Below are 144,179 nucleotides of genomic sequence, written 5' to 3'. Positions count from 1 at the left end.
TGTAGGTGTCCTTCCTGTTTGATAGTTTTCCTTCTAACAGTGAAGACCCTCAGCTGTAGGTCTGTTGGAGATTGTTTGAGGTCCACTCCAGACCCTGTTTGCCTGGGTATCAGCAGCAGAGGCTGCAGAAGATAGAATATTGCTGAACAGTGAGTGTACCTGTCTGATTCTTACTTTGGAAGCTTCCTCTCAGGGGTGTACTCCACCCTGTGAGGTGTGGGGTGTCAGACTGCCCCTAGTGGGGGATGTCTTCCAGTTAGGCTACTCAGGGGTCAGGGACCCACTTGAGCAGGCAGTCTGTCCCTTCTCAGATCTCAACCTCCCTGTTGGGAGATCCACTGTTCTCTTCAAAGCTGTCAGATAGAGTCGTTGGCGTCTGCAGAGGTTTCTGCTGCTTTTTGTTGTTGTTGTTGTCGAGCTGTGCCCTGTCCCCAGAGGTGGAGTCTACAGAGACAGGCAGGACTCCTTGAGCTGCTGTGAGCTCCACCTAGTTCGAGTGGCTTTGTTTACCTACTTAAGGCTCAGCAATGACGGGCGCCCCCCCCCCCCCCCCAGCCTTGCTGCTGCCTTGGGGTTAGATCGCAAACTGCTGTGCTAGCAATGAAGGAGGCTCCGTGGGCGTGGGACCCTCCCGGCCAGGTGTGGGATATAATCTCCTGGTGTGCCTGTTTGCTTAAAGCGCAGTATTGGGGTGGGAGTTACCCGATTTTCCAGGTGTTGTGTGTCTCAGTTCCCCTGGCTAGGAAAAGGGATTCCCTTCCCCCTTGCGCTTCCCAGGTGAGGCCATGCCTCTCCCTGCCTCAGCTCTCGCTGGTCGGGCTGCAGCAGCTGACCTGCACTGATTGTCCGCACTCCCTAGTGAGATGAACCCAGTACCTCAGTTGAAAATGCAGAAATCACTGGTCTTCTGTGTCGCTATCGCTGGGAGTTGGAGACTGGAGCTGTTCCTATTCGGCCATCTTGCTCCAACTCTTTTCAGTACAACATATATATATATTCCCTATTAAAATTATTAAATTCTCACTTTGAGAAATCTATTAAATTTCCATGCAGAAACAGTAAGTTATCAGTAAAGAGAAATAATTATACTGGCATTGGACTTCTCACCAGCATCACTGGAAGATAAAAGAAAACATCTTTGAATTATAGAACGAACCAAGGAATCATTCACCTTTCAGAGTGGAAGATTGATATTTGAGATGTGCGCAGAGGCTCCTAGTTGTTCCCCTGTATGTATTCTTCTTTACTTCTAAAGTAACAAACTCTATCTGGAAACCTGATTTGTCCACTAAGGATTACATTTCCCATTTTCCTTTTAGCCAGTTATGGTCATATAATCTGGTTCTGAACAAAGATATTTTAACAAAATAAGCATGCAAATTTGGGAGTACAACCTTGAAAGAAAGGGACCATGCTCCCTTCTTCTCTTTTTTTCTTTTTCTGTCTATAGAACTATGATGCGATAGCAGGAGCTAGAGCAGCCATATGAGGTCATAAAGTAAGAAACCACAAGACAAAGAGCCTAGATCTTGGTACTCTGGAGCCATCATATCTTTCCCCATTCTCCTTACACTTAGATTGTAATGTGACAGAGAAATAAAATTCTGTCTTTTTAAGCTATTATTATTTGTTCTTTGTTATATCAATACAATCTGTACCTAGTTAATACAACTGAAGAATTCAGAGGGTACAATATTCTGGTATTCCTTCAAAGGAAATTACTTTAAAACAATTATAATTTCACAACAAGTAAACCAGAAAAGGCCATCAAAATGGGGAAATAGAAGAGTTAAGGAAATGGAGTTTAAAAATGAACTTTGTATCTCTCTTTTTCTCTTTATATGTGTTTATTTTATATCTGTATAAATATATACACACACATATGCAAGTGTATGTTTATATATTTAAATATTTAAGTGGCATGTATATTGTAATATTGTAATATATTGGGGGTCTTCTACCACCTTTTCTTGTAGACAACTCCAATTCACTAACCTCCAAGAAGGAGACAGGGGCTGAAGGATGAGCCAGTCACTAATGGCCGTTAGTTTAATCAAGTATGTTCATATATCGAAGGTTCTGTAAAAACCCTGAAGGACTGAATTCTGAGAGCTTCCAGAGAGCAGGAAATAAAAGTGTTCCTGCAGGGTTAGTATGTCCAGGGGGGTCATGGAAGCTCTGTATTTCTTCCTTCATGCCTCACCCTACACATTGTTTACATCTGGCTGTTCATCTGTATCCTTTGTAATATCCTTTATAATAAACCAATAAACACAAGGAAAATGTTTTCCTGAGTTCTGTGATCTACTGTAGTAAATAAATTGAACCTGAGGAGAAGGTCATGGGAACTTTGATTTATAACCCTGTTTGATCAGAAGCACAGGCCACAACCTGGGCTTGTGACTGGCATTTGAAGTAGGGAATCAGCCCTCAACCTGTGGAATCTGATGCAATCTCTAGGTAGACAGTGTCAGAATAGAATTGAACTAGATACACCCCACTGAAAACTCTGCTGGAGAATTGCTTGGTATGTGGGGAAGACTTAACACATACTTGAAGTCAGAAGCATTGAATGAGAGTAGGAAAAACTTTCTATATCTAGATAGAGAGGGAGAGAGATAGACAGACAGATAGATAAATAGATGGTTTTATGTGTCCTCACAGATAGTTCAAAAATTTGCAATGTAAGTACTAAAGAAAGGCTTTCAAAAAAGAAGAGACACTCGACATGTACCCTTAAATTAAAATTCTAAACTTCTAAACAAACAGTAAAAGAGAGGCCTTTGTAGAAGGTACAGAAAGAAAAAATATTCTAAAGATCTCATTCTTTTCGGGTGGGACAAAGCAGGAGAGAAACCATGTGAATTGGTGAAGGAAATAGGTACAGAAATAAACAAGAAATATGTATCTGATTATTATAGCAAGAGAGGGGTAATGTAACCATTAATGGAGCTGAAAACTGGAGAGGTTCTTTATATAACAGTGATAAAATAGCAACTTGATCTCATCAGCAAAATGAACAAAAATAAAGTTAATTAAAAGTAACAGTTGATTGTCTTACAGGTATATCCATATACATGTGGATATAAGCACACATGTTGAGTGAATTATATGGGTATGGAAAAAAAAAAAACCATTTATTTTAAGTTATTAAGACCTGGGTTAGAAGATACAAGATAAGGATAAAAGAGAGGAGTGCATGCAGGGAAGAAAAGAGACTGCACTGAAAAATATTAATAATAATGTGGTTTCATTAAGCCCAAGCTTAATAAACTATGCATATATAAGGAAAAGTTATATATTTTTATTTCATAAGAAAGATTCAATATTTAAAATAAGAAATTTATATAGCATACAAGAGAAAAATGAAACAGCCAAAGGGCACTCTTCATTGCTTTGGGTCAAAAGGTACTTCACTACATGCAAGAGAAAATATGAAATAAAATATTTCAGCTGAAATGTAATTAGTACTTTTTCATAAAAATATAATTAATAGGGGTCTACCACTTCCAATTAACAGGAATAGGATCTACCCTCCTGTCTAAGCAATAACAACAAAAATAACATATCTACAACAGTTTTCAAGACACTAGACTTCAGTGATGGATCATGTTCATGAGAAATAGAATACAAGAATGATGAACCCTATCATTGCCTCAGTTTATCTCCTTAGGAAAATTTCCAAGTAGTGGCACATGGAGAGAACAGCCAGGCTGAACCTGGAAAAACTCCCCTTGTTGAAAGGATCAAGTTGAGATTTGGGAGAGAAAAAGATTACTAGAGTTCACAAAACAGAGTATCAGAGAGAGTAATCAAAGAGAAAATTCCAGAGATCAGCAGACAGTGCCTACTAAGTAACCAGGAGAAGGTCGGGCATGGTGCCTCAGGCCTGCAGCACTTTGGGAGACTGAGGTGGGTGGATCACCTAAGGTCAGGAGTTCGGGACCAGCCTGACCAATATGGTGAAACCATGTCTCTACTAAAAGTATGAAAATTAGTCAGGCATGGTGGCATGTGCCTGTTGTCCCAGCTACTCCGGAGATTGAGACAGGAGAATTGCTTGAACCCAGGAGGCGGAGGTTGCAGTGAGCCGACATTGCGTCACTGCACTCCAGCCTGGGCAACAGGGTGAGACTCCTTCTCAAAAATAATATCATCATCATCAGCAGCAGCAGCAGCAGCAAATTGAAACTAAACAACAATGGACACATGTTAGAATTAACAGACAAAGCCATTCAAATAGTATAACTGATCTTGTATGTTAAAAATTTAAGCAGAGGCGAGTAATAGATTTATCTTAAAAGACTAAAATATAACTTTTAGAGATGAAAACTGCAATGGTGGCACTGAAAAATACACTGGCTTGGGATACTAGTAGATTAAGACAGTGTGGGAACAGCAGGCAAAAACAAAGACAGAGTCCTTCCTCTCTAAGGTTACACAGATGTACTTCCCTCTTAAGCTGTGAACTGCAGCGAAGTGTGAGATTCTCCCACCCCGAGAAGCTCACTAGAGCCTTGGGATCTAGAGTCCTTGAAAGGAAGTGGGTAATGCAGTGAAGTGACCAGCCATGGTGTAGATCCCAAACCAGGCATGAGGTACAGATCGTGAATCTTCATATTTACATTGAACAATGTGAACAAACTGCTCCATGTAGACCCAATGCCCTGGGTCACAAAAGAGAAATCCAATCAGAGAAAGTGTTCATATAGGTCCCACCTGCTTTTTCAAAGTAGAGTCCATGGAATTCTATCCTTAGATGTCAGTGGTCTTATTCTTAGAGATTCTCAAGTTCTTCATACAAATATTTGAATTTTGAATTTTAAGTAAATGATAAAAATTTTAATATAAACATATGCAGAATCATATGAATAACCATCTTATAGTAGAGTGCTGCCATATAATTTAATGCCTATATTTTCATTTGTATTCATGATCATGATGATTCTTTCAACCAATTAGTTTATCATCACTTGCTAATAAGAAAATTAAAGCATCAGATTCAATAATATTAAACGGTTCATTAAGTGAATTTCATATGAAATAGGTTTTGTAATAAATTGAATGTAAAATATCACTTTAAAAAGTGAGTTCTCAAATGGTACAATATGGAAGAGACAAATCAAACCCAAATGACTGTGTACAAATTCTTATTCAATACAATATTCATATTTTGGTTGGTGATATAGATATGGTGAAGCACTATATATAGCATTAAATTATTGTTGCTTTATATTTTTATTGTTTTTGCAGCTCTGTTTTCAGTTTGTAAACTTGTTTTGGATTAAAAATTGCATAAGAATATTAAACATAAGTTTATTATTTGTACATATTTAACTAAGTTATGCAAACAGAAATCTACATTTTTCCCTTCAAAAAGGGTACCTACATTACTCAAATTTGAGAAATATTGCTTTATATATGTACCTCTTTAATGTAATTTTATGTCTCATTCAAAATATTTTGTATTCTATTTTATATTTATAAAATATTTTACTAAAGGTATTTCCTAAACGATTTTTAAAATATATTTTCTAGGCCAGGCGTGGTGGCTCATGCCTATAATCCCAGCACTTTGGGAGGCCAAGGAGGCGGGTGGGTCACCTGAGGTCAGGAGTTCAAGACCAGCCTGACCAACACGATGAAACCCCCATCTCTACTTAAAAAAAAAAAAAAAAATTAGCCGGGCATAGTGGTGGGTGCCTGTAGTCCCAGCTACTCAACAGGCTGAGGTGGAGCATCGCTTGAACCCAGGAGACAGAGGTTGCTGTGAGCCAAGATTGCACCACTGCATTGCAGCCTGGGTGACAGAGAGAGATTCTGCCTCCAAAAAATAATACACACACACACACACACACACACACACACACACTCTAAATTCTTTACTAAGGCTTAAAGAAATAATATTACTATGTCTTTGTTTTCATTTTATTTGTATTTCTATTCTTGCCCCTTTGTCCTAAAAAAAAGAAGTAAGTCTCACTTTAAGTGACAGGAACAATTGAAGAAGGCTTTCCTAGAATTTTAGTAAAGAATCAAATGTGGCCTCTAAGCAGGCCTATCCTAGTGGCAACAATTCTACAAATATGTCCTTTTCAAGCTAATTACTTTTACTGAGACCAGCTGAGGAGAAAAAAGACATAATTTTGACCAATTCTGATAGCATAATTGCTGGGTTATTTCCTAATATCTTAGTTATCAAACACTGGCCTACTGAATGTTAGACTGACAGAAAGCAATAGCCTCTCTTTTCAAAAAATACTTTTGAGTGGTTGCCATAATAGACTTGAAAATGGGATTCCTAAAAACAACAGCAAGGAAATCATCTCAAGGAGTTCATCTGAGATGTCTGTCCAGCTCTCAAAAGCTCTATTCTCTGTTGATGACATTAACTTAGGCTATCTGTAACTTGTTTCTATCTTTTCCCAGTCTCGTCTGGCCAGTTAATATGTCTTAGGTCTGACCCTTCAAGAGTCTTCCGTGTATATAAAAAATTGATACATCTTGATTCAGCCAATGGAGCATAAGATTGCTCTTATAGATAGATATATTGCAAGTTTTCAAAAAATTCATGGAACTTCAACAGAATGAAAGACGCTATAAATTTTATATAATGAATGAACATGTTTTCTCAATTCTTTTTATTCTGTATAAAATTAGGTATAACCTACTTCAGATGGTGCCCACACTACAATCATCTATTTTCCACTCTGTTTTCATTTAGCTAGTGGGGAAGGAATAGAGTAAAGCAGAAATATCACTCCTGTGTTCATCTGTTAGGAAGAAAATCTGAGACACTTACAAAAGGCAGTTTAATCTTTTTTCTCATTCTTTTTCTTTCTTCATTTCTTTTCTTTCTTTTCTTTAATTTTGACTTGTGACTTCTAACAATTCAAAGGGATTTGTTCTTCAGTACTTTCTGATTGCCACCCACTTGGAATAAATAACTGGACACTTTCAGGAAATATATTTCCTTTCAATGCTGTAGGATTCATACTATGTTATGAGAGGAAGAATACTATGAGAAATATAAACTGCAGTAGCAAAGAGAAATTGTTAAACCTAAGAAAAAAACAAAATACTTCTTTAAAAAATATAAAAGCAGACAATATGTTGCTCTCATGTGTTTTCTATTTCATTTATATGCAGCTTTCACATTTTTTGAATTATTTCACGAAGTAATTATATGAGAGTATTTCTTCTTATCATGAGTGAGCTAGTTCTAAATTCTTTTCCTGCAGGAACTTTTATTCAACCCTGCTTGACTTGCCACCTTTTCCTGCGGATCATGCTGACTGAGATGAGATCATTGGCTCTTTTTGCGTCACTGCTGAGTTGCTTTCTTTCCCATGCTTTTGGCCTAATTGTCACCACTAGATTGGCAGCTCTTTGAGGATCAACATGCTATTTTCTGATTCTCACTGATCTGCTTAGCCCTTTTTTATGTGCCAAGGAACTCTGGAAACTCTAGGGCATGAACAAGTGGGTGATCTTCATAGGCATTCTTTACTTGTCCTGCAAATTCATCACTGCCTAAAAGCAGCTTTCAATCAACTTGGTGCTCATTGCTTTTCACCCCAATTTCTGCCAATGATGGTGAAACATGTCCCTTTGGTTACAGGTAATACTACAAAGCTGATTGGCAGTTTTTTAAACCAAGGTCTCCGTATTATGAATGGAGAAATTGGGACGTTTAGAAATGTCAGGAGCATCTCAGGATGATGATACCTGGTCCAGAGAAGCAGCACAATCCACTTCACTACCCCTTATCAAGTAACACTAAAAAGCAGTGGATGGCAAGAATGGAAACAACATGTACAATACTGGGTCCTTGAAGAACTTAAAAAATCAGTCTGAAGAGTAATTTCCATTAGATGTATTCTAGACTTTGAGACTAGCTTTTTTTTCATGCATTTAGACAATGCATTCTGGCCTGGAATGCTGACTGAATTGGCAGAGAATATGCCCAGTGCCTTTCTGACCCTCCTGCCTTGGACTAATGAAGCTGGGGTGGTTTTCCCTTTTGTTTTAGACCACAGTTAATTCCTGGAGCAGGGCAACTGGTCCCCAAGAGATAGAGATAGAATGATCTGGTCTCCCATTTTAGCACAGTGTCCATCCTCCACAAATGTACTTCACTTATTCTGTTGGGCAGTTTCTGAACATTTTTTCTCCTTTCAGAACTTACACTAAGGTGCAAATGTTCTATGAGTTCTAAGTGTTTTCTTTCTGTGGTATCTACAATCTATTTAATAGCAGACAGAATTAAAGAAAGCAGAGAGTGAGTTATTGTTAAAATTATTGTTGAATTTCAAACATTAGAAATGGATAGCTGAGATATAATGGGCTTTTCAAGATTTCTCAATCAACTCATATTGATATCCTTTCTTTCATAAGACAAGCCTTTCTTTCCCTTTTCCATTCCAGGCATTTCTAGCTCTATATTCCACAGAAAATACAAGTGTATCATAACTCATCTGAAACCATGGAGCCTGATGTTTTATAGAACTCGACTTTTTAAAAAAGGTAATGCAATACATAAACCATATATATTATAACATAACTAGCAGAGTCTGGAGTGATACCCAGTAATCAAAATAATATTGTTGCAGTGAAAACTGTGCTCACTCATGCTAAGTGGGATAAACAGTGCTTAAAAATAGCCGCGAGTCAATTCAGTTCAGATTTTGCCTCTAAATGAATTTGCAACAAACTTGCAGAAAATAATAATAATTAGATTTCTGAGGCCTTTGGATTTCAAAATTATGGCTAAGAGACAAATTCTCCACCCATTCTACCCCATTTATACTGGCTTCAGAGACTCAGCCAATTCCTCATAGCAGCTGCACAGGCTTTCTTGTTTGGCGATGGGGCTCAGAACTGCCATCTTGGCAGTCATCTCAAGTCCTGTCTCCTTTATGCCAGTCCTCTCCATGACCCTCATCCTCTGGGGCGTGCAGAGCTGCAGATGGTGCCCAGTAACAGTAAATGTAACAGAAAAGAGTAATTCTTCTCCTACCCAGACCCTGTATATTATAGACTATCATAAAGATGCCAGTAGATTTCAGAGGTAGCATTTTGCTTCTGTATCCTTCTCTCCCTGCTCTTAGAAAAGGGCAGCTTTCCCTGCAGACCTCAGACTAATAAATATCTCTTTGCCTTTTTGGTAATCCTAGATTTATCAAGAGATAAAAGTCAGAGTTGAGTTTTGGCTGATCACCAAAATAACACAGAAAATAAGAAACCAACTTCCCTTATGTTTATATTCTCACTTCACAGCTCTAACCTATTCCTCAGGAAAGAATGCTTACAGATGCACCCTATTTTATGAGTAAGTGCATTCCTTTAAGAGTATTTTTTTAAAATACACCTAAGGAGTATGCTACTCTTACAAACCCCTAGAAATTTTGTTAAAATAACTAATCTCAATTTAATATTTATATTTACTGTAGAGAAAGAACTATTAGATATAGTTCAGAGGTATGTCTGACTCCTGTTTCCATTTCTGCCGGTCGATATCCTTTTGTCCTGAGACATGTGTCTCTGATTTCTTACACATCAAATAAGAACATTGAAACAAAGACTATCTCTAACATTCGTGTTCATAACCTTCTTCAGATGAACTTCATTAGGTCTCTAAGACCACTCAGTTGTTAGGCAAAAGTGTGTGAATATGTGTGTGTCTGTGTGTGCACATGCATGCATATAAACATTGGGGTAAAATTGTCATAGCTTTCATAAAATTCTAAAAAGGATGAATTCGTTTTGGTTTAAAACTTATTTGATGTTTGAATTTTCAAACATAAGGTTTGCTTAAGATGTGTTATACATGCAAATTCATGACAGCTTTAGGTGGATGTTCAATTATTGAGTCAGTAGGGTCCCAGCAAGAAGTTGATGGCCTACAAATGTGTAGGTCGAGTAAAGGGAAACAAAAGGAATAAGGCAGCATCCTAGGACTAGTAATGGTGAAAGAGGGGTTATTATGAGTCTTAGACATGCTGGCAGAAGGAGAGGGTGCCATTACTACAATCCCAAGGAGAGAGTCATGATCTTGAATGGAGCAGTGGCTTTTGGGCCAGGGTTACAACCATTCTTTATTTTATTTTATTTTATTTTATTTTATTTTATTTTTAATTATACTTTGTTCTGGGATACATGTGCAGAACATGCAGGTTTGTTACATAGGTATACACGTGCCATGGTGGTTTGCTATACCTATCAACCTGTCATCTACATTAGGTATTTCTCCTAATGATATCACTCCCCTAGCCCACCCCCACCCCCGATAGGCCTTGGTGTGTGATGTTCCCCTCCCTGTGCCCATGTGTTCTTACTGATCAACTCCCACTTGTGAATGAGAACATGCGGTGTTTAGTTTTCTGTTCCTGTATTAGTTTGCTGAGAATGATAGTTTCCAGTTTCATCCGTGTCCCTGCAAAGGACATGAACTCATCCTTTTTTTTATGGCTGCATAGTATTCCATGGTGTATATGTGCCACATTTTCTTTATCCAGTCTATCATTGATGGGCATTTGGGTCAGTTCCAGGCCTTGCTATTGTGAACAGTGCTGCAATAAACATATGTGTACATGTGTCTTTATAGTAGAATGATTTATTATCCTTTGGGTATCTACCCAGTAATGGGATGGCTGGATCAAATGGTATTTCTGATTCTAGATCCTTGAAGAATCACCCCACTGTCTTCCACAATGGTTGAACTAATTTACACTGTCACCAACAGTGTAAAAGTGTTCCTATTTCTCCACATCCTCTCCAGCATCTGTTGTTTCCTGACTTTTTAATGATCACCATTCTAATTGGCATGAGATGGTATCTCATTGTGATTTTGATTTGCATTTCTCTGATGGCCAGTGATGATGAGCATTTTTTTTCATATGTCTGTTGGCTGTATAAATGTCTTCTTTTGAGAAGTGTCTGTTCATATCCTTTGCCCACTTTTTGATGGGGTTGTTTATTTTTTAATTGTAAATTTGTTTAAGTTCTTTGTAGATTCTGGATATTAGCCCTTTGTCAGATGGATAGATGACAAAAATTTTCTCCCATTCTGTAGGTTGTCTGTTCACTCTGATGATAGTTTCTTTTGCTGTGCAGAAGCTCTTTGGTTTAATTTGATCCCATTTGTCTATTTTGGCTTTTGTTGCCATTGCATTTGGTGTTTTAGTCATGAAGTTCCTGCCCATGCCTATGTCCTGAATGGTATTGCCTAGGTTTTCTTCTATGATTTTTTTGGTTTTAGGTCTTAAGTTTAAGTCTTTAATCCATGTTGAGTTAATTTTTGTATAAGGTGTAAGGAAGGGGTCCAGTTTCTGTTTTCTGCATATTGCTAGCCAGTTTTCCCAGCACCATTTATTAAATATAGAATCCTTTCCACATTGCTAGCTTTTGTCAGGTTTGTCAAAGCTCAGATGGTTGTAGATGTGTGTTATTTCTGAGGCCTTTGTTCTGTTCTATTGGTCTGTGTATCTGTTTTAGTACCAGTACCATGCTGTTTTGGTTACTGTAGGCTTGTAGTATAGTTTGAAGTCAGGTAGCATGATGCCTCCAGCTTTGTTCTTTCTGCTTAAGATTCTCCTGGCTATACATGCTCTTTTTTGGTTCCATATGAAATTTAAAGTAGTTTTTTCCTAATTCTGTGAAGAAAGTCAGTGGTAGCTTGATGGGGACAGCATTGAATCTATAAATTACTTTGGGCAGTATGGCCATTTTCATGATATTGATTCTTCCTATCCATGAACATGGAATGTTTTTCCATTTGTTTGTATCCTCTGTTATTTCCTTGAGCAGTGGTTGGCAGTTCTCCTTGAAGAGGTCCTTCACATCCCTTGAAAGTTGTATTCCTAGGTATTGTATTATCTTTGTAGCAATTGTGAATGGGAGTTCACTCATGATTTGGCTCTCTGTTTGTCTGTTATTGGTGTATAGGAATGCTTATGATTTTTGCACATTGATTTTGTATCCTGAGATGTTACTGAAGTTGCTTATCAGCTTAAGGAGATTTTGGTCTGAGACAATGGGGTTTTCTAAATATACAATCATGTCATCTGCAAACAGAGACCATTTGATTTCCTCTTTTCCTATTTGAATACCCTTTATTTCTTTCTCTTGCCTGACTGCCTTGGCCAGAACTTTCAGTACTATGTTGAATAGGAGTGGTGAGAGAGGGCATCCTTGTCTTGTTCCGATTTTCAAAGGGAATGCTTCCAGTTTTTGCCCATTCAGTATGATATTGGCTGTGGGTTTGTCATAAATAGCTTTTATTATTTTGATATACATTCCATCAATACCTAGTTTATTAAGAGTTTTTAGCATAAGGCGCTGTTGAATTTTGTCAAAGGCCTTTTCTGCATCTTTTGAGATAATCATGTGGTTTTTGTCTTTGGTTCTGTTTATGTGATGGATTACATTTATTGATTTACATATGTTGTACTAGCCTTGCATCTGAGAGATGAAGATGACTTGATCGTGGTGGACAAGCTTTTTGATGTGCTGCTGGATTCGGATTGCGAGTATTTTATTGAGGATTTTCACATCGATGTTCATCAGGGATAATTGGCCTAAAATTCTCTTTCTTTTCTTTTTTTTTTTTCTTTTTTGTGCTTCTGCCAGGTTTTGGTATCAGGATAATGCTGGCCTCATAAAATGAGTTAAGGAGGAATCCCTCTTTTTCTACTGCTTGGAATAGTTTCAGAAGGAATGGTACCAGCTCCTCTTTGTACCTCTGGTAGAATTTGGCCATGAATCTGTCTGGTTCTGGGCTTTTTTTGGTTGGTAGGCTATTAATTACTGCCTCAATTTCAGAACTTGTTACTGGTCTATTCAAGAATTCGACTTCTTCCTGATTTAGTCTTGGGAGAGTGTATGTGTCCAGGAATTTATCCATTTCTTCTAGATTTTCTAGTTTATTTGTGTAGAGGTGTTTACAGTATTCTTTGATGGTAGTTTGTATTTCTGTGGGATCAGCCGTGATATACCCTTTATCATTTTTTATTGTATCGATTTGATTCTTCTGTATTTTCTTCTTTATTAGTTTGACTAGAGTTCTATTTTGTTAATCTTTTCACAAACCAGCTCCTGGATTCATTGATTTTTCGAGGTTTTTTTTTTTTTTTTCATGTGTCTGTCTCCTTCATTTCTGCTCTGATGTTAGTTATTTCTTGTCTTCTGCTGGCTTTTCAATTTGTTTTCTCTTGTTTCTCTAGTTCTTTTAATTGTGATGTTAGAGTGTCGATTTTAGATCTTTCCCACTTTTTTCTGTGGGCATTTAGTGCTACAAATTTCCCTCTTATCACTGCTTTAGCTGTGTCTGATACATTGTGTCTTTCTTCTCACTGGTTTCAAATAACTTATTACTTTCTGCCTTCATTTCGTTATTTACCCAGTAGTAATTCAGGAGCAGGTTCAGTTTCCGTTTCCATGTAGTTTTGCAGCTTTGTGTGAGTGAGGTTTTTTTTTTTTTTTTTTTTTTTGAGATGGAGTCTCACTCTGCCTCCCATGCTGGAGTGCGGTCACATGATCTCAGCTCACTGCAAGCTCCACTTCCTGGATTCAAGCCATTCTCCTGCCTCAGCCTCCCGAGTAGCTGGGACTACAGTCGCCTGCCACCATGTCTGGCTAATTTTTTGTATTTTTAACAGAGACCAGGTTTCACTGTGTTAGCCAGGATGGTCTCAATCTCCTGACCTCGTGATCCACCTGCCTCGGTCTCCCAAAGGGATTATAGGCATGAGCCACCACGCCCGGCCTTGAGTGAATTTCTTAATCCTGAGTTCTAATTTCATTCTTATATGACCCCTCAGAAAGAGAGCTAGAGAAATAAATACTCCATCCTAACATCTTCCCTTTCTTTTTTTTTTTTTTTTTTTTTTTTGGTCTCTTGTTCTCTGCAATAGCCAAACTCAAACAGAAGACAAGGACAAAAGAGTCTATTGGTCTATTGGCACAGGTCAGGCTACCTAGGCAGAGGAGCACGGCTCTGGCTGAGCAAATTGAAGCTCTCCAGCACAGCGATGTAGAGATTAGATAGAAGCAGCAGGAGCCTGGAGAGAAAATCAGCCTTCTCCCTGCTGTGTGACCCAGACCTTCTGTGAGGCTGTCTACCTTGATCTATCATCTAAGGGTGATGACATGAACCTGCCTTAGAGAGTTGTTTCCAGAAATGATGAATAAAAATGAAAATAAAACATTGCACAGGCATAAAGTGCCATATGGATGCTTAACATTTGTGGTTATAGGTTTTAAATTCTGTAGGAGGAATGCCAAAAGGAGGGTGGAATGCACACCAGTCTGAGTGACCCTGAGATGCCAGCTGTGGAGAAAAAGAGACTGGTAGCCTTATTATTATTTTTTTTCTTTAGGGAGAGAAGATTGGTCCTTTCTATTATTTGGACAATACATATTATGGCTATAGGATACCAGAACAACCGATTGATTCAATGGCAATACCAATAAAACATAATCACATCAATTATTTACATTTCCTGATTCTAATATTTCTTTTTTTAACCAATTATATTATTGTGATAGTAATGGTTGCCCAGTTAAAATAAAGATTTCTGACCTATAGACATGGAAATTCTGACTCTGCTTGTGAGGCATAGATCTGGGTAATTTTATAACAAGCTCCCCCGAGTGAATTTTATGACTGGGTTGGTTTGGGGTACACAGTTCAGTAAGACCTGGAGGCTTTACTGTGTCCATTCATTCCTCTGCCATAAAAGGGAATGATCTGGAGAGAAGAAGAAACCAGCAAGAAACGGCTTTACTCGTGAATGCAATGATTTACTCGTGAATGCAGTGATTCAGCCTCCTAATGCAAACTACTGGCAGAATCAGTGATCTTACACTACATGTTATTTGAAGGTACTAAAAGATTTCCACTTGAACATGCCCACCTCGCTTCCGCTACAGATTGGACCTGAAAATTCCCACATGGCTTACTATTTTGCATTAGGCCACTAACACCTCTTGTTCAAAGGTAATCATTATGTAGAAGCCAACGTGACAGATTGGAAAGTATACTGGACTGGTGGTCAGAAAACCTGATTCTGGGATTTATTGTATTTCTCACACTTTTATTATCTTAAAAAGGAAGCAGAGGACTTGGAAAGAATCTTGCTCTACTTTTTTCTCATGCCCTTCAAGGCCTCTGTTGTGATGTTTCTCCAGAATCTAGGATTTTTCTGCCCACTTTTAGAAAATCATTGCAAAAAGAAAATTCTAAATTCTACTCATGTTAAAAAGTCCTTTGATTCTCTGTGTGTGTGTGTATATATATATACATATATACATATACTTATATACAAGTTAAAATATATACAAGTATATATATACACACACATATATACACATATATATATAATATATATATTACACATATATAAAAAACTAGAAACAATTATGTTTTGAGCCATCAACTCAAAGTAATTTCTCAGGAAATTTAATCATCTAAAAATACCCAGAGAAACTAGGTCATTTAATGAAGATATTTTCATGCAATATAAGAGTTAGGAAAGGAGGCAGAGGCTTTGAAGAGAAAGACCTGAGCAAGGAGCTGGATTGAAGAGACTGAGACATCCTGAAAATGGCAGAATATGAAGGCGTGAGGCTCTTTGTCAAGGGGTGGAGTTCTAACGTGAAACGGGAATAAATAATACATGGATAATGATACTACCAATTATATAATATTATGGACTTCTAAAACCTTGACATCCTTTTTCCCTTTTATCTTCATAACACTTCCTCAGTACAAGCAAGGCAAGTTGAATGTCTTTAACCTCTACATCAGGTTTCTCCATGTCAGTGCCACTGACATTTGAGGCCAGATAATTCTTCCTTGGAAGAGCTGTGCATTGCAGGATGTTTAGCAGCATCCCTGGTTTATACCCACTAGATGCCAGTAGCAACCTCTTCCCCTAATTGTGACAACCAAAAATGACTCCAGATGTCACCAAATGTCCCTAGTGGTGAAAAACGTCTCAAATGAGAATCCTTGGTCTACCTGAAATAACTGACATTCAGGAAGCAATAAGACTTGACCGAAATCACACTGCTATTATACAATTTATTCCAAAACCTGGGGTCTTTGTCTGCACAATGTGGTTTTAATAGAATAATTTTCTCTTCTTCATATTGTTTAATGGTACATATGATCGTGGCAACAATTGTATCACCAAACCTTCCATACTGCCATACGCCTTTCAGAAAATAAACTTCTGAGACTATTTTTTTTTCTCTTCTCCAGCTTGAAGGAATATTTGCTGTAGAATTGAGCCCGGGGCTTTTGGGGGATGCTGGTCTTGACAGTTGATAAATTTATAAAAGACATTTTTGGTCCATTATTAATTCATCTTCAAGAATTACTAATTAATTAAGGCAAGATGTGATGCCTCCTATGTTTTCTCTTTAATATTTTCTGTTGAATCTTTAATAGATATTTAGACAAATTAGCTATTAGTTTATAAAGCCTCCTCATGGTAATAAATTTCTAGACTCAGAAACTGATACCATGGTCTATAATTTTGAAACTGATTGGATTGGTATTGGAAAAGGAATTTATTGCTTTGAAGAGTTAAAGGATCAATACACTTGGAATAATGTGTCGGGTAACCATGCCAACACAACTTACATACAAAGCTAGAGGGCAAAGTGGTTTTAACATAATTGGCAGAAAGATAATTAAGTCAAGTTGTGACAAGATATAAGTCAAGATGATTCATTTGAAGCCTTCCGGTATTTCTTTGGCTGAAAAAAAATTAGGCTAGCAGAGTAAGCATAACATCTAATAGGTAATTCTCTAAACAGTGTTTCCCAGAGTATTTCCGTAAGAGGAAATTTTTTCATGTTTCCCCTTTTGCATTTGGGCTTATCCTATCCAATTTCTTCTCAAGGACTGTAAGAAACTCATTTATTTCATATTCAAGAGTTCAAAATGAGTAAATATGCAGGAAAGTCATGGCAATCAGATTCAAACATGATAAAACTGTGATAATTGTTTAAGTTTCCTTTGGTGGGCCTTCCTTCTCCTCAGAACCTCTCTCCTTTCTGACTCTTCTTGCTTTTAACATGGCCTTTCATTAATATCAATCACTCCTAGCAAAAATCTCCAGAATGCTTTCCTCAATTGTACCCTATATCAGCAGTTCAAACTGAGGGACTCCTATCCCTGGGAGTATATGGAGACTCTTTTTAGCGGTACCCTGACATATACACTTTAAGTGAATTAATTTCCAGTACTTCAGTTTTCATATGTGCTGTTTCCTAAAGTTGATTTGCCTAAGAGGTCTGCAATTGAGATGTTAAACAATTGTTATTTTCCACATTCCTTTTCCTTTTCCATCTCACCCATCCAGAATTAACTATAGTCTATTGACTCGAGATGCTTTTTTAAAAGACACTAAATAAAGGGACAATTTAAAATATTGGTTTCTGGGAACTCTCCTTTAATTTCTAGCATATTTTAATAATTAACACTTTAAAATAATTTGATCACTCCTTTAACTATATTTAACAGGATGTAACTATAGTAATTTAATACTTATCATCATGCATTTTACATCAGTGTATGAACAATTTTACCTTTTATTTGTATGCCACAAAAATATATTTTTGTTTCACTTCTTCCACAATATTTTATTCTAACATATTTATTTATGTTCGAAAGTTGTATTGAGCACCTCTCACATCATATGTCCTTCCAATGACTATGTTATCTACCCTCTGTCCCTAAAGCTCTGATGTTATAAAAAATTCATCTGGATAGAGTTTTATTATAATTATTGTTAATATATGATTATGGAAAACAGTGAAATGCATTATATATTATACTTTTTAATGCAAAAATAGAACAAATGATAATATGTCTACAAAAAGACTCATAGTCTCTAAAATATTTGAAGACATTTATTCTGAGCCAAATATGAATGACCATGTCCTATGACACAGCCCTCAGGATATCCTGAGAACATGTGCCCAAGGTGTTCGGGTTGCCGCTTGGTTTCATACATTTTAGGGAGGCAAGAGACATCAATCAGATACATTTAAGAAATATATTGGTATGGTCCAGAAAGGTGGGACAATTCAAAGCTTGGGGACAGCTTCTCGGCTATAGGTAAATTTAAACATTTTCTGGTTGACAGTTGAGTTTGTCTAAAGATCTGGGATCAATAGAAAGGAACGTCTGGGTTGTGATAACAGGTTGTAAAGACCAACGTTTTACTACACAGATGAAGCTTTTTTAAAATTAGTTTTTTATTATACTTTAAGTTCTAGGGTATATGTGCACAACATGCTGGTTACATAGGTATACAGGTGCCATGTTGGTTTGCTGCACCCATCAACTTGTCATTTATATTAGATATTTCTCCTAATGCTATCCTTCCCACAGCTCCCCAACCCCTGACAGGCCCCCGTGTGTGATGGAACCTGCCCTGTGTCCATGTGTTCTCGTTATTCAGCTCCCACCTATGAGTGGGAACAGCAGTGTTTGATGTTCTGTTCTTGTGATAGTTTGCTGAGAATGATGGTTTTCAGCTTCATTCATGTCCCTGCAAAGGACACGAACTCATCCTTTTTATGACTGTATAGTATTCCATGGCGTATATGTGCCACATTTTCTTAATCCAGTCTATCATTGATGAACATTTCGGTTGGTTCCAAGTCTTTGCTATTGTGAATAGTGCCACAATAAACATACATGTGAGTGTGTCTTTATAGTAACATAATTTATAATCTTTTTGGTTATACCCAGTAATCGGATTACTGGATCAAATGGTATTTCTAATTCTAGATCCTTGAGGAATCGCCACACTGTCTTCCACAATGGTTGAACTAATTTACACTCCCATCAACAGTGTAAAAGCATTCCTATTTCTCCACATCCTCTCCAGCATTTTTTGTTTGCTGACTTTTTAAGGATTGCCATTCTAACTGGTGTGAGATGGTATCTCATTGTGGTTTTGATTTGCATTTCTCTGGTGACTGGTGATGAGCATTTTTTAATGCATCTGTTGGCTGCATAAATGCCTTCTTTTGAGAAATGTCTGTTCATATCCCTTGTCCACTTTTTGATGGTTTTTTTTTTTCTTGTAAATTTGTTTAAGTTCTTTGTAGATTCTGGATATTAGCCCTTTGTCACATGGATAGATTGCAAAGATTTTCTCCCGTTCTGTAGATTGCCTGTTCACTCTGATGATAGTTTGTTTTTGGCTGTGTAGAAGCTCTTTAGTTTAATTAGATCCCATTTGTCAATTTTGGCTTTTGTTGCAATTGCTTTTGATGTTTTAGCCACGAAGTCTTTGCCCATGCCTATGTCCTGAATGGTATTGCCTAGGTTTTCTTCGAGGGTTTTTATGGTTTTAGGTCTTATGTTTAAGTCTTTAATTGAACTTGAGTTAATTTTTGTATAAGGTGTAAGGAAGGGATCCAGTTTCAGCTTTCTACATATGGCTAGCCAGTTTTTCCAGCACCATTTAATAGATAGGGAATCCTTCCCCATTTCTTGTTTTTGTCAGGTTTGTCAAAGATCAGATGGTTGTAGATGTATGGTGTTATTTTTGAGGCCTCTGTTCTGTTCCATTGGTCTCTATATCTGTTTTGTTATCAGTACCATGCTGTTTTGGTTACTGTAGCCTTGTAGTATAGTTTGAGGTCAGGTAGCATGATGCCTCCAGCTTTGTTCTTTTTGCTTAGGATTGTCTTGGCTATGCGGGCTCTTTTTTGGTTCCATATGAACTTTAAAGTAGTTTTTTCCAGTTCTGTGAAGAAAGTCATTGGTAGCTTAATGGGGATGGTATTGAATCTATAAATAACCTTGGGCAGTATGGCCATTTTCATGATGTTGATTCTTCCTATCTATGAGCATGGAATGTTTTTCCATTTGTTTGTATCCTCTGTTATTTCCTTGAGCAGTGGTTGGTAGTTCTCCTTGAAGATGTTCTTCACGTCCCTTGAAAGTAGTATTCCTAGGTATTTTATTCTCTTTGTAGCAATTGTGAATGGGAGTTCACTCATGACTTGGCTCTCCATTTGTCTATTATTAGTGTATAGGAGTGCTTGTGATTTTTGCACATTGATTTTGTATCCTGAGACTTTGCTGAAGTTGCTTATCAGTAAGGAGATTTTGGGCTGAGACGATAGGGTTTTCTAAAGATACAATCATGTCATCTGCAAACAGAGACAATTTGACTTCCTCTTTTCCTCATTGATTACCCTTCATTTATTTTTCTTGCCTGATTGCCTTAGCCAGAACTCCCAACACTATGTTGAATAGGAGTAGTGAGGGAGGGCATCCTTGTCTTGTGCTGGTTTCCAAAGGGAATGCTTTCAGTTTTTGCCCATTCAGTATGATATTGGCTGTGGGTTTGTCAAAAAATAACTTATATTATTTTGAGATACGTTCCATCAATACCTAATTTATCGAAAGTTTTTAGCATGAAGGGCTGTTGAATTTTGTCGAGGCTTTTTCTGCATCTATTGAGATAATCATATGGTTTTTGTCATTGGTTCTTTTTATGTGATGGGTTATGTTTATTGATTTGCGTATGTTGAACCAGCCTTGCGTCCCAGGGATGAAGCCCACTTGATCATGGTGGATAAGCTTTTTGATGTACTCCTGGATTCGGTTTGCCAGTATTTCATTGAGGATTTTTGCATTGATGTTCATCAGGGATATTGGCCTAAAATCCTAAAATTCTCTTTTTTTGTTGTGTCCCTACCAGCCTTTGGTATCAGGATGATGTTGGCCTCATAAAATGAGTTAGGGACAATTCCTTCTTTTTCAATTGATTGAAATGTTTTCAGAAGGAATGGTACCAGCTCCTCTTTGTACCTCTGGTAGAAATGGGCTGTGAATCCATTTGGTCCTGGACTTTTTTTGGTTGGTAGGCTATTAATTATTGCCTCAATTTCAGAACCTGTTATTGGTCTATTCAGAGATTCAGCTTCTTGCTGGCTTAGTCTTGGGAGGGTGTAAGTGTCCAGGAAATTATCCATTTCTCTTAGATTTTCTAGTTTATTTGTGTAGAGGTGTTTATATTATTCTCTGATGGTAGTTTGTATTTCTGTGGGATCAGTGATGATATCCCCTTTATCATTTTTTATTACATCTATTTGATTCTTCTCTCTTTTCTTCTTTATTAGTCTTGCTAGCAGTCTATGTATTTCATTGATTTTTTTAAAGAAACCAGCTCCTGGATTCATTGATTTTTTGAAGGATTTTTTTGCGTCTCTGTCTCCTATAATTCTGCTCTGATGTTAGTTATTTCTTGCCCTTTGCTAGCTTTTGAATTTATTTGTTCTTGCTTCTGTAGTTCTTTTAATTGTGATATTAGTTTGTTGATTTTAGATCTTTCCTGCTTTCTCTTGTGGGCATTTAGTGCTATAAATTTCCATCTACACATTGCTTTAAATGTGTCCGAGAGATTCTGGTATGTTGTGTCTTTGGTTTCAAAGAACATCTTTATTTTTGCCTTAATTTCGTTACTTATTCAGTAGTCATTCAGGAGCAGGTTGTTCAGTTTCCATGTGGTTGTGTGGTTTTGAGTGAGTTTATTAGTCCTGAGTTCTAATTTGATTGCACTACACAGACGAAGCTTTTAGGTAGCAGGCTTCAGAGATAATAGGCTGTAGAATGTTTCTTATCAGACTTATGATAATGGATGTTGGCAAAATGCTTCAATTTTATTACTCAAAACCATTCACAACTTCTTTCAAAACCTACCTATTTTGTGTCCTCGTCAGATGAATACAATTCATAATTAATCTCAACTCAAATATTATTCATCGGTGAAATGTAACATTTTTTTTGTTACAACAGTACTTGAACCCAAATCCTTTGAAATCTAGACACTTTTATGGAAGTGACTAGGGTGTGGCATTTTGTTAGGCACAATTTTCTATAATTCATTCTGTTTCTTATCCTTGAATTTTCTGTGAAGGATCAAATAATTTCAGAAAATGTGTCTACCCTAATTCGTATTTTTAGGTATGAATTTTTTAGTTTTAAAATATTAAATTTGCTTTCATTTTTAAGATATCATATTTCTATAGACTATGTTCATTGAGTGAAGTAAGGTACAAAGACATTATCCGATTCTGTGTTTATCTGTTTCTTCCATTTTCAAGGGAAGTCTACAAGGGCTTCTACTGGCAAAGAGAGATGGTGAGAGATTATGAATTAAAATTCTTGGGGGACACATATTTTGCATTTCAGTTGTCATAAATGTGTCCAGGAATCAGGGAAGAAATTGATCCAACCCAAATGTAACTGGTGGTTCCAAGTCACTTCTTAAATATAGCCAGAGCTTCATTGTAGAAATTTCACACAGAAGTAAATGATATAACAAAGATTGCAGTGATCCTGTTGTTTTTTCTATTTTGTCAAGATTTTTTCCCTCTGTGTAGAAAAAAAAAAATAGATGTCTTCAAGAATTAATTATCCTTCTCCTCTTAAATTGATGGCCCTGAACAAGTAAAGCTGTTGTTAGATTGTCTTTAAATTTTGTATTTCTGTGACTTCTCTAAACATTTACTCTTAGATATGCAGTCATGTGTCACAATGATGAGGATATATTCTGAGAAATGCATCATTGGGCAATTTTGTCATTGTTTTGTGAATATCATAGAGTGTACTTTCACAAATCTAGATGGTATAGCCTACTACATACCTAGGCCATGTGGTATCACCTATTGCTCCTGGGGTACAAACCTATACAGCGTATTACTCTGCTGAACACTGTGGGCAATTGTAACACAATGGCACGTATTTGTATATCTAAACATATTTAAACATAGAAACTGTGTAGTGAACATACTGTATAAAAGATTTTAAAAAATGGTACACTTGTATAATGCTCTTATTATGAATGTAATTTGCAGGACTGGGAGTTGCTGTGGGTGAGTCACCGATTGAACGGAGAGTGAATGTGAAGGGTTAGGACACAACTGTACAATACTGCAGACTCTATAAATACTATACACTTATGCTACACTAAATTTATTTTTAAAATATTTTATTCTTTGATAATAACTTTGGATCATTGCAACTTTTTTACTTTATAAACTTTTTAATTTTTCAATTTTTGACTCTTCTGTAATAAAACTTAGTTAAAAACACAAACACATTATGCAGTTGTACAAAAAAGATTTTCTTTTCTTATATCTTGATTTTATAATTTTTTTCTATTTTTAAATTTAAAAAATTTATCCTTAAACTTTTTTATCAGAAACAAAGACAAAAACATACACATTAGCTTCGGCCTACACAGTGTTAGATATGAATTCAAAATTTCTCTTCAAAGAATCAATATATTAGTATGTTCAATTCTTTGCCTTCCAGTTTTTTTTTTTTTTTTTTTTCTATTTAAAAGAAAAACTTTTATTTTAACTTTAGGGGTACATGTGAAGGTTTGTTACATAGGTAAACTTGTGTCACAGGGGCTTGTTATACAGGTTATTTCATCACCCAGGTACTAAGCCCAGTACCCAATAGTTATCTTTCCTGCTCCTCTCCTTCCTCCCACCCCCCACCCTCAAGTAGACCCAGTGTCTATTGTTTCCTTCTTTGTGTTCATAAATTCTCATCATTTAGCCCCCACTAATATGTGAGAACATGTGGCATTTAGTTTTCTATTCCTGTGTTAGTTGGCTGAGGATAATAGCCAGCAGTTGCATCCATGTTCCCACAAAAGAAATGATCTTGTTCTTTTTATGGCTGCATCGTATTCCATGGTGTATGTGTATCACATTTTCTTTTTTTTTTTCTTTTTTATTATACTTTAAGTTCTATGTTACATGTACACAACGTGCAGGTTTGTTACATATGTATAATGTGCCATATTGGTGTGCTGCACCCGTTAGCCCGTCATTTACATTAGGTATATCTCCTAATGTTATCCCTCCCCCTACCCCCACCCCACAACAGGCCCTGGTGCGTGATGTTCCCCTTCCTGTGTCCAAGTGTTCTCATTGTTCAGTTCCCACCTATGAATGAGAACATGTGGTATTTGGTTTTCTGTTCTTGCGACAGGTTGCTGAGAATGATGGTTTCCAGCTGCATCCATGTCCCTATAAAGGACAGGAACTCATCCTTTTTTGTGGCTGTAGAGTATTCCATGGTGTATATGTGCCACATTTTCTTAATCCAGTCTGTCATTGATGGACATTTGGGTTGGTTCCAAGTCTTTGCTATTGTGAACAGTGCCTCAATAAACATACGTATGCACGTGTCTTTATAGCAGCATGATTTATACTTCTTTGGGTATATACCCAGTAATGGGATGACTAAGTCAAATGGTATTTCTAGTTCCAGATCCTTGAGAAATCACCACACTGTCTTCCACAATGGTTGAATTAGTTTCCAGTCCCACCAGCAGTGTCAAAGTGTTCCTATTTCTCCACATCCTCTCCAGCACCAGTTGTTTCCTGATTTTTTAATGATCACCATTCTAACAGGTGTGAGATGGTATCTCATTGTAGTTTTGATTTGCATTTCTCTGATGGCCAGTGGTGATGAGCATTTTTTCATGTGTCTGTTGGCTGTATGAATGTCTTCTTTTGAGAAGTGTCTGTTCATATCCTTTGCCCACTTTTTGATGGGGTTGTTTGTTTTTTTTCTTGTAAATTTGTTTGAGCTCCTTGTAGGTTCTGGATATTAGCCCTTTGTCAGATGAGTAGATTGCAAAAATTTTCTCCCATTCTGTAGGCTGCCTGTTCACTCTGATGGTAGTTTCTTTTGCTTTGCAGAAGCTCTTTAGTTTAATTAGATCCCATTTGTCAATTTTGGCTTTTGTTGCAATTGCTTTTTGTGTTTTAGACATGAAGTCCTTGCCCATGCCTATGTCCTGAATGGTATTGCCTAGGTTTTCTTCAAGGGTTTTTATGGTTTTAGGTCTAACATTTAAGTCTGTAATCCGTCTTGAATTAATTTTTGTATAAGGTGTAAGGAAGGGATCCAGTTTCAGCTTTCTACATATGACTAGCCAGTTTTCCCAGCACCATTTATTAAATAGGGAATTCTTTCCCCATTTCTTGTTTTTCTCAGGTTTTTCAAAGATCAGATGGTTGTAGATGTGTGGTATTATTTCTGAGGACTCTGTTCTGTTCCATCGGTCTGTATCTCTCATTTGGTACCAGTACCATGCTGTTTTGGTTACTGTAGCCTTGTAGTGTAGTTTGAAGTCAGGTAGCGTGATGCCTCCAGCTTTGTTCTTTTGGCTTAGGACTGTCTTGGCAATGTGGGCTCTTTTTTGGTTCCACATGAGCTTTAAAGTAGTTTTTTCCAATTCTGTGAAGAAAGTCATTGGTAGCTTAATGGGGATGGCATTGAATTTATAAATTACCTTGGGCAGTATGGCCATTTTCACGATATTAATTCTTCGTATCCATGAGCGTGGAATATTCTTAGATTTGTTTGTGTCCTCTTTTATTCCATTGAGCAGTGGTTTGTAGTTCTCCTTGAAAAGGTCCTTCACATCCCTTGTAAGTTGGATTCCTAGGTATTTTATTCTCTTTGAAACAGTTGTGAATGGGAGTTCACTCATCATTTGGCTGTTTGTCTGTTATTGGTGTATAAGAATGCTTGTGATTTTTGCACATTGATTTTGTATCCTGAGACTTTGCTGAAGCTGCTTATCAGCTTAAGGAGATTTTGGGCTGAGACAATGGGGTTTTCTAAATATACAATCATGTCATCTGCAAACAGGGACAATTTGAGTTCTTCTTTTCCTAACTGAATACCCTTTATTTCTTTCCCTTGCCTAATTATCCTGGCCAGAATTTCCAACACTATGTTGAATAGGAGTGGTGAGAGAGGGCATCCCTGTCTTTTGCCAGTTTTCAAGGGGAATGCTTCCAGTTTTTGCCCATTCAGTATGATATTGGCTGTGGGTTTGTCATAAATAGCTCTTACTATTTTGAGATATGTTCCATCAATACCGAATTTATTGAGAGTTTTTAGTATGAAGGGCTGTTGAATTTTGTTGAAGGCCTTTTCTGCATCTATTGAGATAATCATGTGGTTTTTGTCTTTGGTTCTGTTTATGTGATGGATTACATTTATTGATTTACATATGTTGTACTAGCCTTGCATCTGAGAGATGAAGATGACTTGATCGTGGTGGACAAGCTTTTTGATGTGCTGCTGGATTCGGTTTGCTAGTATTTTATTGAGGATTTTTGCATTGATGTTCATCAGGGATATTGGTCTAAAATTCTCTTTTTTTGGTAACCTTCTATTTTTAAATTTAACTTCCTCATAAAGCAACCTTTTCTGATTACCTGCTCCATCTTGACTCATTCCAGTTATGTGCTGCACTCTGACTCATTCCGATTACCTGCTCATTCTCCACCCTGACTCATTCTGATTTCCTGCTCTGCCATAACTGTTTTTCCTTCCAAACCACTCGCCCCATCACTCTCTTTAAATTAGCCAATCAGAATTAGTTTAGCCTGTGCGGTCTAACACTAGCCACTAGGGGAATGACATGGCAGCAGGGGGTCACGTGCGTCAGGAATAAGGCCCTTATTCCTCCGTTGTCCAGGTGTGTGCTCACCATTGCTCCGTCTGTGAGGGCGCACCCTTCTATAGAAGTAAACTGCCATGCTGAGATGAAAAAAAGAAAATTTTATATTCAAGTGCTATTTCTTTTGTGGCACCAAAGCTTTATTTATAACAACAGGATCAGAATCATCAATATCACTGTCTTCCACCTCCACATCTTATCTCACTGGAAGATCTTCATGGCTAGTAGCACCCATGGAACTGTCATCTTCTACTACAACAATCCCTTTCTCTGGAATCTCTCCTGAAGAACCTGCATGAGGCTGTTTTACAGTTATTTTTTAATAAGTAGAAGGCGTGCACTCTACCAAAAAAAAAGCGTAGTAGAATAAATACATAAACCAGTGACAATTGCTTATTATTATCTGGTATTATGTACTGTACACAGTTTTATATACTATACTTTCACATTACTGGCAGTACAGTAGATTTGTTTACACCAGCATCACCACACACGTGAGTAATGCGTTGTGCTGCAATGTTAGGACTGTTACAACCTCAGTCAGGCAATAGGAATTTTTCAGTTCCATTATAATCTTATGGGATTACTGTCATAGATGTGGTTTTTCATTGACCAAAACATAGTTATGCAATGTATGACTGTGTATGAAATATGGAATGGAGGACTTTTAAAAATAACCTGATAGACTCTGAGCTACTTGAAGAAAGGCAGCATCTAGTAAATCTTTTTATTCCTAGTACTTCACATAGTATCAGTGTCATAGTAGGCAATAAATAAAATTGTGCTCAGTTTTCTAAATCAACACATCTTCATTCCAAGGACCAGTTTTAATATATCAAATAGATGTCTACCAATAAACGAATTATCCAAATAATTGATGAAAACCATCAGAATGATTCATAAAATTGCTCCAGGGTCTATTTAAAGTTTTACAATATAGACCCACCCCTAAGTTCAAGATTACTGCAAAGACAACTTACAGCTTCTTTTTAAAAAGCACTTGATGATGTATAGACTTAAGCTGCTTAAATATATTACATTTATCCAACCTTGCAAATAATTCACAGACAGAGGCAATAAAATATCACAGTTTTAATCCTTACCACTCTCCATGTTACCATTTAAAATGAGGCTGTGTTTCCCAGAAAGACTGAAGCAATTATGTATGTGTAGATTGAAGCCCTTCTTGTTTTAGTCTCTGCTTCTTTGTAGTAAAGAAAAACATTATCTACTCTCATCAAATCTAAACTTCAAGATGGTTACAAGAGGGGAGGAAACATTGCAGAATGTTTGCATTCTACTAAAGAAAGAGATCCTGTCTGGAATGTTAGCCTCCCCCTCCCCCCTTTTTGAGACCTCTGTCAAAACATATTTTCTTGAGTTCTGTCATAAATTATATCATATAATGGTTTTGGTCCCAAGTTCAATCTGTAAACAATATGCTCACAGCTGGTGAATCTTATGTCTTGCTTCTGGCTTGCAGTGCTTCATTTTATTTAAGAATAACATCAGCTCAGAGTTGTAACTGGGACACAGACTTGATAAACTTGGTACACTGAAGTCAGTAAACCTACAACCTGGACTTGATACATAGCTGCGCTGAGGTCTGAGTTCTGCTACACCTCCCTTTCCCTAGTGTGCACTTTTTTCTTTCTCTCACATGGCCATATGGTGAGAGATGGCTCCTACAACTTAATGTTAGTCAATAACACTGTACAATCTAAGCATGATTTATTTTCTCCTGATTTAAAAAACAACACTGCCTCTCTACCTGCTTATCTTGCAAACAATAAATGCAACCACAACAAAAACTCTTGCATAAAGTTATCTTTTATTGTTAGGGATCCTGGATGAGAGGTCTGAAGAACAAGAATCTCAGTTTTCAAGAGCTGAGATCCAGAAAGAACTCAGAAACCATTTTCAGGATCCAAAACCAGTGTCTTCAAAAGAATGGCATTGTGAGTTAGTTCTAAAACGATACCTACAGTGAGGCCCAGAAGTTGATAAGAAGCTCTCTTTAGAAGTATCATAAGAAAAGTGTGATGGTGTTATTAGGAAAGATTTTGCAGAAAAGTCTCAGACTTTTAAGTTTTCAGAGACATCTACATCTTCCAGCCTCATACGTCCTAAGCTGCCAAAAGATGAGCTTGGTCTAATGCTAGGACATTGATAGGGCCTGGCTGAGCACCAAATTTCCAAGCTTTTCCAGATTCTATTCAAACTGGAAAAAATAATCAAATAAATATAATTTAACAAATGCCTACACGTGCATGGAATTTCATCTTGCTTTAGAGACTGTAAAGAACTCCAAAGTGTCCTGACCTCCCAGAGTTTATTGTCCAGATGCAGAGAATAGACATACGCACATGAAACAGTAGCAGACATAAACACACACATAAAAAAGATTTTAAAAAGACAGTAGAGTATGTTATTAAATTCTAGAAGACATGGAACAAATTCCGAGAAAGCCGGTATTTCAGAGAAAGAGAAGTAATGAAGGCACCAGGGTCATGGGTCTTGAGCAAATCTCAAAACAGAGAGAGTTTGTAAGTAAGCAAAATAAAGAAAGGAGAACTTTCTGATCAAGAAAAAGGCAGCATGAAGCTGGCATGTTTGAGGTTCAGTAATGAAACAAGACTAGCCTTAGCAGAGCATACTTGAAAAGGTTTTTATTGTTCTGTTAAATTTCGTAAATTTCCCTGAGGGGGGATACAGCAGGTGTGTGAAGGAATTTTATACTCCTCCATTCTCATTACATATGCATATTCTAAATAGGGATTTGTAATCCTTGTGTAACAAAAGTGAATGTTATAAAGGGTCAGGATAGCCCAGTGGTTAAAATGCAAAGAGCTATAAAACCACACTGCCTAAAATTAAATCCTGCCCCATTTCTTCCATTTAACTACCTGTATAACTTTGAAGAAATTACTGTTTTTCTGTACTTCAGTTTGTTTTGTTAAATGATGTAATATAACCCAGCTGATAGGGGTGTTAGTAATATCTGCAAAGCATTTAGATAGCATTATCAGTAATAATTACCATCACTATCACCAACAAAATATAACAATAAATTCTAGCAACCATTATGAAGCTGTTATAAAACTTTTATTAAAAAAGAATTGACTTCTCTGAAAAAAGAATAAACCTTTTGATATGAAAGTTGAGATCCTGAGATCTAGCTGTGTATAGGGCCAAACCCTAACACTGTTTAGGCTCCTGTACATTGACCATCTCTACTAAAAATACAAAAATTAGGCTGGTGGGCGCCTGTAATCCAAGCTACTCAGGAGGCTGAGGCAGGAGAATAGTTTAAACCCAGGAGGCGGAAGTTGCGGTGAGCTGAGATCGCACCGCTCCTCTCCAGCCTGGGCAACAGAACAAGACTCTGTCTCAAAAAAAAAAAAAAAAAAGAAAAGAAAAAAAGAAAAATGCTGACGGTGTTGTGTTCCTATCAGGGAAGGAGGCAGAATATGTGATGCTAGTGACTTAGTGAGTTAAAGGTGAAGTAGGATTTTTCTGCCCTTCTTTGCTGGGCTCGTAGCAGAGCCTCTACCCAGCGGCGTCTGGTCTGAGCTCTGGGCTATGGCTTCCGCCACTGCAGGTTCAACCCTTGGTGGGAAGGAGCGAGTGAGCAAGCATGGGGTCGGCCTGGCTGCTTCCAGCACTGAGCAGGAGTAGGATCCGTGCATAGCCTACCCCAGACAAGGCATGTTGCCCCGAGGGGAACGTGGCAGCACCCAGGCAGGGGTGCCCGTGACCCCAAAGCCCCATAGACGGTGTTACAGTGTGCTAATTAGCTCGTTCAGTAACCCCATCTGCAGCCCCACGGACAGTGGTGCGTTAACAGCTCAGTCAGCACCTTGCCCCACTCTGCCGCTGTTTCCCTTGTGTGAGACGGCTGCTCTCCATGATCGAAGGCATAGGGCCAATATTCCAGCCTTTCTGGGTACTGCATTTGGTGGGTCTCAAGCTTTTCTCCTGCATCCAGAAAGAATGAAGTCACGCTGACAAATTGAAGGGTGATGAGAATAGAGAATTTTACTGAGCGATGAAACAGTTCTCAGCAGAGAAGGGAGGTGAAGATCAGGTCGGGTCATCGCTCTCAGTGTGGCTGAGTCTGGGTTTTTTGTTGTTGTTTGTTTGTTTGTTTTTATAATAGCACAGGATGGGGGAAGGGCAGGCTGTAAGTAGTATTGGAAAAGGTAACATTCGATTGGTTAAAAAGATGAAAGAACCTATCAAAAAAGGGTGGGCAAAGAGGAACAGTAGTTTTCATTCTGGGTGGCATGTGTCATCCAGAACCAGCAGTCCAGGCTGATTTTGACTTGAAGTTGGGGTTTCACCAGGGACCTGCCCCTATATCAACCTATGCTTTTGTCTGCCTCCCACCGCTATCAAAGGGTTCTAAGAAATTTCTCACTGTCATGCAAGAAGAAGTCAAACAAAGCAACACAGATGATCAGACCAATCCTAAGTATTATTTGCATCTTCAGGACAGTTTCTCTGATTTCTTCAACACATTAACGGCGATTTTTTTAAAGGACAAGCTAGATTAAAAGAGATTTGAGAGTAATAGAACCAGTAGTATAATAACAAAAGACTAAATTATAGTCTCTCCACAAAATCTTAATTAAACCATAGCTACGACTACATGGTAGTTAGTAAAGAATGCTGAAAAATTCAGGTGTAAGAAGGGAAGTAAGTGTCCTAAACCAGCAAAGTCATCTCTACAGCCCTTATAGTAAAAAAAAAACAAAAAACAAAAAACAAAAACAAACACAAAAATCAGCAATTGCGTTGAAGAGAGTGCTGTGAGGTTTTACTGGTAAAAGAACACAGATAGCATCAATCAGAGTTTACTCATAGGACGAAAGGACCCTCCCCTGAGTCAGAAAATGTTGAGAAAAATTCTGAGACCTGTTATTGTACTGGTTCCTGGTGAGTCCATAGAAAGGGGGTCAAATTGTTGAACAGATGGAACAGTTCTTAAGAACAATACTTATGGGGAAAATGGAGGCATCTTGGAAAAAGGAGGTACCTCTTGAATAAAGATGGTGGTAATGGAAAAGAAGAAATGGAAGGTAGAATTCAGAATAAAATAAGAGAGTAAGAATCAGAAGGCAGATGGAAATAAATTAATGAAAGAGATGCCCTTTGTTAAAGAAATTGTGCCTTAGCACAGCAACAAAAGAGGGCGCTATTCAACTAGGAAACTAAGTTACTCCAACCTCTCTGTTTAGAATGGCTACGAATCCAATAAAAACTATGTTTTTTTTTTTTAATTAATTAATTATTTTATTTTATTTTATTTTATTTTGTTTTGTGACACGGAGTCTGGCTCTGTCGCCCAGGTTGGAGTCCAGTGGCGCAATCTCGGCTCACTGCAAGCTCCACCTTCCGATTCACGCCATTCTCCTGCCTCAGCCTCCCGAGTAGCTGCGACTACAGGCCCCCGCCACCACACTCGGTTAATTTTTTAGAAGAGACGGGGTTTCGGGGTTTCACCATATTAGCTAGGATGGTCCCGATCTCCTGACTTTGTGATCTGCCTGCTTCTGCCTCCCAAAGTGCTGGGATTACAGGCGTGAGCCACCGCACCCGGCCAAAACTAACTATGAATTTAAATAAAGATAATTCAATATCTGTATGAAATTTATATAAGAAGAAAATAAGGTGAAACTCAAAATTTTCAGCAGGCATAAATGCCACTTCCAGTACAATGCAAATAAATAAATAGGAAGAAGAAAAACAAGCAATGGTTTATATATTCGAAAGTTAAACGGACTGAGAAAGACGGAAACAAACCAAATAACTGAAAATAAACTAAAGCAACAGAACTGTATGTAAATTTTATAACAATCACACAGAGAAAAAAAAATTTCAAGTTACCTTCAGCTCTGATTGTACTTTCTTAGCACTATATATTCTAAGGGGGGGAAAAAGAGCTGCAAAGAAATCTTAAACAGCCAGTAATTTCATTGTTATTATATTAGTTTAGTGATTTAAAAACTGTTTTTTGAATATCATAGGATAGGAAACTAAACATGACAATGTTATTAGAAAACAAAATATTGGGAACAAAATGTTTGGAAGAAAATAGATTCAAAATTTTCAAGTGAATTTGTGCACATTGGAATGGCCCAAGATATAATGACTCCCCAGCAGCAATGAGGATACCTAGTTTCCCCACCAAGAAATCTGGTTCTCCAAGAAACCAGGGCTTATAGGAGAAATTGGTGATTGTCAGACAGGAGCAGGTGAGCCTAGCATATTTCATTCCAGGAAACATTTGAAAATGTAAAAGAAATGTGAGGTTTAATTGAAGAATTTTTAATATAGAATGGGTATTAAATGAAATTGAAAAAAATATTAGTTTTCTTAGATGATAATGAAATCACAGATTAGTTAAAAAAATTTTTTTAAGGAGATGCATGCTTACATACTTAGGAATAAACTATCACCATATCTAAAATTTATGTTTCAAATGATTCATTAAAAAATATGTGATATATGATATATACATGATAACATGGCAAAATATAAACAAAAGTTGAGTGTAAGTGATAGGCACACTGGTGATCACTGTATTTTTCTTTTAACTTTTCCAAATGTCTGAACTTCACAATAAAAAGAATGACTTAAGAGACATAACAATCAGTTGAGATAGGTGGTAGTAAAATGTATTTTGGATAAAACATTTGCCTAGGAGAGGGCAGAGCAAGATGGCCAAATAGGAACAGCTCCAGTCTCCAGTTCCCAGCGCCAGTGACACAGAAGACAGGTGATTTCTGCATTTTCAACTGAGGTGCTGGGTTCATCTCACTAGGGAGTGCCAGACAATCGGTGCTGGTCAGCTGCTGCAGCCCGACCAGCAAGAGCTGAAGCAGGGAGAGGCATCGCCTCACCTGGGAAGCGCAAGGGGGAAGGGAATCCCTTTTCCTAGCCAGGGGAACTGAGACACACAACACCTGGAAAATCGGGTAACTCCCACCCCAATACTGCGCTTTACCAAGGGTCTTAGCAAATGGGCACACCAGGAGATTATATCACACACCTGGCCGGGAGGGTCCCACACCCACGGAGCCTCCCTCATTGCTAGCACAGCAGTCTGTGATCTAACGGCAAGGCAGTAGCAAGGCTGGGGGAGGGGTGCCCGCCATTGCTGAGGCCTAAGTAGGTAAACAAAGCTCTGGGAAGATCGAACTGGGTGGAGCTCACAGCAGTTCACGGAGGCCTGCCTATCTCTAGACTCCACCTCTGGGGACAGGGCACAGCTAAGCAACAACAACAACAACAAAAAGCAGCAGAAACCTCTGCAGACGCACAACTCTGTCTGACAACTTTGAAGAATGCAATGGATTTCCCAACACGGAGGTTGAGATCTGAGAACAGACAGACTGCCTGCTCAAGTGGGTCCCTGACCCCTGAGTAGCCTAACTGGAAGACATCCCCTACTAGGGGCAGACTGACACACCATACCTCACATGGTGGAGTACACCCCTGAGAGGAAGCTTCCAAAGCAAGAATCAGACAGGTACACTCGCTGTTCAGAAATATTCTATCTTCTGCAGCCTCTGCTGCTGATACCCAGGCAAACAGGGTCTGGAGTGGACCTCAAGCAATCTCCAGCAGACCTACAGTGGAGGGTCCTGACTGTTAGAAGGAAAACTAACAAACAGGAAGGACACCCACACCAAAACCCCATCAGTACATCACCATCATCAAAGACCAGAGGCAGATAAAACCACAAAGATGGGGAAAAAGCAGGGCAGAAAAGCTGGAAATTCAAAAAATAAGAGCGCATCTCCCCCTCCAAAGGAACACAGCTCATCACCAGCAACGGATCAAAGCTGGATGGAGAATGACTTTGACGAGATGAGAGAAGAAGGCTTTAGTCCATCAAACTTCTCAGAGCTAAAGGAGGAATTACGTACCCAGTGCAAAGAAACTAAAAATCTTGAAAAAAGAGTGGAAGAATTGATAACTAGAATAATTAATGCAGAGAAGGCCATAAACGAACTGACAGAGATGAAAACCATGACATGAGAAATACGTGACAAATGCACAAGCTTCAGTAACCAACTCGATCAACTGGAAGAAAGAGTATCAGTGATTGAGGATCAAATGAATAAAATGAAGCGAGAAGAGAAATCTAAAGAAAAAAGAAGAAAAAGAAATGAACAAAACCTGCAAGAAGTATGGGATTATGTAAAAAGACCAAATCTACATCTGATTGGGGTGCCTGAAAGTGAGGGGGAAAATGGAACCAAGTTGGAAAACACTCTTCAGGATATCATCCAGGAGAACTTCCCCAACCTAGTAGGGCAGGCCAACATTCAAATTCAGGAAATACAGAGAACCCCACAAAGATACTCCTGGAGAAGAGGAACTCCAAGATACAAAATTGCCAGATTTACCAAAGTTGAAATGAAGGAAAAAATCTTAAGGGCAGCCAGAGAGGAAGGTCGGGTTACCCACAAAGGGAAGCCCATCAGACTAACAGCAGATCTCTCGGCAGAAACTCTACAAGCCAGAAGAGAGTGGGGACCAATATTCAACATTCTTAAAGAAAAGAATTTTAAATCCAGAATTTCATATCCAGCCAAACTAAGTTTCATAAGTGAAGGAGAAATAAAGTCCTTTACAGATAAGCAAATGCTTAGAGATTTTGTCAACACCAGGCCTGCCTTACAAGAGACCCTGAAGGAAGCACTAAACATGGAAAGGAACAACCGATACCAGCCGTTGCAAAAACATGCCAAAATGTAAAGACCATCGAGGCTGGAAGAAACTGCATCAACTAACGAGCAAAATAACCAGTTAATATCATAATGGCAGGATCAAGTTCACACATAACAATATTAACCTTAAATGGAAATGGACTAAATGGTCCAATTAAAAGACACAGACTGGCAAACTGGATAAAGAGTCAAAGATCTAGAACTAGAAGTACCATATGACCCAGCCATCCCATTACTGGGTATATACCCAAAGGATTATAAATCATGCTGCTATAAAGACACATGCACATGTATGTTTATTGTGGCACTATTCACAATAGCAAAGACTTGGAATCAACCCAAATGTCCATCAGTGACAGACTGGATTAAGAAAATGTGGCACATATACACCATGGAATACTATGCAGCCATAAAAAAGGATGAGTTTGTGTCCTTTGTAGGGACATGGATGCAGCTGGAAACCATCATTCTCAGCAAACTATCGCAAGAACAGAAAACCAAACACCGTATGTTCTCACTCATAGGTGGAAACTGAACAATGAGATCACTTGGACTCTGGAAGGGGAACATCACACACCGGGGCCTTTCATGGGGACAGGGTAGGGAGGAGGGATTGCATTGGGAGTTATACCTGATGTAAATGACGAGTTGATAGGTGCAGCACACCAACATGGCACAAGTATACATATGTAACAAACCTGCAGGTTATGCACATGTACCCTACAACTTAAAGTATAATAATAATAATAATAATAATAAATAAAATAAATAAATAAATAAATGGTATGCAAGCTTTCAAGTCTAACTGCCTCTTTGGGTTTTCTTTTTTTTTTTTTTTCTTTTTTCTGTTAAGCTTGTGTGTATACAAAATTAAAAATACTGACATCAGTTAAAAAAAAAAGAAAGAAAGAAACATTTGCCTATTGATTTGTCAATTGGGGACACTTGTGAAATGAGAAAAGTTAGTTTAAAATTTTACTTTATTAAGAATAAAGTTTATGCTCTCTTGTAGTCCCAGAGGATTACAATAATTCAAGACCCACAGTTTGGTAGAGTTAGTTTTAGCCATCCCGATGTGATACCTGGTTAAAGAGAACATGTCCATAGTAGTCTCTTCACATCAGGTGGCTGACTTTAATCAGTCTTAGCTGTGGTGTTTCATCCAAGGTGGCTGGGTGAAGAATGTCAGATTTGGACATCCTGTGAACTCTGAAGGAGAATAGTAAGGAAAAAAAATCCTTTAGGTATTACTAAAGGCACTATAGTGGGTGAGTGTGCACTTTTGTGATACCCTAGGATGAGAACCAGATCATCAGTTGATATTTCAGGAAATATTTATCTAGCATGGGGTGAAGTCCATTCTCATTTACTAAGGAGCCAATGTCAATTGGGGAGCAAAGGTTAATATGCACAAAGCACTTGAAAAAATTATAAAATCACATGTATTGTATGCATGTGTTATAGAAAATAAGTGGATGCTATAAAATGCATGCTGTCTTGCATTGTCCTTTTTCCTCCTGTGTTCGTGATACTAAAGTCAACCTTATTGTACTATTTCCATATTATTTTCATCACTACCATTAGCTTTGAAGTCTAATAAAATTTTATAAAGATTTTATTTATTTTTAAATCCACAGTAGATAAGAAATATTTGTTGATCCAGGCACAGTGGCCATGTGTGCCTGTAGTCTCATCCTTTTGGAAGTCTGAGGCAAGACCACTTGAGGCCAGGCGTTCAAGGCTGCAGTGCACTATGATTGCTCCTGTGAGTAGTCACTGCATTTCAGCCTGAGCAATATAGCAAAGTCCTGATGCTTAAAGAAAATAAAAAAGAAAGAAATACTCGTGGAGAGATGGCACAGGGTGGTAAAAAATCAAGCATTACTATATGAAAGATATTGAAAGTTATTTGGTATAATGTAGACCTCCTCCAAGTCCAAATAATCTAATTTTCATAAATTTTATACATTAAGGAGAAAATTGTAAATCATATAGACTCACAAGTTTAAAATATTCTTTAATATACAGAGTAGAAGGCAGTGAAATAATTTTTATTTCTATTTTGCATGTGAATAACTGAGGCACAGAGATGAAGTGATTAGTCCAAATGCCCTCACTAGTAAAGGGGAAAGCTAAATGGCCTACAAGTTCACCCTCTTTCTTCTTTACCATGATGCTTTTTTGAGCGACTGAATGTCATCAAACTAGTTTGTACTTGTAGATCTAGGCTAGGGCTCGACTTGACTGGTGATGAAGTGGAGAACTAACACTTCACAATCATGAATTCTTTTTGCCTAATGTGCTTTTCATGATGAGACCTGGTCAAGTGTGTTTTTCTGGTTATAAATGGCTGTTAGATCATGATAACCAATTTCTGGCTTCTTTTACTTTAATGATGGTTGGTGATTCACATTCTTTTCAATTCACATGAGAAGAGTGGTGCTTTACTGTTGACTTCACATGAACATAAGACATCTTAATGAGTTTTGGCACTTGGAGGGCATTTCTGCCTTGGTTGCTTCTGAACTTTCATGGAATCCTATACCAGAATCAAGCTTTCCAGCATCATTGCTCTTTTTAAGGAACTGTTAAAGGAGCCTGAGGGCTCTTGAACTTCTGATACTGATGGGTAGTGAGACACTCTTTTAACTTAATAGGTTCTTTCCACATTTGCTAGGCTGTATTTATTTTTTAATACCAGCAGCCTGGGACATCTGGAGGAGAGCCTTGTGTATAATTCAGTAGGCAGACTCTTTTCCTGCCTGTTGTTTTAGTCCTTTAGCTTTGTTTTTCATTTCAATTTACAGCTATCTGTGCATAAAGCACTTGATCTGTGTAGCTAATGTCTTAGACTGGAAGCTAAATGAATGTTTTCAATCTTTTCTTTCTGTAATAGTGATTTTCCAAACAAAGAATTTTACAGTGAGGAACGCAGAAGTTTATCTTTGTATCTGCTTTATTTAAAGCGGTTGAGCACATTTACCTCATTCAAATACCTACCTGTGACTCACCCCTAATGTGTGTGTATCCATGTATTGGCTCATGTGAATTCATAAGCTATGATATTTGATTCATTTATGGTTTTCAGCTTTCAAACCAGAGCTACTCAATCAAATAGAATTTATTTTTAAAAATTGAACAAAGTAAGTTTAAAGATCATTCACTCTATCAGTATACATAAAGTTAATTTTCACTTGTTTTTAGCAAAAGATATAATTTTTTTCTTCCTTGTTCTACCAAACAGTAGAAAGAATAGAGTATGCCCTGTATTCTCATAAGGGAAGTAGTTGACAAGGACTGCATGTTTCTGTGTGAAGGGAGAACCAATTTTTTAATAACAGTTCTTTTTTTGTTTTTGTTTTTGTTTTTTTAAATCACAGAGTATAGCCAGGTGCGGTGGCTCATGCCTGTAATCCCAACACTTTGGGAGGCTGAGGTGGGTGGATCACCTGATGTCAGGAGTTCAATACCAGTCTGGCCAACATGGCGAAACCCCATCTCTACTAAAAATTTTAAAATTAGCCGGGCGTGGTGGCGCACACCTGTAATCTCAGCTACTCGGGAGGCTGAGGCAGGAGAATTGCTTGAACCCAGAAGGCGGAGGTTACAGAAAGCCAGATCCCGCCATTGCACTTCAACCTGGGTGACAGGAGTGAAACTCTGTCTCAAAAAATAAAAAAATAAAAATAAAAATAAACCACAGAGTATATACCGACAGAGTGAAATGGGAAGGACAACAAGGATGAAACAGGAAGAACAACAAGGATGAAACAGGAAGAATGGGATGGAGGGACCATTTTAAAATGTAGTGTATTCATAGACGATTGGAGGTATACTAAGGCCGACAGAGCAGGAAATGACTGCCATCAAAGATAATTTGTTGTTCACAGTTTCCAAGAGGCGGGACATGTGCATGCCACGCCACCTGGGAAGCCCTGGAGTTGGTTAGGAGAAAGAAAGAGAAAAAGAAGAAGAGCCTTTGTGGTGGTTCCTGTGGGAAGGAATGGGTGAAGCAGGGTGAGCAAGCTGTGGGTTGGCTAGTTTGAATCATTTCAATGACCTCTAGGGCATAGGGGTTGTTCCTGGTCATCTGCTCCCTGTTCCTGGGGTGATTTGGGCAGGTGGATGCTGGCCCAGAGATGAGAGCCTGATAAAACCATGTTGGGGTGTGGGTTCTGGATTGATGGGTCTGCATTTGAAAAGAAAGCTTATGGGTGAATTGTTTAGTATCTCTAGGAATTGACTCTCCTTGGGATCAGCAGTCCTTCTAAGGACAGCAAGGCCTCAGATGTGCAAGCACTATAGTAAAGAAAATAAAAGACATGGATAATACAGGGAGAAAGGAAAAGAGAGCTAGAGGTAGGTTAAGAAAGACAACATACAAAATGCCCTTCAACCTCTAATGATGTTTTAGAGATGTTATTAATACAACTAAGACACCAAGGTTTTCCTTGACATATCCAAGAAGTTTTAAGCACTCTCTTTTCTTGGCCCCCATAAGCATTTTTAAAGTTCGACTATAATGTAACAACACTTAATATGGTGCCTCAGATTTTACTTATTTCATGGATATCTGTTTTCTCCACTGGACAAGCGGCCCTGAAAGTTTGTACTTTATCATCTCCTTTGTGTAGCAGTGTCTAGCACATTCCACATTCTTATAAATGATTGAAGAAGGAGCAGAAGAGAAGACAAGAAAAACATAGAGTAAAAAAGGAATGTGCAAAGTTTCCAAAGACTGCTAGTGTAGCAATGGGATTTGAGAGTAAATCTCTAGGAAAATATCAAATGACACAATTATCTTATAGAGAGGACGCTAGGAACATGAATATTGCCCAGCAAAGCATATACTTTATATCTCTAAGGCCATCCATCTTGAATGATACCTGGATCACTAACCTCTTGTTATGATTAATCCATAGATTAATACCTGCCTGGAATTGTTGGGAAATGTTAGAATGGAAAATGAAATTAAAAAAAAAGTTATCATAAGTGAAAGAGCTCATAATCATGTATAATATATAGGAATGTTGATGTTTGGACATGAAAAATGAGGATGAAGCATTATTAAAAGTTCAGTTACTATACTATAAAATCAAAAAGGAGTGAAACAAATGTGAGTACCATATGAATTAAGATGGGTATCTGTTTTTCCCAGTTAAGGAGATAAGCTGGTGTGCAGTGATTCACTGAGCTAAAGAGAGAGTTTATCAGCAGAGTGATCATGAAGGCTTAGTGTGGTCATATCTGCTACCCTCAGAGTCTGACTGCGGGTTTTTGTGTGTGTGTGTGTGATGGAGTCTTGCTCTGTCTCTAGGCTGAAGGGCTGTGATGCGATCTTGGCTCACTGCAACCTCCACCTCCCGGGCTCAAGCAATACTCCTGCCTCAGCCTCCTGAGTAGCTGGGACTACAGATGTGCACCACCATGCCCAGCTAATTTTTGTATTTTTAGTAGAGATGGGGTTTCACCATGTTGGCCAGGATGGTCTCCATCTCTTGACACCATGATCCACCTGCCTCAGCCTCCCAAAGTGCTGGGATTACAGGCATGAGCCACTGCACCCGGCCCTGGCTGCAGTTTGAAAGGAAGATACATATAGAGGGAAACGCTTAATTTGAAATTGAGTGCCTTTGGAAGAGGTGGTCTCACACTGTGAGAATCTAAATATAGGAGTTGACAGAGTAGGAGTTGTCCAATTTAGCCACTCACATCCACTGAGTTCTTGTTATTTCACATTTCCTAGGATACCCTAAGATCTTTGCAGGAGCCTTCATGGGGTCAGGAATAATTGTTGGAACAACTAAATGGACCCTATATCAAGGATTATGTGAAGCCAATAAAAAATTGTTTGTGAAAACAGAAAATAGAACTTATATTCTTTCCCAGTCAGGTTTTGATTTACTGGTTATTTTAGCTTCTGGTCTCTGTGGTATAGAATCAATAACTGATCATTTAAAACAGTGGTGGCAAATAGGTTTAAACTTTCTTGTTATCTCCAAAGGATTGGTAAAACTGCCTGGAGTCTTGCACTAAGTAATATTCTAAGGCTACATCTCAGCTGAGCTGTAAAGTGCTCTGAGCTCAGTTAGCAGTGTCCACCTTGGACATCGTAGTTAGGCACAGAGCCATTTGTGACAAGTATTCATTATCCCAATTCCAAATACCCTCCTCTATTTCTCAGGTAGTTTAATAATAATATTTTCAGGCAAAAGAACATATTAAATAATTTCTCATGTAATTCTATGAGAGTTACACCTCCATTTGATAATAGTAAAATAAAATATATTAAATTTGCCTAGAAATATTCATATATTTTTAAATGATAGATTAAAATGATCCATGAGTAGCATAAAAAGTACTGTGAAATCAGTCTATCCCCACTGGAGACCTGAAAGCCCACGTGGACAACTATACAACCTATGTGATCACAATTGTATTACCGACTCCCTTCAACCTTCTCCTCGCTGGCATAAAAGTATTCAAATCCGTTTTATGCTAGTCTAAATTAGCCACTAAAAAAGGCAAAATCATTTGTCAGCAAGATCTATGCATCCTTTCCTGTCTAGAATGAGATTTCAAAATACATTTGGTCTTTTTCTGAATCTCTCCAGTTTCTGTTCATTCCCATTTCCTTAGCTTTTATCCTTGGAGGAATTGAGTAAAGTATGAGTCCCTGGAGTAGAGTAGAACAAAACAAATAAGCAAATAAATATCTAGCTTAAACCAATCTAATTCTACTTAATATCAGGTTCCCCAAAGTTTCAGATGGCTGATTGGCAGTGGACCACTGACCCCAAATTAGACTTGACTTGATTTAGTTTTTATGGTTATCTTTGTGTAGTCACTAGATACTATTTTACATTAAGCCTACCTGCCCAAAGTAGAATATTTTGAGTACAGAATATATTTATAACTCTATGTATTTTTATTGTTTTATTATTGCTTAGGTATATGCTTGTTTTGATTTTCTATCAGGTTGCCTGTCTGTCCCCTGGTCTTCATTTACTTATGTTTTACAGAAAGAAGTAATTAAAACTTCAAGCAGAAACCTGTTTTTGGTGTTCTTTGAAAATATTCAAAAATTAGTGACATTTAATATAAATGTAAAGATTGAGAATTATTGCCTCCTCTTTGTATCATGCTTTCTCGGGAATTACTGTAGAATTTGTGGATGTGTGTTTCAATAGAAAACTATGCTCTGTCTGTAGCATATTCTTCCAGAGTATGTGATTCTAACTCTGATTATTATCTTTGAACTACTTTCCAATTATTTATTAGTTGTAGATAACTAATGGATACGTAGATGGTGTCCTGTTTGGTAATGATTTTAGTTGATTTTCTCCCTTCTAGGAAATGCACTTTTGTCCTTATTTGCAAGCCAAAATAGTATTCCTTTATTTCATTTAAATTTGTGCATTTTTAAAGCAATATTAACATTGGCTTGGTTCGCTCGTATCAAATGAGTACAATAAAATCTTTAAAGCATGTTAATTTCTATGTTTGTATGAGAGACATGATTTTAATGTTTCCTGAAAACTATCTTTCAATACCGCATTTAGAGGAATTTGTGATTTCTAATATTATATTACTTTAGATCAAATATAAATGAGATCAATAATTATTCCAGGGTTAAGACATGTCATTTTTGAAGCAGTTTGAGTGTTGAAATTTATTTCAAATAGACTATTACCTCTTTTTCCTTTTCTTTCCTCCTCTTTTCTTTAGTAACAAAATCGGTTAAGTCGGACAGATGTTTTCTTAATGTAGTGACAATGTTAAATTAAAAAGACTACCATTACAAATATTCAGAAAATGTCTTTTTAAATTTACTACAGCAAACAAATAATTCTTACACTGTAAAGTTAACTATAATCTCAGTGATAGAGTAAAGTACTAAATTATCTTGACCGGTGAATAGACCGCCAGCTTTGCAACTTGGGTACTTCCAGTCTTCCAGCATTTGCTCAACTCTTTTGAGATAAACTAAACACATTTCTTAAGAGGAAAGGAAAAAAAATCTGAGTTTAATTTTAAAATATTACTAGGGAAAAGACAAAATGGAATGCTTGTGCAGCAGCTGAGAATATACAGAAAGGCATTATTTAATTTAAAGGTTTCATGCTCCCTCCCCAACAAAAAAAAGGATCATGCCGTCTTTTCCCTTTTATATTTCCTCCCAGGAAAAGTTAAGCATTATTCTTTCAATTTGAATTTCGCATTTTTTTTTTTTTAAACTAGCTTTACTGGTCACCTAACTCCCCACCCCATACCTTTATGTGTTAAGGATTCAAGTTATTCTGACTTTTCTCAAAGTTTTGTTTTTTAAGTTAATGTTTCTTTGTGTAGTTACTTTTCATTAAACTTGCTATATTTGCCCCTTGCCTACCATGGGTCATAAGAAGATAAATATCAGACTTGAACATTTTGATTTAATTGACCATTTCTTCTTTTTAAAAGTTGTATGGAGTCAGAAATATAATCTTACACATAATATTCATAATTTAATTGACCAAGTGTTTATTTAGTTCATGTTATAAACTGTTTAGGGCATGAGAACACACAAGTGAAAGTTGTAGGGCCCTTGACAAAGCACAATGCCTAACCACAATTTTAAGCAAACAGACCCATACCACAAGAGAAGAAACAAATTGAAAATAAGAAAGATTTAAGAAACAGCAACAAAAAAATAAAATAATAAAAGTATTTGAGGAAAACAGTAAGCAAAAAAAATTCAAAATAGGTACCATAGTAGTGCTTCCAGCTTCCCTTTTCCTCAAATAAAAAGGCAAGAAACACAACAGTTACCAAATGATATACTTTTAAAACAAACAAAACCCATCAACTGTCCTAAAATTAATATATATATATTTAAAATTAGAGTTTGAAGGAATACATTTATATTTGAGAAAACTGACTCAGAAAAACCAATATCAAGATATTTTAAAGTAACATTATCAAACATTAAAGAAAAAGCACAAATAATTATTAAACATTCAGGAAAATCACCCAGTTACTTAGAAGAAATTCATATTTTTATCAGCTTTTAAATAGCAACAATTTATATCAAGAGAATTGGAGCACTGCACTTTTTTCCATTCTTTTATATATTTTTAAAACTATTTGTACAAATTTAGGGGGTACATGTGAAATTTTGTTACACATATATAATGCATTATAATCAAGTTAAGATACTCATAGACAGAAAATGTGGGCCAAAAACGAAGTCAAGCCAAATTGACTTCCCATTGTAAAGTCCACTTTTATCTGTATCCAAGAATTTAGAAAATATTATTCCTGTAAATCCTTGCTGTGCCATTTACCAGAACATGAACTTCAGAGACAATGACCAAAGACACATTGGCATAAATACTGAGGATGACGTTAATAAAATATTTGCTCATATAACTAATACAAAATGAGGACTATATGAAAAGAATATAGTATGTCATGTTGATATGCTTTGACAATGTAAATATGCAAAAATTGAGGGAGAAGTGGGAAAACATAAGCACAAATCTTTGTTTAACTACTTTGAATAATCATTTTGATTGGTGATGTTGGTATTGTAATTCTGAGATTGTTGTGAAAGTAACACGTGGGATGGCACAAGTACCTAATTATGTGGCATTTTATTTATCTTCTCTAGTGATCTTGAAAATCACATTCTCAGAGTAGAGAAATGAGATACAGATATAAAATAAATGAGCTTATGTCAGTACCCTGTCATTTTGAAATTGAATGGAAAGTCATATTATTTTCAGGTTGTGAAGAATTTTCTCTTTGAAAGTATGTTTGTCTGTGTGTGTATTTTCTAGATCTGCTCATTGAAAATATCAAAATAATGGCTAGCCTAATAGTAATGACCATTCCTGAAGTCCAAATGCAGCTTTGTGAAAACAGTTTTCCTGTTAAGACAAACATACAAACAAATAAAGACATCTTGGAGTAATACGTGATTCCAGAGATCTGGGTCAATGTTTTCAAGATAATCCAGAAATCTCTTGTCACCGTAGATATCGCTGAAGCTATGAGAGCCTAAAAGGGTCATGGTTAATGGACTTAGGAGCCAATTTGAAGAGGCCCAGTGTCTAAAGAGGGGACAATTTGTCAAAAGGATAATAACTGTAATGTTTTGGTAAACTTCAAATATGTCTAAATGTGTGAGTTAAAATGGACTTGGTAAATAAATTAATTAATTGGTCACCTTTACAAGTTGGCATAAAACCAAATAAATATTCCAAAGCCAATAAATAAGGAAATAAGTTATTCTAAATTAAGAATTGTTCTACTGTGTAATTACATAGGAGATGCAGAAAAAAGTCTCTTCATATGTGTATTCTAGCTAATAATTGAAGAAGCAATGATCGAATCAGAATATTACCTTTTTTTGCAATGCCTAATAGGTTTTGAGCATCAATTGCTGATAAACCTACAGAATGAAAGACAACTCTGTGGACCTCTTGACTGAAGAAAACACCACCAACTATGAGGTAATTTTAAAAAATTCAAATCAGAATATGATCAATCTTTTATATGTAACTTGCAAGTTACAGGAAATATAGAAAACAGTGAAACATGTGAAACTCCACTACAGAGTTTTAGAAAAAGACATCCTGTGGAAACTACAAGTTAAATAACCCAGTTCTTTAACATATAGATCGTAGAGGAAGAGAGGGAGTGGACAAAAAGAAGAGAGTGATTGGGGGTAGAGAGAGAGAGAGACAGAGACAGAGAGAGAGAGAGAGAGAAAGTTTTTAAAACAAGTAACTGTGCTATTTAAAGATTTATACTCTGGTAATAAAGCTATAATGAAAAACAAGTAAATAATTACTTTAAAAGTCAGATTAGGCTTTTAATTAGAAGGAGGGTTGGTGATTGACTCTAGGGTAGATGGTAAGTTCTATTTCTTCCCCTGGATAGTGGTTACAAAGGGTATCCATTACAAAGGTAACCATTTAAGTTACCTTTTTCTGAACCTGTATTACGTTTTACCATAGAAAGGGTTGAATAGATATTGAGTAGCTCACTGAATTTTTTAGATAAGTGAAACTTCACTAGACTTCAGATTAAATTTCTAAACTTCATGTTAAAATCATAACACAGAACTATCTGATAGGGAAACTGCTGTTGCTGTGGCTTGTTACCCAACCATAGACTAGATACAATTGTAGAAACTATAAATCCTACTGGCACCAATGCCACTTCTGCATCAGGAGCCTGGCCTCGCCTTATAAACTACTTCCTACTTCCAAATACACATGCACACACTCATACCCAACCCCCACATTCCCCCTACACACAAGAAAAATGAATTTTGTACAGATTCTCCTTTCCCATATTGAAGTCTCATGTGGTGAGGATAATAGCAGAGCCTGTTTGCGGGGAGGAGCATTTTCCTTAGGAAATGATTAGCGTGCTATATGACTGAATACATTTCCTTTTTTATTTTCAGAAAGGAAAAAGCCTATGCTGTTTATTTCTCTATGTTTTCATTATTTTTATTTTAAAGTTTACAAAATCAAGAAATGCACAGGGAACACATTAACAGTCTCATGTTCTCCACCCAGTTCATGTTCATATTTTATTACTTTATCTTATTTTATGTATAAATGATGTAAGATATAACAGTTGATGTCTTCCTTGTTTTCTTCTCAAACTCAAAAGCTCTCTGTTTCCCAGAGGCATCATTTAAACAGATTTTGCAAATATTTCTCCGGCCCATGTGTACAGCACACGAGCAAGGATTTTGCTAGAAGACAACAATTAGAGTATTTGGGGGTCATTGGGAAGCATAGTGTCTACTTTTATAGATACAGCTAAATTTCTCATTGATGTGGATATACAAGAATTTGAGAGTTCTTTTTTTCCTATATGCCTGCCTGCTTGATATTTTTAGACTTTTCAGCTTTTGCCAACTTCATAATTGTTAAATAGACTTTCACTTTGTATTTCCTAATATTCCTGTTAGCACGGCGTATATCAGTGAAACACTGGATTTTTAATTTCTTTTCTAAGAGCAAACCATACATTAGTCTAATTGATAATTGGATTGTTGGTAACTTAAGGGATAAATGCTTAAGGAGATGGGTAACCTGTTCTTCATGATGTGCTTATTTCACATTGCATGTCTGTATCAAAACATCTTATGGACCCCATAAATATACACACCTACTATATACCCACAAAAACTAAAAATTAAAAATAATAATGAAAGTGAAAATAAAAATAAATTGATAGATGCTGAACAATCCATAGCACAGAGGGTATATTCATTTTGTTCACTTGCCAAAGAGTAAAACACCTAACCTGATCATTATGGTGAATGTATACCAAATCAGGTGGAGAGTCTTGACATGAACTGATTCTCTGGATTTTTCTCTCAGAAATTAAGAATTTGAGCATGAAAAGTATGGGTCCTATATTTGAGAACACTGAACTTGCAAGTTGATGTTAGAACTGAAGTTGCATTTTTGGGTGGCACTTTTGGGAGTTACGAGCATTGAGGGAATCAGGAAGATGGGACAGTGTCAGGATAGGGTCCCACAAGCTTCCTTCTAGTTCCAGGTCAAAGCAAAACCCAGCCACAGCATGTAACTGTAGCTCTGGAAAGTCTCCCCTGAATGCTTATAATAAATCGCCTTTTATTTATGGTATGTTAAATGGACAGTTACTTGGACTCAGCAAATTCCCTGTTATTTTATCTGTTTGGATATAGCAATCACTCTTCTCAGCAGAGACATTTGCCCTTTATGGCAAATAAATGATCAAAAATAAAGAACAGGCACTTTTGTACCTTCTGGGAAATGTTAACCACAGACTAAATCAGTCTGTGTTACTCTAGGCAGAGTGGAAAATAAAGCAGGTTGGTAATTAAAAGATCTGAGATAGGTTCTCAGTTCTACCACTTCTTAGCTGTTTCAAATCAGACAACTAACTCCTCTGGATATAAATTACCTTATCTATGAGATAATGACAACAATATATACTTTTCAGGATTTTGGTAAAGCTTAATGAGATTAACTGAAATAATAGATGCAAATGGGCTTCATAAAACATGTGGTCATAATATAGAAATAATATAATCTGAAAAAAAAAACACAGTAAGAAAGCCAGTGCTATAGCCTAATTTTTGTATGTATTTGTCTTCTTTCTATTTTCTCTGGGTTAGAAACACAAAGCTTAGTTTCCCAGAGTGCTTTAAATTTTGTAAGAAAACATGAACTTTTTAAATGAGGCTTCTTTGGGTAAACGACAAAGGAGCCAGAAAGGAAAGAAGGAACTCTTACACACAAGCCATGCTTTTTGGAATTCATCAAGCCTCCCCTTTTCTGCTCTCATTTGTTGGGGGCTCCTTTTTTTTTTTTTTTTTTTTTTTTTTTTTTTTTTTAAACCAGTAACCCATCTACCTTGCACAAAGCAGTAAGATATTCCTAAAGGAAGAAATTCTTGGCTGATTTAGATGAAAAGTAGTGTTGCCCCTGATTGCTGAGCAAACTGAGTATATCACTTCAGTACTGCATTTGGTAGCATTTTGGGAATAGGAGTTTAGAGATGATTTTCAAGATTAATGAAAGTTGAGATGGATGACAAGCTGGGATTTGATGGGCTCACTTGACCATTTTCACACATGGAGAAGAGGGATGTGTTCAGAAACTATATTAAGCTAGTGGTTATTAAATATTAATACCACATTCTAATTATTTTAGTTATTTTCTTATTTTTAATTATGGTAAATACACAAAACAGAAAACTTACCACCTCCATCATTTTTAAATGCACAATCCAGTGTTAAGTACATTCACATTGTGGTGCACCCAATTTCCAGAACTCTTTGCATCTTGCAAAACTGAAACTTTATACCCATTAAACGATAACCATTCTAATTATTTTAGAAGTGTATTCTCTTAAAGTGCTTGGTAAAGCATATACTAAATCAGAAGCAATACATCCTGTGCCTGTGTTCATGTAAATATGTCATTCTTAGTTGACAAACATATAAGCTGTGGGTGTAGGTGCAGATGTGACCAAGTCTGAGAACCATATGATGTACAGCCAGTCCTGGAAATGACATAGAAATAGATCAAGAAGTGCCAGTCACAAAGATACAGATGTTTTAAGAGAATGGATCCCATGTTTCTCAGGAACAGGTGCTTTGCCAAAAAGCACAACAAGAAGGGCCCGAAACGGATGCCCGCCAACAGCACCAAGGCCCTGAGTACACAGGCTAAGCTCCCTGAAAGCCCAGGAAGGTCAAGTCCAAGATCCCAAAGGGCATCAGCCATGAGCTTAATTGACTTGCCTATATCACCCACCCCAAGTTTGGAAGGCGCTCTTGTGCCTGCGTCTCCAAAGGTCTCAGGTTCTGCTTGCCAGAACTCAAGGCCAAGGCTGAGTCAAACCAAGGCCCAGGCTGTGGCTGTGGCTCTAGCTCCAGCTCCAGTTCCGGTTCCAGCTCAGGGTCCCAAAGGTACCCAGGCCACCAGTAGGCTCCTGAGTCGAGGCTTTTGTCTGCCAGTGTAAAGATAGAATGATTGGTGTGACCACTGTGCTGCCCTCTGCATGGGGTTGATGTCCTCCTGTGCTATTTGAACAATTAAACCCAAGGCAGGATATGCCTAAAACAAACAAACAACCAAAACAACAACAACATAGAGAAGAGTCACTGGTTCTAAAATGTTTATACATACTTTGGCACAATGTGCTTGGTGATTAAAAGGACTCTCATAACAATTATCTACATCAAAATATCAAAACATGACTTCAGATTTGGTCTAAATGACAAATTTGAATTGATTTAGTTCATTTTGCTGGTTAATGAATCTGTTGTTTAAAATGATGATAATAATAATAATCAGGACTTTGATTTCACAGAACATTTTGTTTGGATAGGAGCCAAGTTCCTTTGCTAAGGTTCATGGACAGTAGCCTCAGTTTAAGTGGTAAATGTGGACTATTGGACCCACCTAGAGATGAATATTATTGGTTTTTCTCTGAAGAAACTTTGGCTGACATTTCTCCAAGACATATGCTTATATAGCAGTAAAACTTTTCCAAGATCATTTTCATGCTTACTTCAAGCAATTGTCAAAAAATGTCTTTTCTCTATTGCCTTTGCAACCTTAACACCCACAACAACTTGGAGTTAAGTCAATTTCATAAAACAGCAACCTGTTGGGAAGGAAATTGACTAGAAGTGCAAATGACAAAGGCTTTTTGTTGTCATTTTTTAGACATAGAAAAATGATTGGAATAAGAATTAAATATAATTGATCATATAATCTTTCTTATCCTTAACCAACTCATTAGATTTTGAAGTTTTAATAGAGGTAAGCAAAGTCCTGTATTACCTGCAAGATGAAAATGGAAATGAGTACATGATAATTGATGTATATGTTTCTCTCGTTCTAGAGCTGCAGAAAAGCTAGTGGGATTTTTTAAATATATATATTATTATACTTTAAGTTCTAGGGTACATGTGCATAACGTGCAGGTTTGTTACATATGTATACTTGTGCCATGTTGGTGTGCTGCACCCATCAACTTGTCAGCACCCATCAACTCGTCATTTACATCAGGTATAACACCCAATACAATCCCTCCCCCCTCCCCAATCCCCATGATAGGCCCCGGTGTGTGATGTTCCCCTTCCCGAGTCCAAGTGATCTCATTGTTCAGTTCCCACCTATGAGTGAGAACATGCGGTGTTTGGTTTTCTGTTCTTGCAATAGTTTGCTGAGAATGATGGTTTCCAGCTGCATCCATGTCCCTACAAAGGACACAAACTCATCCTTTTTTATGGCTGTATAGTATTCAGCCCAAAATCTCCTTAAGCTGATAAGCAACTTCAGCAAAATCTCAGTATACAAAATTAATGTGCAAAAATCACAAGCATTCTTATACATCAGTAACAGACAAACAAAGAGCCAAATCATGAATGAACTTCCATTCACAATTGCCTCAAAGAGAATAAAATACCTAGGAATCCAACTTACAAGAGATGTAAAGGACCTCTTCAAGGAGAACTACAAACCACTGCTCAGTGAAATAAAAGAGGACACAAACAAATGGAAGAACATACCATGTTCATGGATAGGAAGAATCAATATCGTGAAAATGGCCATACTGCCCAAGGTAATTTATATATTCAATGCCATCCCCATCTAGCTACCAATGAGTTTCTTCACAGAATTGGAAAAAACTGCTTTAAAGTTCATATGGAACCAAAAAAGAGCCCGCATTGCCAAGACAATCCTAAGTCAAAAGAACACAGCTGGAGGCATCATGCTGTCTGTCTTCAAACTATACTACAAGGCTACAGTAACCAAAACAACATGGTACTGGTACTAAAACAGAGATATAGACCAAGGGAACAGAGCAGAGTCCTCAGAAATAATACCACTCATCTACAGCCATCTGATCTTTGACAAACCTGAGAGAAACAAGAAATGGGGAAATGATTCCCTATTTAATAAATGGTGCTGGGAAAATTGGCTAGCCATAAGTAGAAAGCTGAAACTGGATCCTTTCCTTACTCCTTATACGAAAATTAATTCAAGATGGATTAGAGACTTAAATGTTAGACCTAATACCATAAAAATCCTAGAGGAAAACCTAGGTAGTACCATTCAGGACATAGGCATGGGCAAAGACTTCATGTCTAAAACACCAAAAGCAACGGCAGCAAAAGCCAAAATTGACAAATGGGATCTCATTAAACTAAAGAGCTTCTGCACAGCAAAAGAAACTACCATCAGAGTGAACAGGCAACCTACAGAATGGGAGAAAATTTTTGCAATCTACTCATCTGACAAAGGGCTAATATCCAGAACCTACAAAGAACTCAAACAAATTTTCAAGAAAAAAACAACCAACCCCATCAAAAAGTGGGCAAAGGATATGAACAGACACTTCTCAAAAGAAGACATTTATACAGCCAACAGACACATGAAAAAATGCTCATCATCACTGGCCATCAGAGAAATGCAAATCAAAACCACAATGAGATACCATCTCACACCAGTTAGAATGGCAATCGTTAAAAAGTCAGGAAACAACAGGTGCTGGAGAGGATGTGGAGAAATAGGAACACTTTTACACTGTTGGTGGGATTGTAAACTAGTTCAACCATTATGGAAAACAGTATGGCGATTCCTCAAGGATCTAGAACTAGAAATACCATATGACCCAGCCATCCCATTACTGGGTATATACCCAAAGGATTATAAATCATGCTGCTATAAAGACACATGCACATGTATGTTTATTGTGGCACTATTCACAATAACAAAGACTTGGAATCAACCCAAATGTCCATCAGTGACAGACTGGATTAAGAAAATGTGGCACATATAGACGCTAGTGGAATTTTTAACAGATGCTGCTTTGCTAGCATGATGTGAGTTATTATTCCTATTATTACTTACTCTTCCATTTGAGGAGAATAGGCAAAACTGTCACAGTAGGAGCAAATAAAAAAAAAAGGAAGCAATAAAAATGAAAGTTCTTCCCTAGATGACAAGAATTTATTTTGCAAAGTTTGAAATACTATTTATGTAGAGTAAAGAATAGAGTAACTCTTGAACTATTTATCCAAGGGACTTCCCTGTGATTGTCCTCAATTGGTTAAATTGTTTCTTAGACACCTTTATGGAAAATAATTGAACATAAAATGTTTAGAACTTTGATAGAAATAATTTAAGCAAATGTTTATGTTTAATTAAATCATGTCAATCTGTTGAAAATAAGCAGTATAATGTCAGTTTCTCTGAAAAATGCACTGTTTTGACTAAGAAAAAAACTTCTGCCAAACATTTATTTAAAATAAATAATTAGATGGAGATAAATATTTGAAATAAAGAATCAAAGAAAATAACTACTTGTTCCATTTTTCCATCATATATTAATGCACTTATTTTATATCTTCAAGAGTAATGCATTAAAATAAAGATACATGATACATATACATGCAAAAGAGCAGAAGCAAATGGTTTACCATTAATGGAAGGTTGTAGTAAAATCATTCTGATACCATTCATGCTTTGTGAAATTATTACACATGCAAAGAGATTTAGAAATTAACTAGTATAATTCTGTCAAGCCATGAAAATAAGCAAAGACAAACCAAATGAGAACAAATAAAGGCTATTTATTCACAGCTTGCTATAGCGAGGGAGTCAGCCACCATTCCTTGTGTTTTGGCACAGACTCAAAGGCAGGCAAAGTGGGAAAGCTTTGTAGTGGAAAAAAGGGAAGACTTCAGATATGCCTCAACTGGGGGCTATTGTCATGAGGAAGCTTAGGCAGGCCAACTTGATGAAAAGCATCCAATATGATTAACTAGGGGTGCATATTTTGGTTTCTCTTATTGGTCCTGAGTTGAAAGCAGGGGCAAAAATTAGGGAAGATGTTAGTTATTAATGAAGCCCTGGCCATTTGGGGCTGATTGTTACAGGGACTTTTGGTTGGCTTCCTAAATCATTGCTAGAGATAGCAGTGAGAATTTCTACAAGTCCAACTTTTAACAGGCTGATTTCCTGGGTTGGTTATTGTAGATTATGGATGGCTTCTGGGTCAGGTTGCTGTAGGCTGTGAGTTAGAGTTACATTTATTTATAGGATTTGGTATTGTCCATTTGTAGGAAATGCTATCATCCATTTGTATATTCAGTCTCTCAAAACAAACCAGTGTGAAAAACAAAATGCATAGGACAACTAAAGAGATGATTTTGTTCAGGATACTGCGTTGCAGAGAATGATCATTAGTGAGAAATGTATCAAAGATGAGGGCAAAACCTGAAGTTTTATAGAGGCAAGTAAACAAGTGAGTCATGAGGAAGTGTACAGCTGAGTCTCATTTGTGTGACTGAGGAAGGGTGCATATTGTCATCTTGGAATATGATAGCGTAGGTGGTCATTTGCTATTAGACAGCAGAACATAAGGGACTGGGGGGATGTCTACACTTTGCTGACATTCCAAAGCACAAGGCTATTCAGCATTGTCATCAATAAACAGTGCAGTTTTTGAGATAAATCAAAAGCTTACAAATAATTAGTTGTTTGGTCTAATGCCCCCTGTAGCCATTATCTATCTAGACTGAACAAATTCTGCAATGTATTTGTATAGGAACTCAGAGAAGAGCACAATCACTTCTGATAGTTATTTGGGTATGATTCAAGGATGTATTTACATCTGGACTGGACTCTGAAGGATGGCTCCAATGTTGATGAGCATTGCAGATGGATAAAATGGAAGGCAACATGATCCAAAGCATGGCAGTGGTAAAATCTTAAAGGCTCTTTGATGGATTAGCAGCCTGTCATGGCCTTTTAAGGGCTTTGTGTAGGTAAATTTGGCCATGCCTAGAAAATAAGGTGAAGACAGATCCCAAGGGGCCTGAATAATTTGCAAATCATTTAGTAGACAATGGAAGCTAGTGAAGATTTTAACATACGGGAGTAATGTGGCAAAGTGGTTCTTTAGGAAGGTCAATCTCATGGCAACGTAAAGGTTGTAAAAGTTGTCTCTTAGATAGAGACTAATGAGAAATATAGGAAATGTCAAAAATATACTTCTGGCCATGGAAGATAAAGGACTGACCCAGAGTGGGGGAAGTGGTTTTGAGAGGAAAACGCAAAGGACAGCTGTGGTTTTTTGTTTGTTCAATTTCCATTCTACTTTCTTCTGGTAATAGCCCATCAAAATTCTTTTTTCGTTTGGTGAATATTCCCTCCCACAGTCTCTTGTGAAGTTTAGACTTACTTATTTTGAGACGCCCCTGGGATAACTCTATGGAGATGTCTGCAAGATAGTTTTTTATTGATGTTGGATGCTTAGCTTGTATTTCTGGCTTCCACCTTGCTTTCGGCTTCGCCTGTCAGTGAAAGGTGCGAGCATCCACCAAGCTATCCTACTGAGAAAGCTACTCCTTCCTCTCCTCTATTTCACAAATCCTATCAACAATTACACCTTATTTATTTTACTAAGTAAATAGATTTAAATCTCACCTCGATCACCTCTATGTTCCCTATCTCAACTGTCACTGTCTTAGTCTAGCCTCCTCCTCATCTCTTGAATAGACTTCTGAATAATCCTGTTAATGCTTCACATCCCTCCCTTTCCCCATAAATTCATTGCCTACATTAACATCAAGGAGACATTTACAGCAAATGCAAATCTGGTCATGTAATTCCTTTGACTGTTCCTATTTTCTCTTACCCTTAGATTGAACTCCTTTACATGGACTATAAGACCTCATATGACCCAGCTCTTTTCTATCTCACCATCCTGATTGCACTCTTTCTTTGTCTCTACTCCAGTGAGATAGATCTTCATTTAATTTCTTGGATTTATCTTTTTTGTTGTTGTTGCTGTCTCTAAGCTTTTAAATCTGCTTTTCTATCTTGTGATGTTCTTTTCCTCTGCCAATGTATTTTCATCTGTATCTCTTCACTAATTCCTATTTATCCTTTAGATAGTATGTCTCTCTTTATTTTTTTTTATTTTTTATTTTTTTCCTTTCATGGGGACAAACGAGCCTGAAGTTTGTAGGAGTGGTGAGGGTTAGAGGTAGGCAGGTGATAGAGAAAACTCAAAGTAGGGGAAACTCCTGAAGGAGAGCACATGAAGCAAAGAGAAAATTGCAGAACCTGGGCTCCTTGGAGAGCATCAGTGCTTCATGGAAAGGCAGAATAGCAGGAAAATTTGAGGGTAGCCGGGTAACAGGCACTGAGCGATGAGGTCCAAGACAAAGCTAATGATCAACAAAATCAGGTGCATTATTGAGTCTGCTAGAGTTAAGATTTGAGAAATGGCAAATTCCTAAATTTACCATTTAGGAATTTATTTTTATCTCTACTGCTACTATAATACTGGGGATAAAAGTCAGGTGGCAGTGAGTTAAACAGTAGCAAAAAAGTAGAGATAGCAAGAATAAAATGCTCTTTGAGAGTTAAGGATGGCAAAGACTGGGAAGAAAAGAAATATTAGCATTTTGACTTTAGGAGGATCAAGATGAAAAAAGGATGTGTGTGTGTGTGTGTGTGTGTGTGTGTATTATGAATTAGATGTAATTTTAATAGGACTGGGGAAAGGAGCAAAGATTAGTATTTTGCTACACGCTCATGCTTCCTCTTGGAGGAAGTGTCTTAAGCCACGTAAAAGGTGGCAGTATGAGACTAAAATATGGGTAATCACAGTTAGTGTTTATCATAATCTTTTTTATATTGATTTTGGAAAATAATATTAATAAGTGATTTTTTTATGATATGAAAGTTTTATTTACACTGTAATTGTTTTGAAGAATTTGGGCTTCTGTCAAAACAATCTAAATAGGAAACTTTGCATTTTCTTTCTAAAATGCTCTCAACTTCTCCCCGTAGCCTAGTCTATGCTAGGAAAGCATGGGAGAGGAGAGTTTGTGTGTCAGACCAGCATAGTAATGCAGCTCAAGCACAGCTATTACTTTCATTCTTCCGAGAGCAAAATCTTGGTCCAAAGATAGAATAGGTTGCCTCAGGGAGAAGTGAGTTCCACATCAGTGGGATTGTTCAAGCTTTTGAGAGCTGTTCAGATTGATGATAGGCCTAGATGATTTTTAAAGGCCCTTCCATCCTCAATAGTCTATGAATTTCACATTTCCAAATGATTGTAGAGCTTGAATGCAGGCTACACGCCAAGTTAAGAGTAAATAGATGTGAACTGTTAACAAAGTAAGCAGTGAAGTGGAATATTGTTTTTGCTGGCAAGCTTTGTCGAGGATAATCTGCTGTAAGAGAATTGAGAGTTGATTCTATTAATTTTCATTGCTTCTCTTTTTAGACAGATTTCAATCTTGTGTTGACCTTCTGAGGTATATTTTCAAGAAAAAAGTAAGATTGAACTTCTTAGTGGAACAGTCATTTTCCTAGTCTCTAGCCTTTCTTGCTTAATATATTTACATGCATTTTGACGGGAGTCTTATTTCTGAGTTAGTCTACAGCTTTTACTACAGCCTCATAGTGTAATGTGTGTCCGGACCCTAAGAGCAAATAAAGCTTTGTATTCATGGGCCATTCCGAAGAAACTGGCTGGGTTCATCATCTCCCATTCTGCATGTAGTTGGGTCTACGATGTCCTCCTGTCCCATAATTTCCTCATTCCTTTGATCACATACCCCCTTTCAGATGAAGAAACTAAATTAGAGCAATTGTGAATGGTCCAAGGTCATGGAGTTAATCAACGGAGAGAACATATCATGCACATCAGGAGAAAACATCGATAACAGAATCTTCAAAGGTGAATCATCAAGTTCCTGTCTTGATGCTGACATTGGCCTTGTGCTTAGCGTTTCTGCATGTCTAGCACTCTAGGCATATTTTCCACACTGCACAAACTGTATTACTGCTGAGGCCCACATATTATTACTTGTAGAACAACTAAACAAGTATCATGAATAGCAAAAATCAAATTTGTATGAGAAGGCTCAATTCTCCTGCAAAAAAAAAAAAAAAAAAGGAAATTGCCTTTACTGAGAAATAATTCATTAATATTTTTGTTATTCAAATAAAGAAGCATGATAAAAGAGGCAGAGCCATCAATTTGAAAAAAATTCTCAAAGATTTTCTTAGCTTTTTGCTTCATTAAAGTAAGCAAGGGAAGAAACCACAACAAAAGATGCCACCTTTCAGTGGGATTTATCTATTTGACAGAAAAAATATCACCAAAGCTATTTAATAATGTATTTCATGAATGCAAATGGGGGATATCTCACCTAAGTTGACTTACAGTTGTCTATATAATTTTATTTTTACTTCATTTTCTGACAGAAGGGTAGTTTTACATTTTTACTCTAGGCAACGAAGTTCTTTTTAGAATGAGATACTTGAACATAATCAAATTCTTAATTCGATTTCTCAGGTGAGAAATCATGATAGCAGAGAAAGTGCTTTTTCCCATGCATGAACTGAAGATAATTCAGTGAAGTGTAGTTTGACAAATATTTATTGAGTGCCTACTCTGTTTCCAACACTGTTACAGGCACATTGTACACAGAAATGGAAGATAGTAACTGTTCTCAAGGAACTCTGTCTCATGGGGGGATTCGTGGCCTTGTCTCTGAGTCTCATCAGTTTTAATTTTTAGAGCCATTTCTGTTTTCAAAGTTGCAGTAATTTTTCATCTTAGTTGATAGATTTCACCAGTTCTGCTCTCTCAGGTTTCATACAACAATATAAAGCATGTGATCTGGAAACATCTTGATGAGTAGCCCTGGCGATATTTCTCTTAAAAGCAGTGTTTCTGTTCCACTTCAAAACTTCTTTGTGGAACAGTCATTTTCCTAGTCTCCAGCCGTTCTTAACTTACTTGATATATTTACATGCATTTTGATGGGAGTCTTATTTCTGAATTAGTCTACAGCTTTTATTATAAATAATATTTAATAGAACACAGTAAGATGAGAATGAAGACTTCACGTTTAGAGTTTCCACTTATTTTTTTTTTTACCAGTAATTATGAAAGTTGTTCCTGGATATGGGAACAAAAAAAAAAGAACTGATTAATTTACAGAAAGTCAAGAAAAATTAGAGAGTTTAGAGAAAACCAAGATGGCATGTTTTTCTTACTATTAGAAGAGATATTATCAAATAATTCGGTATTGCCTTTTTTCACAAGACACAGACATCAGTATTTCACTACACTGAAAAATCAATTCAGTGTTTTATACTGCAATAATCGTGAAGCCAAAGATAAGTTATTGAATGAGTTAGTTATTGTTTCTCAAACTTTTTGTTTATAGATCACCTGGGAGACCTTGTTAAAATGCACATTCTGATTTGAGGTTTGAAGTGGGAACTGTTTTATATCTGCTGTACCCAATACAGTAGCCACTAGCCACATACGGCTTTTGAATACTTGAAATGTAGCTAGTGAGATGAAATATTTAATTTAATTTAAACAGCCACACATTGCTAGTGGTCTCCACATTTCACAGTGCATAATTAGTCTATCAGAAAAAGTCAGAAAATTAATGAATCATTGTCAGGCTTTAGGGGCTGTATTATGTGTCTCATGTTTTTTGTTTCTTTTTTTTCTCTTTGTGTTTTTCCTGTTTTCTAGACAGTAGTGTGTTTTGCTATTCAACTGTCTTGAATTTCCTGGTAGAATCTTTGAAAGATATGTGGTAATTTTTTTTTCTTTCAGTTATTCTACTTATTTTTGACTGATGAAAGCAAAATTAATTTATTAATTAAAATAACATTTTGTTGACTTTCTCATCAGAGGTATAGCCAACCAGGCTTAGAATCATTGCACATGAAAACATTCCACGAGAGTTAATATACTACATTTATTCATGGAAAAACCTCTTCAGGTGCCAGACGTCAGAATAAGTAGACTTAATTTTGAATATATTTTCTTTTATGTCTTCATTTAGAACTAAGACTGTGTGTCTTTATCCTCTGTTAAATGAGAGAGTAAGAAAAAAATACTAAAGTTAGCAAATATGATCAGTAGGTAAATCACCTAATCAATAATTACTCTGAATAAATGTAAAGACCCTTCCATTGAGTGATTAATAGTGTGAAATAAGTCTTCTCTAGGGGCATAAACAAAATCTACCAGCTGAGTACATTAAATGGACAGTGATTTTGACTATTCTCTCATAAATTTTTCAAATAATTTATTATTTATATATGTGCATAGTATTTATTATGTGACAGGCACTTTCTAAGTGCTTTTAACTAACACTTTTTTAATCCTTACAACAATTCTATATGGTAGAGTCTCAGACTCACAGACAGATAAGAAAACTGAATTGTAGATAAATAAAGTGTCTAGACTCAGATGGTGACAAATAGGAAGCAGGTTTGAAAGCTGGCAGGGCCCATGCTCTAAACCACTGTGCAGTGTTGTGTGGTGGGTTCAGTGTTGGTCTAATATTAAAGAATAGCCTTTCTCATATTAGGCTCTTTATTTTCAGAATATTTCAAGAATCACTAATTCATTAGCATTCTTTAGAAGGAGAAGGCATTGTAATCATTCTTATTTCTGTTTTTCCTCATAATCAAGCAGGTGGAATTTTATTTGAGCATTAAAAGACTTTAGAACTTGATTCCTATACCTGTTTTACAGTACTTGGGTCATCTGTGGCAAACTTCTTCATCTCTAAACATCAACTCTCTCATCCCTCAGAGTGATTAATAATAGAGCCTACTTCATGATGGTTTTTATTAGAATAAAATGAGAAGGTATATAATTCACATAAAATACCTACCACAAAGATGTTAAAATGTTAATCAAGTTCTCAAGAAATATTAAAACAGATAGAAGTTTAAACAAAACTAATGTCAGTATATGAAAATGTTGACTGACACTAGCTCCATGTAATAGAAGCAAATACAAACTGGCATGTAAATTTGATGAAATTCAAATACCTTAATCACACTGAACATTTCACTAAAACTATTTATTTGACAAATAGAAAACAATTAAATGTATAAATAGATTCATTTCCCTATTCACTATATAAATTTTATATACATGATAGAGTCTTAATTTTTGTGTCTCATTGACATGAATTTTAATGGTGCATTGGATATAAAATGTCATACAGGTTCATCGTATTCATTCCTTTTTTAAAATGTCTAATACTAGTGACATCAAATGCTACCATGAATAATTGTGCCTGCCAAATAAATCATGCAGCTGAAGGATACTTGGGATAAATATTTTAATTGATTAAATATATAGTTAACTTTCATATAAGATTTTATCTTTTCTTTAAAATCTTATTCATCAAGATTGACCTACGGTTATAAGGTAATAGGATTCAGGCGGTTCCAAGATGGCCAATTAGGAACAGCATCAAGCTACAGCTCCCAGCATGAGCGACACAAAAGATGGGTGATTTCTGCATTTCCAACTGAGGTACTGTGTTCATCTCACTGGGGAGTGTCGAACAGTGGGTGCAGGACAGTGGGTTCAGCCCACTGAGTGAGAACTGAAGCAGGTGAGGCATTGTCTCACCCAGGAAGCGCAAGGGGCAAGGGAATTCCCTTTCCTAGCCAAGGGAAATGGTGACACACAGCACCTGGAAAATCGGGTCACTCCCACCCTAATACTACACTTTTCAAAGGGTCTTAGGAAATGGCATACCAGGAGATTATATCCTGTGCCTGGCTTGGAGGGTCCCATGCCCATGGAGCCTCTCTCATTGCTAGCACAGCAGTCTGAGATCTAATTGCAAGGTAGCAGCGAGGCTGGGGAAGGGGTGCCCATCATTGCTGAGGCTTGAGTAGGTAAACAAAGTGGCTGGGAAGCTCGAACTGGGTGGAGCCCACTGCAGCTCAAGGAAGCCTGCCTGCCTCTGTAGACTCCACCTCTGGGGACAGGGCATAGCCAAACAAAAGGCAGCGGAAACCTCTGCAGATTTAAATGTCCCTGTCTGACAGGTTTGAAGAGAGTAGTGGTTCTCCCACCATGGAGTTTGAGATCTGAGAATGGACAGACTGCCTCCTCAAGTGGGTCCCTGACCCCCGAGTAGCTTAACTGGGAGGCACCCCCGAATAGGGGCAGACTGAGACCTCACACGGCCAGGTACCTCTCTGAGACAAAGCTTCTAGAGGAACGATCAGGCAGCAACATTTGCTGTTCAGCAATATTCACTGCTCTGTAGCCTCCGCTACTGATACCCAGGCAAACAGGGTCTGGAGTGAACCTCCAGCAAACTCCAACAGACATGCAGCTGAGGGTCCTGACTGTTAGAAGGAAAACTAACAAAATAGAAAGGACATCCACACCAAAATCCCATCTGTACGTCACCATCATCAAAGACCAAAGTAGATAAAACCACAAAGATGGGGAAAAAACAGAGCAGAAAAGCTGAAAATTCTAAAAATCAGAGCGCCTCTCTCCCTCCAAAGGAACGCAACTCCTCAACAGCAATGGAACAAAGCTGGACAGAGAATGACTTTGACGAGTTGAGAGAAGAAGTCTTCAGACAATCAAACTTCTCGGAGCTAAAAGAGGAAGTTCAAACCCATCGCAAAGAAGCTAAAAACCTTTAAAAAAGATTAGACGAATGGCTAACTAGAATAACCAATGTAGAGAAATCCTTAAATGACCTGATGGAGCTGAAAACCATGGCATGAGAACTACTTGATGAATGTGCAAGCTTCAGTAACCAGTTCGATCAACTGGAAGAAAGGGTATCAGTGATTGAAGATCAAATGAATGAAATGAAGTGAGAAGAGAAGTTTACAGAAAAAAGAGTAAAAAGAAATGAACAAAGCCTCCAAGAAATATGGGGCTGCATGAAAAGACCAAATCTATGTCTGATGGTGTACCTGAAAGTAATGGGGAGAATGGAATCAAGTTGGAAAACACTCTACAGGATATCATCCAGGAGAACTTCCCCAACCTAGCAAGGCAGGCCAGCATTCAAATTCAGGAAATACAGAGAACGCCACAAAGATACTCCTCGAGAGGAGCAACTCCAATACACAGAATTGTCGGATTCACCAATGTTGAAATGAAGGAAAAAATGTTAAGGGCAGCCAGAGAGAAAGGTCGGGTTACCCACAAGGGGAAACCCTTCAGATTAATGGCATATCTCTCAGCAGAAACTCTCCAAGCCAGAAGAGAGTGGGGGCCAATATTCAACATTCTTAAAGAAAAGAATTTTCAACCCAGAATTTCATACCCAGCCAAACTAAGTGTCATAAGTGAAGGAGAAATAAAATCCTTTACAGATAAGCAAATGCTTAGAGATATTGTCACCACCAGAGCTGCCTTACAAGAGACCCTGAAGGAAGCACTAAACCTGGAAAGGAACAACCGGTACCAACCATTGCAAAAATATACCAAAATGTAAAGACCATCGAGGCTAGGAAGAAACTGCATCAACTAACGAGCAAAATAACCAGTTAATATCATAATGGCAGGATCAAGTTCACACATGACAATATTAACCTTAAATGGAAATGGACTAAATGGTCCAATTAAAAGACACAGACTGGCAAACTGGATAAAGAGTCAAGACTCATCAGTTTGCTGTATTCAGGAGAACCATCTCACATGCAGAGACATACATAGGCTCAAAATAAAGGGATGGAGGAAGATCTACCAATCAAATGGAGAACAAAACAAAGCAGGGGTTGCAATACTAGTCTCTGATAAAACAGACTTTAAACCATCAAAAATCAAAGGAGACAAAGAAGGCCATTACATAATGGTAAAGGGATCAATTCAACAGGAAGAGCTAACTATCCTAAATATATATGCACCCAATACAGGAGCACCCAGTTTCATAAAGCAAGTCCTTAGAGACTTACAAAGAGACTTAGACTCCCACACAATAATAATGGAAGACTTCAACACCCCACTGTCAACATTAGACAGATCAACGAGACAGAAAGTGAACAAGGATATCCAGGAATTGAACTCATCTCTGCAGCAAGCAGACCTAATAGACATCTACAGAATTCTCCACCCCAAATCAACAGAATATACATTCTTCTCAGCACCACATCATACTTATTCCAAAATTGACCACATAATTGGAAGTAAAGCACTCCTCAGCAAATGTACAAGAACAGAAATTATAACAAACTGTCTCTCAGACCACAGTGCAATCAAACTAGAACTCAGGACTAAGAAACTCAATCAAAACTGCTCAATTACATGGAAACTGAATAACTTGCTCCTGAATGACTACTGGGTACATAACAAAATGAAGGCAGAAATAAAGATGTTCTTTGAAACCAATGAGAACAAACATACAACATACCAGAATCTCTGGGACACACTTAAAGCAGTCTGTAGAGGGAAATTTATAGCACTAAATGCCCACAAGAGAAAGCTGGAAAGATCTAAAATTGACACTCTAACATCACAATTAAAAGAACTAGAGAAGCAAGAGCAAACACATTCAAAAGCTAGCAGAAGGCAAGAAATAACTAAGATCACAGCAGAACTGAAGGACATAGAGACACAAAAAAACCCTCCAAAAAATCAATGAATCTAGGAATTGGTTTTTTGAAAAGATCAACAAAATTGATAGACCGCTAGCAAGACTAATAAAGAAGAAAAGAGAGAAGAATGAAATAGATGCAATAAAAAATGATAAAGGTGATATCACCACCGACCCCACAGAAATACAAACTACCATCAGAGAATACTATAAACAACTTTATGCAAATAAACTAGAAAATCTAGAAGAAATGGATAATTTCCTGGACACTTACACTCTCCTAAGACTAAACCAGAAAGAAGCTGAATCCCTGAATAGACCAATAGCAGGCTCTGAAATTGAGGCAATAATTAATATCCTACCAACCAAAAAAAGTCCAGGATGGATTCACAGCTGAATTCTACCAAAGGTACAAGGAGGAGCTGGTACCATTCCTTCTGAAACTATTCCAATCAATACAGAAAGAGGGAATCCTCCCTAACTCATTTTATGAGGCCAACATTATCCTGATACCAAAGCCTGGCAGAGACACAACAAAAAAAGAGAATTTGAGACCAATATCCCTGATGAAAATCAATGCAAAAATCCTCAATAAAATACTGGCAAACCGAATCCAGCAACACATCAAAAATCTTATCCACCATGATCAAGTGGGCTTCATCCCTGGGATGCAAGGCTGGTTCAACATATACAAATCAATAAATGTAATCCAGTATATAAACAGAACCAAAGACAAAAAACACATGATTATTTCAATAGACGCAGAAAAGGCGTTTGACAAAATTCAACAGGCCTTCATGTTAAACTCAATAAATTTGGTATTGATGGAACGTATCTCAAAATAATAGCTATTTATGACAAACCCACAACCAGTATCATACTGAATGCACAACAATTGGAAGCATTCCCTTTGAAAACTGGTACAAGACAGAGATGCCCTCTCTCACCACTCCTAGTCAACATAGCGTTTGAAGTTCTGGCCAGGGCAATCAGGCAAGAGAAAGAAATAAAGGGTATTCAGTTAGGAAAAGAAGAAGTCAAATTGTCCCTGTTTGCTGATGACATGATTATATATTTAGAAAACCCCATTGTCTCAGTCCAAAATCTCCGTAAGCTGATAAGCAACTTCAGCAAAGTCTTAGGATACAAAATCCATGTGCAAAAGTCACAAGTATTCTTATAAACCAATAACAGACAAATAGAAAGGCAAATGATAAGTGAACTCTCATTCAAAATTGCTTCAAAGAGAATGAAATACCTAGGAATCCAACTTACAAGGGATGTGAAGGACCTCTTCAAGGAGAACTACAAATCACTGCTCAACAAAATAAAAGAGGACACAAACAAATGGAAGAACATTCCATCCTTATGGATAGGAAGAATCAGTATCATAAAAATGGCCATACTGCCCAAGGTAATTTATAGATTCAATGCCATCCCCATTAAGCTACCAATGAGTTTCTTCACAGAATTGGAAAAAACTACTTTAAAGTTCATTGGTACCAAAAAAGAGCCTGCATTGCCAAGGCAATTGTAAGCCAAAAGGACAAAGCTGAAGGCATCACGCTACCTGATTTCAAACCATACTACAAGGCTACAGTAACCAAAACAGCATGGTACTGGTACCAAAACAGAGATATAGACCAATGAAACAGAACAGAGCCCTCAGAAATAATACCACATGTCTACAACCATCTGATATTTGAAAAACCTGACAAAAACAAGAAATGACAAAGTATTCCCTATCTATTAAATGGTGCTGGGAAAACTGGGTAGCCATATGTAGAAAGCTGAAACTGGATCCCTTCCTTACACCTTATACAAAAATTAATTCAAGATGGATTAGAGACTTAAATGTTAGACCTAAAACTGTAAAAACCCTAGAAGAAAACCCAGGTAATACCATTCAGGACATAGGCATGGGCAAGGACTTCATGTCTAAAACACGAAAAGCAATGGCAACAAAAGCCAAAATTGACAAATATGATCTAATTAAACTACAGAGCTTCTGCATAGCAAAAGAAATTACCATCAGAGTGAACAGGCAACCTAGAGAATGGGAGAAAATTTTTGCAATCTACTCATCTGACAAAGGGCTAATATCCAGAACCTACAAAGAGCTCAAACAAATTTACAAGAAAAAAAAACACCATCAAAAAGTGGGCAAAGGATATGAACAGACATTTCTCAAAAGAGGACATTTATGCAGCCAACAGACATCTGAAAAAATACTCATCATCACTCGCCATCAGAGAAATGCAAATCCAAACCAACCAGTTAGAATGGTGATCATTAAAAAGTCAGGAAACAACAAGTGCTGGAGAGGATGTGGAGAAATGGGAACACTTTGCATTGTTGGTGGGATTGTAAACTAGTTCAACCATTGTGGAAGACAGTGTGGCGATTCCTCAAGGATCTAGAACTAGAAATACCATTTGACCCAGCCATCCCATTACTGGGTATTTACCCAAAGGATTATAAATCATGCTGCTATAAAGACACATGCACATGTATGTTTATTGCGGCATTATTCACGATAGCAAAGACTTGGAACCAACCCAAATGTCCATCAATGACCTACTGGATTAAGAAAATGTGGCACATATACACCAGGGAATACTATGCAGCCATAAAAAAGGATGAGTTTTTGTCCTTTGTAGAGACATGGATGCAGCTGGAAACCATCATTCTCAGCAACCTGTCGCAAGAACAGAAAACCAAACACCACATGTTCTCACTCATAGGTGGGAATTGAACAATGAGATCACTTGGACACAGGAAGGGGAACATCACACACCAGGGCCTGTTGTGGGGTGGGGGTAGGGGGAGGGATAGCATTAGGAGATATACCTAATGTAAATGACGAGTTAATGGGTGCAGCACAACATGGCACATGTATATACATGCAAGAAACATGCACGTTGCACACATGTACCCTAGAACTTGAAGTACAATAATAAAATAAATAAATAAATAAATAAGGCAATAGGATTCATTTTACTTTTAAAAAGATTATTTCATATTTGAATTACTTTTGACTCTCAAGGTGACTCCAGGGAGTTTGTTTTTATTGCAACAATGATGCCACTATCTAAAATATTTTTGAACTCTTTTTTTTCAAACTTCCTTCATAGTCTCTGACATATTCATTAGAATTTAGCAACTGTTCCTTCTTGACCATTTGAAAATGGATTTAAGTTTTAGAGAGCACTCTAAAACTTAGAGTTCTGAATGACTCTCAAAGTCATTCAGAACAAAATCTATACAATAAGATGGATGATTAAAAATCACTTACTGTTTTGAGAAAAAGAAGTAAAGTTGACATACAATTATGATACACAGTTACAAAGAAATGAGATGTCGCCAACCACCCTGAGGCTAATAATACCAATATCAACAAGAACTTGTTAAAGTTCTAATATGCTCCAGCCACTGTATTAGGTGATTAATCCATATCATTTTATATCATCTTCATAGCAACTCAATATTATTTTTTCCACCATTCAGACAAATATATTGAGACTTAGGTAATATTCTCAAGGTCATACGTTAAAAAGCAATACAAGATTTCAAATATAGGATTGAATAAATCTAAAACACATGCTCTCTATAATACTTACATCGTTCTGAAGGAATTCTTCCCAAAGGCTTTAGTCATCATGGGTAAGGGCAGCGTCAGTGGAGCGATACATGATCTACCTGCGTGATAAACACTGCCCTTCATTTCATTACCTAGGTAGATCATATATTGCTCCATTGATGTATTTGTAAAAAGAAATCTCCTTATTTTTAGGACAAACCTCTTATATACTGGTAAATTTAAAAATTCAAGTGCTGATCACAAGTATGGAGTTTTTATTAAATATTATGCTGGGTAGAATGTTTGTCTAAATGAAACTAGACTATGAACTATTGAATTCAATGTAATGTCTTTTAATATCTATAGTTACTGCAATGCTTCAGTTAGTGAAAATCCTTGTAAAAATTTTAATATTGACTATTTATAATTATAATGACTAAAGTAGGAAAGTCTTTTAGATATGCTCTAGTGAGTGTGGATTTATTTCTACCACGCCATTTTCTCTAGAACTTATAACTACCTTTGGTTAATGATACTGAATCCTCCCAACTTTCCTCTTTCTTTTATTAATGTTTGTTTTCCAACTTCTTAGCTAATCTTGTTTTTCTCACTTTGGCTCTTTTAAATGGGTAATCTTTGGGTCTGGAATTGAACCATATTATTTTCTTACTCCTCCTGTCGTTAAATCACCCCTGATGCCCACATGAGTGTTCTGCAGGTAACTTAAAGTAACTCTGCTCACCCTAACTCAAAACTCCTTCCTTCTACAAACCTGCTCCTATACCAGGACTTGCTTTCTTGGATAACGGTATTCCCATACACCAAATCATTTAGACTAAATAAATAAAGGAATAAACAACAATAACAACAACATAAACACACAACAAACAACCCCCCCTCCCCCAACCGAATTATCTTTGATCTCTGGTTTTGGAATCTCTGTGTAGTCCTCAGCAAACCCAGCCTCATGTATGTCATTTACCAAGGCAGCATTTCTTATTGGCATTGCATATGTGGGGAGACTCTAGGAATTACATTAATCTGTCTTAGCTATCCAGTTAAAGAAAGGGGAAAGCCTTTGTCCATAGCTGTGGATGAAATTGAAAAGTTTCTCCCTTTAATGCTCTATGCTCACTAGGAAAATATCCCTGCCAAGTGTTCCCTCCTCATTGCCATCTTAACAGAAACCTGTTAAGCCAATCCTTTCTGTATTAGACTGTTCTCATGCTGCTAATAAAGATGTACCCAAGACTGGGTAATTTATAAATGAAAGAGGTTTAATTGACTCACAGCTCCATATGGCTGGGATGGCCTCATAATCATTTTGGAAGGCAAGGAGGAGCAGAGTCACGTCTTACATGGTGGCAGGCAAGAGACAGCTTATGCAGGGGAACTCCCATTTAGAAAACCATTAGATCTTGTGAGACTTATTCACTACCAGGAGAACAGTATGGGGGAAACCACCCCCATGATTCAGTTATCTCCACCTGGCCGCACAGGTGATACATGGGAATTATTACAATTCAAGGTGAGAGTTGGGTGGGGTCATAGCAAAAGCATATCACTTCCTAAGCTAATAATAATAATAATATTAATAACGTTAAATTACAGCTAGCATGTTTGGAATGGCTACCATGTACTAGTAATTGCTATGTACATTATGTACATAATATTTAACTTCATCAACTTCTCTGTGAAGCCAGTGTTAATATTTCATCCATTGAGATCAGGATACTGAGGCCCAAAGAAGCTCAGTAGCATCACACAAGTAATGAGAGGGAAAGGCAGATTTTAGTCCCATGTCAGGAAAATTTCAAAGCTGGAGCTCTTTTCACAATCTCATGTTGCCATGGCTTAATGCCTTATCTCCTCCAGATTTATTTCCATTTAAACAGAGAACTTATGGGAATAATAGCTTCAAACACATGAGTGTATCTCCAAAGAAAGACTTTCAGGAGCTATGGATTTTATTCACATTGCCTGAATTTGCCGATCATCTAAGCGAAATTTCACCTCTTGCCATCCCCTCTTCTAAGAGTTGTCAGGTTTGTCTCTGCAGATGAGGAATTCAATGATTGGAGTCCTTGAAAACCTCTAGAATGCCACTGCCAGAAACACCATCATACTCCAAGTGTCTAACTTGTGATCACATAAACTTGTTATGAATTTTTTTAGTTGCAATGATCAGAAAAACTGATCTGTAAATAGTTTAAACAAACATAAGTTAGTTTTCAAAAAATGTCCAGGTATAGTCAGTGATATAGATGACTCACAGGTTCACTAGTTTTATTAGGGATGCAGGCTGTTGTTAGTTCTTGACTCTGCATTTCTTACTGAGTTGAATTTTTATGTCGTGGTCAAAATGAACTGCTGCAGTTTCTGACATCAAGCCTTCATTCAGCAAGGAAGGAGGGAAGGAGCGAAGGAGGGAGGGAGGGAAGGAAGAAAGGAAGGAAGGATAGACGGATGTAAGGACTCTACCTACATCTACCTTCTTTTATTGAAAACACAAAAACTTCTCTAGAAGCCCCAGAAGACATTCATGTGCAATTTCATTGGTCAGCACATGTGGTTACTTTTAGCTGTAAGAGATGCTAGGACGGCAGAGTTATTCTCTAGGGCAGTGCACCTGGCTACTGGACTTGTTAGCCAGGTAGAAGAGAATAATGAATATGAGACAAGTAACTAGCAGAATCTGCCACACTTCAGAGATCATATATGAATGCCACTTATCCTTTTTCATGTTGGCAGGGCCTTTGCATTTGTCATCTTTATATTTCTGTAAACGCTCATATCTGGCCCATTGTTAAGTACTTAATAATTTCCTGTTTTTTAATACAAATGTTAAAGTATAAAAGCTTTAACATTTTCTTCCCAAATCAGCCTCAAAAAATGGTTTCAATAGGTTGAGAGTCAGAAGAAAAGAATAAGAGAAGCAGAAGAAACAGAGAGTGAGAGCAAATGGAGAGAGGAGGTGAAGTACTATGTTGCTCACAATTTTGGAAAGAAAGAAAACTTCTGGGCTAAAGAAATCTAATCTAGTTTAAGAAGAGAATGGTTTTCTTGACTATGTGGCCCTAAGGTCCCTGCCATGACCATAGTAAAATCAGTGTATGATTGCCCACATTCTCTTACCCTATGGGGCTCCTGGTAGCACAGGCAGACACACTTAAGTGGTGTTGGGCTGGGCACAGGTGAGGACTGTTCCTCTTACCAAGGTCTTTTTTTAAGCTTGGACCTGGGAACATGCAATAGATGCAAAACTTGAGGTTCAGTTGTAGCTTCTCTACTGAGGAGGTACACCGTAAAATATGATTTTTGTTTTATTCCCCTACAGTGCAAAAATTTAATGTGTGGCACACTAGGAAATAACTATTTAATGTAGTTCCCTTAAGAAAAAAACACATTTCTGAGCAGCACAAGCATACGTATCCAAAGGAAAGTCATTATTTTGGCTTTGTAGCTCACATTCCCCTTTGTTTTCTTTCTTTTTCACATGTGATAATCAAGTTACACTTTCTATAGTCCATCAGATTGTTTGAAAGAATGAGGTGGCCAATGACAGGGTGGCAGAGAACAGTATTTGTGTTTGTCCATTGTCAGAGCTGGGCTGCTCTCAGCACCTCGGGAGAGGATGGTAGCCTGTCCCGGCTTGTCCTTTGGCTGCCCTGACATTGCATTATCTCTAGGTCAGCGACTCTCCTGCCATTATTCTCAGGTGGTCCCCAGGATCTTGCTCCAACAACCACTAAGCCCGTTAAAGTGTAAATAGCAATATGACAAATCTCTGTTCAATTTATAGTGTTTTTACTGCGGGCTGTGGTTGCAAAAATTTTATCTAGTTTGGAATTCTCTAATGACCACAGCCAGCTCAGATGTACAGGCCAATTTAAAGCCAATGTTTACGAACTGTAAAATAGTTGAAAACACACATTAAGAAAGATTGGTTCTGCGGTTTTAAATTTAGTTAGTTCCTAGATACCGAATGTATGGATTTTTAACTAGTCGTATGGCTTCAAGAAAATAAAGCAAGAAAATCTCCTAGGAAATCACATAAAAGAGAAATGTCTTGGTTTGAATTATCTACCTTAGGGGTTCATCACAGTGTAAGTTTCAAGGATTATTGTTTTTAACAGCAGTGTTTTCTTGCAAACTTCTATTTGAAATATTTATGACAATGCTCTGGTGGTTTCTTTAATGGGGTTTCAACATTGGCAAGTGGGAAATGAGAACCACACATGGTGCCTGATTTTTGAGCTATGGTCTGTGAACAAAACCAGATAATTCACATTATACTCATCCTGCCTTAAGAATTCCTACTTTCTCATTACCAGCCATGGCCAAGCATACCTGTGGCCAGACAATGCTTGTTTTGCATTCAGGGGCCACTAGAGCAAGAGCTCCTTTTAGGCTATGGCGAAGTAAAAGAAAAGTGAGCTATTATTGAATCACAGTTCAGTGATCTTGGAATTTCAGGGGTGGAAAAAAGCATGAAGCACACAAAATTAGAAAATTTTCCCTTGAAAGGGAATCATATGGAAAGCTTGGGAATAATTTACATAATGGAAAAAAGTCACTGGACCTGAGATACTTAAATTTTAGGGTAAAATGTAAAATATCTGTTCAACTTGACTAGGCAAAATTCCCCTGGCAAACATTGTCTCTTTCGAAGGTCAGCTGTTACCTGGGCACCACACTTAGCATTTATATTTTTAAAGTTAAAACAAATTAAATTGGTAGAAACATTAAAATGTGACTTTCTAGGAAAGCCCATTGTCTCATTGGGAGTGATAAGAGGCTTTCCCCAGATTTTCATTACTATGAAGAGTCTTTTCCTAGATTTTTCTTATTATGAGCTTCATGAAAACATGCAACGAGGCTTACTTAGGTTTTAGACTTAGAGTTTCATACATTCATTTTTAACAAATCTGGAATGCCTATTAAGTGCTAAGTCTGTTCTAATCACTGGGAACACACAGTTAACAGAAGAAACAATATCCCTGCTAGTAAATAGTGCAATGTATTAGAAGGTAAAATGCCCTACATGAAAGAAAAATTTAAAAAAGGAAAACAAGAATGGTAGAAGGGTAATGTTAATGATGATGGCCATTTTTTGAAAGATGGTTCAGAAAGGCCTCCTTGAGAAGATGATATTGGAGCAAAGACTTGCAGGAAATGAAGAAATGTTATATCTGAGAGAAGACCATTCCTGATATGAGTGTACAACAGGCAAAGTATCACTGAAGGAACATCAAGGACATCAATGTCATTGGAGTTGGTATTGGAAGAGTACAGGAGGAAACGTCAGCAAGGTTAAGAAGGCTCCATCACCAAGAGCCTTGTGGGCCACCGAAAGGTCTTTAATCTGTACTGTCAGTGAAGTGGGAAGCCATTGGAAGCGATGAGCAGAGAAAAGATGTAGTTTCTCTTGTGTTTTAAGAGAGTCACTCTGATTATGTGAGAATAAACTGAAAGTAATTGATACTTTTGGTATCAAGCAAGGAGACCTGTTAGGAGTCTATTGTTACAATGCAGGTATGAGATGATGATAGCTTGGAAAAATGGTGATAAATTGTCAAAGTTTGAATATATGTTTAAAGTGGACTTAAGGAATTATGCTGATGCATTGCATGTTGTGACTAGGAGAAGAAGAAGTGTCAAAGATGAATCCAAGACATGGGGCTTGATGATTGCACAGAGATGTATTTATTCTTATCTCAGTAAATACCAAAACAGAGATGAAAAACAAGGTTGTGGGAAAACAATCAAAACATCTCCTGTATGTGTGCAGTTTAGAATTAAACATCCAACTGAAGATGCTGAATATGAAATTGCATATGTAATTATGGAATTCAAGAGAAAGATTAGGCTGAAGACAGAAATTTGAGCTCAAAGTTTGCATTCCAAAATAAATGACAAATTTATAAAGATTAATTTTTGGCCTCACCTGAGTAGTATAATTCTTCTAGGAGATTTTCCACTTTTGGAAATCAAATCTATTGCAACATTCACATTTATTCATGCTTCATTCACTCAACAAATAATGACTAAACTTTGTCCACATACTTGGGAGTGTACTTATACATGTATTACATTCTCATGGAGTTCATGGGCAAGAAAGCGAATGAGAGAAGAGCCAGATTGTTCCAACACATAGTGGTAAGTGCATGTTATGGACAGTAGAGTGTTGTATGGGGTAGAGAACAGTGGCACCTCACACAGTTAAGTTAGGAAAAACCTCTGGGAAGGAGTCATTTATTAAATGAGGTCTTAAGGATGAGAAGAAGATAGAAATGCAAAGACAGAGGGGAAAACTATCTTAAGCAAATCAGTACAATCTGTGCAAGAGTTTAGTACCAAGGAAAAAAGTATTGTATTTGAGAAAATGAAAAAAGTTTTTTTTTTTTTTTTCTTGGACATACTAAAGTTGTCTCAGAGTTGGAGTTGGAGGTGGATGGGCTCAGAATAACTACGATCATAGAGGGCATATTTAGGGAATTTGAACTTTAAGCTAAAATAAAAATAAAAGCAATAAAAATTACAAAAGAAGTGTTTTATCCATTCAGTGTCCACCAAACAATCTGAGATTTTTCTCACTGAAATTAAGTTAACTATTTTTCATGTTTTGAACAAATTTTCCTGAGATTAATACCAACTCATTATTTTATTATACTTGATATACATACCTATTTTTATCAATGTATCTGTGTTACTTGATTTCTAATTCCTAGTTCAGGTTTGATGCATACACAGAGATAATTCTAAAGATCTGCAAAACCCAAAATCATACTTGTTTAGATTGCTGAGAAATCAGAACTCTGATGTTTTTCAGATAGCTGCAAATCTTGAAAAATCAATTAGCAGCAAACACCAAATGTCAGAGACCTATCTGTTGTACATACTGGGTATGAAAATGAAACAAGGTTTTTAAAACTTTCAGACAGCCCAGTTTCCTACCACCTATTAGTAGCACATATTGGAGCACACAGCCAAAGTTGAGTATCCAGTAACATAACAATAGTTCATGATACCTCAGGAGGCCTTTGCCAGAAATGTGTTGAATGGAATCTCTTGGAAGAACAACAAGTGGAATAATGGAAAAAACACATGACAGGGGATAAAACCCATGAAAGGAAGAAGATGTAGAAGTTAATGCAACAAATCTGTTGAAGAAAAGGGAGGTGAGAAGACCAAAGTTAATGGACAAATTTTAATTCAAGGTCAAGACAGTGAAACTTGGTCTCAGAAGCAATCTGGTACCTGAGAGTAGCTGCTAAAGTGAAACTGAATGGTTCAGACTACCTTTCCAACCGAATGTAGATGGATCCCTTCACACTCAGCCACAAGCATAGGGAAATGTCACACACAGTGACAATCTGCTAACGTCTTCCCAGATAACCCAAAGGTTTCAAGATAATTTGCAGATAGTGAAATTTAGTGAATAAAATTCTGTTGTTCCTGAATTCAATAATATGGTATCATTCATTGTAAGGTCAAAATTGGCTGTGGGTAAAAAATGGCATAATCTCACTCAACCTAACAGTGAGATTTCTTCTCCATATTCAAGATAGTTAATATATCAACATATGACTTTTATGTTATAATATCAAAATAGAAAAATATCCTTACAGAACAATTAAGCAATTCACTTATTCTGTTGAGTTTGTTTTTTCTTCTAACTTTTGGGGCTCCCTTAAAAATATTTTATTTTTAATATTTGTACATAATAGATATATATATTTATGGGGTACACGAGATATTTTGATACAAGCATACAATGTGTAATAATCACATCAGGGTAAATTGTGCCTTCATCACCTCAATTGTTTATTTCTCTGTGTTGCAAACATTACAATTATACTGTATTGTTATTTTAAAATGTATAATAAATTCTTGTTAGATGTAGTTACCCTATTGTGCTATCAAATACTAGATATTATTCATTCTATCTAACTATATTTTTGTACTCATTAACTATCTGCACTTTCCTGACTCTACTACCCTTCCCAGATTCTGATAACCATCATTCTACTCTCTAACTCCAAGAGTTCAATTGTTTTACTTTATAGCTCCCACAAATGAGTGCTATTATGTGAAGTTTGTCTTTCTGTGCCTGGCTTATTTCACATCACTTAATGTCAGCCAGTTCCATCCACGTTGTTGCAAATGACAAGATCTCTTTTTTTTTTTTTTTTATGGCCGAATAGTATTTTGCTGTGTAAATGTACCATGTTTTTCTTTTTCCATTCATCTGTTGATGGACACTTAGGTTGATTCCAAATCTTGGCTATTGTGAATAGTGCTGCAGTAAACATGGGAGTGCAGATACCTAATCAAAATTATGATGAGATATCATCTCACTCCAATTAAAATGGCTTTTATCCAAAAGATAGGCAATAAAGAATGCTGGTGAGAATGTAGAGAAAAGGGAACCCTCATACACTGTTGGGAATGTAAATTTGTATAGCCACTATGAAGAACAGTATGGAGGTTCCTTGAAAAGCTAAAAATAGAACTGCAATGTGATTTGGCAGTCCCACTGCTAGATATATAACCCAAAGGAAATCAGTATATTAATACCACATCTTTATATTAGTTTCTATTACACATTTCAACAAATGGTCTCAAGAGAGTTTTAGGGGAATTTAAAGAAATAACAAGCTGAAGTGATGGGTTCTTTTTGTGGATCAAGATTATCTGAAATTTGCAATTTTCCATGAGTATTGTAAAGTTTCTCATCAAGGCCAAACAGGTCAACAATTCCCATTTATCCAAGAGGGTTTATTTTAAGGAGATAGTGCATAAAATTTGGGCAAGTTTTACATTTTAAACAGAATGTTATATCTATGTGTGTTTTTACACTTTGGATCCCTAAATTAGTGAAGAGTATTGGAGAGCAGTCAAGTTGGCCGTAGGAAGAAATAATGTTAGACCAATCTAATTTTCTTTTGTGACAGAGTCACTAGCTTTGTAGATGGGAAAAGCAATAGGTGTAATATATCTTTCCTCCAGGAAGGCTTTGACTTTGCTCCTCAAGACATGCTCGTAAACAAGCCAGAAAAATGTGGTTGTTTATTTATGTCAGATGTCAGTTGTGTGGCGGTTCAAGAGACTACTTATGAATGATTCAGAGTCAACATACGGGAGCCCATTTAGTGGCTCTCCAAGTTTGGCTACAGTTCAAAATGTAGAACAATGGCACCTCATACACTCTTACAATTCTGAATGATTTGCTGATGACTTAGAAAAATGATTGACCTTAACTTCAGTCGATGGAGTTTGAGCAGAATGAATTCAATTATTTTTGGAATAATAGCTTTATGAAAATAGAGGGCAAGAGTTATTTTAAGGAGAAAAATGGAGAGAAATCTTTAGTTTAATTGTCTCTCTCCAAAAGATATGCTTACCTCTTAACTCTTGGTAACTGTGAATGTGACCTTAATGGATATTCAGATATAATTAAGTTAACATAAAATTATTAGGATAAACGCTAATTCAATATGACTACTGTCCTTATAAGAAGAGGAAAATGTCATGTGATGACAGAGATGGCTCAGGGAAAAACGCCATATAATGGCACAGGGAGAGACTGGAGTGATGCAGCTGCAAGTCAAGGAACACCAAGGTTTGATGAGCATCATCGGAAGCTAAAAAAAAAAAAAAAAAAAAGAAAAGAAAAGATCTGCCCAGAGCCTCAGAGGGAGCAGTGCCTTACTGACACATTAATTTCAGACTTCTGGTCTCCACAACTATGGGAGAATAAATTTTTATTATTTTAAGCTGCCTAATATTTGGTACTTGGTTACAATGATCTTAAGAAACTAATGCAATGACCCAGAGCATGTACCACCAAATGAAGTTGTGGGTATGAGGATGCATTGATGAAACAACAGAGATCTAGGGGTGATTCAGAATCAATTACTTATTATCTATGACAATAGACCAAACATTGCACTCGAATAGGCCTTAGTTTTCTGCACTTTATAAAGGAGATATGCTGGAGTAGAATGTAGTTAGATTACATTTTCATAAACAGTATTCTATTGGGTGTATCTTTCTCCAGAAACAAATGCTTACATTTATAAAATTTTGCATAACCTTTTAGGCACTGCACAGCCCTTTTGCAGCCCAGCACATGATCCCCAGTTTAGATCCTCTGCATGAAACCATGCTGCCTTAGAAGCAAGCCACTCTGTGGTGATATTCTCTATCATCTTATCATGGCAGAAATAACCAGTAAATTAACAGGAAGAAACAGACTCCTTAATGTATTTAATCTTCTGCCCTTTGCCACCTCTCTAACCAGACATATTGTCCAACATCCTGGACAAGTTCTATGTCCACTACAAAGCTTTTCTTTGTACTGTTTTACTGCCCTATCTTTAATCTTTATTATCAGAACTTCATGGTATAACACTTGATTACTTGTATCTCCAGGAATTGTTTAATGTTTTCCTTGCTTATGCAAATAGAATATGAAATATGGCTCCTTGAATGATGAAAGGATGGCAAGGATGAAAAAGCAAAAACCACACACACATACACACACCCACCCACCCCCCCGCCCCCCGACACACACACAGGTTGAGAAACCCTCACACCTATAATCATTAATTATGGGAACCCCTGCTCAGGATTTTAATTCCAGCTTTGGTCTTCCTAAACATCAATGTATGGTAGGTGGTGGTAAATATTTCCTTCCCTATTCAAATGAGAAGTGCAGAGAAAGGGATGGAGGAAAGGAGAGAGGGGAAGAAAGAAAAGAGTGAGCTTGAGTATTGTGATTATTATTTGTAACCTTCAAGACAGACAAAATGAAATATGTGGACACACTTTATTGGGGAAGGAGGAGGGTTATAAAAATCACCCTCATCGTGGTTAGTTTAACATGTTTAAATTAAATTATGGATCATCATTACACATAAGCTTTAACAACAGGCTTGATAACCACCAGTGTGGATGATGAGGACACAGGTACACCCCTGAAGTCCTTTCAAAGCGCCAACCATATAGGAAAAATCATTACACTCTCAAAAGTAACAACGCCAAAACCAAGTCTCAAAGATTGAGCAGATAATTCCATGGAGGCCTATTCAGAGCACCTGCCTCAGTTATAGTCAATTTCCTTCCACATGATGTTTATTTCTTTGTCAGATATTTATAGCCCTAATACCGAAAGTCCATTGAACATCAGCCATTGATACAGTAACATAAAGCAGATTTATATATTCAGCTTGTCCAGTACTCTATTGGGAAAGGAAGGCATTGCTCAACATAATAGCCTCCATTCTTAAGAGATATTCATTTTAAAATGTTGTCTTATAAATACAAGATGAGTTGAGACTTGTGTGCTGTAAATATTTTAAGGGATTTATGTTTACATTAACTGACCTTTTAATCAAACTTCAATGCATTACTACCACTGCAGAGGTTTCAGGAAGAAAAATACTACTTGCAGTTTTCAAAGTTAAAAGTTTTCTAGTAGAAAAGAAGTGTAAAAAGTTCTTAGAAGAGGATATTATGAACATATTGTCAGACTTGTTATTTGTAGTAAATATTCCTACATTAAATTATAGTGTGGATTTAAAAAAACTTTCTTCTTATTGCTTTATCTTGAATACTTTATGAAAGTGCTGTAAATTTGCGTATCTGCATTTGTGTGTTGTTTAAAAATATGTAATATCTTACCTGCTTGCCCTCTATTTGCATATTTTATTTTTATTGGATGTATTTCATCTAAAATATTGGCAATGTCTTCAAGAACTAGAACATCTGGGACTGGGCATGGTGGCTCAAACCTTTAATGCAGGCACTTTGGGACACCAAGGTGGGCAGATGACTTGAGCCGAGGAGTTCAAGACCAGCCTGGGCAAGATTATTTCCACTTTCTTGGCATCCATTTATTCCTTAACCCATTATAATCTGAACCCAGTCTCCAACCACTGCCTGCAATCTCTCTTCCTCCAGTCCATAATAACAAAATATATGAATGGCTTTTTATTTATTTTGTTGGCTTTGTCAGTGCATTGAGTAAGCAAATTTGGGAGAACATAGATATTGCCATATATAGTGTTTTCAAAATTTTTTAAGCAATGAAACTTTCTTAAATGTTATTCAGATGCTCAATATAGACGTGCGGCTGACATAAATGAACTGAGATGGGGCTACATTGTACTAGTTAGAAATATATTTGAATGCCAGTTTAAAAAATTCCTGACTTATAAAGGCTTTAAAAGCAAGGACATCATTTTTGTAATTATATAACAAGATTGAGTTAAGTTGCCACTGATAGTGGTTTAGCTTCTGTTGTTCTTGAACTGGTAATGAAAATGGTGATGCAGCCATAAGCACTGGGTCCACTGTTCTAAGCAAAGAGCTGGTAGAAGATAAGAAATGAGTGGATAGTCATTCTACTTGACCTCGTTAATTACCAGAAAAGCAAAACCTTTCCTAGAAGTCCTTCCTGCAGTCAGCCCCTTAAATGCAGAAGAACTCAGTTGGCCAACCCTAGCTCCTTCAGTTGGCCAACCCTAGCTCCTAGGCAGCCTGAGAGAGAACAGGCTTGTCATAATGGGCCAGGTGAGTTTTTATTCATTGCTTGGGGACAGAAGAACTCCGAACAAATCAAGGTTCTATCAGCGATAAATAAGGGAGGCTCTAAGATATTGAAGAACCATCTAATGTTATTTATACTACCTACTTTCTAATCTGCCTCATCTGCTCACCTTCCTCGTTCTCTTCCTGTGATCTTAGACAGTGCATGGAAGAAATTTTTTTGATGAAGACAATTGTCTATTTTACTTAAAATCATTTTTTTAGCTAGTGGTATGTCTCAAACACTTTCCTAATAGTTCATTGAGATAAAGTCATAACTTTTTTTTTCTTTCTTTGCTACTCTCACCCATTGCCCCATTGGGATTGACTGCAAATTGCCATTTTCTATAGAAAGAATCAGTAATCCTTTCTACACAGTGGCCTTGGTAATTTCAGAGCTTCAAGAACATTTAAAATACTCAAGTTCTTTCTCCAAAAACTGGTGACTTCCTGCTGCTGAGCTCCTGAAAGTTTTTGAGAAGAAAGTCGAAAGGCTGAAAATGGTGCTGTGTTTATTTGAATATCTAAAGGGTAAACTCCAAGCTACTTATCTGAAAACAAATATTTTCTGAAACCTGTAGAGTAAAGAAGTATAACTTGACATTTCTTCTGCAAGAAAAAACACAAGAAGATGGTGACTTTCAAGACCTCAGTCAATGACTAAAGCTCTGTGATCACAGTGAGGTACAGTGTCTGAACTAAACATTTTCTTTAAATATTTTAGTAATTTAGAACTGATATTCTATGTGTATCGTGAAACAGAAAGACCAGATAAGCTATAATATGAAAGCAATATCATTCAAATTAAATGGAAGAACACATAATAAAATACAAAACTTCTCAAAAAAACTCCATTATGCCTGTTTGTAGCAGTATATATTCCTAACTGTATTAATGTATAATAGTTAATACAAATCATAAAGCATATAATAAAAATTAATGTAATTTAGTATTCTCTTTGGTAATAATAAGTATCATTTGTTGAGTAGTTAATGAAATTATAAGTGCAAGTTCAGAAAAATTTTAGGTTCTGTTTTTAAAAAAAAAAAACACAAATACTCATTATTCTTGGTATTATGTGTTCAGCACATTACCACGGTAACCAGGGCAGTAATGTCAAGACAAAGGTCAGGGTTGGCTTTAAGAAAGAAGCCTGGGGCTGGGCGCGGTGGCTCAAGCCTGTAATCCCAGCACTTTGGGAGGCCGAGACGGGCGCATCACGAGGTCAGGAGATCGAGACCATCCTGGCTAACACGGTGAAACCCCGTCTCTACTAAAATACAAAAAAAATTAGCCGGGCGAGGTGGCGGGCGCCTGTACTCCCAGCTACTCGGGAGGCTGAGGCAGGAGAATGGCGTGAACCCGGGAGGCGGGGCTTGCAGTGAGCTGAGATGCGGCCACTGCACTCCAGCCTGGGCGACAGAGCCAGACTCCGTCTCAAAAAAAAAGAAAGAAAGAAAGAAAGAAGCCTGAGAACGGGAACTATGTAGAGGCCAGAAAATCAGTGTCTACATGCTAAAGGCAATTTTCAGGGACAAGTACTAGGAGCAGATCAACAAAACAAATAAGATCAACAAAACAAATAAGGAAGGTGGTTTTAAGAACCCGCAGGGGCAATGGTTAGAAGTTGTGGTGCCACTCCGTTCAACCTTATCTGCTTGGAAGTTTTTCTCCCACACCATTCAAACCCTTCACGGAACTGAACTTTCGTACAGGCTGCAGCTAAGAGGGGCTGTATTATGACTTTCTTGGACCTTTTCATCCACAAAGAAATATTAAAAATTTATTTCATTACTTAATGTTCTAATTGTGTTTTCTCAAATTCTGTATTTGTCTATTTGGCATCGATTCTTCACAAGGCCAATATTGAATTTATAATATTTTATTATTATTTATATTCTTGTTGTTCTGGCATTTGGGAGCCTTGTAGACCACGGAGAAACTCCTTCTCCCAGGGATAGCTAATTCCTAAAGATAATAACAATTTGCCTAGAAATGCAGGCCTTTCATATGTAAACCAACCAATCCATTAATTACTTCCTTATCTAACTCTCACACACCAAGCCAACGTTTGCCCTGACTTAAATTATCCCAGGGCCAAGTATCACTCAAATGGAGGCCATCCTTATAGCTCAAAGCCCAGCCAGAATTAAAGCAAGCCTGTTTTAAACTGTTTGCTCTGCCCTGTTTTTCCTATGGAAAATCCAATAAAGCCTGTGGTCTAATGCTTTCTCCTTGCTCCTTTCTGCCTTCTGACTGACACCCATGCCTTCTCTGTGTCCCTGCATAGCATGAGATGACCCCTCTCTGAGCCCTTTGAGTATGATGAACTTCTTTCTTCCAAACCTCCTTCTCATTTCCCCCTATTAATACACAGTCTTTACCAACCATATCATACGCAACATTTAAATTCTCAGAATATTGAGTTGGAATAAATATATTGACATTATGCATTATGCATTAAAACATTTAAAAATCTGAAGTTCATTTTTTTTTTCTGATTTTAGAAGAAATTAAAATGTTCTTATGGGTCCCTAAAAGTATCATGGGCCTTTGACGGTAGGTCACGTGTGCTTAGTGGATAAGTTGACTGTGGAGTCAGAGATGACTTGTTTTTGCTGACATCCTTGTAAGCTCTTGAGAAACTGAATTAGAAACAGACAATGGTCAGTCTATGTGTAATAAACAGAACTCTGACCCACAGACTCTGCAGCAACCATTGCAGGAAACCAGTTACAATCTCTTAAGATTGGTTCAGAATGGTCACGATTTGGTCAACAACTGCCAGCCTCCCTATTTTCATCTTTTTTTTTCTTTTTTTCTGTTTCAGAACCCACCAGAGAAAGCTAAAATGGTCCCCAAACCAATCACAGAAGATGTCTCACTCTTGGCTAGCCTACCTCCATTGACTCCAATGCCATCATGACAATGACCTCAATTGGAAGATGCCTAACACCTTTCCTTTTCTCCACTCTAAAGCTTTCCCACTGCTTTGTCTGCCTTTTAGCCTCTGCCAAATTGAAGTGGTGGCACTGATGCCCTTGCTGTAGCAAGCTCTGAATACATGGCTTATGTTTGTTTTCATTTGGATGGTCTTTATTTCCACGCGCCCTATCTTCCTTGAGGTTTTCAGTTAGGACACTTTCTTCCTGCTGAAAGCCACCTATCCTATACATCTTCTAAAGAAAATGTTGATAGTGTGTTCCAAGATGAAAAACAGATAATCCAATGAGTTTATCTATAAAAATGTAAAAATACAAAATTTCTAAATGTCTATGCTTCTTTTTCAGACAAAATTCTTAACATTAAAGCCAGAAACACAGGAATCTCATTTTCTAAATATTTTCTTTATCCTAAGAAAACACAAAAAAGTGAATAGAGTTAAGTGTAGACTAGCAGCCCCAGCACAAGTATCACCTGGGACCAAGTTAGAAATGCACAATTTTGGCTCCCACTACAGAGCTGCTCTGGAGATCCTGAGGTACTTTGAGAGCCATGGCTCTGAAGCAGACTATCCTGAACAGGCTCTTGGAATTCTCTGGGGCTTACTTTCTTCATATACATAAAACGTAGTTATGAATTCCTTGTGTCCAAATTTAAAGGTTTCTTGTGAGGATCAAGTTATTAATGTCCTGAAAACATGTTTTCATGATGCTTTCTGTGAAGAAAGAAAAGATGAACTCTGCTATATAACATTGTTAAAGTCTTTAAGAGAGGACTTGTGTTTTATTTTAGACAAGCAATTGAAGGTAGATGGGATTTAAGTTAGTTTTAAAAAGGGAAATGACACTCTAGTTGAGAAGAAAGGAGATTGTCAATCACTGTGCCTCCTTCCTAGCTCTTTAAATATGGCTAGCTCCAGATTGCATATGACGATGATCCTAAAGTTGAGTCCTAGAAGCTATGGTGGATGAGTCACTTATACATAACACTTATTAGGTCAGCCATTAATAGCTGTGTTTCATTGAACGAATTTTTCATCCTGCTTGAAATTTTGTCTTCTTATCTGTCAAATGAGAATAGGAGTGCATATTAGGCTATACAAGAAGCATGGCTGGAGAGGCCTCAAGAAACTTACAATGATGGGAGAAGGCGAAGTGGAGGCATGTCTCACATGACTGGAGCAGGAGAAAGAGAGGGAAGGGGGAGGTGCTACACACTTTTAAACAATCAGACCCCATGAGAACTCACTATCATGAGAATAGCATAGGGGAAATCTGCCACCATGATCCAGTCACCTCACACCTCCCACCTCCTACCAAGTCCCTCCTCTAGAACTGGGGATTACAATTCAACATGAGATTTGGGCGGGGACATAAAACCATATCTGAGTGAAAATATTTACCTCACAGTGTGGCTATAAGCAGTAATTGAGATCACTTATATGACACATTCTTCCCAAGAAATATTAGCAGGAAAAATAAGAATAAGATATTAAATTGATTTTTTCTGTTACACTGATCTATGCTTTGAGAATTGTAATTTGACTTAAGTTCTTCTCAGATGGTATTATGGGACTATTCTTACTGTTGAGTTTGCATCAATAATTAGCTCCTATGTTGACTCTGGTATCTGGTATCTGCAATTACCCTCTTCTTTTTTTAGGATGCTTTGCCTTTGATAATTGCTATGCTAATGAGTAGCAAGGAATATTTGAGACCACCAGTCAGGCTGTTCTTTTTGTTGCTGCTGATGTCCCCATGGGGGTGTTGACATCCAAGACTGATGGCACAGATTTTGTCCAAAGATACTGATGTCTAATGTGGAGGTGCTACAAGGGTGGCCACCAATATAGTCACCATCCTAATGTTGCTGTTTCAGTGACATCTTCATCACCACTACCAATGCTGTAATTGCTGATGCCTCACATTCTGAATGTCCTAAAGAAATTGTAGGAAAAAAAGAGCTCTCATTTTTTTTTTTTCGGTTTTCTTTGACATTCCTTAAACCTGTTATTTGGTCCTGAAGCTATGAGATAGTTTGATTGACATTGCTGTGCTATTTAAAAAAACATGCCATTTCAGCTGGGTGCTCACACTTGTAATCCCAGAACTTTGGGATGCTGAGGCAGGCAGATTGCTTGAGCCCAGGAGTATGAGACCAGCCTGTGCAACATGGCTGGTCACTAAACAAAAATACAAAAATTAGCTGTGCATGTTGGCACATGCTTGTAGTCCCAGCTACTCAGGAGGCTAAGGCGGGAAGATCATTTGGGCCCAGAAAGCAGAGGTTATAGTGAGCTGAGCTCATGCCACTGAGCTCCAGCCTAGGTGACACAGTGAGAGCCTGTCTCAAAAACAAAACAAAACAAAACAAAAATACCATCTCATCAGTGCTGCCTAATTATCTTTGAACCAAGCTCTGTGTCTCTTATTTATCAGAAGGCCCCTTCTTCCTTAATATAAATGGTGCCTTAAGGGTTCTACCTGACTAAATCTCTGAGTTTGCAAAAAGACCTTGAGTTCTAGACAAAACACAGCCTAAGTTTGAGTTGACACCTCTTATACATGTATTCATAGGAAAAAAACATGTGCGTGTGGAGACATTTTAAAGATGTAAAGCCTTAAAAGAACAATGTAGTAACAACCCATCATTATCATCATGACTTTAACCTTGGCATGGTGGACAGACTTTAAGGTAGCGTCTATGATCTTCACTTCCTAGCATTCATGCCCTTGTGTAGTCCCGGCCCCTGTGACTTGCTTTTACACAGTAGAATATGAAAGGTGATGGGCTTCCCCTCCCATGATTGTTATTACATAAGACTCTATCTTGCTTGAAGACCCACTAGTGCAATTTCCTCTCATTGGTTTTGCAGGAACAAGCCATCAGGAAGTAAGTGGCCATGCTAGAGAAGCCCATATAGTAAAGAACTGTAGGAGCCTGTATAGGCTGAGAGTGATCTCCAGCAAGAAACTGTAGCCCTCAGACTTGCAGCCTCAAATAAATGAATTTTACCAAAAACCCAAAGGAGTTTGGAAGTGGCTACTTCTACATTTGAACCTTTGCTGAGACCTGGATTGCAGCCCCATGAGACTCTTAGGCAGAGGAAACAGCCCAGATGCCTGACACACAGAGACTGTCAGATAATAAACTGCGTTTTTAAGTGGCTAACTTGGTAGTAATTTGTTGTACAGCAATAGAAACCTAATACTCCACGTTAAATAAAATATGTAGGGAGCCATTTTATCATGAATGCTTTAATACCCTTCTTACCTAATTTTTAAAAAGATGTCTTAACCTGTTTTTTACACGCATTTATTAATATGGCTGTAGAGTAGTATAGTTTGCTTTATTACTATTTCCATTACAAAAACAATTAACAATTTATGCCTAATGGAATTATAATGGTGTATTTTAAGGCATGTGACCTTCATAGTAAAGAATTAGGGATTTCTAGTTAAACATGGTTAAGTGAACATGTGTTTTTATGTCTGCTTAATCAAGAAACTCACTACAATAGTAATAAAAAATAAAACAGGCATAAGTCTAAAAGGAGCTAAAGAATGGGGAAAGTGGCAGTACTAGATAAAGATTCCAATTACAATTTTGATATTGGAAATGCAAACGGACAAGTGGCAAGGCAACTAATGAGAGGGAAGAAAGTTCACATCTAACTGCACATGGAACCCCAGAAACACTTAGGAATTTAACCTGGCAGAAACTTGAACATGGGAGCACAGAATAGTATTAAAAATAAGAGGTTCTAAGTCTCAGTAAAAACCAATTAAGTTCTCTCATGTCCTCATCTCAAGCAAGACAAATAACCCCTTCCTGTATTAACAGAAGTAGAAGTTTTCCTTATATAGAGAGTGTGTCTTGGGGGTTCTAGATTTGGGGACATAAGCACATGAAGGCCGACATGGAAGCATAATATTGAAATCGAGACAGCAATTCAACAGTGATACAGGGGCTTTTAGAATACCTCACCTCCCCAGTTTTCCCCAGCTCAGCTCCTGAACAGGGCGTAGAGGATGACTCTCTGGAAAAACTAAAAAGCCAAAAAGAAACTATCTCTAGACAGTGAGATTTTGAGGATTTACTAATAAAAGAACTCAGCCAGCCAATATTTCTGGGAAGTTCATTGGTCAAACAAATCCTTGTTTATATTCACGTATGCAGAGTTTACACTGAGGATTGTAATGAATCAATCTTCAATACAGACTCATAGGTGTTCTGTTTCCAGTAATGGTATACTGTGTATTTTGGAATAAGTCTCTCATTGAGAACACCTAAGAAAGATAGGCAGAACTTTTAGAAATTATGTTTGAATGCATCAGAGAGCTGCTAAGATAAATGATTATGAGGTCTAAGTCCAATCTAGGAGCACTTTCAGGACTTTTGGACCCATTTCCTCACCAAGATATATTTTGTAGAGGGCCAGATAGTAAATGTTCCTGATTTTGTAGGCCATTTGGTCACTGGCACAACTGATCAACTCTGCCATTGTAGCATCAAAAGTAGCCATAGACAATATTACATAAATGGCTGTGTTTCAGTTAAATTTTATTGATAATAACAGATTCGACCAATGGGCCATAATTTCCCAACCTCTAGTCTGGAAACATTTGTCAGTTATGAATGAGGTGAGCTTTCAATATACTCATAGCACTAGGGGGACAAAATTTAGTGTTAGAGGCCCACAGAGAAGAAGATGTGGGCGACTTTGGATTGGGACCCTAAAGGGTTGTTATTTAGAAATAAGAGTAGGCCGGGAGCAGTGGCTCATGCGTGTAATCCCAGCACTTTGGGAGGCAGAGGCATGCAGATCATGAGGTCAGAAGTTCGAGACCAGCCTGAACAACATGGTGAAACCCCTTCTCTACTAAAAATACAAAAATTAGCCAGGTGTGGTGGTGTGCGCCTGTAATTCTAGCTATTCAGGAGACTGAGGAAGGAGAATCACTTGAACCTGGGAGGCGAAAATTACAGTGAGCCGAGATCACACGACTGCATGCCAGCCTGGATGACCAAATGAGACTTTTCTGTCTCAAGAAAGAAACAAACCAAGAAACAAAAAATAGTAAACTAGAAATAGACCAGTCTTTGACAAGATTAAGACCTAGCTTCAATTCATCTCCATCCCTGATTGGATTAATTTGACCAGTCTTTGCTAACAGGCTAACCTTCTTAAAGCATACATATATTCTATCAGGATGATAATATGATCTTTCGCAGCCTTAAATTAATACTATAGTTTCTTACATATAAAATATTCTGAACTATGGGAAGAGATAAGAGCAAATGGAGCAAAACTAAGAGAAACATCTGACAATAGAGAGAGACCTGCAGGGGATAACAATGAAATAATAAGAAACCAGTTTTAAAACATGTTCAAGAATATAAACAAGTAGAAGAAAATAAGTTGCAGATTGGGAATTTTAGGCTGATAATTGGAAGTTCTGAAGAACTGATGAAATTCTAGAGCTGAAAAATAAATTGAGAACTCAAAGACTGGATTTAACAAGAGAGGAAACACTCCTGATAAATTAAACTCAGAAAGACAAGTGATGAACAATAGAAAAAGTTACCTAGGAAACATAGGACATGGTAAAATGAACTAAAATGTGGGTAACTAGAGTCCCAGAAGAACATAAGAGGGGAGTAAAATGCAAAGGTGATATTCAAACAGATAATGACTCAAGTTTTCCCAAACCAACAAAATTGCACCTACCCATGGATTTAAGAATCACTACATAATCCAAATAGTTTTAATGAAAAACCAAAACAAGAAACCTAAGAATGGATAGTTGGATTATTAAAACCCCAAGCAAAACAAAACAGAAATCTAAAAATGTTACAGAAAAATTGTAGAAATTCAATGTAGAGGAATTCTAAGTGCAGCTAGAGGGGGAAAAAAAGAAAAAAAAAATGATAGCAATAAGACTAACAGCTACTTCTCAACAGAAACACTGTAACCTTGAAGACAATATAACCATATTTGAAAAAAACACTCCAAAAATATCACTCTTGACCTAAAATGCAATACCAAGTAAATATTGTATTCTAACAAAGGGGTCAGCAAAATATGATTCACAAGCAAAATCCAGGGTGTTATCTGTTTTTGTAAGCAAAGTTTTTTGGGGGCGACAAACCTAATTATGCTCATTCATTTACCTATTATGTATGAATGCTTTCATGCACTAGAGTAGTTGGAATATTATGACCCCAAAAGCCTAAAAGATTTACTATTTGGTTCTTTGCGGAAAAATGCTGACCCTTCTAAAATAAAAATGAAATGCAGCATTATTAGGAAAAACAAAAAGTGAGAGATTTTTTCATTGGCAAACCTGTTCAAAACGAAATTTGAAGCTAATAAACAGAAGTAAGAAAAATGAGCAATAGAAATAACAAATAAGTATCAGTAAATGAACACTGATACTATAAATCATAATATCTTGTGGGCTTAAAATATGTTTAGAATTAAAATATACTGCAGCATAAGCATATAACCTAGGGTATTTGCAGCTAAACGTTGTAACACCTCTACATTATTTGGTAAGTGATAAATGTACTAATTTATGTTAGACTTGATACATCAAATGCATTTAGCAAAATCTAGAGTAAACACTAAAATAATAGCTTAAAAAACATAACTACCAAATTAATGAAGTGGAAAAAATGAAATAAAATGAAGAAACAAAAAATTAATCCAAAAGACAGCAAACAAAAGGAGGAAGCAAAGAATCATAGAACAGTCAAGAAAATAAGAAGTAAATAGTTAGAGGAAAACCTTAACCCTGAATATATCTTTGACAACATCACATTGCATGTGAATAGAAAAAACACCCCAAGTAAAGGTCTGAGTGTTAGATAATATTAAAAAGTTAAAAAGCCCAACTATATTCTGACTCTAAAAGCCACATTTTAAATGCAAGTAAACAGAGAAATTGATAGTAAGTACACACACACAAAAGACTATGCCAAAAAAAGAAAAAATCACACTAGCTCCAGGAAAGGTCTATCTATATTGGTATTAGACAAAAAGACTTGAATGTACAGAGAGATATTTTGTAATGGTAAATAGTTTATTTCACCAGGAAAGTACAAAACACCACTTAAACCCTAAAAACCACATAAATGGAGACATAGTGGGGAATTTTAACCCACCTCAGCACATGATAGAAGAAGTAGGTCAAATAATTCCTAAGAATATGAGTTTGGACAACATTACTAACAAATGGTTCAACTGACATATATAGAATGCTGCACATAATAGCATGCAGAATGTGTGTTCACTTTAAGTACGTAAGAAGCATTTATCAAAAATAAACATATACTGAGCCGCGTTGCCTGTATCTGCCAATTAAAATCATATAGAACATATCCTTTGAACATTAAAAAATGTCATTTATTTCCAGTTTTTAAAAATCTCTATTTATGTTATACATTATCCATGAGTTTGGCTTTTGCTACAAGAAATGTTATGTTTCTTATAATTCAATGCCATATATTTTCTAATTTCTATTGTTATGTCATCCTTCACCCATGAATTATCTAGAAATAAACTTCTAATTTCCAAACTTAGGGAGTTTTAAAATTTATCTTTTTGTTATTTCACCTACATTTTACTATGTTTAAAAATATATTCTATATCATTTTAACCCTTTGAAATTGGTAGAGACAGAATGCTGAGCATAATCTCAAGAAGTTAGGAAAAATAAAACTGATAGAAAATAGAAGACAGAAAATAGAATAAATAAGAGCAGATAATAACATAGAAAATAAAGCTAACATAAACTAAACTGAAAGTTAATTCTTGAGGGAAAAATGACAACACTCATAAACCATTAGTAACAAGAAAAAAGGGAAAAAACCCACTAAAAATAGCACTACTGAAAAAGATGAAAAATTACTAACTTATAGACACCAAAAAATGATAAAATGTTGTAAATAAATATGAAAGTTTAGAATAAATGGAGATAAAAAAGCATATCTTACCAAAACTGAAACTGTAAAAAATCAAAGTTTATATGGTCTTATAGTTATTAAAGAAATTGAATTTGCAATTTAAAAACTAAGCATAAAGTGGCTTCATCATTCACATCAAATTCATGCATACTATTCCAGGGAACGGCAAAAAGGAGATGTAATTCCTAAGTCCTTTTAACCTAGTAGAAGTATGGACATTAGAATTGAAAAAACACTTCACAAAAGAGATCTTAAAATGATCAATAAATATATAAAAAGGGCCTCAAATCATTGATAATTAAGGAAATGTACAACAAAGTCATAATGATGAAAAAACAGGTAATGTCAAATCTGTTCAGGATGTGGAAAGTTTGGAACTCTTATGAACAACTTGTAAAAGTACAACTTTGGAAAACTTAAAGACATTATAAATTGATGTTGAATATTTGCATAACCAGTCATCAATTACTTTTACTTTGCATATATAGCCATATGCACACCAGAAATCGTTATGTATAAATACGTTCTAGTTGCATTACTCATAATCGCCCCTAATTAAAAGCCAAATACACATCAACAGTAGAATTGAATACTATCAGGCAATTAAGTAAAGAATTATAGCCATATGCTACAGTATGGATAAATACAGCACATTAAATGAAAGAAGCTGGGCATAATATATATTGCATGATTCCATTATATACAGTTTATAAAAATACAAAAGTAATTAATAGTATTAGAAAACTAGTGATTACCTCGGGAACTACAGGAAAGTTATAGTGATTGGGAACAAGCACAGAAGGCTTTCTGGGATACTGACAGTGTTCTATTTCATGACCTTTGTCACACATAGGTGTTTACACATAGGTGTTCTACTGTAATAATTTATTGTTATATGCTTATGATTTGTGCACTTTCTGATTATATACTTCAATAAAAATTAAAACACTGAACATATGAGAAGAGAGCAGATTACCAGATATTAGAGCAAAGCTTCTAATATAAGTCTTAGATCAAAATAAATCTATATGATAAGAGAAACTTGGAGCAAATAGATAATGCAGCAAACAGAAGAAAATTTCAACAAAATTTATATATTAGAAAGCAAAATAGCGTACAGCACTTATAAAATCAAAAACTTTAAAAAAATGAACATTCAGAAACTGAGAAGATACTTCAGAGTTTGAAAGATCCCAGCAGAAAACCTTAAAAGAGAAAATGTGGAAGATGAGTTGAAGAAAACATCTTCAAAATCCCAACGAAAAAGCAAAAGAAAATGAGAAAAAGAGAATGAGAATGAAAAGATAAACCATTCCCTGCCTCCCCCCATGATATCTAACATATGAGTTGGATCCTTACTATTCTGAGCCCCTTATTATGAGGTCTATGGTTTTCCATTCTTGTTATGCATGAAAGGTAATATGGAGCACTGTACATATTTTAACCTGCTCAATAATCACTATGAAAATTTGGGAAACCTTTCACCAATCAACACTCTCTCATTGAAGGCTGTGTCTTCACTGCCTACAACAGAGGTTTCCAAACTTTTCCAGATTAGCTATTCATTTTTAAATTCTACTCATATATTTTATGTACCAATATTTATGACTACCCTGAACTGTTATGTTTGCAATGATAAACTGCAAAATCTATGTAAATTTATACACAGTGACTATCAGAAAGAGCTTCTGATAGTTATTATTCCAAAAATACTCACAGTAGTAAAGCTTAATTGTTAGAAACATTAACACCACTTGCAAATTGCTGAATAAAAGACATGTTAGCCTCAGTTTCGTTATATATAATATGAGGACATCCTGACTCATGGCATTACTGCAAATATTAAATGACTCAGCATCATCTTTGTCATTAGCTATTATAAGTATTAATTAATATTATTGTCATTATTTCACATTAAATTGAGCTGACATAATTCTGTGCCAGAGCAGAAAAAAAAATAGTTTATCCGACAGAGACTTCTTACTGGTAACTGCTCAATTTCTATCCTGCTTTTTCAAATAATGAAAGAGGTTCACTAGCCCATGTTACCATTTTTGTGTATTGCTACTAATCTTGATACACCAGCTTGGAAATCACTTGCTAAATTAAGGAAATAAGGAAATCTTAAGATCTACTCTTAAATTGATGATTTATAGAGTTATATCAGAATACTTCTCTTTATTACTGCATTTAAATCAAATATAATACGCTTTTAAAGCTGAAATAAAACATATTCAGTAAAAATCCTTGAATAATAGTGATATCATTTAGGTTGCAATTCAAGTTATAGGTAATTCACATAGCTCTCCAGAATCATTTTTCTGCCTCATAATAGATATATAAAGTTATATGCATAAAATATGAGTAAGTTAATGCATCTGATATGGAAGTGGTGTGCTTGGTGTCCCATCAGAATATTTGTGAATAATTTTAAAAGATATTTCGTTTTCAAAGCCTCCTGTTAACTGGAGGAAAGGAGAGAGGCTTAAACTGCAAATAGAGGGACTTAAATTAGTTATGAAGACGAGTGCCCAGATGAGAGAACGATTTAACACGAAAATGGGATTTTTGAGAAACCATCTTTTCCAGAGCTTTTACATAATGCGATTCCAGAGGCTAGAGATTTCTATATTCATTCCCCACTCTCGGATCCACCCTTTTGAGTCCTCCAAATACTAACTTATTTACCGGCATTGTGGCTGTCATCGCCATATTCTTTCCAATCGTTTCATATCGAGGCATGGTTCAAACCTCTGGTTTATTTCACTGCGAGTGGACCTTGCTTGAGAGCCATTAGAACACATTTTTGGAATGGTTTATTATGGCTAGTGTTCCATTATTGGAATGCTAAACATAAGGGAGTTATTTATATCCTAATGCTCAATGTCATCGCCAAGGTCTGATTGCAAAAATTCAAAAAATTGCAATCTCAGGCATAAATGGGTTAAGGGAAAAGCCCGACAATTACACTGACTAGCCAACATCATAGGACCCCTCCAATCCAGGCCATCGCAGGCCAAGGTTTATTAAAGGAAGCCCTCAAAGAAAGGAAGACCCTTTTATTGTCTGGGTTCCTGTGAATTTGCCATTTTGCCATCTGGTGGTTTCCTGCTGTAATTACAACCATTTACCAGTTGACAGGGAAACAATTTCACAACAGAGTTAATGAGACCACCTCTTGTGATTTTGAGAAAAGGGAGGCAACCATATGTAATTGTTCCTCTTTCTGTATCTAACTGCTTTCCTGTATAAGAGACATAGTAAGAATGACCAAAGAGAATTCTGATGTCTGTGGCATATACTTATGATTGCAATGATCCTAAAGGAAATCTAAAAGACTGAAGCTGATAGATATTACCATATGCTACAGTTTGAATGTGTCCCCCAGATCTCATGTGTTGGAAACTTAATCCCCAAATTCATACACTGATAGTATTTGGAGGTAGGACCTTTGGGAGATAATTAGGATTAGGTAAGGTCATCAAGGTGGGGCTCCCATGATGGGACTGATGGCTTTATAAGAAGAGGAGGAGGGAGCTGAGATGGCATACTCTTGCCTTTTCACTTTGTGATGTCCTCTGCCATGTTATGATGCAACAAGAGGGCCTCCTTTAAATGCCAGAACCATGCTCTGGGACTTCTCAGCCTCCACAACCATGAACTAAATACACTTAATTTTTCAAGAAAATAAATTGTTCTGTGGTGTTACATTACAGCAACAGAAAACAGACTAAAATACCATGTAACCAGATGCCACATAGATATTGCTTTCTGATAGTGTGTATGTGTCTCTGGATGTGCAATGGATATTTTTGCGTCAAGAAAACAGCTTGAGAAAGTGTTCTGACCTGCCCTAGGAGAAATATGAATAATAAACATAATAAATATCTTTTTATGAATAGAAACATGCATATTTATGTCAAAATGCTTTCTACCTTAGTTGTAACTCTGAGATATCTAGTAAGACATCTATTTCTCAGCAGGGGCTCCCCAAAAGTCTAAGTCATAGTTAAAAGGGAAGCTTAGCTAACCTGGACCCATACTTTAAAAATTCATAAGTTAAGTGATCTTTTGTTTCACTTTAATTTTTTATGATTGTTTTTGTTTTACCTCATTTTTCATGATATTGCAGTATAACATAAAGATAGCCTAGACATTTTAACTTTAGTAAATTAGAAATCCCCATTATCTCCTGGTACCTTATGATTTTAAGTTTCTGTTCATGGGAACTAATGATTACAAACAGAGTGAAAAATGCAGCTTTGAAGTCTAGAATTCCTTTGGGCTTTTTAGAAATGATTCCTTCTTTAACCTGTGAAGAATCCCTCATTAACAGGTCCATCCTTCATTATTTGAAAGGGACTTACAATATACCACCTACAGTGCCTTAAATTGCACCATTAGCAATTCAAAACATCTAGTTTGCCTGGAAGGTGGTAATTTGAGTGTGCGCGCCCCTGTGTGTGTGTGTGTGTGTGTGTGTGTGTGTGTGTGGTAAGGACACATTACAGAGGATCTTAATAATTTGTTCTGAAAATGACTGGTCGTGACTATAGAATGCCTGGGTAAACCCGAGATCATGGATGGTGACCTCCCATTTGTAGGCTTATCTACATAGGCTAGTATCAATTTTTGTCTAAAAATTACTTTGTGTTTGAATTACATTTCTTTTCTCTTTTTTCTTTTCTGAGCCAGAGCCTTGCTCTGTGGCCCAGGTTGGAGTGCAGTGGTGCAATCTCGGCTCACTGAAACCTCCACCTTCCTAGTTCAAGTGATTCTCCTGCCTCAGCCTCCCAATAGGTGGGATTACAGGCCTGAACCACCAAGCTAATTTTTGTATTTTTAGTAGACCTAGGGTTTCATCATGTTGTCCAGGCTGGTCTCGATCGCCTGACCTCACGCAATCCTCCCGCCTCAGTCTCTCAAAGTGCTGAGATTACAGGCTTGAGCCACTGCACCCAACCACTGAATTACATTTTTATGTTTTGTTCAAAGAATTATATATGTTCATTTGCTCAAGAGAAGTATTTTAAAAGGAACAGTTGAAGAATGTGTATGCTGGATGATGCTAGAAGTGTTTGTCTTTGACATTGTCCATGGCCTGGAGAATCTTGAGAAGTGCTGATTTAGTCAGTTCTTCTAGCTTGCATCCTGCTGACTCCAGAGATACATGCTTTCTTTTCTAGGCCAATGGTTGTAGCCCACAGAGACAAATGTTAGGAACTGAATGCTTCAGAATCTGCCACACATTTCACTCAGGAATTGATGGTCTTCTCTTTTTCCTTCTTTTCTCCAACTGTTGCTTGTACTCCGAGCTTAATTTTTTTATTTTGTTGTGCTCTCGGGACTTGTATAATATTGTCTGCTCACTACTTCTTCCACCTTCTGAAACCAGCAGAGTATTTTTTGGGAAAATACTCCAGTGTCTTACCTCCTAACTCTAATCCAACCATGGCGAACACAATGCTGGGTGCCATGTTCTTATAGCCTCCATATTAGACTATAGTTGATGGTAAAAGGATAAGCACCTGACACACGAAGGACTAGTTATAGCTGATGCTTGGAATATTTGAGCTTGGGCATCTAGAGATAATATAAATCAATCCCTCTCTGACAATGGGTGGGAAGTCATGTTTGAGAGCTGTCAGCCATTGTATTTTCCAGCACATTAAGGAAGCCAGTTTGCCATAGAAGAGTATGTGGTTGACCTTTCCAGAAAGCAGAAATAATAATTTTGCAGTGTTTTAATCCTAGATTCCATTTGATCCTGAGGTAACTTACTTTCCACCTGTTACAAAATATACCTTTAATTTATTGTATATATCCCTTAAATATATTTTTCATTTTTGGATAACTTTGTACAGTTTGAGTTGATGTCAATGGACATGTAGAATGTTTCTACTCTGGCAATTCTTTTTTACACATGTACGTTGTAGAAAAGCCTTGGCAAGTCCGTAGTTTCTGACATGGACCTGTAATTCCCTTGTTTTCTCCTTAGAAGGCTAAAGAAGACATTTGAAAAATGGAGTAAATAGGCCAGATGTGGTGGCTCATGCCTGCAATCCCATCACTTTGGGACGCTGAATTGGGTGGATCACCTGAAGTCATGAGTTTGAGACCAGCCTGCACAACATGGTGAAACCCCGTCTTCACTACAAATACAAAAATTAGCCAGGCATGATGGCACATGCCTGTAATCCCAGCTACTCAGGAGACTGAGGCAGGAGAATTGCATAGACCCGGAAGGCAGAGGTTGCATTTAGTCAAGATAGAACCATTGCACTTCAGCCTGGGCAAAAAGAGTGAGACTGACTCCATCTCAAAAATTAAATAAATAAATAAATAATAAATGGAGTAAGTAAAAGTATTAAAGGAAGTGGTCATATAAAAGCAGTTTTGAGAAGGACTTTGGACATGGCTAGTTCCTGCTTGACTTCTCAAAGCCCAAGTGTGCTGTGATAATGGGTCCTAATGTCCCCACAAAGTCTCTTCTCCAAATCTAGTTGAAAATGCAGCTTGTTTCTCAGAGTGATTGCATGTAATCATTAGATTTAATTATTAAAAGTTCATTTATATTTGCCAAGTAGTTTTAAGTATAAGCCTCACTAAGATTTGGCTTCTTATCTGATAGAAATCTCACCCAGCTCAGAGGGATTCAGGACAACTCCTTATATTTGATATCTACAGTGAAATCAAAATGTAATTCACAGCAAACTTGTGCAAGTTTTTTATTTGCCTGTATTAAAAGTAAATTGTACCCAAATTATTCACTTTAACATTTGCTACTGAATATGGTGATTTCATTGTTGTTAATGATGACTTAATGCCTTTCTAGGGAAAGGTTACATTAGGTGAACGGAGTAGTTGACCCCATCAGTGTGAAAAATTCAGTTGGTGGCAGTATATTCTCTAATTAGGAAAAATGCTAGAAAGACTTCCTAAGAGTTCTGTGCAATGGGGCAATTGACCATCTCTATGAAATTGTAAGAAAATCTCATTATAGAGACCATTGTAGAAGCAAATGGATCAGTTGAAGCCAATGTATTTAAAACATTTTTCCTCACTCAGTGGAGATTGCTCCAAGCTTATGATTTTCACCAGTTGCTTTACCACTTGCTCCAAAAGTCTCTGCAGAAAGTCCTGGGCTCAGAAAAAGCCAGCAGACCTTAATGTCAACAAAGCTTTTCACAGTAAGAGTCTTTCCCCACTATTCTAATAGTTTGAATCCATTTCTCCACTGAAATCCCTTATTTCTGTAATTCTCATGCCTTTCTCAGTGCCATTAGTGGTAAATCTACTAATTTTTAGTTCACTGCTGCTAGATCGGTTCCCATACAGATTTAAGTATATTTAAATATAGCTGCATTGGAAGGATGTCATGTCATACATTAGTCAACTGAACCACTCTATCGACACCACCACCTTGAAATAAAGAGAAATTTGATTCTAGTGCATACCTGCTACGTCTACATTTATCATTCAAGTAGGGAGAATTTTGAGAGAAGTGAGTACTATTTATTCTACTGAATCAATAGGTGAAAATTAAAATTTTTTTCAGAAAGTCAGGAGTGAAAATTCAGAAAATACATAGGATTTCTTAAATTTAGGAAGTAGTATTCTATTCACACTTCTATTGGATAGGGTGGTGTGTCCACCCACCCAGCTCCCATTTCTTTCTCTGAAAACTACCTTTGTTTTTGGAAAGTCTTGTGTCATGACCCCTGCTATGTAGGAAGGGGTCCAAAGACTCCACCTTTCTGGGCAAAACTAGAATTTGAGTTGAACCAAAGTAGTGGTAGACCCAGACCAAGATTAGTCAACCAAATGGTTTATTTACCAAGCAATTTAAAATTGGGATTCAAAAATACTGGTTAGTCTGTTGGTACTTTAAACTGAAAGATCACATAAGCAAGGCATTGATAATCATGTGAATGTAGACCCAGGGAAATGGCTTTGCAGAAGAAGAAAATCATGAAGAAGACATGTAGAGTGAGACAAAGTGATAAGTCCATCTGTTTCAGAGGAAGTGTAAATAAGGACTGGCTATGCTTCTGCTTTTTTCCAGTTCTGAGTTCCAAGATGTACCTGGGACCACCAAGAACTTAAATATTCTTACATTGAAGTCTCTCTTTTATGTAAGATGGTTTAAGTATGTCTCTTTTGCTTGCAACCCAATAGTTCCTAACAAAGGTATATATTAGTTTAAGAAGCTCTTTTCCTGTATATCCCCTATTCCAACAACGTGGGCTAAGCCTTAGTCTTTGCAATGAATATTATATGAGAAAATTATAATTACTTATTAAAAGTAAATATGCTTTAATTTCCTTGTGGAATCTAAAGACCAATTAAAATATGCCTTATATTTGAATTGACATATAATTAGGCTTGATGGGAGAAATGGTATTAAGAATCTAATTTTCTGCTTGTTCCTCCTTGCTTCAGAGTTTAGCTGGTGTTTGCCTTCAACAACAAGAAATACTTATGAGGTAGGAAGGCTATGGGTATATTCTCCCTAGTTCTTTTGCCTCTTATTATTTTTTATTTTTTCAAACCTAAATGGGTTACTCCAACTTTATCAAATTCCTTTAAGGTTCTGAACTTTTGCTAACTTTCAAGGAACTTCAGATATGGTAGAGTTTGGCTCTGTCACCACCTAAGTCTCACCTAGAATTGTAGCTTCCAGAATTCCCATGTGTTGAGGGGGGGCCCCAACAGGAGATTATTGAATCATGGGGACGGTTTCCCCCTATAGTGTTCTCATGGTAGTAAATAAGTGACATCTGATGATTTTATAAGAGGTTTCCCCTTTTGCTTGACTCTTATTCTCTCTTGTCTGCCACCATGTAAGATATGCTTTTCACCTTCCACCATGATTGTGAGGCCTCTCCAGCTATGTGGAACTGTGAGTCCATTAAGACTCATGTGGGTCAAATGGTAGTTCAATTCTTTTCGTTTATAAATTACCCAGTCTCAGGTATGTCTTTATTAGCAGTGTGAAAACAGACTAATACAAGGTACAAAATTCTAACATGCCAAGTACTGAATATTAAAGTAAAAGAAAAAAATGAGAGTGAAAAAGCCCATTTATCAAATTCCATAGGAGTGAAAACTGTGCACATGAAAGAAAGTATACCTGATAACACAGCATAGATCATCAGTATTAAAGGGACAATCTGGATCCAGAGATGATTTCAGAGGGAATGAATGGGTTTTGTTTCATAGAAGCATTATAACATATTCTCATTTCCATGGAGATTTGTCTTGCTGCAGTCAAAACAGAAAGAAAATCTGCCATGGTAATTTAGCGATGAAAAATTAACAACTGCTTTGTTGTTTAATAATTACTCTTACCTTCTGCTATCTACCTGATAGTTAAATAAATTAGAATTATTTGTAAATAGTAGAAGTGACCTTGCTATATAGAAGGCTAGAGTGCCAATGTCTATTGCTATGCTGATTTTTTTCTTAGTTCACAGTTATCAACTATACTGTACACTTATTAACTGATATTCTCAGACTATCAAAGGGCATTGAATAACTGAATCTGAGATCACAGGTTGATATTTTTATCAAATCATGACAACCCTGTAGTTAAAAGGTTTATATATCATGTTGATGCCTCCAGAAGCATTACCTGGCCTCATCTTTGGTAACAAAAAGAGGCTTGGTTAATCCTCATGAGGTCATATTTTCCCATATTTAGAGGAACATATTAGTATGCTAAACTTGGGAATATGATATTTCATAAACAACTATTTAACATATTGCAGCTACACAATCATATCTAAGATTTTTTTCAATACCTGCTAAATGGTTGCTTTTATAAAGTGCAGGCCTCATGCAGTGTAAAGGTGTTGAAGAACTGGACCAAACTTAAGTTGGATATTTAAATGTAGATATTCAAAAAGGATGTTGTATCTATCAATCAGCGTTCAGCCAGAGGAACAGAATCAATAGAAGATATATATTAAGAGATTTATTACAGGTAATTGACTTATATTATTGTAGGGGCTGACCAGGCAAATTGGAAATCTGTAAGTCAGGACATCAGGAAGAGGGAGCTGGAATTCTCAGGAAGGGACTGAAGCTTCTGTCCCCAGGCAGAATTTTCTTCCCTTCAGGGAAGTCTCACCTCTGTTTTAAAACCTTTGAACTGCCTTTATCAGCCCTACCCTTACTTAAAGTTCAACTGTTTATAGACTTTAATTATACCTACAAACTACCTTCATGGCAACACCTAGATTAATGATTGGTTGAATGATTGAGGACTGTAGTTTAACCTGGTTAGTACATCAAAAAAGAAAATCCCAGATGTCTAGATAGTGCACTAACACACAAAGTGAATCTCAGGTGTAATCTCATGTTTCTTAGTGTTGAAGTAAATTAAAATGGAGACCAGGCCTGAAGAATCCCTGAGCAGACAAAACCAGTTAGGCCTCATAAAAGACCTCAAACTTGCTTAAATTGCAAACATGCATGAAATTTAATTTGGGTCATTTCTGATAATGCTTATGTTAGACAAAAATAAAACTTAATCCCAGCCAATCGTAAGCAGTCGACTAACATATAATTATGTGTTCTGGGGCTTTTCAACAAGGTACCTAAAACTAGACAAAGCAATCAAATAATTCCTTGTTTGGTTTCTATATTTTTTTAAGCCATAATTTTAGAATCAGGGGTACATTTGCAGGTTTTTTACAAAGGTATATTGTGTGATGCTAAGGTTTGGAGTACAAGTAAAACCATTACTCAAGTAATAAAAGTATCTGGTAAGTACTTTTTCAGGCCTTGCCTCCTGCCCTCTCTTCCCCCTCCAGTAGTCTCCAGTATCTATTGTTCCCATGCTTATATCCACAGCTACCTAGTGTTTAGCTCCTACTTATGAGTGAGAACATGCAGTGTTTGGTTTTCTTCTGCCATGTTATTTCACCTAGGATAATGGCCTCCAGCTTCATCCATGTTGCTGAAAAGGGCATGATTTATTTCTTTTTTATGGCTGCATAGTATATGCATGTATATGTACCACATTTTCTTTATATCACTGTTGATGGGCACACCTGGGTTGATTCCACGTCTTTGCTACTGTGAATAGCCCTATGATGAACATACAGTTGCGTGTGTCTTTTGGTAGAACAATTAATTTTCCTTTGGGTATTTACCCAGCAATGGGATTGCTGGGTCAAATGGTAGTTCAACTCTTTGGTTTCTTGAGAAATCCCCAAACGTCTCTCCACAGAGGCTGAACGAATTCACATTAGCACTAACAGTGTATAAATGTTCCTTTTTCTCTGTAGCCTTGCCAACATGTTATTTTTTGACTTCTTAACAAAAGCTATTCTGATTGGTGAGATGGTGTCTCATTGTAGTTTTCATTTGCATTTCTCTGATGATTAGTGGTGTTGAGCATTTTTTCATGTTTCTTGGCAACTTGTATGTCTTCTTTTGAGAAGTGTCTGTTCATGCCCTTTGCTCATTTTTTAATAGTTTTTTTTTGTTTTTTTTTTTTTTTTGCTTGTTAACTTGTTAAGTTCCTTATAGATTCTAAGTACTAAACCTTCATTGGATGCATAGTTTATAAATATTTTCTCCCATTCTGTAGGTTGTCTATGTACTCTGTTGATAGTTTCTTTTGTTGTGCAGAAACTCTTTAGTTTAAATAGGTTTCACTTGTCAATTTTTGTGTTTATTGCAATTTCTTTTGAGGACTTAGTGAAGGCCAATATCAAGAGGGGTATTTCCTAGGTTTTCTTATAGGATTTTTATAGTTTGAGATCTTACATTTAAGTCTTTAATCAATCTTGAGTCAATTCCCAGCATCATTTATTGAGTAGGGAATCTTTTCCTCATTGCTTATTTTATCAACTTTGTTGAAGATCAGATGGTTGTAAGTGTGCAAACTTTTTTTCAGGTCTCTCTATTCTCTTCCATTGGTCTATGTGTCCAACAACAGTACCATGCAGTTTTGTCATAGAAAAAATAAACCTCTTTAAGTTTGGTTCATTGTTCATAATTCTCCAATTAATTAATTGCTCTTTACTCAAATACACACTAACTGTTTATTGTGCCCCAGATTTTTCTTTAACATTAGTGACTGGTTAATTCCTTCATCAATCAAACGCATGCCAATTCCATGAGATCAAGTTGAAAGAGACACCCTTTTTGTTTTGTAAACCATGGAATTTATGAAAAAGATGAAGCATGGATGATGGAGAGAACATTCTCAAAGAAGCATAATCTCCAATTTGAGAATAAACAATTCTGTTTTGCCTTGAGTTGAAAAAAAAACCTCTCTTTTTAATCTTAGCATTAATCTAACAATAGGTGACTATTATCCTGTACAAATGTTTTATTTCATTGACGTTGTCTCTAAATGATGACTCAGTGGCAAACCTGAGCATGAGTTCTGAACTACTACTTCTCTTTCTGTGTTTCACAGACCTTAGAAATTTTACTGGAAGATGTCAACTGGGATTAATGAAAGCATTTTCTATTATATCATATTTAAACATGTAGAGAGATGACAGGAAAGTAAACTAACTCATAATAAATAGCGTGTGTTAATGCTTTAATCTGAACTTAAAATGGTGGTTTTCTAATAAATTTATCATAGGTTAGTATGTTATTGGTCAAAGGGGATATTGTGCTATTTACAAAATAATGGCATTTCTCCCTGGTGCTAATAGAGTCTATCCATTTCAGACATTCATGTAGCCAATGGATATGATTTTGTGTGTGTTATTCGGATCAGCAGATAAAGATGACAACAAGCTATGCTTGTTGTTATCTTCTAAAATCTGACTGACTGACATATTGAAGTTTGTTCGGGTCTGGTAACTCTATAGTAGTTTCTCATCTATTTCTTTTATGTATATTTTTCTAATGGCTTAAAATGTAAAATTTTTATATTCATTTGTGTTGATGGTTTGATAAATCTGTACACTACATGTTACTTATTTCCTAGTTTAGAACAAATGTTTGTATTACATGCTATAAATGTCCAGTGCCTCTGCATGTCTGGAAGTGGCACCAAATTCCTTTTTTCTTTGTTTTTGTTTTTTTCCCTCATTCTTTTCATTCCAAATTACAACAATGAAACTAACAATTTCAAAAGAGTATTAGCTACCATTACTGAGTGCCTATTATTTGCCACTCATCCTGCTAGGAGCTTTACAATTAATCTCTTCTTATCCTTTACAGACGTTCTTGCATAGTTTTATTTTTCATTTTATAGATAAGGAAAGTAAGACTTAACAAAGTTAAATACCTGGCTTAAGATCACACAGCTTCTTCACATTTTAGCTGCCATTTCAGTTTGTATCTCTCTATTTCTAAGCATAAATTCTTCTCTACCATTTCATCTATCAAGTTAATTTATTATTTGACAATATATACAATTGTAGATACCAAGGGAATGGTGATTTTCAAAAGATGAAATCTTAAGGCAACTTTTTCGGGTAGATAACTGCCTCCAGAAACTCTCTCCTTTAGAAATGGACTCCATAAAACTTATAGGGAAATATCAAAAACAGTCAGGGTCACCATGAACCTCTTTCATTCTGACTCTGGTTTGAGATTTGGAATTCTTGGGGGATATGGAGGGTTTAATTTAAATAATAAAAAACTTACTTTTATATTTACATATATTTAAAATTGTGATGTCTAAGCAAATTAATTATACAATTAGGATTGTAGGGCAAATGTTTAGCCCTTATTGTAGTACTGACTGATTTAAAGCACTTTAGAAGTACCATTTACATATAAAAAATTGCTGTGCTCCTTTGAAAGAGATCTACTTATTACCTATTCATTAAAGCTGATCAAATAATTTTGCTTAATAATGATTTGTTAGCCTTCTTCAAGTTTCTGTATTTACTGAAAAGTCATTAACCTGCACTCTTTAAGCATATTATATAATGGCTTTGGTTCCATACTAATCATGATTGTTCTCTCCAAGTGGTCCTCATCAGTAAAGTTTTTCTATGTATAGAATATACTAAGGTCATAAGTGCTGTTTTTTTTTTTTTTTTTTTCTCACAAAATCTTATTCAGATATCTAGACAGAAATAAAGTGTCGGACTGCATTCAGAAATGAACATTGGACAGATATTTTGATCAATTTTGCTCAGTGGTATCAGGATTTGTGGTTGTGACGGCCCCTGGAGCCATGGCACTACATAAAGACATCACAGTCCAATTCATGGTTATTATTTTGGGTTATTGTCGTTACCCTCATGAAACCAAGAACCACGAACCACGTGAGAGGTTTATGGTGTGACAGACAGCTCACGCCCATCCCATCTCAAAAGTTTGCATTAATATTTTTAAAGGACTTAGTTAGTACATAAGAATGCTCTTATTTCAGCTCAGATTTTTGTAAATCTGTTTCCAAATCCTGTCTTCTTGCCACTCCAAAATAGGAGTGTTCATATCACATCACATCACATCACATGGTAGAGAAAAGGGCAGAAGCAGAAACAGAATGTTGTTAGAAAAGAGTAATGAGAAAACATCCCCATAAGTTAAGTAACATTGATTCTCAGAAGACATATTCTCTTCCTTATAATCTCTGAGAATCCAGCTATTGTCAGGGAAGGATATCTCAATTTGAAAGGCATGGCCTAGGGCCCTCTTCATGGCCAGATACACCCAAATTATATAAATTCTATATATTGTGAACAGGGGAAAATCATTTACACACAATAGGGTAGGGGGCGTAACCCAGCTTAACAGGTAGGAAAACACAAAGCTGGATGGCACTGCTTAATACAAGTTGGCAGGGATCTGAAACAGTGCCTCATCTGAAGGACATGGAAAGAAACATTTTTAAGCAGATGATTTTTAACATCAGGAAAGGATAGAGGCTGGAAGAGCCACATGATTTTTTTTCCTGATGAATTAAACTTTCTTTTTCCTGCCAAGCCAGTGAGTGTTTACAGATACTTCCAGAAGTACCTGAGTGTTCATTGTACTCATATGTGTTCTGGGGACGTTGAGTGTATAATAATATTATGCTTTGAGCTACACTATCATGCAATGGAAGAGAAATTGCTTTCTTGCCCTATGGCTTCTGTGCTTTTTGCTAACTGCCACTTTCACTGAGTATCTCAACTTCATTTCCTAAGTAAATAGCATTAAACTTGTCACTGCTAATTTTCTCTCAACATCTATTAAATATCCACATTGTGGATTTGTTTTTGACAGGAAAATTTAGGCTGGTTCCTTTTTATGTTTCAGAAATATGTCAAGGGAAGATTAGCTCAGAGACAATACCTGTCATGAGCCACAAAGAAGACAGATGAGTGTGTACATGGACTAGAAACTTTTTCGCTATACAGTTTCTTAAAAAAATTAAATCTGATTGCCTGTCTATAAGTGAAAAGTATTTTGATTAAATTCTATACAACAGCAAAAAGGAATTTTAGTCAGTATGCCAATGTTTTCTTTCAGAAATCATATCAACTAACTGATTTTCTACCATTCGTAATTCTAATACTAATTCTGCCATTATGCATGTTGAGAGAGGTGACAGTAGCATTTTCTTCTTATTTTTATGGAAGCAGTTGTTCTTTTAGGGACAGGTCCTTCAATCCCTCTATGAAAAAAAATCACAAAGGCACACATAATACCAAAATTTGAATAAAATTTCAGAGCATCACTAACACATTTTTACCTGTCCACAATCCAAATGTAACCATCTAGAGCATGAGTTTTTGACCCTGTCCTAAAATTGTGTAGTTCTTGAGACTTGTGATCTCATATTAATCAATTTTGCATTATTCACAGAGTCTGATTTGATGCCTTGAAATAGGGTGGTTCTTAAATATTTGTAGAATTGATTAACATAGAAATAGAGTAGGATCATTTTTACATTTACATTGTCAAGACCAATTTTTTTAAAAAAGATATTCTAATCTCTGCTCTGAAACAGGATAGAATCCAGAAATCGAAATCAACTCACACATACATGGTAGACTTATTTTTAATAAAGGTACACGGGTGATTTAGGAAGAAGATTATATCTTTTTAACAAATGGTGCTGTAAGAATTGGCTATTCATATGGGAAAAAGTAAACCATGGCCATAACTAACATTATCCATAAAAATTAACCTTAAATGGAGCATGGACCTAAACATAGATGCAAACACTATAGCACTTCTAGAAGAAAACAGTCAAAAATAGTTGTGGCATTGGAGTTGAAAATTTTTTAGGGCACAAAATTCATAAACAATGTGAAAATCATTGATAAATTAAACTTACCAAATTAAAAACTTTCATCCTTAAAACACACAAATAAGAAATGAAAATTCAAACCACAGATTGGAAACAATTATTTCAGTATATCTGAAAAAGTGCTTGTATCCAGAAGTTATAAAGAACTCTTAGAGTTTAATAAAAAAATGACAAACCACCCAGTTAAGTAAATGAGTCAAAGACTGAATAGGAGTCTCACAAAAGAAGATATACAAATGTCACATAAAAGATTCAACCACTAAGGAATGAAAATTAAAACTACAATGCAATACCATTACATTCCCCACAGTATGGCTAAAATGAAAGAGACTAATGATATCAATTATTAGGATGTTGATCAATGGGAACTCTCGTACACTGCTAGTGGGAGTATAAAATGATACAATCATTTTGGGAGACAGTTTGGTTGTTTCTTATAAGGTTAAACATATATTTATCATGTCACCTGCATGATTCTATGTTCCTACTTATTTCCCATGAGAAATGAAAACATATGTCCATTCAAAAATTTGTGTTCAAATTTTTATAGCAGGTTTATTCATAAAAGCCCAGACTGGAACGTGTTTAAATGTTCATCAACAGGTGTGAAAGGATAACAACAAACAAAATTGTTTGTTTATTTTGAGACGGAGTCTCGCTCTGTTGCTCAGGCTAGAGTGCAGTGGCATGATCACAGCTCACTGTAACCTCTGCCTCCCGGGTTGAAGTGATCCTATATATTCAGGATCACTTGAATATATAGGGAGGCCTGAGCCTCCCGAGTAGCTAGGATTACAAGCACGCACCACTACACCCAGCTAATTTTTGTATTTTTAGTAGAGGCGGCGTTTCGCCATGTTGGCCAGCCTGGTCTCAAACTCCTGATCTCAAGTGATCTACTCCCCCTCAGCCTCCCAAAGTGCTGTGATTACAGGTGTGAGCCACTGTTGCCAACCTCAAAAATTTGCATTTTTAGTGACGAATTTTGATAATATATCATAGTATTATTCAGCAATAAAAAAGAAACAGACTACTGATGTACACATCAACAAGGATGCATCTCAAATCATTTTGAATGAAAGAAGTTAGACACAAGCACTGACTGTGTGATTCCACTTATGTGAAATTCTACAATAGACCTAATGACAGAACACAGCCAAGAGTTGTCTGGAGCTGGGTATGTGTGTGTTGGCAGAGGCGGAGAGGGTATATAGACTGGGAAGGGGCACGGGGGGCTCTTTAGGCTCATACAAATATTTTATATCTTGATTGTTATGGTTATATAGTGCATATATTTGTCAGAATTCATTGCACTTACAACTGCTGTATTTTATTTTATGCAATTATATTAGTTTCCTGGGGCTACCATAACAAAGTACCACAATCTGGGTGGCTTAAAACAACAGAAATTATTCTCTCACAGTTCACTAGGCAACGAGTATGAAATCAAGGTGTCAGCAGGGCCATGCTTCCTCTAAAGGCTCTAGGTAAGAAGCCTTCGTTGCCTCTTCCTAGCTTCTGGTGTTCCTGAGGGACTCTTGGCTTGTGGCAGTTTAACTGGTATGCCTCTGTCTTCACATCGCGTTTTCCTCTCTGTGTCTCTTTGTCCAAATTTAAATTTCGTATTCGTGTAGAGACACCAGCCGTTAGATTAGGGACTACCTCATTTTAATATGATTGTAACTGCAAGGATCGTATTTCTAAATAACGTTATAGTCTGAGATTCTGGGTAGACATGAATTTTGGGGAACACTATTTAAACTAGTAGAGCAATTTATCTCATCAAAGCTGATTTAAAATAAGTGAGAATAAAGAGATATACTTTCCTGATACCCATTAATACTTTTGAAAAAGTCAATACATATTTTCAAGAAATATCATCCAGAATTCTAGACACCACCACCTGCGTGTACCAATTTGATGATAAAGGCTTTTTTTTTTTTTTTTAATTAAGGAATAAGTGTCAATTCTCACAGGAAATCATATTTGGAGTATTTTACTTTGTATTCAAGGGGTTCATGTGCATGTTTGTTACATGGGTGTATTGTGAAATGTTGGAGATTGGGCTTCTGGTATACCCATCACCCAAATATTGAACATTGTACCCAATGGGTAACTTTTCAACTCTCACACCCCTCCCGCCCTTGCCCCATTTGGAGTCCCAGGTGTGTATTATTTCCATCTTTTTTTCTATGTGTACTTATTGTTTAGCACCTACATATTTGTACTCTTGAACTGCTAATCATACTGACCAATTAAGAGCAATAACTCAAATTTTGTTACTAACAAAAATCATATTTAGTAATAGCCACAGAATTTCTGAAGGCACAATTGTTTCTTGGGTCCAAATGTGACTTATTACTGCTTGTGAAAGACCGTTCTGTCTAGTACCCAGCAGAGTCCTGCTCACCTCTCAACCCTCAGTGCAAAGGCACTCCAAGTCATTCCGAAGCTTAGCAGCCTTCTCCTCGCCTAAGGGACAGTAGGGAGACACAGTCAAGGAAAGGTCAAGTAGGGGCGTATGGACAAAGTTAATGTGAAATTTAATAGAGTCCTCTGGTTTCTCACCCCGCTTCCTGGCACTGGCTCTCTCTCCACACCTTCTATGTGACCCCATAGAGAAGTTTTGCTCGAGTAATTTGGCGCACATCCACTTAACAGAAGGCGCAGGGCCAGAACACAGTGGTTCAAATCCCACAAGGCAGGTTACTTGTGTGATGGGCTAAGAGGAGGGCAATAAAGCTGGCCCATCAGAATCAGTCAGTTACTACGGAGAGGAGGGTCAAAGCAGCTTTAATTGCTTCCTTTTGCTTAAATAGGAGAGAGAAGACAGATTTTCTGTCACCACACAGAAGAATGGGAAGAAAAATTTAAACACACCAGCAATGTGCATAGCATTTTACAGCTTAGAAATTGCTTTATATTTTTAAATTTATTCTTGCAATAAACCCATGAAGTTAGCACAGCTTATTGGCCGCATTTTATGGAGAGAGGAGGTGTGTTAAGTGAATTGTTCAAGGTAGTGAATGAACCATCTAGGATTCAAATTTAGTGCTTCTGGCGTACCTATTGCTTTTATTACTGTTATTTCTAAGATCACAATAGTATCCCTACTGACTGATATGTTACCTCACAAAGAGATATTACAGTGAACAAATGAATTATCAGCAATGTTCACAATATTTCCATCTTTAACTAAACAGCCTTCTGAGGTAGGAAACCCTGGTGAGATAAACCAAACTTTATTCCTAAATGTCTTATTGATGAGGCTCATGTTAGAAGCTTAGCAAATACTTGATGAATGAATAGACATTACTCAAGTACCTACCTTTTAGAAAAACAAATTTAAAAGATTAAGAGTATATAAACAATACTATCTCATATGTGTTACCATGGCTCTCCCATTAAGCCACATCTAAACACAACCTTGAAAATTTGCCACATTGGTAAATACTAACATGGGTTAGTGTTCCTTTCCTATCCTGTGTGTAAGAAATGTTGTGTTTAACATGGAACTCATCTACAGGTCTCAGCTTGCATATAATACTCTCTGCAAAGCCCTGTTTGACCCTGTAAGTCTGGGCCCAAACTCAGTAAACAGAAGCTTAATGGCAGTGTCTGTCTCAGGTGATCAAGCAAATAGTGAATAATCAATAAATACTTTCTCAATGAATTCTCAAAGAGATACTAACAAGTGAAACTGCTCATGGAGTTGAAGTGATGAGCACAGTTGTCCTAGGTATCCACATGGAATTGGTGCCAGGACCACTGCGAATACCAAAATTATGAATGCTTAAGTCCTCTATGTAAAATGGTGCAGTATTTGCATATAACCTAGGCACATCCTCCCATATGCTTTAAAAGATCTCCAGATTACCTACGATACATAATACAATGTAAATGCTGTGTAAACAGATGTATACTGTATTGTTTTTCTATTTGCATTACTTTTATTGGCACATTATTTTTTTGTTCTGTTTTTGTGTTTTTTAATTCATTTTTCCATAAGTTATTGGGGTACATGTGGTATTTGGTTACATGAGTAAGTTCTTTAGTGGTTATCTGTGAGATTTTGATGCACCCATCACCCGAGCAGTATACACTGCACCATATTCACAGTCTTTTATCGCTTACCTCCTTCCCACTCTACCCCCCAAGTCCCCAAAGTCCATTGTATCATTCTTATGCCTTTTCATACTCATAGTTCAGCTCCCACATATCAGTGAGAACATATGATGTTTGGTTTTCCATTCCTGAGGTACATGCGTTAGAATCAGTCTCCAATCTCATCCAGGTCACTACAAATGCTGTTAGTTCATTTCTTTTTATGACTGTATTGTATTCCATCTGTCAGGGTTCTATATACACTGGCTGCAGGCATATTCCAATCTCATCAGAATAGTAAATCTGGGGAGTCTTTTACTGTACCAGTGTACCTGGTTTGCAGATGAGCTTTCTAATATTATTGAAGACTGATTGTGTGAACCAATAAATTTCCCATCACTTTCCAAGTTTTGTTTTGATTCCTGAAAACTAAAAGAGATCCCCTTACACTTTTGGAGGTCTTGTATTTCAGCTCAAATCTCTGCATATTTTGGAAGGTTGGTCTAGAAAAGCCGAAGCTCACTTCCATTTTATTTCATTTTATTGCTCTTTAAGTCTCACATTTAAGGATCTTTTTAAAAATCATTTTTACCTTCATATTTTAGATTAAAATTTTTTTAGCATAATTCTGGACTAAGGTGAAGTATTTGTCCATGACAGAAAAAACAAAGCTGAAAGAGATTTCAAAAGTATGGAATGAGTCTTCTGCACCATGAACACTTTCATAGTTTCAAAGTTCAAAAGTGGAATGAAGAATCTGGTTTTCAGGGGACCTATGTTTTAGTATTTTAAACTCTGAGGCTAATCTGTGTTCAAAGTAATTATCTGAAATAGTCTCCCTAATTCACTCCCTCATCAGTGTTAACATTAAAATATAAGCCAGAGAGGAAAATAGTATAACTGGGGCATTCTGCATATTCATAGATACATACATTCACGTTCACATTTGTAGCATAGTCTTAGTTACTGTACTTTAACACTTATCTGTATTTAATTACATATTTATATAAAAATATATTTATAAAAAGGATTAATGTAAGATGTTCTCCTCTATGAAAAATCTGGAGATGGTTTCCAGAACACTTCGTTTTTATTCTAGATCTGATTTTATTACAAGACTTGAAGAAAAATGTTAATTGATAATTTGCTGTCCTCAATATGTGAATATTAATATTCCCTCTGTGTCCAATGTGCCTCTGTAAATGCAAGACAGAGTTGAAGAGAAAGGACAGATGGGGTGACCAGTTGTTTCAAAAAGAATAGAACAACAAAGAAGACTAATGGTGCATATTATTATATCTAATCATATTAATAATAAGAGACAATGCTATTGACTGTAATTTTTCTCAGGGCAAAGAACTTCTGAGAAAAATACTCTTAACTTCTGAGAAAAATATTCTTAACATTTTGAAATGCAGTGATAGGTAAAGAAGCTTGCAGAAATCAAATTGGCTCTTTTTGGGTTGTTATTTAAACACATAATTTCAGAGTTTAATACATCCTTTGGAATCAAAAGAGTCATTAAGAAGCCATTTATCTACAAGAAATATCAGCAAGAAAGCACTGAATCCAGATGGTTATGCAGTTTTATTTTAGGAAATATTCAGTGATAAAGTATATCCATTTTTAAATGAGTTGCAAATAGGCAGTTCAGCTATTTCATCTTAATTTAGTAAACATTTCCTTACTGAAACTGAAGCAAGATGTGAATTTCCAGAAATGTGGGAATTTCCTCTAAGATGTGAAATTTCCAAAAAGCTCACTTTATACTTTAACATGAATCTAGTAAGCTTCACACAAAATGTAGGATTGTTAAAAAAAATTTTTTTTTTAAGCAACGAAAAATGAGGCGAAATGAGAAGACTCTGTAGTTTACTTCTCCTGCTCCTGCTTGGATAAGAGTAAGTATCCAAGAATATAATAAAATGTATTTACTTGAAACATAAGGCTGATGGGAATAATACCAATGGTTTTTTGGAATAATCAGCCCGAGTGCATAGGTTTGGAGGGAAGTACCTTAGCAATCAAAATATCTTTGCCATGATCAGGAAACACTTTTAGCCCTATTGTCTGATGGTATATTAAGGTAGCTAACATGCTGTATTCTTCTAAACTTTAAATCTTACCCTAGAGAGCTCTAGTAAACTTCAGTTATTTTGCTACCTGGCATGTACCTTTCCTTCCTTCTGGCAGTGAATCCATAGTGCCTCTTCCTTCTCTATTCTCATCCCATGGGCTCCAAGGCAATTGACACCATCCCTGGGCTTCAGAGGAGGAGTAAGTGAATACAACTAAGAAGAAAGAAAATTGCACTCACTTGTTTACAGTGATAGGGTCAGGGACGGACCCATGATCCATGTCTAGCCAACCAGGGTTGAGGACAGTCAATTCTGGAACTACTATTTGCATTATCCAGGAAGCAGTTTTCTCTCATGGGAGCCCCGAGGTGGAAGGTGATAATGGAGATGTGTCTGAAGTTAGTCTATCCCTACATTGTTCAGGTACCCAAGCCAATATATAGTTTCTTTTAGAAATTTAAATTAGAAGTTTGAGTTAGTTTTCTACTGAGTACAGCAGAGTTCTTATTGCTACATGGGATGAGAATAGAGATCAACTGGAGAACTTGTAAATATTACAGATTCTCAGACCCCACCCCAGACCAACTGAACTAGTGTCTCTGATAGGGGCCTAGGGTTTCATTAAGAGTTCCAGGTGGTTTCTATAATCATGATAGTTTAGAAACACTTTCTCAGGGAATTCCTTAGGACTAGTAGTTGAATGTTACTCCATTTAGTGATAAAAAGTACATATTTTAGAGCTGACAGAAGTGGTTTCAAGGCCCAGCTGTTTGCATATGAATTGGTTGAATTGGGTGATTTATGGCAAGGTACACAACTACCCTAGTTTCTGTTTCTTCGCCAATAAACTTGAAGTAATAGTATTTTACACATAGCAGTATTTTCTGTAATAGGTGAGATACGTGCTGAGTATCCCTTATCTGAAATACTTGGGACCAGAAATGTTTCAGATTTCAGATTTTTTTAGATTTAGAATATTTTTATTATACTTATGAGTGGAACATTCCTAATCCAAAAATCCAAAATTCTAAATGCTCAGACTTGCATTTTCTTTGAGCATTATGTCAGCATTAAGAAATGTTCAGGTTTTGGAGCATTTCAAATTTTGGAGTTTCAGATTAGGGATGTTCAACTTGTAATTGACACAGAATGTTGCACATATTGATAGTCAATTTTATTAGTGTTTATTATCTTATTTATCAGAGTAAGTCAAACTTCTCTGAAACACTAGGGAAACAGTTCAAATTGACACTATAGTCAGAGTTTCTATTGAAAATAAATTAGAACTGAACAGTGGGCTACACCCTACATTGTTAAATATATTGATTATATTATTTTTGTCAAATACTTGATCTTAGACCATATATAGTACATTATTTCTTAAAGATGATGCAACAACAAATTGAATTCAACAAATTCATTCTTTCATTCAGTTTGACCTTCATGTGCAAAGTCATATTGAAAATGCCTTTAGTGTACAAAGTACATTTAGGAAGGCCACAAATTTAGTCTGAAAATAATCACCTTTTGTAACTTTGGGTCTAAGGAGCATTCCAATTTGACCCAAGAGAATCCATAGGAAGAAGAAATACCTTTACTTGCTGTAAAGTCTGGTCTAGAGGTCTTCTCTCTCATTTAGATAGATAAATGTTACGGGAGAATGCCAGGATAAAGTTTTCATTTACTATTACCACGTACAAGCACTATATTATACTAACTGGCCACAGAAAGAAACTTCATTAGCTGCTTGAGTTAGGAGGTGAGAGTCTAATGCTCTGAGTGTTAGTAATAGCATGAACAACAAAACAGATAGTGATGCTTCCCTGAGGGAAAGAATGAGAGAATTTAAATTTTTGAAATATTCTATAAGGAATAGAACATAACAGAGACACCATGAAAGGAAGGGAAAGAGAGGGGAGTCTGAGAGATTTTGTAAGGGCAAGGGTTACATGGTTTCAGGGTCTGTGGAATTTTCCTTCTGAAAAACTGACTCAAGGGCATGTTAAAATAGAAATGTTTTTGGGAGGCCAAGTCAGACAGATCACGAGGTCAAGAGATCGAGACCATCCTGGCCAACATGTGAAACCCCATCCCTACTAAAAACACAAAAATTAGCTGGGCATAGTGGCGCTTACCTGTAGTTTCAGCTACTCGGGGGGCTGGGGCAGGAGAATCGCTTGAACCCAGGAGGCAGAGGTTGCTGTGAGCCAAGATCGTGCCACTGCACTCTAGCCTGGAGACAGAGTGAGACTCTGTCTAAAAAAAAAAAAAAAAAAAAGAAAAAAAAAGAATGTTTGCAATGCTATAATTGATAGAAAACCCTCCTAGGCCCTCTCTTGTCTTCCTGTCTTCAACCTCACCTTCAGTAAAGTCTGCTACTTTCACTTCTGTTTTGTTGTTGTTGTTTTAATGAGGAAATGGTTGCATCAATAAGATACCCAACAGAATCTGGATGCCCAGAAAAAAGACCTGAGATGACATTTCCTACTCTGCCCCTTTGGAAACTCACAGAAGTCTTAGTGTGGACCTTGAACTCTCATCAGATGTAGAATTGCTGTTAGAATCCCCTACAGGTACAGTCTCTTCCTCATGCTCATATTTTTAGATCATAAAGGATATGTGTATGGCTATTTTTTGGGTACAAGTATTTATACTACAGGTTGACTGTCCCTTATCTGAAATACTTGGGACCAAAAGTGTTTTCAATTTTTGATTGTTTTTCGTTTTGGGGTATTTTCATCATACTGATAGTGCATCTCAAATCTGAACATCTGAAATCTGAAATGCTCCAGTGGGCACTCCTTTGAGTATCAAGACAGTGCTCAAAGATACTTTACTTTTACTAGCCTCTTTGAATTTGGCTTTTGTCTCTTCCTTTATTACATTTCAGAATTTGTGGTCTTGTGTGGATTGAGCTTTATACAGTGGGGCAGGGTGAGAAATGTCATCTCAGGATCTTGTTTCTGGGCAGCTAGATTCTGTAGGGTGTCTTATTGAGGTAACCATTTCCTCATTAAAAATGAAAACAAAAAAACAATAAAAATATGAAAGTAGTAGACATTACTGGAGATTGGGTTAAAGATAGAAAAGGAGGGGTCCAGGAGGGTTTTACATTAATTGTAGCAATGCAAACATTTCTATTAAAAAATGTCCTTGAGTCATTATGTCAGAAGGAAAGTTCCACAGACCCTGAAACCCAGCATATTAGTTTCCTGTGGCTACTATAACAAATTACCACAAATGTAGTGCCTTAAAACAACACAAAATTATTCTCCCACAGTTCTGGAAGCCACAGTCTAAAATCTGGGATGAAATCAGGTGTCACCTGGAGCACCCTCCCTCCAGAGGCTCTAGGGTGGGATCCATCCCTTGCCTCTTCTAGCTCCTGGTGGTTGCCAACACTCATTAGCACGTGACTGCATCACTCTTAGCTCTGCCTCCGTGGTCATATTGCCTCCTCCTCTTCTGTGTCTGTGTTGAATATATCTCTACCTCTCTCATAAGGACACTCATGATTATATTTAGGGTTCATTCAGAGAATCCAAGAAAATCTCCCATCTCAAAATCCTTAATCATATTGGCAAAGACTCTTTTTCTATTCCAGGTAAGGTCAAATTGCAAGTTTCAGGTATTAAGACCTGAAATCTTTGGGTGCCAATTATTCAGCCTGTTAACACCTGGCCTCTGCTTCTCTCTCCTCTTAGATGAGGATGCAGAGTAGCCTCCTGCTTTGGGTTGTGAAAAGGTCCATTTCCTGTAAGTGAGGGAAACCTTCACTCTCATGCAACTCCTGGAGTGTGTAATTATTGTGCCTAGCCCAAAGGTTTTTTTCCTTAAGCCATACTGCTAGTTATTCTGAAAATTTATGGCATAAATGAATTTGATTTAAAAATTGCCCTGGTTGTCAGAAGAATCACTGCAACATGAGAGTTCATTTTAAAATCCAGTTACCCTTCCAGTAACCTCCTCATTGTTCTCCTCTTCTTCATAGGAAAACTTCTCCAACAGAAATATGCACAGTATTTACTTTATAACTTCCCAGTGCATCTTTGATCTCCTCTAATCTGGCTTTCATCCCACTCCTTTATAGAAACCATTTCACTACACTTGCTTTGGTCACCAATAACTAGTAGAACCATATAAATTATCATTGAAAGGAGACACTTTTGAAAGTGAAACTAGATACTACCTACTACTAACTAATTACATTAACTATACCAGGGCATGATGCACACCAAGACTATCCCAGGAAAACTGAGGGGTGTAGTTACCTAGAAGTGATCTTCATGCTGACCAATTCAATCCACATTATTTTATTTTGTCTTGCCCAGCATTTTACCAGCTTTTCAAGACAGTTGAACTTTCATTCCTTCTCTAGTACTCTTTCCATTTTTTCTTCTGCCTACTAATGCTTTTTTCTTGTTATAGGAAAATCCTGTTTTTTCCTGTTGTTGGAAAATCCTGTTTTTTCTGTTGTTGGCCATTCTTTCCAAGCCTGTTCATCTGGTCTATATTCTGCATTCTCCTAGGGCTCATTTCCAGGTCTAAATCTCTCTTTATCGTATACATTCCTATGGCTTTAGATGCCTATGCTGGCAATTTCTAAATTCATCTCCAGTACAGACCTTTCTTACATGTTCCCGATTTAAATATTCAACTGCATTTTGACATCTCCTCTTGGATATATTTAAAAATTATACTCTTTTTCTCTCACACATGCCCAAACTGTTTCTTCCCCAGTCTACTGCATCACAGAAAATGTTTCTACCAACTTAAAATCCTGTTCACCAGAAACTCACTCCCGTCCAATCCATCTGCAAGTGTGTTTATTTCTACCTTCAAAACATGTTTCAAATGTACACATTTCATATGTACCCATCCATTTCATGTCCTTCTCTTCACCACCATTGAATCTACCATTTCATACTTCCTGTAGCTTTCTTTTTGCATTTTTTTTTTTTTGCCACTTGGAATTTGTTCTCCTCACAAGATCCAGATTTATTTGTAATACATACATATAAAATTGATATATGTATTTATAAATAGTAAATTCATAAAACTTGCATTTACTTTAAATCTTGGTGCCCTGTGACTTCACAACCATTGACTCAAAGATTTCAGTGACTTAGAGGAAATGAAGATACTGATATAATAGTCACATTGTGAAGATTTACAAAATAAGATGTAGAAGAATTTTTACTAAACCTGAGAATGAGGGAGAAAATGTTTATTGGACAATATGTGGTGCGTCAGAAAGCACAAGTGTGCAAGGAGAAATAAAAATAGTAAGAGGTTAGGTTGAAGGGTCCCGGTACCCTGTAGAGGGTGAAACCCTAGGGCAGAGAGGACAGGGATGATAGGAACTGTAGACAGGTAGGGAGGGAAGCCAAAATCAGAAGTCATTGGTCCATTGTGTTTTATAGAATTCTTGAGCAGGAACATCTCAGAAAGCTAGCTACTGCTACAAAGGAAAGTGGTAGCTTGGTGTGCTTGGCAGGGAGTGTGCTACAGTAGCACCAGCATATGACAACTGAGGAATCTAGTGACTTTGGCACAGTCTTAGTGGGGCATGCAGGAGATATCTGAGCTAAGAGTCTAGGATTTGCCATAGGATTATCATGAGCAGGGGAAGCTAACCCTTAAACAGAGTAGACAACCTAGCTGGGGACTGGGTGGAGGACAAGGCTGAGACACAGATATTTAATGGCCGGGAGGCGGAGCTTGCAGTGAGCTGAGATCCGGCCACTGCACTCCAGCCTGGGCTACAGAGCGAGACTCCGTCTCAAAAAAAAAAAAAAAAAAAAAAAAAAAAGAAAGAACAGAGATGGGGCCACGCAAGTAAGGGAGATCATGAGATGCTCCCACACTGAGAGAAAAGATTCTCAGTGTGTAAGATATGCTCAGAAGCCACTTTAACAAGGATTGCTTAAACTAAGGGCCTTAGCAATAAGAAATTCGGCTGTGGCAGAGAGCTAGAACTTTGAACATCATGACTTCATCCCAAAGAGCCTCAGCTAAGCAGAAAGAGGCTACCTTAGATGAAAAAGAAACCGCTTTCATTGGCAAGATTGAGATTTATCTTAGTCCCGAACAACAGCTGGGAATCGTGGACAGAATAGAAGACATTCCAGACAATAAAGGATGTTACATGATTTTGCACATGTGACGTAGTACAATATGTACAAATTTTTTTTTTACCTTGATACACAGAAATTAGATGTTAACTTTCTTCTTCTTAGTGCCCCCAAATGACTCCCATATGCTTCGGAATATAAACAGTAGCATGCATTGCAGGTACAGTATGATCTGGCCCAATCCTAACTCCTTAACTTCTTTGACTCCATTTCTTCCTCTTGCTCAATGAAAGGCAACTTCACTAACTGCCCGTCTGTTCTTTGCATAAGCCAAGATTTTTCTCAACCAAAGAATTTGCTTATGCTTTTTCCTTTCTCTGGAATGAATGTTGCATCATCCCAATATTCACATGAACGACTCTTTTGTATTCTCTTCAGTTTAGGGGGATAAATGCCACCCTCATGAGGAAGTCTTGCCTGATCTGAAGTGGCTCCATTGATAATGGCTTCTTTGATAATGGTGAATAACCTCAAAGGATACTATATTTCTATACTACAACCTTAGTTTATCGCACTCTTCACAATTATAATTATTGCACTGATTTGTTCATTTGTTCTTTGTCTCCAACAGGAAATTATAAACTCCATGAGAGCAGGGGTCATATTCACATTGATCACTGTTGTTTTTCCAATATTAGCTTAGTTATTGGTACACAATGAATGTTCAAAAAGCACTTATGAATGAGAAAATTAAGCTTTCATACTCAGTGGTTTCTTATTACTAACAGAATTACATTTCTTGGACCATCATTATAAGACCTCCATTGATTATGCAGATGTGCTTCCTACCTTTTTTTTCCCACAAGCCATACACTTCTTCAAATAATGAAACCCGAGATACTTTAGTTTCCATGTAAGTCTATAAATTCTAACCTTTGTACCTTTTTGCTCATATAGTTTCTTTCATCTGAATTGCCCATTTCTATCTCTAATGTTTCAGTCTTATTTATTATTTAAACCTCTTCTCAACACCATGTTCCCTATGGGGCTTCTGTGAATTTAATTTGATGCTCTGTACTCTGATGAAAATTTCTCTTTACCTGACTAAAGGTATCTAACAGTCTCATTTGAACTATGGTCATATATATACACATATATGTAGTGTATAAATATAGAAGATGTATCGTTTCATCCTTCGGTTCATTGGTACTCTTAGCATTGTGCCTTGTATATGGATAAAAGGCACTAAAAATAAATATTTTTTGGATATCCTAAGGAAAGGTAAAACAATTTTATAATAATACTATCCTTTGGAAATCTGCATTCTTCATCTGCATACATGCTGGAAATTATACCTATAAAGTTAGAAACACACGTAAACCACAGAGCTGCTAAATTCCCATATGTACTTTTTAAAATGTATGAAAAGGTTCATAAATGTCAAGCAAAAGATTGAGTACAAAGACAGAAAGAACAGAAATAGAATTCATTAGGCTTTTGCCAAGAACCAGGGATTCTAAGGGCTTTGTATACATTGTCTAATTTAAAGTTAATCCCACACCATCCCTATGAAGTAAATGTTACAGTTAGTTGTCTGAAACATCCTGTTTGGGGAAGAAATGGGAATAATTCATGACCAATGAGTCACATCTACAAAATTGAAATGCTACCATTGTTAGGAGAGTTCCATACCAAAGAACAGTTTTAGCTTGAATAAAAAGAAAAAAAATAGCTCAGGAAATCCACCGCAGGTTCGAAGAATAGCACAAAAATTTAATTCTTAAGAAACATTAAGATGGTGAAAAATTGTTCTACTAACAGATATTTTGTCAAACTTACATGAAGAGTCAGAATAGATATTAGCAAAGACAGGAAAATTAAAGGACTTTTATTAATTTATAAAGAAGAATGTTAATTAAATCTGAAAGGACTCTGGGAAAAATTACTTCTGTTATTTATTTCAAAAAATCTTTTGAACCACTAATGAGAACATTCCGATTATCTCAGGAATAATTGCCTACTTATTGCATCAAATTATGAATTTCAGAAGTTAAGGAGGATGAGAGCGATTAGTTACAAAAAAGGAAAAATGATGTAACAACATGAAAATAAGAAATTGGTAAATAAGAAATAGATTAAGCTTAGAGTTAGAGAAATAAAAGTAAGATATAATTTAGACTTCTGTAAATAGAAAGTAGAATAAAACTTAAGTCTTAAAAAGAAAAAAGTCCAGGATTCAATAATTCTGATGATGCCTGTAAAGTTGCCCCTAACACAGCATATCCCAATTTCTTATTAAAATATCAATGGACTCAGAAAAAAAAAATTGTATTAGAAAAAGAAGTAGGGGCTAGGTGCGGTGGCTCACACCTGTAATCCTAGCACTTTGGGAGGCTGAGGGGGGCGGATCACAAGGTCAGAAGAACGAGACCATCTTGGCTAACATGGTGAAACCCTGTCTCTACTAAAAATACAAAAAATTAGCCTAGGTTGGTGGCAGGTACCTGTAGTCCCAGCTATTTGGGAGGCTGAGGCAAGAGAATGGCATGAACCCAGGAGGCAGAGCTTGCAGTGAGCTCAGATCACGCCTCTGCACTCCATCCAGCCTGGGTGACTGGGCGAGACTCCATCTCAAAAAAAAAAAAAAAAGGAGGAGAAGAAGAAAATATACAGAAATACAGGCCTGAAAGCAAGTCCTCCCGCACAATTCAGAAGTGTTTTGTTTATTTGTGTCACTATCAGGCCAATGAAACTTTGAGAAAAGCATGCTGGATGAACCATCCTTGCCATATTGACAGTGATCTTATGCAAAATGGCTTTTTAGTTCACAAAGTTTATATGAACCCCAAAATCTAGGCAAGGATTCTTGCTGCCTCAAAAACATCAGGCACTCAGTAATTATTTATTTCTTCCTCTCCTCTGTCTCTGCATTTGTTTGGTTATTATAAACTGTCAGAACAGAACTAAGCAGAAGTAGGAAGGGAACTAATCATCTTGGGCACATTTCTCATCTTTACAACTTTGTAGGTCGAAAGAGAAAGGAAGAGATACGGCATTTTTGAATTCTTGAGGTTTGCTTCTTCTAAAATAATTCACTTGCAAATCAGAACACCACGGAGAGCAAAGGAAAGATCTTCTGTAGGTTCAGCAGAGTTATACTAGATGAAAGCCAGTGAGATACTGGAAACTTTCCGGGATCTGTTTGTAAGTGGCTGTCTGGCTATGAATCAGAAGTCACAGAACATAGGGGTGGTATAATGGGCCGAAGGCAATCCAGTTGCACAGGGGCTTGGCACTCATTGATCTGAAGAGACCTTCTTTCATTGGCAAGTAAATGAATAGATTAAAATACTTCAAACTGAAATAAACATAATAGGCTAAGGTAATGAGTCACAGTAGGTTTAGAAAATAATTATTTTATAAAACCAGGAGATTCTTTCATAGAAAACTATTTGACGTTTTTTATACTTATGAAGAAATATTATCTCCATGAAACAAAACTGGAAGTTAATAAATAAGTAATAACATAGGCAAAAAAAGACAACATTATGAAATGAAAAGAATGGGTAAGAAAAGGAAGAATTGCAAATAAAAATACAATAGGAGAATTGAAATCATTATTGGGAGTAGTAAAAGACATATTTAACTTTACAAAAAGTCGAAGCCATAATTTGGATGCTCAAACTGAGAAAATGCAAAAAATGTTTAAAGAAAATATTTACATATTATATATTACTTCATATATATGTATTACATATATGAAAAGAAATGATAGGATGGAGATTAGGGGAAATTTTTAAGAATTGTATTTATTGGAAAAACATACAAGAAATTTAAGAAAAAGAATTATACATATGCCTTTAAAACATGTCAACATAAATGAAACAAATCAGTAATCAATAATGAAAATTTCTGTGAAAGAGAGACAATGTGAATCTTTCTGGGTTCCAGTTTTGGGTAGGCCTCTTTGATTCACCATTTTCTTTTAGACCTACTAGGTTCACCTACATGCATATTCATACCTCTTCCTATCTATATATTCATTATAACATCATAGAGTATTTGAGGTAAGAGAGAATCTTATTCTCTCTAAAATCCTTCCCATAAAATATTTGCAATGAAGAGAGTAGTTAAGTTTCTCTCTTAACCTTCTTCTCACTAGGCCAGACTACGGAAATTTATCCAATATTGTTTTTCAAATAGCCAGTTTCTCATGCAGATAATTATCTGATAGCCTTTTGTGACAGCACAACATTCCTTTCTAGGTTGATTACATAAATTGAATATGATAGTATAATATATATCTGACATAAAGTAGACTGTGGTATATGTGCTGCTTCTATTTCTTGCATATCACTCCCCTTTAATATGTTTGCTGTTACATATTTATAGTTCTGAAACCAGAGGAAATATCAATATTTATAGAAGATGGTGCTGGAATATTCTTATATGGAGATTTTTAAAAATTGTGGTAAAATATACAAAATGTAAAATTTACAATTTTAAACATTTTTAAGTGTACACTTCAGTAGCAATGATGTACATTCGTATTTTTATGCTATGATTACCACCATCCATCTCTAGAACTTTATTCATCTTCCAAAACTGAAATGACATATGCATTGAACAATTACTCTTGCTCCCAACCCCTGGTCCCTGATAACCACTATTCTCTTTTCCATCTCTGTGAATTTGACTTTTCTAGATTCCTCATATAAATCGAATCATGTAGTATTTGTCTTTTTGTGACTGTCTTATTTTGCTAAGCATAATGTCTCCAAGGTTTATCCATGCTGTTGCGTATGACAGTATTTCCTTATAAGGCTAAAGAATATTCCATAGTATGATTATGCCACATTTGGTTTATCAACTAATTTGTCTATGGACAATTTGGTTGCTTCCATCTTTTGGCTATTGTAAATAATGCTCTTATGAACATAGGTGGTTGAATATCTGTTTGAGTCTCTGCTTTCAATTCTTTTGGGCATATGAGCAAAAGTGGAATTATTGGAGTCTGTGGTAATCTATGTTTAATTTTTAAGGAACTGTCATACTGTTTTCCACAGTGACTGCCACAAGTTTACATTCCCACTGAAACTGAACAGGGGTTGGAATTTATCCACATCTTTTAAGATCTTTAAATACATTTTTCCCTTCTATATGGGAGGATAATGAATTGAAGAAAATGGGAAGGGCTAGATGAACTTCAAAGTTTCCACCTGTCTTGTCATCTGTGCTGCATTGCTTTAAAATAATAACTTACTGGGTAGTTTTCTGCTTTCCCAAAAGAGTTAATAAAACTTTTATCAATATGTGACTTTCTCTTAAAGAATAGATTACATGCTGGCTGTGATAGTTAATACTGAGAGTCAACTTGATTGGATGGAAGGGTACAAAGTATTAATCCTGGATGTGTCTGTGTGGGTGTTGCCAAAAGAGATTAACATCTGAGTCAGTGAGCTAAGGAAGGCAGATCTACCCTTAATCTGGTGGGCACAATCTAATCAGCTTCCAGTGAATATAAAGCAGGAAGAAAAACAAACGTGAAAAGAAGAGAACTGGCCTAGCCTCCTAGCCTACATCTTTCTCCGGTGCTGGACACTTCCTGTCCTCGAACACTGGACTCCAGGTTCTTCAGTTTTGAGACTTGGACTGGCTCTCTTTACTCCTCAAGCTTGCAGACAGCCTATTATGAGACCTTGTGATCCTGTAGGTTAATACTTAATAAAGTCTTATATATATGAGCATATATAAATATATATATATTTAGAGAAAATAATATATATTATATATTACTTCATATATATGTATTACATATATGAAAAGAAAGGATGGAGATTAGGGAAAACTTTTAAGAATTATATTTATTGGAAAAACATATAAGAAATTTAAGAAAAAGAATTATACATATGCCTTTAAAACATGTCAACATAAATGAAACAAATCAGTAATCAACAATGAAAATTTCTATGAAAGAGAGACAATGTCAATCTTTCTGGGTTCCAGTTTTGCACTCATATATCTCTATATATATGCATATGTATATATATCCAGTGTTGCATGCATATATATATATATATGCATATATATGTATACAAACATATATACTTTTGGTACATATATATTTCAGTTTGCACTATAGTGTATATGCATATATGCACTATAGTGCAAGCCGATATACATATAAGCATATGCATATATATGCACTATATATATAGTGCAAAATGAAATATATATATATATACCAATAGTATATATGTGTGTATACACATATATATACACACACACACACTATTGGTTCTGTCTCTCTAGAGGACCCTAATACACATGCCAAATTTAATCTTTCAATATTTGTAGCTATATAATGTTCAACACATATGTGACCTCCATATTCTGCTGCTGACACTATGAGAATGAAATATCTGGATGATGAAGAGAGTATTTTATTCATTTGTTGTTTGCATGTTGAAATTGGATCACAGCTAGAAGGATCTTGCCTTGAATGAATTCCCTAGAAACAGACCTTGCCATGAAGATTTGTATGAAAGTGATTTACTGTGAAGTGCTCCCAGGAGACACCATTAGGGGAAGGGGGCAAGACAAAAGAGAAGGGAGGCAATCCAAGCAAGGGTACACTATTACAGTGCACTATCGTGAAGAAATAGGCCCATAGTCACTTTGGCTCAACCCTACAGGGGTACTCTGGAGATAAATTGGGTTACAATTCAAAATTGTTGTCATCAGGGCAAAGGGGTTACTATTTGAAAGGTCTAATCAGACATTTCCAGTTCTCCCATGCATGTAGGCAAAGACAGGTTCTAGCAGTCTAGGGAAACTCTCTAAAGAGACGTGGTATGGACTGGAGTGAAAGCACACTGGGAGTGTATATGAAAATGGCATAAGGGTCTAATTGCTTTAAAATAATAAATTACTGAGAATTGTTATTATAACTTACTTGAGGATGAGGCAGAGAACTGATAGCTCCTACCACAGCTTTTAATAAAAGGTAATATTTATGCTATGGTTTTGATATCTGACTCCTCCAGATTTCATGGTGAAATTTGATCCCCAGTGTTGAAGGTGGGGCCTAATGGGAGGGCTCTGGGTCGTGGAGGTAAATTCCTCATGAATGGCATGGTGCAGTCCACATGGTAATGAGTTAGTTCTTATTCTATTACTTCCAAAGGGAACTGGTTGCTTAAAAGAGTCTGGCACCTCCTGCTTCTCTCTCTTGCTTCCTCTCTTGCCATGCAATCTCTGCACAAGTGGATTTCCCTTTCCTTTCCACCATAAGTGAAAGCCTCCTGAGGCCTCACCAGGAACAGATGCTGGCACCATGCTTCTTGTACAGCCTGCAGAACCATGAGCTAATTAAACCTCTTCTTTTTATTAAGTTACTCAGCTCAGGTATTCCTTTACAGCAACACCAATGGACTAAGAGAATGAATCCTAAGGATACAGACAGGCAAGGTTGTGGTTGTGTGTGTGGTACAGCATTTACTATAAATAACATGAAGAAAGAACTTTGTATCAAAACTTTATTTATTAAACAAAAAATGCACCATTGGAATAACATTTCTATAAAAAATGAATATGAGACTGTTCTACAGTGATTACAAAACCCCCTTTTCCTTGTGTAGTAGTATACAAGATCATGTGTAGAAACAGTCATTGTTTTAAACTGTAAGCAAGTTTCCTTTCTCGTAGAACAAGATTTACACTTAAATATTGCAATCACTAGTCTAATTTGGTTAACAATGCTAGAATTTGACAGTTTAAAGAAACTTTTTGTAGGCTCAAAATACCTTTTTGTTAAAAAAGGTGTTTTGCAACAACAAAAAATTTCTTTTCTCACTAAGGCTAGTTAAAGCTGTAGTATACCCATTTCTACCAAATAAACTTATCACTAGCATACTAACAATCTGTTTGAGTTGCAAAGCCCTTTGAATGAGTAGCACTGATCTGCAGAATACTTTCAGAATTATTTAGGTTTGGTGTTATCTTCTTTGAATGACCCTAAAAAGGGAGAAGGTGGTGATGATGGAACTTCAGTGAAGGCTTTGCCTGGACTAGACATCTCTTCATACTCAGCAATGGACAATTCATTTCCAAAGTGGTCCCTCTGAGATATGGAACACCACAGCTTTAACAGCCGTATCTAGATCCCAACCAGATCTCCCCTTTTATCATAAATTATCCAAAAAGAAGCCACTCTAAATAATAAATTAAATATTACTTATAAAAAGTACATCCCATACCCACCCACCCTTCCCCCAAACAAGCTGACAATTCACAAAGTTCAGAATTGTCAGATTTACCCTACAATAATAAAAAACAGCATTTCTCCTCCTCTCCAACATTCCTTTCTTGCATCTGAAAAGATCCCTTGGCCCATGCCTCTGTGTTTATTAAATCTTGCAGAGTTTTGCTCTTGCTCTTCTACCAACAAAAATCATAGGATGACAATGTATAAAGGCTCTCTAGTGAGAGCAAGAGAAAAAAGTCCTTCAGAGAGTGCAACTGGAAGTCTGCCAGGTGAACGTTTGCAATAGTGGCAACAAAGACTCCAGATCAGTAGTAATATTCATTTGTTGATATGGGTGTGGTATTTTGTCTTTTACATAACCTTACTGACCAGGAAATAGGCATTTTTTTTCCCCCAAATCGATTCTTTTTGGCAACAGGTATTTAGATAGCAAGATACATTGAGGCATGGGTACACATATTTTGCATTGGAATGGAATATCATACAAAACACCTATCTATGATTTTCCAAAGTATTCAATTTAATTTTAAACACTGGACTCAAAAGCTTTTCTATACAATACTAAAGTGATTTCTGAAAGTCACCAGAGAAATGCAAATTATGGGTAAAATGTTGCTTTGAATGTGATTTACAAAAAGAGAGAGGGTGTAGACTTGAGTGTATGACTACTTCTGCATCTCCAGGAAGTTGTGTGCTCTGTATTGTAAATAGTTATGAGCAGGCTAGGATAGTAACCTCTGGCCTACAGGACTGCCTGTGGTTGCATGAAGTAAACTGAGTGAAAGGGAAGGTAACCCTGCTCCACATCTATTGTAAAGTTCAGATGATTTTGTTTTCTTTAAACACATCTGAAATTAGACAATTTTTCCATTTTTCCTATTTTCATTGACTAGAAATGGACATTCCAAAACCATAAGAATTCTGGGACACAATTTTATCTAAAATGGTAAGATATTATCTTTAGAGGTAACCTGTGGTTGTAATTACAGTCTAGCTGCTGTATCTGAGATACCATATTACATTTGGAGACAACCATAAGATGATTATTTAAACAAAGTCAACAGAAGTACCCAAAGGGTGGATAAGTATCAGCAATCATCTTCAAGCACAGACACCAACAGCTTCCAGAAATACCTGTACTTAAGAGATTCTTTATTAGAAAAGCCAATAAGTACCAAAGTTTTTAGTTTCAGAATGTTGTCTGAAACATCACACTAGCACAGGATGGCTCTCCTTGTGTAGCTGGAACCAAGGCAGGAGACTGAACATACACACCTAATTTTGAATAATCCTTATTTTGAAGAAACTAAGAATATACTCAACAGGAATCCTTAATAAATCTCCACTTATATCACTGACTTGGTATTTTTTTCAGATTGTTCAATTGAGTATGCATTTTATAATTCCCAAATGTAAAGTTTCATTATTTAAATATTCTCGAAGCTTGTATCTCTGTTATTCGAAGAGGCAAGTATGACTGGTTTCTTATTGGCTATAATTCAGTACGAAACATTTAACTTTTTGCTAGAGCATAATCCAAATATTCTTTATACATTTGAACTACCCAAATTTTTCTAAGTTTCACAAATGCAGAAATTTCTGCAGAGGAAAGAAAATAGCTTTCTTATTAGGGTGAAATATAAAGAAAAATACCATTTTTTTTTTTTTAAAGAAGAGGATCTTGCCTGACATTTTAGCACATTACAGGGCAGACCAGAGAATGCTCTGTCAAATATGATTTTCTTCTTTTTCAGGGAGAAATGAGTTCTGGTGGTAGAGCTGCTGGTTGGCTGTCAGGTATCACCTAATGGGAATCAGATTTATGAGCATAAAGAGTCCTGGATACCATGAACTAGACTCAGTAGGAGGAATTCAGAGGCTAGTTTGCAGTATTCACAGGTTTCTTCTTGTCAAGAGATCAGTAGACTGGGAAATTGATAAGTTACCTGAAAACTTGGGCAGGAAATTGTATATATATATGAATCATTTGAGGGTAAAGGGAACAGAGTTATACAAAAGTTGTGGTGACATCATTGTATATTAATACTACCAGGTAAATGATACTGCAGTTTTTTGAGGATGTTTAAATTGATTGTATTATAGATTAAATGCATGGTGCTATTATTGGCATTGCCAGTTACTAAGATAAACCATTGTATTTATTTAATGAAGAAAGTTTCAAGAGCATGCAGCAGAAATATAACTTCCACTGAACACAAATAACATATATTTTAAATGGATTTTTAAAAATTTTATTTCCTAAATAATTATTTTTGACTAGAAGGATCTAGAAATTTGTGAAAATGATAGTTTTTTTTTTTAATTGATCAACTATATTCTACATATTGAAGGTGTGACTCAATCCCTAAAATCTGAGATGTGCAACCTATTCCAAGCTGAGCACTCAGGATTACCCTCATGGGGGTCAGGTACCTAAAGAGAATGTTCCATGTTTGCTAGAATTAGAAAGGGGAGGTAGTAATTCTTAGGGCCTAGAGAAAGTTGGGCTAGCCCAATGGATATTTTCTTTTTTGAAGTAATGGATTATTTCTGAATCATTCAATATTATGTTAGGAAACACTTTATTCCAGGTCAGTAGAAGGTTGTCTAACTAAGTGCCCAGATGTTAAATAAGAGTAATCTGTCCCATAGAATAACATCACATAGCTCTTCAGAAAGACTTCCAGAAAATCTGAGTAAATTGAATGAGCACTCTTGTTGAAGGAACAAATTCGCAAATGGACCGGACTTTCTAATGAACCATTTGAACAGCCCTCTCTTTGACATCAGATTTTCTTCCTGACATAAAACTGTAAAAAAATAATCTGAATTATTACTTCTGTTACAGTGCCATTTTGCTCAAAATATTTTATTCAGGGATTCATATATAATTACCCACCTAATAAAAGGAGCTATTAGGTTGTAAAGATTCTATCCCTTCTATGCTCTTTTAAAATTATGACCTATCAAGCTTGAAATCAAAGGTAGAGCTGAAAGGAATAATTCAGCTGAAACTCTCCCATTGGGTTTTCAAGTCACCTAACTGATAAATATGCAAACTAGCTCCCTTTTGGCCATTCAGCTACATAAACAGGGATTAACTACAAATGCAGCTGAAAATTCAGAAACTAAAAGGCTGCACACAAAATGTTCTTAATTTTAGCTAGTTCCAAGCTGTAGATAAACATGGCAATAGAAGTTTAAAACCGTAGTCCACAGTTTAAGATGCTGCTTTGAAAAGTATCTGCTGGATTTATGCGTCAGAAGTGTCAGGTGGCACCTACCCCTCTGCTTTCTCCTGACTCTGACACAGGTGTGGTGTAAAAGATTTCCTTAACAAAAGGGTCTGGTGGCCAATGCTTCCCAACACTGACCCTGTCTGTAGGCAGAGTTGGCATTCTTTAAGAGAAGGTACTGTTAGAAGTTACCTTTTATATTCCTTCTCTTCCTCGGGGCCTGCTCTCAGGGAATCTGCCATTTCTATGGGAGTAGAAGACAGGCGACATTGGCCAGTGCACCATATGACATGTGGAGCTGGCCATTTCACCCAATGCTAGTTGCCAAGGAGAACTCAGGGAGGGATGGGGTGAAGGGGTGGGGGCATTCTTCTGGCCAAACTCCTAAGGAAGATGGCCTTGGTGAAGCTTTGAAATTGCATCACAGTGTGGTATGGCACAAAAGCCACCCAAATTGAAAAGTGTCCTATTACAAGCTTAAGCATATAATTACCATGTGTCTGAGAAGACTGTATATTATATCCTCTTTCCAGAAATGTACTGCTGCTGGCAGAATGCCACTAGTTGCAGATTTTTATGTTCCTGGACTCCAAACATACATATTAACCAAGGGTGGATTTACAAATACTTGCCAAAATAGGTGAATTTTTAGCCCCTCACTAATATCCACCACTTATGCAAGATGAATGACTGAGTTACAAACATAAGCATTCTCTGCCTTTTGTTTGTTTACTCTTTACTTTTTGTGCTGTAAGGAAAACATCCAATCCTTTGGTGCTATGGCATGAGAGATTCCCATGGGTGCTTTGTATGTTAAAGTTGAAAACAAAATAGTGAGCTTGCACTGGTTTGCCATGGCATGGTACAGGCTTAAATAATGCACTTGCATTTTGTAAGACTAGACCTACACATTAAACAACAGGCCTTGGCAACGGAAAACATAGGCATTAGTTATGACAGTGTGGTCACTGCAGTGGCAAAGGCCCAGGACTATTCTAGCAGCTTAAACTTTGACGTTGCAGTGAAAATGAATCTTTGCTTTTGTTTAGGGACCTCACAGTCATCATTTGACAATTCCTGATGCCTATGAAAGAGGGAATGCTTATTCCTTCTGAACTGCTTTAGGATCTTCCTTAATTGAGTGGTCCTGATGGGTGACCTGTACACTGGTTAGAGTTCTTGGACACAGGTGTGCTGTTTATGGGTAATTGGTATGCTGCAAAGTTCCTGGAAAATTCACCTCATCCATTCAGAAATACATGTTAAAAGGCTGAGCCTGTGATGGCATTAAGCTGCTTCATGAGTCCTTCCAAACTTGCCATTTGTTCACTCAGATCATCCTGTTCATACACCTATAAAGAGAATGAGAGCCAAGAGTTACTACCAAATATTGATCCATTTGTTTTATGAAGCCTGGGGCCACAGATAGTTGGGGCACTTAGTTTTCTCAAGTCTGACCTAGGAGACCACAGCCAGGGCTGTCCTAGGAATATATTCATTGAATGAAGATGCTGGTAATAAAAAAGGGATAGTAAGAGATTGCATATTGTTTCACTCACTCCATCTCCATCTGTGACAAGGAAGATATTTCAGAGTCAAAAAGACTTGGTTTCAAATTAAGTTCTCCCAATTATTAGCTGTGTGGTCTTAGACAAGTGAGTGCACCTCTCTGATACATAGTGTTCTTCATCTATAAAATAATAATGACATCTATTTCATAGGCTATTCTGAGCTTCCTGTGACATGTTTAGTGCCTATGATGGGGTCTGGCATATGGTGGATATTCAATACATCAGTTCCTGTTTCTCTTACTAGATGACCCATCAAGATATGAACAGAGAAGAATCAGACAGGTACACTCACTGTTCAGCAATATTCTATCTTCTGCAGCCTCTGCTGCTGATACCCAGGCAAACAGGGTCTGGAGTGGACTTCAAGCAATCTCCAACAGACCTACAGCTGAGGGTCCCGACTGTTAGAAGGAAAACTAACAAACAGGAAAGACACCCACACCAAAACCCCATCAGTACGTCACCATCAACAAAGACCAGAGGCAGATAAAACCACAAAGATGGGGAAAAAGCAGGGCAGAAAAGCTGGAAATTCAAAAAATAAGAGCGAATCTCCCCCTGCAAAGGAACGCAGCTCATCGCCAGCAACGGACCAAAGCTGGACAGAGAATGATTTTGATGAGATCAGAGAAGAAGGCTTCAGTCCATCAAACTTCTCAGAGCTAAAGGAGGAATTACATACCCAGCAAAGAAACTAAAAATCTTGAAAAAAGAGTGGAAGAATTGATAACTAGAATAATTAATGCAGAGAAGGCCATAAACGAACTGACAGAGATGAAAACCATGACACGAGAAATACGTGACAAATGCACAAGCTTCAGTAACCGACTCGATCAACTGGAAGAAAGAGTATCAGCGATTGAAGATCAAATGAATGAAATGAAGCGAGAAGAGAAATCTAAAGAAAAAAGAAGAAAAAGAAATGAATAAAGCCTGCAAGAAGTATGGGATTATGTAAAAAGACCAAATCTACGTCTGATTAGAGTGCCTGAAAGTGAGGGGGAAAATGGAACCAAGTTGGAAAACACTCTTCAGGATATCATCCAGGAGAACTTCCCCAACCTAGTAGGGCAGGCCAACATTCAACTTCAGGAAATACAGAGAACGCCACAAAGATACTCCTCGAGAAGAGCAACTCCAAGACACATAATTGCCAGATTCACCAAAGTTGAAATGAAGGAAAAAATCTTAAGGGCAGCCAGAGAGAAAGGTCAGGTTACCCACAAAGGGAAGCCCATCAGACTAACAGCAGATCTCTCAGCAGAAACTCTACAAGCCAGAAGAGAGTGGGGACCAATATTCAACATTCTTAAAGAAAAGAATTTTCAACCCAGAATTTCATATCCAGCCAAACTAAGTTTCATAAGTGAAGGAGAAATAAAATCCTTTACAGATAAGCAAATGCTTAGAGATTTTGTCACCACCAGGCCTGCCTTACAAGAGACCCTGAAGGAAGCACTAAACCTGGAAAGGAACAACCGGTACTAACCATTGCAAAAACATACCAAAATGTAAAGACCATCGAGGCTAAGAAGAAACTGCATCAACTAACGAGCAAAATAACCAGTTAATATCATAATGTCAGGATCAAGTTCACACATAACAATATTAACCTTAAATGTAAATGGACTAAATGCTCCAATTAAAAGACACAGACTGGCAAACTGGATAAAGAGTCAAGACTAATCAGTTTGCTGTATTCAGGAGACCCATCTCACATGCAGAGACATACATAGGCTCAAAATAAAGGGATGGAGGAAGATCTACCAAGCAAATGGAGAACAAAACAAAGCAGGGGTTGCAATACTAGTCTCTGATAAAACAGACTTTAAACCATCAAAAATCAAAAGAGACAAAGAAGGCCATTACATAATGGTAAAGGGATAAATTCAACAGGAAGAGCTAACTATCCTAAATATATATGCACCCACTACAGGAGCACCTAGATTCATAAAGCAAGTCCTTAGAGACTTACAAAGAGACTTAGACTCCCATACAATAATAATGGGAGACTTCAACACCCCACTGTCAACATTAGACAGATCAATGAGACAGAAAGTTAACAAGGATATCCAGGAATTGAACTCATCTCTGCAGCAAGCAGACCTAATAGACATCTACAGAACTCTCCACCCAAAATCAACAGAATATACATTCTTCTCAGCACCACATCACACTTATTCCAAAATTGACCACATAATTGGAAGTAAAGCACTCCTCAGCAAATGTACAAGAACAGAAATTATAACAAACTGTCTCTCAGACCACAGTGCAATCAAACTAGAACTCAGGACTAAGAAACTCAATCAAAACCGCTCAATTACATGGAAACTGAATAACCTGCTCCTGAATGACTACTGGGTACATAACGAAATGAAGGCAGAAATAAAGATGTTCTTTGAAACCAATGAGAAAAAACATACAACATACCAGAATCTCTGGGACACACTTAAAGCAGTCTGTAGAGGGAAATTTGTAGAACTAAATGCCCACAAGAGAAAGCTGGAAAGATCTAAAATTGAGACTCTAACATCACCATTAAAAGAACTAGAGAAGCAAGGGCAAACACATTCAAAAGCTAGCAGAAGGCAAGAAATAACTAAGATCAGAGCAGAACTGAAGGAGATAGAGACACAAAAAACCCTCCAAAAAATCAATGAATCCAGGAGTTGGTTTTTTGAAAAGATCAACAAAATTGATAGACTGCTAGCAAGACTAATAAAGAAGAAAAGAGAGAAGAATGAAATCGACGCAATAAAAAATGATAAAGGGGATATCACCACCGACCCCATAGAAATACAAACTACCATCAGAGAATACTATAAACACCTCTACGCAAATAAACTAGAAAATCTAGAAGAAATGGATAATTTCCTGGACACTTACACTCTCCTAAGACTAAACCAGAAAGAAGCTGAATCCCTGAATAGACCAATAGCAGGCTCTGAAATTGAGGCAATAATTAATAGCCTACCAATCAAAAAAAGTCCAGGACCAGATGGATTCACAGCTGAATTCTACCAGAGGTACAAGGAGGAGCTGGTACCGTTCCTTCTGAAAATATTCCAATCAATAGAAAAAGAGGGAATCCTCCCTAACTCATTTTATGAGACCAACATCATCCTGATACCAAAGCCTGGCAGAGACACAACAAAAAAAGAGAATTTTAGACCAATATCCCTGACGAATATCGATGCAAAAATCCTCAATAAAATACTGGTAAACCAGATCCAGCTGCATATCACAAAGCTTATCCACCATGATCAAGTGGGCTTCATCCCTGGGATGCAAGGCTGGCTCAACATACACAAATAAATAAACGTAATCCAGCATATCAACAGAACCAAAGACAAAAACCACATGATTATCTCAATAGATGCAGAAAAGATCTTTGACAAAAGTCAACAGCCCTTCATGCTAAAAACGCTCAATAAATTCGGTATTGATGGAATGTATCTCAAAATAATAAGAGCTATTTATGACAAACCCACAGCCAATATCATACTGAATGGGCAAAAACTGGAAAAATTCCCTTTGAAAACTGGTACAAGACAGGGATGCCCTCTCTCACCACTCCTATTCAACATAGGGTTGGAAGTCCTGGCTAGGACAATCAGGCCAGAGAAGGAAATCAAGGGTATTCAGTTAGGAAAAGAAGAAGTCTAATTGTCCCTATTTGCAGATGACATGATTGTATATTTAGAAAACCCCATGGTCTCAGCCCAAAATCTCCTTAAGCTGATAAGAAACTTCAGCAATGTCTCAGGATACAAAATCACTGTGCAAAAATCACAAGCATTCTTATACACCACTAACAGACAAACAAAGAGCCAAATCATGAATGAACTTCCATTCACAATTGCTTCAAAGAGAATAATATACCTAGGAATCCAACTTACAAGGGATGTAAAGGACCTCTTCAAGGAGAACTAGAAACCACTGCTCAGTGAAATAAAAGAGGACACAAACAAATGGAAGAACATACCATGCTCATGGATAGGAAGAATCAATATCGTGGAAATGGCCATACTGCCCAGGGTAATTAATAGATTCAATGCCATCCCCATCAAGCTACCAATGAGTTTCTTCACAGAATTGGAAAAAACTGCTTTAAAGTTCATATGGAACCAAAAAAGAGCCCGCATTGCCAAGGCAATCCTAAGTCAAAAGAACACAGCTGGAGGCATCACGCTACCTGACTTCAAACTATACTACAAGGCTACAGTAACTAAAACAACATGGCACTGGTACCAAAACAGAGATATAGACTAAGGGAACAGAACAGAGTCCTCAGAAATAATATCCCACATCTACAGCCATCTGATCTTTGACAAACCTGAGAAAAACAAGAAATGGGGAAAAGATTCCCTATTTAATAAATGGTGCTGGCAAAATTGGCTAGCCATAAGTAGAAAGCTGAAACTGGATTCTTTCCTTACTCTTTATACGAAAATTAATTCAAGGTGGATTAGAGACTTAAATGTTAGACCTAATACCATAAAAACCCTAGAAGAAAACCTAGGTAATACCATTCAGGACATAGGCATGGGCAAGGACTTCATGTCTAATACACCAAAAGCAACGGCAACAAAAGCCAAAATTGACAAATGGGATCTAATTAAACTAAAGAGCTTCTGCACAGCAAAAGAAACTACCATCAGAGTGAACAAGCAACCTACAGAATGGGAGAAAATATTTGCAATCTACTCATCTGACAAAGGGCTAATATCCAGAACCTACAATGAACTCAAACAAATTTACAAGGAAAAAACAACCAACCCCATCAAAAAGTGGGCAAAGGATATGAACAGACATTTCTCAAAAGAAGATATTCATACAGCCAACAGACACATGAAAAAATGCTCATCATCACTGGCCATCAGAGAAATGCAAATCAAAACCACAATGAGATACCATCTCACACCAGTTAGAATGGCAATCATTAAAAACTCAGGAAACAACAGGTACTGGAGAGGATGTGGAGAAACAGGAACACTTTTACATTGTTCGTGGCATTGTAAACTAGTTCAACCATTATGGAAAACAGTATGGTGATTCCTCAAGGATCTAGAACTAGAAGTACCATATGACCCAGCCATCCCATTACTGGGTATATACCCAAAGGATTATAAATCATGCTGCTATAAAGACACATGTACACGTATGTTTATTGCGGCACTATTCACAATAGCAAAGACTTGGAATCAACCCAAATGTCCATCAGTTGCAGACTGGATTAAGAAAATGTGGCACATATACACCATGGAATACTATGCAGCCATAAAAAAGGATGAGTTTGTGTCCTTTGTAGGGACATGGATGCAGCTGGAAACCATCATTCTCAGCAAACTATCGCAAGAACAGAAAACCAAACACCGCATGTTCTCACTCATAGGTGGGAACTGAACAATGAGATTGCTTGGACTCAGAAGGGGAACATCACACACCAGGGCCTATCATGGGGATGGGGGAGGGGGGAGGGATTGCATTGGGAGTTATACCTGATGTAAATGACGAGTTGATGGGTGCTGACGAGTTGATGGGTGCAGCACACCAACATGGCACAAGTATACATATGTAACAAACCTGCACATTATGCACATGTACTCTAGAACTTAAAGTATAATAATAATTTAAAAAAAGAAAAAAAAAAGAATGAAGAATGAATGTGCTTCCACCATGTAATTTGAAGTTAAAAATATATGCCAATCATTAGAAATGTTATTTTTATTGAGTTATATTTATATAAGCAATGATGAAGGTATTTATAAAAATAACTACATGGTAAATAAGAGATGTTTCAAACGTATCAATATTACTTAAAATGCATTGTTATCTTATTAATACCTTCCAATGGTGTTAGAAATAATAATAAAAAAGATATGAACAGAATATTTTTTCTCTGTATCATGATATAGATACATTTTTTTTTTTTTTTTTGTATGTGAGAACTCAATGGGCTTTGCCTTGACCAGTGAAACTTCTGGGGATTATGACTTTAGTTTGTGTGTGGAAACAAAATTCATGCCCCAAATCAGAGTCAATCCTTTTTGGGACAATTTGAATGGTGGATAAAAGAAGAGGTTGAATTGCAGAATGCCTAGTGAACTGTGACTAATTCACTCTGTAAAATCACTCACTGCAAGTCACTGTTATCATGACAATAAGTAATAGGATTATTAGTTATCACAAATACCATGTCACTAGGCTTAGGAATTCTGCTTCAGAAGGTATGGGAAGAACCTAGACATCCTTATTAAAGGAAAAATTCCCAGGTAGTTTTGACAGTTAGCCAGATGGGGAAACAAGATATGACACTGATCTGAACCCCAGTCCTTTTATATACTTGCGCATTTTATTTGAATTTGTCTCCTTACTTGTGAAATAAGAACAACAAGTTTGCCTTTTGAGGAGTTAGGAAGAGTCAACAAGTCAGGGGCACTTACCAGCTGCCCCGTGGTAAGTGTTCAATAAATGTTAGTTTTCTTTTTTTCCTTTCTTGAACATATTATTTGTTTTGACTTATACAGATGTTCTACTTATTATTCTTGGCTAGCACATTCCATTGATTAAATGATTGAACCAATCAGGCCTGAGCCATGATTTCTAGCTCTGCATAGGCCAAAACACATTCCTCTGTACCATGGTCAGAGATGTATATCTAATCTTGCCAAATAAACACCCTTGATCTCAAGAGAGCATTGATAGAATTTGCATGGGTGGGAGGTAGGCACAAAGCTACTCCAGCCACTGAAAAAGCAGCTCAAAATGTATCGTATTAATGTATGAGCTTCCTATAGAAATCTCAGCATGTCTGTGAATGATTTGGGCATACATTACCCAGTCTTCAGGGCTTAATAGGGGACTGAAAAGTTTCCAATTTGGCTAAAAGCCTGTTTATATACATACTACATATAGGGGTGTGTGTGTGTGTGTGTGTGTGTGTCTGTGTGTCTGTGTGTTTGTGTATATATGTATGAGAGAAGTTGAAGTAAGGGGATTACTAGGTAACTCATTTCCAAAATGTTGTTTTCCTTGTCTGGTTGTTGTTCTCAAAGTGTCTAGATGTCATTGTACAATACAGCAACCACCAGCTACATGTAACTATTATATTCTTAAAATGTGCCTAAATTGAAATGTCTTTTACATGAAAAAATATGCACCAGTTTTGGAACAGTTAGTGCAAAAAAAGTAAAATACATTACTGACAATTTTAAATATTTATTGCATGTTGAGATCATAATATTTTGGAAATACTGGGTTAGATAAAAGGTATTAACTTCATCTGTTTATTTTTGCATCTTTTAATGTAACTTCTAGTCAATTTAAAATTACACATTATATTTTCATAGGCAAATGCTGGTCTAGATTATTTGCCCTGTTTCTGTATTTCCTTTAATATGTGTTTCTTACTGCTTTTAATAGTATAACTTTGGCTGCCATTCTTTAGAGTCAACCTTTAATGTAAACATGGGCCTACCTGACATTATTCCTTACAAGATGAGATACTTCATGTAAACTTGGAAGTTTGATTTTATTTGAGATGTGGCCACAAACCTTGATCCTAAACAGATATTGAAGTAAACAGCTATATTCTGACAAAAGTACATTGGAGTCTTATAAATTTGAATCTTTGAAAAGTATGTTAAGTATATAACACTCATCTGCCAAAACATTCACAGACATATCCACACAGTCAGCTTCCTTGGTCTCTATGTAGTTAAAATATTTTATTGTTTGTAGTCTTGAAAAAAATTAAGTCAGGAAAAATGTATTGTTCTTCACTCAAATGAAATGATTCTTTGTTTTTAACAACAACCAGCTATCAAAAGAAAGTATAATTTTATTAAAAACCTGGTAGTTGCATTGCTTACAGAGGACTGATTAAATGTGACCTACTTATTCCTTGATATTGTTATACATTTATTTTTCAATATATTATTTGCAAATTTTGCAGAAGACTACATTTATGCATGAAAAAAACAAGCTAGTTGGAAGGGTGGCAGATTATTCTCATTTCATAATTTATGCTTAAAAAAGGTCCAAATGTAATAACACAACAGAATTTTAATCTGCTCTTTTCATCTTTTTTCTCTTCTAGTGCCCTGATTTTTCAAGATATCTGATATGTTAATTCCTTGGGCTTCTTTTAAATGTTTTCTCTGAATTATATTCAGAAACAACTAAAGTGTACTATAAATAGTTACCTTTAGGCAACATCTTTTTGAATTTCCTTTATAGTGCATTTTTGGGATAAATGTTTTTTCTTAAAATTCTGATTTTTTTCCCCTTCTCCATTGATGTTCCTTCTGAGTTTTCTAACTGGAACCCTTTTTAGCTTGTTTCCTAAGTAAAACTTTTTCTGTCTTTCAATAAACTTTCCCTTCTTATTTTCTAAATATGTCATTTCCTTTTGGTATTACTTAAACTCCTTCAATTTTTTATTTTATATTTTCTTCTTCACAAATCTATACTTTTGGGTATTTTATGATCTCAGAAGTAACATATACAATTTCAAAAAAACCCTCATAATATAGTTTTTTGTCACCATATTTTTTAGTTCTAGAGAATAACTGTATAAGTTGGTGTAGCAATGTGCACCTGTAGTCTTATTTATTTCCAAGAATGGTAAGGTATTTCTTCTCTATGTGAAGAAGAAACACAGCACTAGTGCACTACGATAGTGCCATGTGTATATGTATATATATTATATATATATGGGTGTAAAACCACACATTATGTAGCTATCTGGTCGTATTTCTAAGACTGTCCTTAGGAATCAAATTTTTACATAACAATGTCTCTGACATAATTTTTTTTCATAGCTTTTATTTCCTCTTCATATTTAAGTGCAGGAAAACGGAAGGACAAACAACAATAAGAACAACAATGCCCTGGGGTGGCCTGGGGTGAATGGACAGTACTCATTGGTTTAGATCCTATTACACAGCTCCAGTCAATCTGTCCCTTGATGAAGCATGAATTTTAAAGATGTCCTTACATTGACTGAATCCTCTGTTGGTTTGTGGCTCTCCTCAGACACTTCAGGGGCTGTTGGCACAGACACAGGAAGCAAAGGGGATCTTGCTTTTCCAGCCAACCCAAGAGAGGCTGTTTTCACATGGGTCTTAGGAAGAGTGGGCCCTGAAATAGAAAACACAGTGATGAAAGTAATGTAGAAAACATTCTGCAGAACACGTTCTCAAGTATATACACCATATCCAGGAGATTGGCATTGATTTTAGGTTATTGCTCATTCTATAGTGTAAAGATGAATGCTGACACAAAGAGTGGGCTTGTTTTATTTCTGCTAAATGGAAGACAAATTCTGATTAGGCTTCTCCAGATGCAGCTTCACTAGCCACATGTAATTGCAAGTAGATTCCAAATCATGCTGTGAAAAGTTACCTTGGAGCTCTGGACTGTTCATCACACCTCATAAAGTGTCAGGCAAGCTTATTTGGTGCCAGTCTCTGCTTAGGGCCAGAAAGCCCTGTGCTAAACCACCTAAATAAGCCCTAAGCTGCATAGCAGAACGAAGGAAGATTTGTGGAGTTAGAAGAGCTGGTTGATCTAGTCTACAAATGAGCATAAGACGTTAGAATAAAATAAAATCCATCATGGCTAACCTGACAGACTATCATTTTTAATTCTATTTTGGAACAAAAAAGATGTAATTCTGTTCTAATCTGTATGGCTTTTGTCAATAAAAGACATACTATTGCTCATGAAAATCATTTGAGGCACTGCTGAGTATCTAATAGATGATATTTCTGTCTATTATACATAAGAGCTGCCTTTTTGGAGGGAACTGAAATTTGCTTTATAAATTCTGCTTAGCTTGTAGCACTAATACAACCTCATACCTATAGCCAAAAATAAAGCTTTTATAAAGACTTATTGAATCAGCTAGTACATCTCACATAACTAAGGGTTGTGTCTTTCTTAGCATTGTAATCAAGAGGTCAGCAGAAAAGGTATTACAGAAAGCCATGAAAAGGCAGTGGCCCCAGTTCTCTTCTATCAAGAGAGATGACATTTTAGTCTTGATGGTTCTAATGGAGTCCTATATTGTGCCAAGAAAAAGTTGTTTGGACTACACTTTAGAAAACAAAATTCTAGCTAATGAAGCTCAGAGGTTACTCTACAATCAGATAAATAGGAGTCATCTGTTCATTGGGAAGGAAACAATGAAAATAATAAATAAATCTAATAAACTAGCAATCTGCTAGGTGCTGGTCACTAGAAATGATAAATCTTGACATAAGCATCTTTTCCCATACCATGACCTGACATGAAATTTCTTCATATTCATACTTTTCACTCTTGAACTTTAGGGAACAAAAGTCTGCAATTCGAGTGATATAAATCTTATAATAACATAAGAGGGTGATATTCTGTGTGTGTTACATCTGATGAGAAGCGAAATGAAACATGAATTGTTTTCTTAAGAGTGGAAATGATACTTCTGAGTGCCTACAAAAGTGTAGATCTATGCCAAGTATTTTAGTTTCATTTTGGACAAAATAACATGGTGAGGGAGAATTTGGGATATCACAGCAAGTCCAGTCTGCATTCGGATCTGTGCAATTTCTTGTCAAGTAAACCTGTCTTGGCCTGTTTTTCATCTGTAAAATAGGAATGATACTAGCAATTTGTTAGGATTAAATGAGATTATGTATTTAAAGTGGCTGATACTTAGTAACTTTTTCAAAGAGGGCTATTCACGCTGTGAAAAGTTGCCTGGGAGCTCTGGACTGTGGTTCATCACAGTACAGAGCCTGTGAAATGTCAAGGAAGCTCATTTGGTGCCAATTATAGTTATCGAATGAGGGCTATTTTTAATACTAATCATTTTATTATAATATCATATATTAACATTTTCAAAACAATCCTGCTAAGTATTTGTATTCTCGGTTCACACAAGGGGGTGCCAAAATAAAGAAAAAGTAAAAAACTTGCCTAAGTTCGCACATTTAGAAATGGGCAGGCAGTATAAGAGTTCGCACCAACATCTGTCTAACTCCATGGAGCAAATGAAGGATGATCATTTGAAGCTTGTTGATGAAGCTTGTTGACCTAGCCCATCCAATTTACATGGGCTTTTTGAGGAAGCAATATAAATGAACATGAAATCTAGTTCAAGGACTATGAATCTGGGGATAAAAACTCCTTTTTTTGTCATTGTTTCTCATAACTGACTTGTAATTTAAAGGGAAAAGCAAAATAATCAACTCTAGCATTGACTTAAAATACTGTATTCCAATATTTTTAAAATATATACAAACATAAAATTTGCTGTAAG

The 144,179-nt window shown here is 36.7% G+C and overlaps 1 protein-coding gene and 2 long non-coding RNA genes across 7 annotated transcripts in view; 1 reads left to right on the top strand and 2 right to left on the bottom strand.

The window, feature by feature from the left end:
- Nucleotides 1-36,243: 36,243 nt before the first annotated feature.
- Nucleotides 36,244-95,395, bottom strand: LOC103879751. The gene is made up of 2 exons (XR_640514.3): nucleotides 94,003-95,395; nucleotides 36,244-36,490 (listed from the first exon to the last, which is right to left on the bottom strand). It is a non-coding gene; the product is annotated as an uncharacterized LOC103879751 (long non-coding RNA).
- LOC108583104 lies at nucleotides 80,356-83,487 on the top strand. The gene is made up of 2 exons (XR_001897402.3): nucleotides 80,356-81,087; nucleotides 83,234-83,487. It is a non-coding gene; the product is annotated as an uncharacterized LOC108583104 (long non-coding RNA).
- Nucleotides 95,396-127,325: 31,930 nt separating the features above from the next.
- The window catches only part of DCC (DCC netrin 1 receptor), a 1,226,567-nt gene continuing 1,209,713 nt past the window's right edge, over nucleotides 127,326-144,179 (bottom strand). For 4 of the 5 annotated variants that reach the window (XM_017951759.3, XM_017951760.3, XM_017951761.3 and 1 more), the window contains exons 28-29: nucleotides 141,876-142,018; nucleotides 127,326-132,655 (exon numbers count right to left, since the gene is read on the bottom strand). In XM_017951759.3, coding sequence (XP_017807248.1) covers nucleotides 132,566-132,655; nucleotides 141,876-142,018 — 233 coding nt within the window. In that variant the 3' untranslated portion in view covers nucleotides 127,326-132,565. The remainder of the gene's footprint in view (nucleotides 132,656-141,875; nucleotides 142,019-144,179) is intronic. The other variant, XM_017951762.3, reaches the window with a different exon arrangement.

This window comes from Papio anubis, chromosome 19, assembly GCF_008728515.1.
Source record: "Papio anubis isolate 15944 chromosome 19, Panubis1.0, whole genome shotgun sequence".
NCBI classification, from domain to species: Eukaryota; Metazoa; Chordata; class Mammalia; order Primates; family Cercopithecidae; genus Papio; species Papio anubis.
Note: the sequence above shows the minus strand (reverse complement) of the source record. Positions and strands in the feature narration are given on the sequence as shown.